Source organism: Aythya fuligula, chromosome Z (genome assembly GCF_009819795.1).
Source record: "Aythya fuligula isolate bAytFul2 chromosome Z, bAytFul2.pri, whole genome shotgun sequence".
In the NCBI taxonomy this organism is placed as follows: domain Eukaryota; kingdom Metazoa; phylum Chordata; class Aves; order Anseriformes; family Anatidae; genus Aythya; species Aythya fuligula.
Genome location: NC_045593.1, coordinates 65,544,238 through 65,688,416, shown reverse-complemented (window position 1 = coordinate 65,688,416; position 144,179 = coordinate 65,544,238). Strand labels below are relative to the sequence as shown.

At 39.9% G+C, this 144,179-nt stretch overlaps 2 protein-coding genes across 4 annotated transcripts in view; both read left to right on the top strand.

Moving 5' to 3' along the window:
- LOC116500962 (zinc finger protein 474-like) overlaps positions 1-11,151 on the top strand; it is a 12,866-nt gene extending 1,715 nt beyond the window's left edge. The window contains exons 2-3 of the mRNA XM_032206320.1: positions 7,341-7,514; positions 11,000-11,151. Of these exons, the coding sequence (XP_032062211.1) occupies positions 7,341-7,514; positions 11,000-11,151 (326 nt within the window). The remainder of the gene's footprint in view (positions 1-7,340; positions 7,515-10,999) is intronic.
- A 37,782-nt stretch (positions 11,152-48,933) lies between these two features.
- Positions 48,934-137,573, top strand: SNCAIP (synuclein alpha interacting protein). 3 transcript variants are annotated; one of them, XM_032206088.1, is made up of 12 exons: positions 48,934-48,971; positions 83,300-83,402; positions 90,856-90,928; positions 105,047-105,909; positions 107,647-107,826; positions 110,338-110,451; positions 114,842-114,967; positions 118,394-118,563; positions 126,231-126,323; positions 128,869-129,931; positions 131,659-131,729; positions 137,003-137,573. In XM_032206088.1, the coding sequence occupies exons 2-12, from the start codon at positions 83,346-83,348 to the stop codon at positions 137,085-137,087; spliced, it is 2,895 nt and encodes a 964-aa protein (XP_032061979.1). In that variant the 5' UTR covers positions 48,934-48,971; positions 83,300-83,345; the 3' UTR covers positions 137,088-137,573. The 3 variants fall into 3 exon arrangements, with proteins under 3 accessions (XP_032061979.1, XP_032061980.1, XP_032061981.1); XM_032206089.1 differs by lacking the exon at positions 131,659-131,729 and having other exon boundaries at positions 137,003-137,063; XM_032206090.1 differs by lacking the exons at positions 48,934-48,971; positions 83,300-83,402; positions 90,856-90,928; ... (1 more) ...; positions 107,647-107,826; positions 110,338-110,451 and adding an exon at positions 111,929-111,977.
- Positions 137,574-144,179: the final 6,606 nt, after the last annotated feature.

The following is a 144,179-nucleotide window of genomic DNA, read 5'->3' as shown; positions in this document are numbered from 1 at the left end:
AGTGCGAAGTGCTGCACAGGTACACCTACAGCTGTAGGAAAGGAGAAGCTCTCTTTGCCTTCCAATGCATTGTACTATTTACTGGAGAACCATTTACCAAATGCGTTGCTTTAAGGTGATTGTGCAATGAAAGGCGTGGGTGTGAGGCCAAGAGTTTGTCCACCGTGTGCAATTCTGTATGTTTAAAACAGGGGGAAGTGGTTGTATGAGGAAAAATGTCCATAGTTATAGTGACACACAAAAACAAGTTTAGCATGTGGTTTGGCATTGAGAGTGACTCTGTAAAAACGCTGCCCTCTTGCACAACGTCGGCTCCCTGTGTGGATTCTCTCACATCTGCTGACTTGTTGAACAACAACATTATTGCCGCTTTTTACTTCTGTGAGCTCTGCAGAGCCAGAATGAAATGTGTTCCAATCTGTTCTTCCCTGTGTGTGAACAGCAGTTTTCCTCATTTACTTCCAATCAGTAAGTTTTTCAGTTGCAGCCCTACTAATGAGGCCATACAGTTCGCGGTTTGTAATTGACTCTGAAGGACTTCACAGTTATTGATGACTTTCAAGAAGGCAAGATGTTTTTTCTCTCTTTGTACTCAATATAAATAATATTTTTCAAGCTGTCCGTCTGTACAGAGGTACACTTTCAAAGCAGAGAGGGGTATGGAAAGAGTGAAAGAAACATCCTGTGATTGCAATGGCTGTTCAGGATCAGAAGACTTCTTCTAAGAAGTAGCCAAAGAAAGCATCTCTTCCATTGATTTAAACTCTCTGTGTGAGGGTCTCCACCTCCAGTTCAAATTTTTGAAAAGCCCACACATCAAAGGATGTTGAGAAGCACTAATCTCATGGAGGGGCAGCTGATTCACTGTGAGCACAGACAAGGTCTGAGTCCTGTGTACAGTCTTCATCTTTTTCCAGCAAATGGTTTTAATTTGCTTGCTCTAACAGCTATTCAGCTGCTTATTAATTCTATTAAAATATACTGCTGGTGGAATGAAATGGCAGTTTGCTTTGGTTCTGGCAGGAATTACATCAGTTACCCCTGATTAATGAAGGGTTATAGTTAAAGCAGCTTCCAACCCTGTTTGCTGTAGGCTGATGTAAATTCACACAGTGCTTATGGTGGCTCATGAGGGAAGGAGTCACGGTGAGCTTATAGAGAGACTTTGCAAGCTTCTTGGAGGAGAAAAACATTTGGGGAGGTCCATGTTTCTCTTAACAGACCTAGCCAATGTGACAGTAAATTATTTACACACCTCTTTTAAAGTCCTAATTCAGCGAAACATCAGAGGGGAGGAATAACTGAAAACAAAGATGAACAAACAAAAACCAACTGAGTCTGTAATACTGTGAATGCAATCAAAGAATCAAAGAATGGTTTGGGTTGGAAGACCAGCCGGTTCCAACCCCCTTGCTGTGGGCAGGGACACCTTCAGGACCAGGTTGCCCAAAGCCCCATCCAGCCTGGCCTTGAAGACCTCCAGGGATGGGGCATCCACAGCTTCTCTGGGCAGCCTGTGCCAGGGCCTCACTGCCCTCATAGAAAGGAATTTCTTCCTCATGCCTAACCTAAATCTATGGTCTTTCAGTTTAAAGCCATTACTCTTTCTCCTATAACCGTACTCCCTAACAGAGTCCCTCCCCAGCTTTCCTGTGGGACCCCTTTATGTACTGGAAGGCCGCTGTAAGGTCTCCCCTTCATGAGGTTCACCCAGGCCCACCTCTCGGCCTGCCCAGGTCCCTCTGGCTGGCATCCCTTCCTGCCAGCACGTCAACCACAGCACACAGCTCGGTGGCATTGGCAAACCCGCACTGTCCATGTCACCAGCAAAGACATTGCACAGCACAGGTCCCAGTACTGACTGCTGGGGAACACCGCTCATCACTGACCTCCACCTGGACACGGAGCTGTTGACCACAATCCTTTGAGAGCAGCCATCCAGCCAAGTCCTTACCCACCAAGTGGCCCAACCATCACATCCATGTATCTCCAATTTAGAGACAAGGATATCATGGAGGACAGCGTCAAATGCTTTGCACAAGTCCAGAGAGACAATGTCAGTTGCTCTTCCCCTATCCATCAATGCTGTAACTCCACTGTAGAAGGCTTCCACATTTGTCAGGCACGATCTGCCCTTAGCAAAGACATGTTGGCTGTCACCAATCACCTCCTTATTTTCCATGTGCCTTAGCACAGTTTCCAGAAGGATCTGTTCCCTCATCTTGGCAGGCACAGAGGTGAGACTGACCAGCCTGTAGTTCCCTGTGTCTTTCTTTTTTCCCATTTGCCTCGTCAGCCACTCTTGCATGACCTGCATGCTCCTGGTGGGTCTCTGCACTCCCATGGGCCTCCCCTGGCCAGCTGCAGGTACTTTTGTCTGACTGAAATCTTTCCATTAGCAAGTGCAGGTTCAGCCAGACCAATACTTACCAACAAACTCTTGCTCAGTTTGGTGTTAAATGCCTTTAGTGCTGGACACTCAACAGCCTCCTTAAGACGTCTCCTCTATCCTTGCTCTGCGAATACATGAACACGTCTGAGTTAGTCAAGTCTGACTACATAAAACAAACAACAGCCTACGCTTCACAGAGTCTCAAACACCACGTCAGCTCAGAAATCCTATTTCTTGCATACCGCTGGGATTCTGCTCTGATACCTTAGGCAATGGAAGTGATGTCTGGAACCATTGAAACTCAGACTTGTGGTAGAGCAGAATGTGTTGGTTTTTTTTTATTCTTGCATAGACCAAAATGTGTGCTCCTGCCTCTGTAAGTGCGTATTAATGACTTCCTGTGGGTATATGTTTTACAGGTTTTTGGACAACACATGGTGATAACATTGAGCCTAAAATCCTATCAGATGTGTCACTAGTGTCTGGTGCTGCCATCTGCTGTTTTCTTCTTATCGTGTTTACCTAAAAATACAATTTTCGTGTTCTCCCGTTACTGTAATTCATTTTAATACAAGATAAGTCTTGCAAACTTGTTTAATAACAAAATGTTGATGTTGTATCTTCCTCTAACATAAAGTCATCTACTCACTTTGTACAATGAAAACACCTTCAGCAGCCCTGTAATTCAAAGGAGGGTGGGAAATGACAGACTTTGTCTCAATTGTGGCAGTTCTTGATATCTTCTTAGGTGAGTACCGGCGAATGTGCTGGCAAACACAGAAAGTAGGTGAGAATAGTCAGCGAAATAATTTTTTGAATTCAATTTAGTGCATATTGTCACTGCTAGTGATTGAAGTTCCTGCCTTTCTACTTTTACACAAGTGCTGTGTTCATTATACTGAGATATATATATATATATATATATATATATATATATTTATATATATATTTTTTTTCAAAGGTAGCACATCAGGATTAAAATGGGATATTCTGCTGATTCCAGTAGGGTAACATCTTTCATAACCTGCATCACCAGGCAGAATTACCTTGTTGTTCAAGGTCGTTTTATACCTTGGCACCCGAGCAGTCCTGACATCAGCCTGCTGTTGTGGTGGGGCAGAGGCTGTGAAATGCTCCTTTGGATGGTCTGGAGAGCTGCTCCACAGGTTGCCTCTGCCCCTGGTGCAAAATGCCTCTTGCTTTTCAGAGAGGAATGTCTGGAAAAGGCTGCTGCTTTCATACAGCCTGATGCCATTATGAAGTGCTTATGCCAATCTTTTTTCTGAACCTCTCTCTGTTCCTTGGGCAAGTCAAGCCTATGATGAGAGCTGTGGCCGAGAGCTGGAGGCCTCCCCTCCTCCCATTAAAATACATGGACAATTAAACAAATAACAAGTGGGAGGTGACTTTCTTTCCTGGATGACAAATATTTATGGAGGGGAGCTTGGGAGCCAGTCTTGTTGGATATGCTTAAGAAGAAATTAAAAGCTTTGTTCAGTATGGGAAGGTTTGACCTCATGTAACACCAGAACAGCAGCCTGGGGCTAACCTCAAGTAATGTCAGGTCTATTGAAAACACACCATTTTGTAGCACTCTGAGTAAAATGACTTCATTCATGGTAACACAGGCACACTTAGCAGTCATGGAGAAGAAAGAAAATACTGAGGCACCAAAGGAAAGCCTAACTGCACCATGAGGTATTTGTAGGTATTTTTATAAGAACACATGTCCTCAGGAACAGACCTTTCCTACCACCCTTTTCAAAAGTGAAAAACAAAGCAGGGAGCCGACAGCCCAGCCACTGGCCTGTGAGTAGTTTGGGTTGGAAAATTGTGGTGATTCCAAAAATAGTTTAGTTTCAAACTGCAGGCCTCCAGATGTGACATTTGGGGTAGGCATACTCTGAAGAGAAAAAGAAATGAAGGATAAATACGATCAGCTGTAGAAATTCCAAATAAAGCATATCATACCTAGGATTCCACAGTTAAGCAATGAATGAGCTATTACTACAACTGTCGTAATATTGTAGTATTCTTCTTCAGGTTTTTGGTGGGGTTCTCTTTTTTTTTTTTTGAGGGGGGAGGAGGGTATCATTGCCTTGTTTTGTTTTACTGTGTGTGTGTTTGCAGAGAAGGATTTGTGTATGTAATGTGTAGGTGATGGTTCAGACTCACTACATTTCTGGAAGAAGTCATTCCATCCTTACAGTGATCTGATTCCTTTGAATTAATTTTGGTTCATGCTATTGTTTCTGCAGTTTTTAATTGTGAAAGTTACAAAACAGATACATTCTGTTCTTCAGCAGATTTCTTAATCATTTTTCTCACCAAATAGGATTTAGCATTGAATCAGTCTCAACTGACAAGCTTGGAAAAGAGAATCCTCTATTTAGCTGCAGGCCTGATTTTGTTCACTGGCACCTTAAAACCCACCTATTAACTCTGTCAGGATCTGGAGGGATCACAGGATTGCTCATTCAGTCTTTCGGTTTTCAGGTGAGACTATCAGAAAGACCATCTTGGTGAGCTGTGGAAGTGTATCCAGGTTGCACTGGACTCAGTTTTGTCCTGTGGGTCTGTGGCAGCTGCTCAGCAGTGAGACATTGCAATCGCTTTAGTGCAAGAGTAACTGGTTTGAGTGAAGCAGTCAGAGATAATAGGCTATCCACAATCACTAGGGAAATATTTTTAATATAGAAAACACTTGATTTCAACGGTGATTTTCAATGTTTCTTTTAAATTTATTGTGAATATTTAAGTGCTTTTTCAGCTGGGTCATATCAGGACTTTAAGTCTTCTTGAAGCTACACATTTGTTTTTATTATAATACTCTATACAGTGGAAACGATTCCAACAGTGCAGGCCAGGCAAGCTTGATTTCCATTTTTGTTCTAGGATTGCTTTTTACCATCCTGGTACCATAAAAAGCATCCCTACGTAATGAATGTAAGTCAAATTGATCTGTCCCACTTTATATCCAGTAAATCAGCTGTTTTACTGAACAGCAGGAACATAGCTAATGGAAACTAGGCAAGAAAACATGCTCCTGGTGTTCTTACAATTAGCGGTCTTTTTTAGAAAACTGTTTCTAAAACACTGTAAACATGCATATAACAAACGTGCGCACTGCAATGAGTCCTCTAACCCCAACAGTTTGTGCTACAGTGTCCTCATGTACAGCTCTTCAGAGCCTGCAGAGAACCACTCACTGTCTCAGTCAGGACCCAGATTTGTATCTCCAAGTCAGACAAGAGCTAGGTGAAGAGCTGAAGTAAGGAGCTTGGTGAAAGCTGATAAAGAAAAGTTAAAGGGCACTCTTAAATCAGCAGTCGCTATATTCAGCTGTGAATAGAAAGAGACGCTTATGCATTCATATTTCAATTACCTTGTTACCAAAGATGACTAAGGAAATTGCATTTGAAAGTTAAGAAGATGAGAAAGTACTCAGATTGCCTGTCTTTGGGTAAGTTATATTTCATTTCTATGTGAGAATTTCCCAGACAAAGCCCAACTTTTCCCAGCAAAAATACGCTTTGTAGAGTAGTATTTCTTCATGTAATTGAGTTTACATGTGTGTTACAGGAAAGAAAGATGCAGATTATTCTCTAATGACATTTTCAGACTGTAGCATAAATGTGAGAAGAGCTGCCCAAACTTTCTTGAGTACACTGATGGGCTGAGAGAGGGAGTCATAAATACTGGAATTGGTTATGCTTTGTCTTACACGGAGGAAAAAACGAAATCCCCACCTCCCTTGTTTGAGTGAGAAAGGCCTCCCATGTTTGCTCTGGCACGCTCTCCCCCTACCTTTAAGAGGACAGGGAGTAGGTTGTCTCTTACTGGCATTTTGCAGGCAGGAGTGAAGGAAACAGTGAGAGCTGCAAGAACCCTCGCTGTGTCTCGAAGTCCTGTCTCTGCAGCACATTTCTCCTTCACACTACTCCTGAAGCAGGGCTGGTGCTGACACCACGCCTAGCACAGGACGTGCCTAAAGACACAGTCAAGTCCATAATCTGCAATACCACAGTAATTATATATTTTTCAAGCTTCGAACGTGTATTTGTGGGCCTTGGGTTTCAGGAATTTTTTTTTCTTTTTTTTTTCTTTTTGTTGAGATATTTTTTTTTTCCTGCAAACAAAAGCAGGTCTGCAGTGCAGAAACAATGACTTGCTTGGAGCCTAGCTCTGCCCTCTTTGAAATCACTGGCAAAATTCACACTGAGGTCTTTGGGATAAACAAGAAACAGTTCCTTTTTTCTCCCAATACTGAAATACCCTGGATCGGTTTTAATCCTTCAAAGCCAAAAATTCCACCGGCTAACTGATCTGTAATAGAAGTAACACAGTGTGAGGGACCAGAATCACAAGCCTGAGGCAGCTGCCTTCACTGTCCAGCTTAAAGGAGATGCTAAGGCCAGACACGATGCTTGAATGGGGGCTTTCTGCTACTGGATGCGCATCTCAGCAGTTCAGCTGAGGAAGCTTCTGTTGCTGCTGGCCATGCTACTTCTGTTTGATAGATTAAAAAAAAAAAAAAAAAGGCTTTGATGTTTAAAATGGTTACTGTGCTGCAGCAATCCGATCAAGCAGAAGGGTTGTTTCTGCAAGTGAAGAGTCAGCATTTCCATGAATGTGGCGTTGGGAAATAAAAGAGCTAAAATCTATGTAGCTAAGTATTAACCAGGTGACACACATGAATTTTCAGCCCAATATCTGCAGAAGGAGCCTACCTGTTCCAAATGGCCAGTTTATGAGGCAATGTCCCCCCTCCAAGCTCCAGGACTGAATCCAGAGGTAACAAAACTGACAGAAACATGCACACTGAGTTCACACGTATGAACCAGTTTCTTAACATACACGCTTGTTTTCATTCAAAGTTGTTCTGATTCAAAATTAGTGTTGAAAACACTGCTTATCCTTCTTTACTATTGCCATTTGCAGGCACGAGTGGTAAGACGGCCACCAACAGTGATTTGTTACATATGTGGCCGTGAGTACGGAACAACGTCCATCAGCATCCATGAGCCACAGTGCCTGAAGAAATGGCACCAAGAGAATGACATGCTACCCAAGCGCTTGAGGAGGCCAGAGCCCAAAAAGCCTGAAGTCAATCCCATACAAGGTAAGCTACAGACCAAGCAGGAAACAAGGGGAAGGAAGTGGGAAGAAAAAGAAAAAAAAAAATAAAAAAAAAAATTAAGCACTAGTTTAGCAGTTTGCAGCTACTTCTTTCCTCCAGTTAGTCTGAAGGGAAGGTAGTTATCACGGCTTGCTTTAAGCTTCCTGTTAATTATCCTGTTCTCTTTGTATGCTCCATCCAGGAGAAATAAAAGTAGTCATTGCTTTGTGGGACGTGCCTCTTGGGATGGTGCTCTTTTTGTGTCAGTATATTCTGAATCAAAACACAAAAATATTAGCAACCTGCTTCACCACTACATCATTACTTTTTGAGTTCTTTCAAAACTGCAGAAATGCATATTTCAAAATGAGCAGCAGGATCCAAGAATAATGTGCAGACTAGACGCATACAGTCGTTAAAATAAAATATCCCTCAGGCAGCATTGGGACTGGTAGTTCAACCAGGTTTTACACCTGTGCTGTTAGCTGTAAAAAAGGCACAGCACTAGCACTTACCCAAAGGTAAATAGTAGGTGACCTTGGAAATAGGAGTTGTGTGGTGAAATAAGAAATACAATTCAAATGGATGAGGAATGGTAGAAAAAAAAAGGTATTTTTAAACACTGCATAAATATATATACTGTAGTTTTATGTTTTTGTTAAAATACCTGTATTTTAAAAATGCAGTGTCTTCTGCAGTGAACATCCGGTGGATGTCATTGGTTCCTTTTTATTTACAAGCCTGAGAAGATTACTTTGTGATACAGTGTGATATAAACATACTGGGAAAAATACGTGTAGTATAAGAAGAGCATTCTCTTTCTGCTGAGTATGTGTATTTGTGCTTTGGGTTCTGTTTTGTAAGAGGCCTAGATCCCGCTTCTTCAAATCAGTGAAACAGCTGATCCCCAGGACCTCACAGAGCTGGGCTCCTCCGTGTATCCCAGAGGTGTGTGCTCATGGCAGGACCAAAATGAAATCTTATCTGTGCTTTGCCTGGAAGCTGCTCCCAAGACCTCTCCATTCCCACATAAAGTTATTTCAGTTCAGCTGGATGCTTTCCCTGGGCCTGCCAGCTGTTCTGAGATACTTTGTGCCAGGTTTGGACCACTTGCTCACAGGCAGTTAATTCACCCACTTTTTATTTTTACTCTCCATGATTTCCCACAGTTTCCTTTAATGTCTGGAAAAATAGATAACTTCTCCTCCAGTTCTCTGGGAAAGAGCCATACACTAGATCAGTTTACAGCAGTACAAAGAAATATGTCCCCAGAAGACACACACAGAAGAAAGCAGGACCGGTGAGAACACTCATCATCTGTACAAAACAGTTACAGCTCAAAGAGGATCAAATTGAGGCTTGGTTAACAGATGCCAAGCAGCAAAGTTGAATCTGCAGGAAAAGATAGGTTCAAAAGACATTTCAATTGTATTTGCTGTTTTTGTTGTTAGGCTTTTTTTAATTACACATGTTATGTGGTAAGAAAGATGGAGAAAATGAGAATTCCATCTGAAAGAGGAGGATGCAAAAGGACAATTCAGGTTATTTTGAAATATGCTATTCTTATTTTGAGGGAGTGGAAGCAGAAAGACAACTGTTCTTTGAGAGAACAATCCAGCATAAGGCTCCCAGATATGAATCAGAAAATTGTCTCATTTGTGCAATGAGTCATATCAGGCGCCACGCATCTCCTATGAGGTGCTGTGTGCCCACAGCTCCCCAGGGGGCACTGACCTGCTTCCAGCATCTGTCCCTAAATGCTTGCTGATGCAAGTCTGATCAGTTCTGTAGCTTGAGCTAAATCTGTTCCCCCTGCGGTTGCCTCATGCTCCTGGCCTCGAGAAAATAATCTGTGTTGTTCTTTTTCCATAAGACTTACTCTCGATCATCTGGTAAATGCTATAACTGACCTTCAGACCACATACACGTACTGCATGTCTCTCAGTTTCGCAGTTTAAGTAGGAGGAGTTACCCCTGTTGTTGAATGGAACTGTCAGTGTTCAAAAAAAGCTCAGAAATATTAACTGCTTACATAAAACTTTTTATAACTTACATAAATCTTTTTCTGAAAACTCAAGTGTCACGGGAAGACAACCGCTGCCCTGATTACACAGTGTTTTGTTTGTGGAATGCCTAACACATGCCTGCAAGGAGAAAGTCATCTTTCTTTCTTTCCTTCTTTCTTTCTTTCTCTCTCTCTTTCCCTCTCTCTCTCTCTCTCTTTTTTTTTTTAAAAATATTCAATAAACTTTCCGAAGTACAGAAAATACACATTCATTTCCTGCAAGCAAAAGGGGTATTTGTCTCAGCCAAGAAAAGAAACTTTACTTGGTTGCTCTTCTAACAAAAAGAACATTAGGAACAGGCATATTAAGAGATCTAAGGCTTATTGTGGTTATGTGAACCATTGGATATGAATCATATTAAAACTGTATGGGCCTTTAATGAAGAGCTCTATCATGTGCCAATGACACAAACCATGGAATATTTTTAAATGCACAAATCCTTTTCTTTTAAGATTGTGTGCTGCTAAGAGTTCAAAGACGAAAACTTTTTTTAGTCTTTTTCTGTATTGTCACACTTTTTGGAAAGGGTGAATCAAACATCTTCACATCAAACCATGCAGATCTTTTTCTTCATGAACTCCAAATGAAAACTCTAAGATCTAAGTTCAGGTACTAAGCAACCTACCTTTTGGAAATCCATTTGTAGCAACACTGTGCAAGGCCATTTCAAGATGGAAGTAAACAAGATTTTTTTTTATAATGAAATACAATCTTGAAAATACATCTGAGGTGGATGTTTAAAGAATGCTCCTGAGCTTTGAGCAGTCACTCTTCCTGCAAAGGAAAATAACTGAGGGTAAGTCTGGGTTAGTGTTTAGATGACAATAGGTACATCAGTGCAATGACCTCACTGGAAGTTGTGGCTATGGAGAGCTGTAGGTTTTGTCTGTAAGGTTACAGGCTTACCTAAGCTTTACTCCAGTTATTGGCAAAACCAGCACAGGCTTCAATGGAAGAAAATTGACCCCCCTGCCCACAGCAGTACAAGGAGCGTATTCTCAAGTACGATACACTCCCCCTCATTGCCATGGTCAGATAACACATGCTTATTAAACAGAATTTGAAGTAAAGCCAAAAAGTGAAACTTGCTGATAATAGTATGTATGCAAAGATGTTAATAATTAGTAGAGAATGCATATCATAACACACAGCGTGATGTTTTCTCTGTAGTCTCATACAATACAGAATGATTCAGTTTGAAGTTAATTTAATTCAACCCCTGGGACAAAAAGCAGAGTCTTTTTTTATATATCTTTTACTCTTTTACTTCTTTCTTTCCTTTCTTTTTCATTTGCAAAAGCAATATGGTTTGGTTAAACTGAAAGGCTCAGTCAACAGGTATTTCCTGAAAATATTTTCCATAAAGAGTTGAATGTGGGTCTCCAGAATGAAAACTGATACTTTCTTTTTTTAATTTTCCAGCCAAAGGTTTCTATGATCTTGATGCTTTAAATGAGGCTGCCTGGATCAGCGCCCAGAACCAGCTAGTTCCATGTGATATTTGTGGGCGTACTTTCCTTCCAGACAGACTGATTGTACACCAGAAGTCCTGTAAACCGAAACCTGCAACATGAAGTGGATGTGACACACATACATACATACGCATGCATGTACCCCCCCACCCCAATTGACCCCCTGTGTGTGTAGGCATGAAGGCGCACTCATGCGCCTGTACCTTTCAACCAAACTACAGGAGAAATAAAATCCAGCTGGAGAGCCATGGGCATAAAAACTGTGGTGCGCTGTTAAATCGCATGATCCAAAAGTTTCCAGAGTAAAACCAGCAGTTGCTACTGCAGGGTAATGTCAAATACAGTGATACTGAGCCCAACAGTAGCAAATATGCTTCCTCATTTCGGATTTTCAGGTAGCATCACCTTGAAAACACAGTTTGAGGGGGATGGCATAGAGAATGCTTGAAAGTAATTTTAAATACCACCTTCTCACTGTGCTTTCCTTCCTCTTCTGGAAGGATCCTCCCAGGTTGTTTTGTATTTGCTGTGCTGCCCTCATCACTTTTGATCAAATGCAACATGTACAGGGCAGGGCATCTGCCCTGCTCCTTTCACAGCCTTTTGGATTTAGCTAGCTGGGCCTTTGTAAGAACTTTTACCTTCTGCATGTGGTTCCTGACTCATATGCCGTGTTTTGGTATTCAGCAAAGGACAGAGAGAAATGAGCCATAGCTGCAGGAGGTTTCTCACTAAAGAGATTCCCAAGAGATTATCCTGCAGGGATCCATCTTCTGGTCTTGCTTTTCAGCAGATCTGCGAGACTGGGAGAGATGGCTTCCTGTCAGGAGCTTCCTTGTCAACAGGCACATTTGGCTACAAGCGCTGCTTTCAGTGAATGCACCTACTGCTTCAGAAACTGAAACTTCAGAAAACTTTTCGGAAATCTTTTATTTTTGATGAGGACTGAATTTTCAGTGGAAGCAAAACCAAGTGATGCTGGTCAGGAAAATTCTTTTTAAATAATCATCTCAATTTTTCTTCTCCTTCCATCAAAGACTTGTCTAGTCAGTGTAGGGACCTCCAGCTGAACTTGGCTAATCAAAGAACCCAAGTAGCTCCATTGTTGTTGGGCTTTGTCTGTTTTTTTCTTTTTTTCTTCCTTTTTTTTTTTTTTATTTTCTTTTTTTCCCCTGTCATCAGTCACAAGGCAGTTCACTGACTCCAAACAGAGCTTAAATCCATGCAGCACCCCAGCGCTCATACCCTTGTGGGGCAGTGCAGCTCCTGAAGCCTGTGACTGCTGCGGATGAAACATCCCCATACAAAGGGATCCATCTATGTGGCAGAAGCAGAGGCTGGCTCGTTTAGAAAGCACCCCAAAAGGGCACTCTTCTTGGATCACTTCTTGTTTAAGAATGATACCAACAGTGGGATTTGCCCTTAGCTAGATTAACCAATCATGCCAAAAGTCATATGTTCGAGGACCACATCTTTCTCATGAACCTGATAAAACATACTCTTATGTCAGTCCAAAAGAAGCGTGGTGTGTCTGGTGGATGGAATAAGATACCCCACTCTCTGTGCTCAATGTGACCATAACTGTGTCAGTATGGGCAAAAAGGTTTGAATGTGTTCCTTTGAGAAACACTGTTATGTTACATAGCAGAATCAGTGCCAAAACATGTCAGTGAATAGGTTAAACACGAAGGAAGTAATACTCACTTTAACAAGGTACAGCAGAGAGCACTTTTCATTGTTGCTTTAGTTTGAAGTTTTTTATTAAGTAGTCAGTGAGGTTATTCAAAAGGTATGACAAAATCCAGTACAAGTTGTTAACCACCAGTATGGGCTTCCTGATACCATGAAGTAAACTTTATCTTATGTCTGTTTTCACCTCCAGGCTTAAAGCCCTAGAGGTATCTCTTACGTACTGTGTGACCAGCAGGGCTTTTCCCCGTGTTCACACTGCACTTACACAAATCAGATTAAGTGTTAAATATCATGGACGTCCTCAAACACACTAAATGAAATATGGGTACCAGCTTTTTCTCTTCCAAGCCATCAAGCTGTGTGACTTGTGATGTAAGTGAAATGAGGAGTAATGTCATTATCCAGTTACCAAGAGGAACACTCTTGGCTCGAGCCCTGGAGGGCTGTTAATTCAGACTGGGAGAGATACCAGCATTCTTTGGTGAAAATAATTTCCAGGACAATCAATGGCACCTCAGCAGCCCTTTCATCTACAGGATGAAAACCGTATTGTTTGAAGATACTTGTCTTCAGAAGTCAAGGCTCAGTTTCTGCTCTGCAGCGCAAAACTGTGCAAACCCTGCAGATCCATCCTCGTTAGCATCTCCAGCGTGAGGAGAGCCACCAGTGGAGCTGGGCCGGGACCATCCCTGCGCCGTCTGCCTGGGAGAAGGCAAGTGACCTGAGGAGACTCAAGGAGACTCAAGGAGACTCAAGGAGAGGAGACTCGAGGAGAGGAGACTCGAGGAGAGGAGACTCGAGGAGAGGAGAGGAGACTCGAGGAGACTCGAGGAGAGGAGACTCGAGGAGAGGAGACTCGAGGAGAGGAGAGGAGACTCGAGGAGAGGAGAGGAGACTCGAGGAGAGGAGAGGAGACTCGAGGAGAGGAGAGGAGACTCGAGGAGACTCGAGGAGACTCGAGGAGACTCGAGGAGAGGAGAGGAGAGGAGAGGAGAGGAGAGGAGAGGAGAGGAGAGGAGAGGAGAGGAGAGGAGAGGAGAGGAGAGGAGAGGAGAGGAGAGGAGAGGAGAGGAGAGGAGAGGAGAGGAGAGGAGAGGAGAGGAGAGGAGAGGAGAGGAGAGGAGAGGAGAGGAGAGGAGAGGAGAGGAGACTCGAGGAGAGGAGACTCGAGGAGACTCGAGGAGACTCGAGGAGAGGAGACTCGAGGAGAGGAGACTCGAGGAGACTCGAGGAGAGGAGACTGGAGACTCGAGGAGAGGAGAGGAGAGGAGAGGAGAGGAGAGGAGAGGAGAGGAGAGGAGAGGAGAGGAGAGGAGAGGAGAGGAGAGGAGAGGAGAGGAGAGGAGAGGAGAGGAGAGGAGAGGAGAGGAGAGGAGAGGAGAGGAGAGGAGAGGAGAGGAGAGGAGAGGAGAGGAGAGGAGAGGAGAGGAGAGGAGAGGAGAGGAGAGGGGCAGGGGTTTGTGACTGCTGGACTAGCTCCCAGGAGCTGTTGGCAGCATACGCTGCAGGAACCTGGAGGCTGCTGTAATTCACATCAGGTGCTGGCCCACTGAAGAGTGGCTTGGTGACTGGAGGATTATGAATGTCATGCGTCCCCTCTTCCTCATCTCAGGCCCCTCTGCCTTTTTTCAGACATGGAAAGCGTTTCTTGACTGCATCTCCCTCACTGTGTCGTCAAGCTTCGTTACAGTCACTTCAAGAGCAAAAACAGTTTTAAAGGGAATAAACGCCCCCTGCACAGTCAGTGCAGTCTTTGGCATTAAACACTCAGCAGCTCAGCTTTCAGTGATATCCAGCTGCCAGAGTCCCTATGTTGTTCTGAAAGTTGGGCTCGGGGTGCCAGTGACTAGCTTTGTCAGAAATTTTACCAAGATGAGTTTTTCCATATTTCACTGTATATTCTCTTCCTGTCTACTTTTCTGGATTACAACCTCCAAAAGCAATAAAATCTGCTTCACAAGCTAAGAATGATTATAAACACTCACAGAAGTACTGATATTAACCATACTTTTACTGAAGTGGTGTATCTTGCCCAGAAATATGCCTGTACCTAGGGGCTTCTACCATAAGTCTCAAATAGTTTCCTTGTCAGTTTTCAAGGGAGAAAAATGATTTGGCAAAGTGAGGGCTGCCTCTGCCTATATGTTTTTGCAGCTGAGCCCTGAATTTAACATGGGATCTGTGAAACAGGAAGCCCTACCATGCTCAGAGGTGAGATAATATTGGGCTGTGAGGGCTGATGGTGAGACAAGAGCACGCAGGAGCTCAGCAGGAGGCAACAGACCTCAGAGAGAGCTTGGAAGATGTGACATCCCCTTCCCTCCGTAGCACTGTTGGTGCAACAATTTTCAAAACATATATATAGAGATAGAAAGCACTGACATGGGAGAGCAAGTCACCACATTGCAAACACCACCAAGGTGTCGCTGTCACTCTCATCTCCAAGTTTCTCTGCCATGAGATTTTCTGCTGAGTTCACTGATATTAATGTTAGTTTGGGCTGACAGTGGTGGTGGGTTCTGTGGCAAGGTTTGTTCAGTGGGAACAGCACTGATAGTGCTTTCATGGCTTGCTCTCAGTAGAGTTAAAATAAGATCTTACAAGCATTTTATGTTATTGCTTGGCATCATTCAGACTTTTTTTTTTTTCTTTTTTCTTTCAGAAGAGGAAAAGGAAATGAGAAATTGAGCTACTTTGCCTCCTTTGTTTCTGTACTTTGGTAATTTGTCACTTAACCTTATCTCATCCAGTTGGCTCTCACAGTGATTCCCAGCTCGATCCTGTTTCCTACTGGCACGTTACATTTAAAGAGCTGGAAAATGTTTTCCTGTACTTCAAAAACAACGATATTCCATTTAGCTTGCTACAAATGTGCTGATAGGAGCTAAAACTATTCTTGGGCAAAATGTACAGAAAGTCAGAATGTGAGTTGACAAGCAGAGTTCAATCACATTAAAAAAACAAGCAAACATCCACTAGTAGACTGCAAAAATTATCCCTGACTGATTTTATTCAGCCTGTTGAACCTACCATTCAAATTTTAGAAGCAGACGTTTTAGAAAAGCAGTCCTGAAGAACTTGGAAGCATAAATGAGTTTAGTTGCAGACCTTAAAAATTGGATATTAGTGAAACCAGTCCTAACTACAGGTAAGGTTTATATGTAAACTGGTGTAATTTAGCAAGTTGACAATGCTTCAGTCCTTTAGTTACTATACAAGCCTTAAAAGGTCCCACATATCCAAGGGCAGTATCAAAAACTGCCTAGCTGTTAATAAAAGGGCTTCACACACTCTTTTTCTTAAAGACCATCAGTACTTGGTAGCCTGGGGAACAAAAAAAAAATTGTAGATGCAAAGTCAGTTTCTGTTTGAAAGGTGGCAAGGAACCTACACAGACCTCTGGCTTCTACATGACAGAGACCTGGAAAAAATATGGGACTGTATAGTCATGGGACTATAAAATATGGGACTGTAAAGTCATGCTTTCAACATTACCTCCTGGCCACTGAAAATGCCTATGCTTAAGTTTTGGTTAAGTCTTCATGAACGGAAAATCTGATACTTCTCTCACCACTGAAGCAAAATCCCCCACTGGCACAGGGGTACAAGATGGACCCAGGAAAGCAAGTGGTTGATAAGGTATTGACATGTATGTGCCTTAATTAAATTACCTCTTGGAGGTTTTTAGGATGCTATGCAAACCTTCATGGCTTTTTTTTTTTTTTTTTTTTTTTTTTTCTTCCTTAACAATAGAATTCCATTACTGCAAACTAAGTTTGTTTTTATTACCCAAATCAGGTAGCTGATCATTACACAAGGAATTCAGGGAAGGTTCTCATCTGATTCAATGTTTCCTTCAGTGTCCCTGTCTGCCCAGGTGGTTAGTTTTGCTTCATCCTCAGAGGGATAGAGTTTCCTGAAGTCTGTATTTTTATATTACATCAAAGTGATCTCAAATAAGTTTTCTGTATCTGGAGAGATGCCACGCTCAACAAGACAGTAGGATCATACAACAGAAGCATCCAATTGGTGTATGAGTCCCACCAGGAAACAGAAATTATGAGCCTGGAAAACCCTCTCAAAAGTTGCCTGAGGACGTTCTGTAACCAAGAGTGACAGAAGGTGGGGACATTGTTTTTCATTCTGGATATTTCCTCATCAGTGAAAACTGTGCATTTTTTTTGCAGTCCCAACTGTCTCAGTCTCTGACCTTCACTCTATCCTCCCTGAAAACTTTCACATGCTTTTTCTGCTTGCTTTTGAGCTATTTCCCCTTTTTATTCACCTTTTTCTCTGAAGGCAAACTTACTTCTTGTCTTTAGCGACTTAGTTCTAAGGCAAATTAAGATTTTTTTTAAATTTTAACTATGGTAGTGGCATGACCTTTGGAGACAGCTAGTCCTCTGTCCTATCAGTTTGTTCCATCCTGCATTTATCTTGCTTGTTTAGGTTTTTAAATGTCTGCAGCAGGGACATTCTGTGGACAGAACATCTGTGTTCTCGCATGCTGTTCTTTGGCATCTTACCTGCTCCTCAGTCTGTCTCAGCTCCTGAGGTGTACAGAGCACTATTGACACTGGATTCCTAAATCTATTGTTCTTAGAAGAATAAAACTTCTGCCATCTACAGTTCAGGGAAAATTACTCTAGTCTTTATAGGACTGAGAAGAGAGCAGTGGCTATAGGGCTAGAACCTACCCGATAAGTCTTCAGGACAAGGAAAAAGATATTTGCAAAAGTCTGAGAAATATGTTATGAGTGACCAAAGGTATCTGAATTAGGTAGTTAAGACTACAAGGGTAGCAATAAAAAGTAGAAACTGAAACATGAGTACCTTTTAAAAGTCTTTCCATCTTTAGTAGCCTGGTATCTACAAGTGTGTTTTCACTAGTTACCAGACTCTTCACTGATGTGTCACTAAAGATACCAATAACATTTCCAGAGTATCTGGTATACACTTCAGAAAGACAAGTGAGGACACCGAGGCAAGCTGAACTCAGCTCTTCTGAAACAGTCAATGGAAAGTATCTGCGGGTCCTCTAGTGTTTGCCATGTGTTATGGTCTGTGAAGCTGAGCTGAATGCTGGAGAGATTAGCCTCAGAAAGTTAACACAAAAGTGGCTACGATATGAAGTGGCCTGGAGAGGCCTTTCTACTTCACCTGGGAGACTATGGCCAAAGGAGGGGTGCTTACATATCCCCAGAGATCCAGCTGTGCTCAAATCCGTAATTGTAAAGTTGTCTTGATAGAGTGAGCTGTTGCTCAAACTGAAGCACAAAACGATGGGCATAAGTTGAAACACAGAAGTTCCAGCTGAATATAGGGGGGCACTTCTGCACTGTGAGGGTGACAGAGCACTGGGACAGCTTGCCCAGAGAGGCTGTGGGGTCTCCTTCTCTGGAGACATTCAAAACCCACCTGGATGCCATCCTGCGCAGCGTGCTCTAGGTGATCCTGGTTGGCAGGGGGGTCAGATAAGATGATCTCCAGAGGTCCCTGACAACCTCACCATTCTGCAATTGGGTGATTCTCTGATCCCTAATAGTGAAGAATGAAGGGAGTTTCTATCCCATACAGTTCACAGTAGGGATATATATGTTACGGATGTCTTGACATTTCTTATTAGAAATAAGAAAACATGTCTGGAGTCCTCCCAGAGCTATAGTTTCATTTCTTCCTGAGTGTGACCCTCTCAAATGTTGGTAGACTCTACTATTCTAATGAAAAGCTGTATGTAGGGTGGTGGAGGTGGTAATGTATGCCCTGAGGTCCCTGGACAGTGACTCCAGGCCAGGACAACTGGTGCTAACTTGCAGGTCCAGGGTGCACAACAGACATCAGCACAATCCAGACAAGTCTGGGAGATTCTCAACATTTCCAAAAGCTCAAGAAGAGACTCTTGTCCTTCATAGCTGGTGCTTTATAACACAGTTCTAGCAATCCAGCCCCAGGTACAGGGAAAAATCAACTCATAGTTTTCTAAAGCCAAACTTTAACACAACACAGTCCTTATTCTGTTTCATTATTTTTTTCCTTCTTCTTGAGTTTCCTTAGTCCAGTTTATAGCCTCCATCTGTCTGTATCATCCACCATTTGAGTCCTGCAGTTGTATTCATGCCTGAAACCTGATTGCAACACTTCTCCCCGCAAATGGTTGTTTTGCTTGGTGAATTGGTTGGCTCAGTTGTGGTCTAGACTTGCATAGTTTCTTTTCAAATTTACTTTTTTAAAGTATTTTCAGTCTTTTAAAGAAAATTTCATAGAAAACTTTGGTCAGTATAATTGCACTGATGATATAGATTAAAACAACCTTAAGACATAGCTACTCTTTGGCATCTAAAAGATGCCATACCAGTCTGAGTCCCCAGTAAAATGGAACTGGCCCTTGCAGAGACATCTAGAGAAAAATGTTGTTGTCAAAATCTGAGTGAAAGGATGGTAAAACTTTACTCTCCTCACTGGTGAAAACAATTATGAAAAGCCAGCTGAGTCGACATAAGTAGTGGGGGTCTCCAATGCAAGCAAGGTGTTTGCCATGAGTAAAGAGCAGAGCAGCAAAAGGATGGCAGTTGTTGAGAGCACAGTTACAGGACATACCCTCTGCTTTTCTACGTGTGGTTATACAGATGTTTCTGATCAGTTCTGCTTCGGCCAGCCAGGAGATTTGCAGCTTTCTGAAAGGAAAGGCTGTAACTGAAGCTGACCAACAACAAGGTTATGCTACGGACTGTGGCATTACATTCAAATGTCCAACTAATTTCAACTTACCAAATCTGACATTGAAAGCAGTCTAAACATTGTAGTCCAAATAGGTTACTATACTCTGTTGGCAGACACACTTTGCAGTATGCATGATGTTTATTCTTAAGATCAGGTTCTAAACGCCTTAAAAATATACCTGCTATTCCCATTCATGTTGCGTTTCTCATGCATTACCATAAGTCTAGAATCAACAGGAAGCCAGAACCCTTTGAAGAATGCCAAACATATCTTATAAGTGAAACTTTTTTTTTTTTTTCTCTCAATTGCATGTTTTCCCAGAAAACTTTTGTAAATCCTTTCTTCTGAGGCTGGGAGAACCAAAACAATTACACAAATGAAAGCTGATAATTTTTAGTTTTGGATGTTTTACCAGTTTTAGTAAGTTGTTTGTTTGTTCCTATTCATTAGCATAATGGTGAAGGGAGCAAACACAGTAGAGGATAAAAAACAGAGGACTGAACTATTTCTACAATTATGTCCTTGTGTTTCAAAAGTAATATCTTCTGCCACTTTTTTTTTTCTTCCATCCAAAGAAATATCATATTCAAAAATTTCCCCAATATATTGTCTCCTTAGATTTAATTTCACTTGTTTCTTAAAAGCTATTTCAGTGGAAGAGCGAGTATTATTATTACAGCACATTTGATATTTTAATGGCAGAGCCCCATATGCAGCAGTTTTCTACTAGTCTCCCCTTTCATGAGTTTTCTAAATCTAAAGAGTTATGGAGTTTCATACACAGATCAGAGAAATGCATTTGTAAAACACTTCGTTTTGCTGCAAACTTTTAACTAATTTTGGCCATTGCTTATGTTATGCCAAGTACATTTTCTTGTAGATGTGCTACTTTGCATAAAATTGTACTAAATGATAAACTGCATTAAGACAGCTGATTACATTTTGAAAGTGGATTCATCTTACAGTAGCACAAAGAGCAGTCTGAAATATTTGTGTGACTACAGTAGTGACTAAAGTATTCAGAGAATCATAAAATCACAGAAAGGTTTGGGTTGAAAGGGACCTTAAAGACCATACAGTTTCAACCCCCTCCCATGGGCAAGGACACCTTCAACTAAACCAAGTTGCTCAAAGCTGCATCCAACCTGCGTATTTAGTATAGAGATGTCAATTATTCAAGAAAGAAAGAAAGAAAGAAACAAACAAAAACCAACACATTTATATAATTGCTGTTACCATATCTCTACAGTATTAGATACTGCAGTACAACAAGAACACCCCACTATTCAGCATGCCAAATATATTTTATACCCACTTTTAAACAGATATTTTCATGTGTGGTAAGACTTACCAAACATGGACCTTAAAATGGATTTACTTCCATTTTAACAAAAGACAATTGGCCTAAGTATGAATTCATGAGGAGTAGTCTGCTGGAGGCATTAATGCATGTGGTGGTTTTTTTTTTGTGTGTGTCACTGTCTGTTCATTCAACTTGAAATGATTGACCACTCTGTATCTGCAAGAGACATTTGAAAAACTGTTGTGCACATTTGGGAAAGAAATTGTCTGATCTGCTTTGTTTGCTCATGAATCAGTGAAGCCCAGCAGGTGGCAATATAAGCACTTCTCGTAATTTGAAATCATTAAACTCTTGTCATCCAATAGCATCATTATGATTTAGTCATTTATAGCTCTAGCTTGCATGGAAAATAAGCCTCAACACAGAAGGTGATTTTAGTCACTAAAATAATGCAAACTCCATGTGTGAGAGTCTGGCATTCTTTCCACCTCTGGATCTTTCTCGTGTCTTTGGGATTTACCAAGTACTATTACATTCATCTCGGGTTGAACAGGGTGTCTTGCAGCTGCTGGGAGCAGATTACGTCTAGAAACACACCTCAGATATACATATATATAATTTTTGAATGACTTTCTGAAAGTCGACAGAGTGAGCTCTGATCAGAGGGCTCTCCTGAAATGCTGGTCTAAGCATGTTTTACGTATGAGTCACATGAAGTAAATATTCTCATCTGGTTAAGGTTTCAGAACGTTTGCTCTATCTGCAATTAATCAGCCTCCTTCAAACACTCAGTATGACTTCAAGGTCAAGTCTCCTGATAGTTAACTGATTGCCAATTACTTTTGTACATGAACGTATACTGTTTAGAGACGAGTGAAAATACTTGAGATTGGAGCAGAATGGTTCACTCCTAAACCCACTCAAACAAAGAGCTCATGGAAAAAGAGCAAGTGTAGGTTACAAAGTATATATTTAAGGAAGGTGTTTCTAGCTATAAGCTACTTTTTTTTGAACTGACCTGAGTATCTGTATATGCTTGGAGAAATATATTGAGAAAGTAAGCCTAGAAGACATCAAGTTTTCTTCCGGGCTTCTGGGTACTGAGGTAACTGGAGATTCTCCCGGGGTGAAATTAAGAACTGGAAGTGCTGCAGAGCCGGTGGGAACTCTGCAAGCACCACTAAGAGATCTGACAGACTCTAATAACTGTAATGCTTTGCACTCCCATTGCACCTTCCATTCAGAGCTCTCCAAGTAGTTAAAACCCAGCTATTAGTTAAGGCTTACAGCCTCCGCCAGGCAAGTCTCATTAACACCATTTTAAAGCTGGGGAACTGATCACTGGAGCGCAGCATTGTCAGTCAGCCCTGGGTTCACTCACTCTGACCTCCAAGAAAGGCACACTAGCTACACCATTTGGTAGGAACTTGACATTTGCAAGAGACCTGATCTTCTGCACGATAGCAACCAATCTACAAATTAAAATTCATAATTAATATTGAAAAATCATATTCTGAAGGTGGTGAGACACTGGAACAGGTTGCCCAAAGAAGCTGTGGATGCCTCATCCCTGGAGGTGCTCAAGATGAGGTTGGATGAGGCCCTGAGCAACCTGATCTAGTGGGTTGCATCCCTGCCCTGTCTTTAAGGGCCTTTCCAACCCAAGCCATTTTGTGATTCTATGATCCCAGTAACACCTTTGATGTTTTCTCTAATGTTGCAGGTAAGTAGGTCTTTGCATATGAGGGTCTTGAACTGAGATTATGGAGACTAGAACTGGTTGGCTTCTGCTCACAGTGGTGCAGTTGCTTGAGAAGTGTGTTGGGGAGTGTGCTCAGCCACAGGACCCTTACTGCCCACTTGTACAGATATAATACCTGCTATTTATGTCATGCATCTGGAGCGAAAAGTGTCTTCTGCTGCAGACAAGCCACGTACAAATGAGAGACTAGTTTGCTCCAGGCATTAGTCCTGGCTACCAGGTGCCCTTACATCTCATGAAGAAATCCTCCAAAAATTTTCAAACCCACCATATGCCAGGGAAGACAGGAGATACCCTCATGTGATGGGAGAACCATTCAAAGGGTGCTATAAATACCCATATCTCACATGCTGCACAGCAATTTTCTCAGCATTTGGCCCTCAGCTGTCTGACACTTACCCTCTACTTGTAGAGCTGTTGGTGTGGGTTTGCTGGTTTGTTGTTTGTTTGCTTGCTTGTTTTTGGAAAAGAAAAAGAAAAGGGAGTGTCTCAGAGTCAGACAGAGGGTCCAGAAGAGGTAAGTGCCTGTCTGATGGCCAGGCTATGCCAGGAGAGGCCTCATGGCTTTAGGTTCAATGCGTCTCCTCAGGAGCAGCATCAGGCTGGCTATGACAACAGCAGAGGCCCTGTCAGTGAAAGAGAAGAGCATCTTTTTTTTTTTCTTTTTTTTTCTTTTTTCTGTTGTGCTGTCTGACAGCCAAGCACGGGGATAGACCACAGCCTGACAAGCCAAACCCTCCTGCTAGCACTGCGTCATGTCATGGTGTTACTCATGGTCGGTGACTCCCCGGCCTCAGGGCCTGGCCTTCAAACGCGGCCCCCACGTGGAAGAAAATCATCAGGACTCTGGCCCATCTGGGTTTGATGAAAACCACCCAGATTCGAGGCCACCCAGCCAGTGCAGGACACGGACACGTTCCTCAGCCCAGCTCTGCGGTGCCATGCGGGCCCGCAGCCCCCCGGAGCCCTGCTTGGGTGAGGGCGCAGCACCGCGAACACTTGTTCCAGCCCGGGTGAAGAGGAGGCGGGTGGCAAAACGAGCACGTTTGGGGGGCGCCGGGCGGGGTGTGGGAACTGTCAGCAGCTTCCAGCGCTTTCCCACATCACTCCTCCCTGCTGCGTACCACCCACAGGCTGCACGGAGGGGCTCGCTCTCCTCGCGGCAGCTTCCCATGCCCATTACGGCGAATGCTGCCCCGCAGCCAGGCTCCCCAAAGCCCAGGGCCATGCTCACAGCAGCAGCGATGGCTGCTGTTGTGCATGGAGCCCCACGGCAGCCCTCGGAGGCATCCGTCCCCTGCCACAGCCCTGGCGCCGTTCCCACACTTGGGGAACTGCGCAGCGAGCAGCCGTAAGGGACCAGATGCACGTCTCCGGGAGAGATTCGGCTTCCTGAGTTTTGAAAAGTATCGCAGAACCACAGAGCCCACCAGTTGCCCTTCCTGACAAGAGGAAATGCAAGTCACGCTCATCAGAGTACAGTCATAAGGCTGACATTTCTTGGTGCCCCACACAGCCACATCCGTGTGTTTTTTTGTTTTTTTTTTTTAAAGTTCTTTATAGGGAAAAAAAAATACTAGTAACACAGGCAAGGAGGTGAGCCTTTTGAATTCTAGCATGCACTGATTTTATCTCCTTTACATTCTTTGAGCTCCATCCACGTCTTTCCTCCCTGTCCTCCCTCCCTCCTATTTTCAGTTATTATCTATCTATCTGACCATGTCTCTGTTAGCTTGCTTTAAGTGTCAGCTGACACATTTTAAACGTTGCCAAATCTTGATGAGGAAAGTTTCTGTATAAGCATTGTATATGCTCTACCACAGACTTGGATTCTTTGAGGACCAGAAACTTGGTGGAATATCATATTTGTGGAAAGGAAAGGGAAGGGAAGGGAAGGGAAGGGAAGGGAAGGGAAGGGAAGGGAAGGGAAGGGAAGGGAAGGGAAGGGAAGGGAAGGGAAGGGAAGGGAAGGGAAGGGAAGGGAAGGGAAGGAAAGGGAAGGGAAGGGAAGGGAAGGGAAGGGAAGGGAAGGGAAGGGAAGGGAAGGGAAGGGAAGGGAAGGGAAGGGAAGGGAAGGGAAGGGAAGGGAAGGGAAGGGAAGGGAAGGGAAGGGAAGGGAAGGGAAGGGAAGGGAAGGGAAGGGAAGGGAAGGGAAGGGAAGGGAAGGGAAGGGAAGGGAAGGGAAGGGAAGGGAAGGGAAGGGAAAGAAAGGAAAGGAAAGGAAAGGAAAGGAAAGGAAAGGAAAGGAAAGGAAAGGAAAGGAAAGGAAAGGAAAGGAAAGGAAAGGAAAGGAAAGGAAAGGAAAGGAAAGGAAAGGAAAGGAAAGGAAAGGAAAGGAAAGGAAAGGAAAGGAAAGGAAATGCGAGGAGAGGAAAGAGGAAAGGAAAGGAAAGGAAAGGAAAGGAAAGGAAAGGAAAGGAAAGGAAAGGAAAGGAAAGGAAAGGAAAGGAAAGGAAAGGAAAGGAAAGGAAAGGAAAGGAAAGGAAAGGAAAGGAAAGGAAAGGAAAGGAAAGGAAAGGAAAGGAAAGGAAGGAAAGGAAAGGAAAGGAAAGGAAAGGAAAGGAAAGGAAAGGAAAGGAAAGGAAAGGAAAGGAAAGGAAAGGAAAGGAAAGGAAAGGAAAGGAAAGGAAAGGAAAGGAAAGGAAAGGAAAGGAAAGGAAAGGAAAGGAAAGGAAAGGAAAGGAAAGGAAAGGAAAGGAAAGGAAAGGAAAGGAAAGGAAAGAAAAGAAAAGAAAAGAAAAGAAAAGAAAAGAAAAGAAAAGAAAAGAAAAGAAAAGAAAAGAAAAGAAAAGAAAAGAAAAGAAAGAGAAAAGAAAGGAAAGAGAAAAGAAAGGAAAGGAAAGGAAAAGAGAAGAAAAGAGAAGAAAAGAGAAGAAAAGAAAAGAGAAGAAAAGAGAAGAAAAGAGAAGAAAAGAGAAGAAAAGAGAAGAAAAGAGAAGAAAAGAGAAGAAAAGAGAAGAAAAGAGAAGAAAAGAGAAGAAAAGAAAAGAAAAGAAAAGAAAAGAAAAGAAAAGAAAAGAAAAGAAAAGAAAAGAAAAGAAAAGAAAGGAAAAGAAAAGAAAAGAAAAGAAAAGAAAAGAAAAGAAAAGGAAAGAAAAGAAAAGAAAAGAAAAGAAAAGAAAAGAAAAGAAAAGAAAAGAAAAGAAAAGAAAAGAAAAGAAAAGACCAAAGCCTGAACCTTGGTCTCATTTACATTAGAGAACAGGCTGAAATTATTTTTTTATTTCAATTTGTGTAACTGAGAGCAGACTTTGGCTGTAGCCATGTGTTCTGTCAGAAGCAGAAGACCACAGCCACCTTCGGGATAATGGTCAATTAAATAACCATCAGTCTGCCTTTCCTGTGCAGGTGGTGCAATCTCATATCATGTGTTTATTCTCCCCAAACATCTGACTTAGTAGATCTGCAAATGTCCCAGACTCTATGAACTGTTCTGTAATGAGGAAGAAGCTAATGGCCAAAATCAGAGATGAGCCACAGACATGAGTTCAAGTCCAGACTGGATCGTTGCAAGATCTGGGGCTGAGAAGGAACGTTTGGTTCTAGGGTTTCAGCTCATCTAATTAATGTGGAGCAGAAACAGGCTGGGGGAAGCTGTTTGGCACCTGCAGATGTCTGCAGGTGCTCAGCACCGATTTAGATATGACCCAGTAACAGTATTCACAAGTGTAAAAAGAAATTGGACTATTCCCCACGCATGCATGTGGGATTAGGGAGAACAGCAGGAATAGCTTTTACAGTATCCTCCTGACCCTGAATTCACCTCATCCTTTTTCAGTACATAAACTACTGTAAATATCAGATGTGACATGCTGCAGTTTGATGTAAGCCAGTACAAAATCACACATGGTTCACTTAAAGAAATACCTCCCCCTTTAGCAACTGTACAGAATCAAAGACGACCGTATTTCCACTGTTTCCTGTGTGCACCTGATATTTGCTTCTTTGAGTTCCCAGTTACTCCTGGAAACACGGCACGTCCTGTGCAGTAATGCCAAAGAGAAGAAAATGTTTGCATTGTACTGAAGCTTAGTGATGGTTTGCTGTAATCCCAGCAACACAATTCACCTCAATGCCTGTAGTGAATCCTACAATTAGTGTTATTTTAAAGGGTGGCGAGAGATGCATTTAAAGAGGCGGTTTTCTCAGTCTCTGCCCTATCTCCTTACTGAGGACGTGGTTCCCATGATGTGCTAGAAGACAGGCAGGGCTAGTGCAGTGCCCCACAGGTGCTGCTTGCCAGAGTACAGGAGCAAATTTACACATAAGCTGAGCAGAACCTGAACCTGTCTTTGGAGAATAAAACCTCTAGGTACTGGATTACTGGCAATTATTTATTCCCCTCCTCTCCAGTGTCTGAGGGTGCCAGGAAGAGCAGCCACAGCTGTCGGAGGCAGGAGTGCATTAACCAGCTTGACTTCTGAAAGCAGTCACCAGTTTTAAGTGGGGCAATGGTTGGCCCCCGTCTCCAAGCCAGAACCCCCTCCAGGGGGATGACTTTTTTCTTACCCACCAGACATCCGTAGAAGTAATACCCACCTCGACTGGCTGTGACAGCTTTGCCCTGATGCTGAAGCCATGAAGTGTGTCAGCTTCAGTCAGGTTTTCTCTCACCACAAGCATCAGCTGGGCTCTGCCTCCAGCAGTGAGACTCTCTCCTTGTGCTCCTGTCATGACCCAGCTCTGGAACCGAGCCTTCAGGTCAAGTTTCTAACCTGAAGATGAAAGAGAGGGCTATAAAATTTGAAAGTGGTTCCAAAGGAGGATTAATGCACAGTTAAAAGTAAAATTCATCTTCTTCCACAAGAATGCTGTCTGTATGTGACCTAAGCACTGGAAAATTCCTTCTGTGAACAAATCCTGTCCTCTAATGTAGCGATGACAACTTCTGACTAACTCCCTTGTAAGAGGTCCTGAACAAAGAACATGTCCACAGACATAGTGGGCGGTGTTAAGGTCTTAGAGGTATTCACCAGTTAAACACTTTGCAAAGGATCAACTGGTAAGCAGACTAAAAATTAAGAATACTGAATTATCAATTAGATTTCAGCAAACACTTCCCTTCATCTTTGTCCATGCTACAAGATCTCCAGTCTATTTATCTGTGAAATGTTCTGGGAAAAATAGTAATTAACAAAGTGCAGGTACTATGCTGCACTAATCGATTTAAAATCTGAAGGATATACAGAAAAATCAGATGAAATGCTTACAATTACACAGAAATGTTATTTACTCTTGTCTCTCTCTTGTCAAACAAATATCTGTTCTTTACAATCGTAGATTTTTTCCATAAAATATGTACTTTCATTAATCATTTATTACTAAAAGTTAGTCAATATCACCCAGTTTGCAGACTTAACAGATACACCCCTGTAAGCAAGCTAAATCCACAACACTGCTTTGTATGTTTGCCTCTGTGTGCATGTTTAGATGTCTCTTTTAGGCAAAGAAGGGAAAGATTACCTTACAAAAGAACTAAGGAGGTGAAATACATGTGGCAGGCTTTTGTTTCAGCACCTCTAAGGTTGTTTATTATATACTAGATTTACTACCTCTTTGTGAAGCATGAAATGTGCTCACAATTATGGGTGCAACACAAATGTGTCATTCTTTAAAAGCTGATACATCATGGCAGGAAATACCACAAGAATGGATTTTATCAAAAACAAGGACTGGGTGAACCTGGCAAGCTGCAAGGTATCAGTAGCCAAAAGATTATCATTCCCTAGTGGATTACTTTTTACAATACAAGCTCCATTTTATGCTTGCTCTTGTTGAGCATTAAATACATGCTGTTGCTGGGGAGAGATCCTGTAGTTTGAAAACAAAGGTTGGTTTTTGCTAAGACTGTTTTGATTGTTTGGAGCACCCCTGGAGGGTCTGCTCTGCCACCAGCGTGCCCTGTAACATCACTGGAGCGTGGTCCTCCTGTTTCCAAGTGAGGTAGTGCTGCTTGGCCTGCCCAGCAATGTTACTTCACTGGCTCAGGCATGCGCGTTAATGAGGGGATTGCAGATGTTCAGTTTACAGTGCTGCTGTTGTTAGTCACAAAGCATAACAAAATGAAGCCCAGCCACTTTCTGGAGCCTTTGAAATGACCTTTTCCATTCTTTATGGCCTTGGGTTTTATCTTTGTATCTGTCGTGCCTTTGTGTAATGCAACTTTCGTAGGAAAAAGAAGAAAAAAAAAAGAAAAAAAAAAAAGGAAAGCTAAATTCCTGCCAATAAAGATATTCTGTATAAGCCAATAAAGATATTACCACTGTTGTTTTTGTTTTTACAGCAAAAAGCTACAGGGGCATTTACCTGGGGCATGGTTCTCTAGCTGAGTAGCTGAGTTGTTCTGTATTAGCTCATTATTCTGTGAGCATTAAAATAATATTCTGTGTTTCTTGCAGGGAAGTGGTAATTATTTTCTTCTGTGGCATGGAGTTGCAACACGATCTTGGCTCATCACAAAAAAGTTATGAAGTGCTAGCAATAAATGCTTAAGTGAAGCAACTCTTTAGATCTGCAAAACAACACTAAATCTGGGTATTTCTGAAGGCTCAAATTCTCCTATTTCCAGTGGGTCCATATTTTCTGCCATATAATTTCAACTAGTCTTTTAGATATTGCTGTAATTATCTTACCTCTAAAAGACAGTTTCATTTACTTTGAAGGATGGTTCGATGCAAAAGTTCTTGCCTTGGTGAGTACTTCATTCCTTTAAGCCATAAATCCAAGCCCTAATAACATCAGTTCACCTATTCTTTCCAAATCAAATCAGAATTTCATGCCCTTTTCTTTGTTAGAAGAATATGAGTTATCCTAATTATTCTCTGGCACTTTATGTAGGAGATTTTTCAGTACCTTTGATCAATCTTCCTTTCTTCTCTTTATTGCTTAACGTATTTCATGTGTCTTAGTTTTCTCTCCTTCATTGCAGAGGAATAAAGAAAACCTGGTGATGCTGCACAGCCGTAATCCGAATAGTTCTTTGTAATAAAACACAAACAGAAGAGTAAATGCTATGTGAAATAAAATGCTGGTCTCCTTTAAAACAGTTTTGTGGAACAATAAGAAGCTTCAAGAAGAACATTTGCAAAAAACAAAACAAGAAAAAGGTTGATAAAAGTTTACCTCAGAGTTCTTCCAAAATGCTGGTGCCCTGTGTGACTCATGCCAGCCTGTAAAATACAGTTCTGATTTCACAATTTATATTAGGCATTCTTGTTTTCCTAATTTACCAGCACATATAGAAACTTTGAAAACAATGAGACTTGTTTTCCTTCTATGCTCATGCAGTGTTTATGCTGCCTTAGAGTGTTTATCCAAAACGTACTTGTTTGCAAAGGATAATGGCACTGGTCCTCCTTTTCAGTGAAGTGGGCAAACCAAATATTGTTCAATTCAAAGAAGCAGCACCAAAAAAAAATAAAAATAAAAATAAAAATATTTTAAGGAAAGTGCCTGGTTTCACTGTTTAGGCATCCTGACTCTTTAACTATCCCTCTCTCCTGATTTGAATTTATGCCCATTTATGCCTCAGCTCTGCAGCTCACTCTGTGTCCACACACTAACCCAAACCCAAATGTTATCACAATATAAGTCATAGCATCCCTTTTCTCTTTATGTAGTATTGTGCACCCACAGTAGTCTGTCATATATGAAACTTTCTGCTTGTGGTGAAGGAATAAGAAGTTTTGTAACTGTGACTGATTTCTGCATTTTGCAAATTTTCAAAAGAATTTCACAAAAAGAAATGGGATTTTTTTTTTTTCTTTCTACATTTGGAAACCATTTCCAAGTTTGCTGTATGAGAATTTTATATTATGGCCATATGACTCTCACTTAATCTGCAAGATACATGCTCTTACCTTTACTCCAAGTAGTGTTTTCCCCTAGCATTACAATGGCATTTTTGTGTGAGCAGAATCAGACTTAGTGTATTAAACAATAAAATGGGACAGTAAGACCTGTTCTGCAGCTCCTTTGTGTCTGTGTCCTGGTACAGAACAGCTCTAAAGCTCCTGCAGCTTGCTGCAGCCTGGCCTCTTGTAGTTCAGAATGATCAGTCAAGACTTAATATTACCATGGCCTGGAGGGAAGTAAAATAGATGAACCAAAAAAGACAAATACATTTTGAGCTTTTCTGAAAAACAAAACAAAACAAAAACACCTCCTACACAATGCTTAGTATTTAAGGTCTGTTTTGTTTAAAAGGTCTGTCAAAAATATTTTGTTAAAGGCCTGTCTCTGTTTAAAAACAAAGAAACAGCAGCAACAACAAAGCCCTATAATTGTCAGAAACAATGAATTTCTGTTTCAGAGCACTTTCAAAAAAACAATAACAAAATAAGAAAAGAAATGGCAGATAAATTAATAGAATCTTTTTTGGATGACAACTCAGTTATCAGAAAATCCACCAAGATATGGCAGCTCCAGTCTCAGTCGCTTCCTTACAAGACTTCCAGCTGATACGAAGCACTGAAGAAGCTGATATGAAGCGCTGAAGAGCTGTTGGAAGACAAAGGTGCTTCCTCTCAAGAGACTGTCAAGGCACCCATCAATGCAAACAGCTTTTGCAACCTCCTTTGTGAAGGGAGCACTTTACACAATGTGAATCCTCTCTCTCAGTACCTCCTTGTCTGGCTAATTCCTTTCTGAGCTGGAAGGCCCAACTGCAAGTCCATTCCCCACCTCAGTAGTGTCAAGATGGACTTGTCAGTCATTTCAGAATGGCATCTCCTGTCTGAGGGACAAGGACATTACTATTCACCTTGGAAGTGCTACCCAGTTTAAAGGCACAGTGATCCTTGGAAAAGGGGAGAGAACAAGGATGGGGAAGTATTCTGGGTTTTATTGTTTCCTTTTGATTCTGCTTGACACCAAACATAGTAGAAAACCTATGATCTGCTCTTTTTATCAACACATTACCAAAGATGGAGCCGGAGAAGCCCAGGACAAGCTCTCTTTGTGGCCTCTCCTTTCTGGCTTCAGGGGCAGGAGAGCTCATGGTGAAGGACAGCCTCGGTGCATCTGCAGAAAGTCACTGCTGTTGCTGCGTGCTTCCCACCCCGTCCACCTCCTCTGCTGTCCCTCTCACCCTTCCTGCACTGACTCGTGTGGATCACTGTCCCTGTGGCAGCTGCGCAGAGGTGTTTCTGGTCTCTGCTGGCTTGGAGGCACTGCAACATGGCAAATAATAACAATACATGTATGATAATGCACTGACTACCATAGAAAGGAAGTAAATGCTGCTTTAAGGTATTCTGAAGTAATCAGGTGCTGTAGAAATCCTACTTGTGAGAACCATAATAACTGGTATTAAAGCTATCTCAGCTAGCGTGTAGTTTTATACAGCATGTATGCTCAAATACTTAGCTAGCCAGAGCTGGGAGAATTATGGATATTATTATTATTATTATTATTATTATTTTAGTTTTCCCTTTCTTTTGAATACGGTCTCTACAGTAAAACAAACAAAATGAATAAACCTTCCCCTCTCCCCCATATTGTAATTATGCCACTTCCAAAATCCAAGAGGATCAGTTATATGAAGCAAAACCCCTGCTGCTGACACTGTATCCTGCCTGCAGCCCTTTTGGATCTGTGGAGCCATTACAGTGAGTGCCTTTTATGAGACATTGCCTCTGATATTACTATCAGGCTCTCCAGACATGATACCACAAGAGAGCTGCCAGTGTGTTGCTGTTGCCTAGTGTGTCACTGAATTTTTCCATAGCATGGCTGAAACTGTCACAAGAAATAGCTTAGATTTGGGTGGTATGTGAGTGCACACAGCTTGTGTGCTGGGGGAGCTGCTTAAAGCAGGAAAAAGCACCGTTTCATAGTAAGAACTAAGGGACTTAGCCCATGTTTTTTTTTATTGTTGCCAATGACAGCTTCCCTTATCCAAAGAGAGTAAAATATGCTTTTAAGTGCTTGCAAAGCCCTGGAATGTGTGGTTTACAACAGTATTAAGAACTGACCTATAATTACAAATAGACGTGGCACTAGTAATTTATTTGGTAAGCTCCTGAAATGCTGACTATTTCATTCCTTCTTATAGATTGAATTTCGGTTGTACAAAACCAGGCAGAGCAGAGGGTCATGGTTTTCCCCTGCCTCCCCTTCTCTCAGGAATTCAACCAAACCATGTTTTCTTCTGGACATGGTCTGAATCTGAACATTTCCTTTACCTCAGAATCCATGGTACCGAAGCATCCTGGGCTCTGTCTGATCCAAGCTGATGCTTATGCTGGTCAGTTGTTCTTATATGGTATTTTTCCTGGCAGGGGTTATCCAGTTTGTAACAGTGGGTTCTGCAGATAAAGCAAGAGGTGAAGAAGGTGACCTTAAACAAGATCTGGAATAGCTTACAGGCACCATCTTGCTAGGTCAGTCTTGGTGGAAAACCCTACCATCTTTGCAAGGATAAGGAAAGTCCAGACAGTGATTGCTTTCTCCATGGCATGCCAAAAGACTTTGCCAGACTAGTCAGTGGAAAACAGAGGCCTTTGTCTTCACAGTCTGCTAGATGTACTTGCTTGAGTGAGTCTGAAATATAGCCATCACCTATGCCCAGAGTACTAGCTCTACAATGTTTACAGAGCAAAACCGGGATTTCTCTCTTCTATGAATAAATTAGTAAATGATTTTGTTGTTACTGATAAAAAATAGCAGATTTACAAGTCAGATCAATTTTTTTTTGTTTGTTTGTTTGTTTGTTTTCTTTTTGGCTCTTGTTGAGCTTTTCGTCCACCAGAACCCCCAAGTCTCTCTCTGCAGAGCTGCTCTCCCAAGTTCTTCTCCCAATACATGTATGTGCTTGTGTCTGGGATTACCCCAACCCAGGTACAGAACCTTGCACTTGGACTTGTTGAACCTCATTAGGTTCAACATGGGCCCAGTTGTCCAGCTTGTCCAGGTCTTTTGAATGGCATCCCTTCCTTCTGTTGTTTTGACTGCACCACTCAGCTTGGTGTCATCTGCAAACGTGCTGAGGGTGCACTTGTTCCCACTGTCTATGTCGCTGATATTTGTCTATGTCATTTACTTATTCCAGTTCCACACATTAAAAACAAACAAACAAACAAAACAAACAAACAAACAAACAAAAAACAGTGGGTGACAGAAATAGAAAATATAAGTACCTATTAAATTTCCATTCCTCCATCTAGACTTACATGCCAAAAGTAAGTGCACAGATAACAAAGTGGATATTTTTATTTGGTCTGAGTTTTTCTACAATACATTTCTTATTTGGTATCTTTTTCTTTATTTTATTTTCTGTTTTTCCTGTGTTCTGCTTATTTTGGCTGGTTATCCCTTTATTCTTCTGTACCATCTCGTGAATACAGAGCCCTTCTTCTTTAGTCTTTAATAACCTAGATGTGACTTCATACTTCATGAATCTTATTTTGAAACCAAGTTAATTGAGAATATAGCAAAAGATACAATAAGTAACTGTTTTTGTTTGTTTGTTTGTTTTTTGATAGTTTTACTGGATATTTTAAGTGTGTGATTTCCACCCTTACTTTCAGAAAAAGTAATCATGAAGGATAGGTGAACTTTCCATCATTGTGTTGTTGTTTTCCAAAGACACACCATTTTGTTGTGGTTGTTGCAGTGCCCCAAGGAGTATGTAAATACTGCTGTGCTTTCAGCACCTCAATACACTACAGACTATCAATGTTTCAGTAGGGGTACTGGTGGGAGGGAGTAGTTGTATTCCTTTTGCTTTGTCTCATTTCCCCCAGTAGCAATTTGTGCAATGCACACAACCAGCAGGGTCTTCAAATATTTCAGGTGACCAGACAGTACAAGCACTTGAATTTGATCTCCACATGTACATAATCTATTGAAGCAACATGGAATGTTTATGTGAAACTTTTCCTTTATTTACCACAAAATTTTATTTAAAGAAAAAAGATAAATGTACTTGCATGCTGAATCATGAGCTGACAAATCTAACTCCTGCCCTAGTTTTCAGACTGTGCTAGTCTCCTTAGTGAAAATCTCATATGATAAACTTTTCATGAATTAGACTTCCAGGATTATAGCTGACAAGAACACTACTTATAAAGGTGTTCTTTCATGCGTTAGGGGAAAGTTTTATCCAGCTTGATCCTATTAAAGACTCTGTTAGCACAGCTTATGCTATTACCATGGCAGTGCTCCCTAACACTTCTGTAGCTAAAAGTCTGTCATTATTTCTTCAAAAGGTAATCTCTCTGAACAACACCCACCTCTTCTTTTCTCTCCTAGACTTCATAAGTGTACATGCTTTAAAAAAATTGCTTTGGCTAAACAAGCAACAGAGATATCTATAATCTAGTTGCATGAGTTCTTAGGTTGCAATGTGTACATTGGAAACGGGCAATAACATCAAAAGTGTGTGAACAAAAACAATAGAGTGATGTTGGACTTACTGCTTGGAATTAAGAAAACAGTTTAATAAATGTCTATTTCCATCAAGTATCTGTATTTTTGTATAACCACATAACTTTCTATCTGAAGGTAAAAATATGAAATGAGAGCCTTGGCCTAAGTTCCACCGTAAAATTAAACACTAAGCCCTGTGTTTAAAGTGTTTTTGTTTGTTTGTTTGTTTTTTGTTTTGTTTGGTTTGGTTTGGTTGGTTGATTAGTTGGTTCTTTGTTTTAGTAGAATAGAGGAATTTGATACTTCAGGACTAATTTGCAACCCAACCCTGTCCCTACAAAGCTGTTTTTTTCTTCCTATTTTAAACAGTTTAATACAACAGTATAGAATTACATAAAATACAGTTTTCTTATATTAGCAGTTGTTACACTCTCTGAGTCTCTCAAAAAGATTTGAACTCTAAGAGTCTACCTCACTGGATATGCAGAAGGAAAATAGGTCAAGTAGCAAATCCATTGACTACTATGGGATGGAAGTGTGGCGTCTTTTAAGTAAAACCCTGACCCTAGTGAAGCCAGGGGAGGTTTTTCTTTTTTCTTTTTGGTAGAGATAAAAATACTCTCTACATGAGAGCTTGCAATACTTTTGCAACACACTTTGAACCCTGTACATTTTTTTTTTTTTTTCCAAAAAAGAGAGGCAGCACACTGAAAAAGATTTTTTCAACTTAGTTGGTCCACTTCTCTTTATCAGAATAAAAAGATGTATTGACAATACATAGTTTACTTCAAAGAGCTGTGCCAAAACAACAAGGCAAACAATTAACTCAAAATTAATGATAGGTTGTTCTTGAGAGGTTGAATTAATCCATACATTATTGAAAATGGAATTGCATTACTATGTGTTATTTGCAACAAATAGAAAAAAAAAAAACAACTAATCTTACTCTTTGCTGTCAAAGTCTTCCATCATCTTGAAGCCCCAAAATATTCAGAAACAGGGAAATGAAATCCATTGACTGCAGATGAAGAGAACTCAAATAAACATAATAATATCTTTAGCAAACTTACTCTTTCCTTGAAATCTTAAATATAGTAGGGTTTCTGTAGCCAACCATAACTGACCATAAATGCCCATCCACGGGATAGTTTTTCTCTGTATCCCGAAGTTTACTTTATGTACAATACTTTCAGTATTTATGACTGATTATTTTGGAAATTTAGTTTGTCTCTAACTCAGAGAGAAATGGTGGAAAAGGATAGTGCTCTCAAAAGGACATATATACTTAAAATGTGAGAAATTTATGTTATTTATTGCTGATGTAATAGCTGAAATAGCATGTCAGGAATTAAATTCATTGCACATCAGCTTGTTCACCAAATGTTCTGTGTATCCCTAGTACATTTAACTTGAAGCCACTCTGCAATCAGACTGAAATAAAGATTCTACTCTAAGTAGCAAAAACTTTGTCGTTATTTCTTATAGCATCATGACATCATTATGATGCCACTAGAGAAAATGCAGGACAGATCTAGATTGAAAGTATGGAAATGTAGGTCTCCACAACTGAGGTATGAAAATGCAAAGAGCTGAAGTAGTAGTAGGAGGAGAAAGGAGATGTGCAATGAATAGATCGTGGCCACCTAGGAGAAATTTTCAAGTAAATTTTTGTTTCCTTTGGGGAACAATTAACTATGTAGCCAGGATTTTAGTTCAGATGCAGTATTTTATTTTATTTTATTTTATTTTATTTTATTTTATTTTATTTTATTTTATTTTATTTTATTTTATTTTATTTTATTTTATTTTATTTTATTTTATTTTATTTTATTTTATTTTATTTTATTTTATTTATCTATTGATTTATTTATTTATTTTCCTGATAATATTTTTCCTGATAATATCTGGTTGAGGTTCTTTGCTTATTGTTTATCCCTGGTTACTGTTACATATGGAAGAATGACATGAACTGAAAAAAGAGGTAAACAGAGTAAATGAAAGGAATGGATGCATCAAGTCAATGATATTCAATCCAAAGTAGCAGCTGACTGAAAGAACACTTGTCAAGGCAAATAACCATGACAGAGATATGCATCTGGATGTTGTGTCAGAATTACTTCATATTCAACTGCATGAAATGTTTTACTATTTCCTTTAAGTCAATAAGGCTTTGAAAAGCCATCCCAGCAGTCCAGGGACGTATGCTATTTTTATGCAGTGTCAGAATAGATGGCTAACAATGAGCTGACCCTGGAAACAACACTGGACTTTCATATAAAAGACTAATGAAAATAATACATGGAAGAATTCCTTTACCTTATCAGTGTCACTTGGGTACTTGCTTGGGCACTACTCCCTGTTCTCACCAATTAAGGAACAATACGTTTTATACACGTGGACTGTAATTCCTTTAAGGTATTTATCATGCATTTAACACTGGTCTGACCCATTTTCTCTGGATCTGCTGGCAGTGTTCCCATTCTTCTCGCATCTCATAATCAAGTTCTCATATAGACACGTTAGACCCTGTATAAACCCTTTTCTGGATTCTTGTTACAATGCTTCCTATTTTTCTGTATTTACTGTGCCTTCCTTTTCTGTTTTCAGGTTTGTACCCACTTAACATGTTCCAAAATACGTCTGGAAAAATTTTGTGAAGTTGGGATGATTAATCTTGAGAGGTGCTGAGACTCCAAACTCCCCTGCCTTCCTTAACTTAGGTGGCTTCAAAGGGAGATGTAGGGTTCTGGTACCTGTCAATGTCAGATCACAATTACTCTTGCTTTGTCTAGGTTATCCTTAAAATTTATAAATCCGTTCCTAGCTGGTTAGTAATTACCTTCATGATCTCTCCAGTGTTGAACTATTGCTTATACTTGCTTTTGCTAACATCATTCTTAAACAAAATAAGTGACCTCAAACTCTTAGATTCACTTGTGAACTTGGCCTTTTCAAGCACCTGGAATCTACACGCCAGTCAGCCTCACCTCCATCCCTGGGAAGGTGATAGAACAGCTCGTCCTGGAGGTCATCTCCAAGCATATGGAGGATAAGATGATGGTCATGAATAGTCAGCATGGATTCACTAAGGGGAAATCGTTTAACCAGTCAGATACCTTTCTATGATGAGATGACCTGGTGGATGAGGGAAGAGTGGTGGATGCGGTCTACCTTGACTTCAGCAAGCCTTTTGAAGCTGTCTCCCATAACATACTCATAGACAAGCTCAGGAAGTGCAGCCTACATGACTGGCCAGTGAGGTGGGTTGTTAATTGGCTGGATGGCAGAGCTCAGAGGATTGTTGCTTAGTGGTGTGGAGTTCAGTTGGAGGCCTGTAGCTAGCGGTGTCTTCCAAGGGTCAGTACTGGGTCCAATGTTCAACTTATTCATCAATGACCTGAACGATGGAACAGAGTGCACCTTCAGCAAGTTTGATGAGGACACAAAGCTGGGAGGAATGGCTGATACCCCAGAGGGCTGTGCTGCCGTTCAAAGGGACTTTCACAGACTGGAGGGTTGGGCCAAGAGGAACATCATGAAGTTCAACAAGGGCAAGTGCGGAGTCCTGTACCCAGGGAGGGATAACCTCAAGCACCAGTACAGGCCGGGGACTGACCTGCTGGAAAGCAGCTCTGCAGAGAGAGACCTGGGAGTCCTGGTGGACAGCAGGCTGACCATGAGCCAGCAGTGTGCCCTTGTGGCCAAGAAGGCTGACGGGATCGTGGGCTGCACTGGGAGGAGTGTTGCCAGCAGGCCAAGGGAGATGGTCCTCCCCTTCTACTCAGCCCCGGTGAGGCCACACCTGGAGCACTGTGTCCAGTTCTGAGCTCCCCAGTACAATAGGGACATGGAGCTACTGGAGCGAGTTCAGAGGAGGACTGCTAAGATGATTAGAAGGCTGGAGCACCTGTCTGTCATATCAGGACAGGCTGAGAGAGCTGGGCCTGTTTAGCCTGGAAAAGAGAAGGCTGAGGGGTGACTTCATCAATGTGTGTAAATATTTGAGGGGAGGGTGTCAAAAGATGGAGCCGGTCTCTTTTCAGTTGTGCCCAGCAATAGTACAAGAGGCAATGGGCACAAACTGAAGCACAGGAGGTTCTGGCTCAATATGATGGGGTACTTCTTTACTGTGAGGGTGACAGAGCACCAGGACAGGTTGCCCAGGGAGGTTTTGGAGTCTCCTTCTCTGGAGATATTCAAAACCCACCTACATGCCATCCTGCACAACGTGCTCTAGGTGCTCTTGCTCAGCAGGGGAGTTGGACCAGGTGATCCGCAGAGGTCCCTTTCAACCTGCCCATTTTGTGATTCTGTGATTCATGCTTCACCATTATAAGATATCCAAATAGCAATAGCTGGCAGAAGTGCCTTGACTATTGTGACTGGACAGGAGACAGCCTGTTTTGGCAGATGGAGACTTGGCTATGATTACCAATGAGCTTGTGAGCCTTCAGGCTTCATTATTGCAATGTACCATATCTATCCCAGAATAATTTCCTACAGGGTGAAGGAGGTGACAGCCTATCTCTGTACAAATTCTGGAGTACAGATACAGCATCTGATCCAATAGGTTAAACTCCAAGTTCTTGATGTAGATTCTCTGAAGCATTCAATTTCAACTTGGCAATCACATAAAGGGGGGTGTGGGGAGGAGGGTGGAATAGCTTGATCCTCATGCTGGTCCACTGCCAGCTGCCAAACAGTTTAAAGCAACCAAAAGGCATTTCTAAACTACACCAGCTGCTAGCAGCTCCGGAGGAAGCATCTGCCAGTTTAGCACATCCCAGCACAGTCATGGCCTGATTATGCAGCTTCCAGTTCTTAGAAAGGGGTGATAAATTGCATGTAAGACACCAGCTAGATGTTAATGTAAGGATTCCTTGGAAATTAGGAAATTTTGTCCTGGCAGCTGACAAGTTTCAAGCCCCTTTATACTGTTCTAGTATGGCAAAGAGAGTGGAAGAAGAGAGAGAAGATACAATTCCACATCTTGCTTTTCCAAGCTCTCAATAGGCTAAGTATTCTGGAGTTGTCCTCATTACTCTAGCACACCACAATAACAACAAATATCCAGAACAATGGAGTTGTCACTAAGGCTGGTACTTCCATGGTGGCCCAAGGGCGTGCAACACGCTGCCAAGAAAGATTTAAATAAATCTGTTTTCTTCTGGAGAGAAATTAGGAACCAGTTTCTTTGCCAGTTTGAATAACAATAATAGCTCAAGGGGAAAGACACAAAAGAAAGAGGAGGAGAAAGGAAACTCTTCTAGAGAAGAAAGAAAAATAACGGTAACGTAGTACACAATACTAAAAAGACAAATACAAAGAAAATATGAACACTGTGTAAGCTAACGTGTTATCATTGGCTACTATTAAGATCCTTATTGACTTATTGGAAGGGAGAAAATGAAAGATCAGAGCTGGAATCTCCACGGGTGGAAATCAACATCATTCTTCCTTGACTGCAAAAAGCTAGGCCAATTTAGAACAGCTGTTATTTGGCTGGTATTTTTTTTACTTACTTTTATTTTTGTAAATCACAGTGATGATCATGGGACAGAAGATGGATTGACAATATGAGCTGTGAATCTCATGGGACATGTCTGCTGTTTCTAGTTTTTGTAGTCCTTTGAATGCCTAATGCAATGCTATTTGAATAACTAACAAGGTTTTCTTTGGCAGAAACCCTATTTGGTATCAGAAGAACTAAATGAGGACTTCAAATGATAATTAGCTAATTGTGTTATAGCTGGTTCATAATTACATGTTTGAGTGTTGTGAGAGAGAGAAATTAAATTCTGTATTATTGACCGTGTCAGGAGAATTGTTATTCTGAGTTCAGGGGGAGTTAGTTTAGACTTCAACTTCTGCTTTGAAAATATGTTGCTGGTTTTTTGTTTTGTTTTGTTTTGTTTTGTTTCTTTGTTTGCTTTCCTTAGAGAAAATAACGTGTTGTTTCTTAATTTCCTTTTGGTCTATTTTGCCCCCAGTCCTTATCTGATTGTCAAGGATCCATACAGAGTACCATCATCCAACACATATTTATAATTGTGATTCTTTTACAAATGAACTATTGCAAGCAAATAAGAGTTCATATTACTTAGTAACATTGGCAGAGTTGTAGAAAAAGAACACAAATAATTTCTTCTTTACTTCACAGTTCTTTAAATAGCTATATGCTAGACTTCATAGATGGCAAACAGATAAATAATTAGATTAGAGACAGAAAACAACAGTGAAATAAAACATACCATAGCCAAAAGAAAATGCTGTCTGAAACGACCTGTTTCTTATTCTCTGTGCAAGGGTAAGAAAGAGGGGCTTTCCCTACACAACTATCAGATACCCTATACAACCCTTAGTCACGTTAAGTCAGTGCTAAGAGTCACAAAATAATTCACTTTATCCACCAAAAAATTACAACATTGCTTAAAAATCTTTGATTTGAAGTGTTAATTATGGTATCGGCTGCACCGATGGGCTGAGGTCAACTGCATGAAGTTCAACAAGGCCAAGTGCCGGGTCCTGCACCTGGGGCGCAATAACCCCAAGCAGAGCTACAGGCTGGGAGATGAGTGGTTGGAGAGCTGCCAGGCAGAGAAGGACCTGGGAGTGATGGTGGATAGTTGGCTGAATATGAGCCAGCAGTGTGCTCAGGTGGCCAAGAAGGCCAACAGCATCCTGGCTTGCATAAGAAGCAGTGTGGCCAGCAGGGCTAGGGAGGTGATCGTCCCCCTGTACTCGGCTCTAGTGAGGCCGCACCTCGAGTACTGTGTTCAGTTTTGGGCGCCTCAGTACAAGAAGGACATTGAGGTGCTTGAGAGAGTCCAGAGAAGGGTGATGAAGCTGGTGAGGGGCCTGGAGAACAAGTCCTGTGAGGAGCGGCTGAGGGAGCTGGGCTTGTTCAGCCTGGAGAAGAGGAGGCTCAGGGGTGACCTTATCGCTCTCTATAGGTACCTCAAGGGAGGCTGTAGCGAGGTGGGGGTTGGCCTGTTCTCCCACGTGCCTGGTGACAGGACAAGGGGGAATGGGCTAAAGTTGCGCCAGGGGAGTTTTAGGTTGGATGTTAGGAAGAACTTCTTTACCGAAAGGGTTGTGAGGCATTGGAACAGGCTGCCCAGGGAAGTGGTGGAGTCACCATCCCTGGAGGTCTTTAAAAGACGTTTAGATGTAGAGCTTAGGGATATGGTTTAGTGGGGACTGTTAGCGTTAGGTCAGAGGTTGGACTCGATGATCTTGAGGTCTCTTCCAACCTAGAAATTCTGTGATTCTGTGATTCTGTAAATGAAAGTATCATCCTCATTCTCCTGTGCTCTTCCTTGTTCACATTACTGTTTCAAATCTTAGACCACATAGAAGAAAGGGAGTTGGTTTTAGCAAGTTCTGGTGAACAGAGATTTGCTAAATAAGTCGTTTGAATCAGAATTTCTGGGGCTTGATCAACCTGGAGAAGAGAAGACTCCGGGGAGACCTTATAGTGGCCTTCCAGTACCTAAAGGGGGCCTACAGGAAAGCTGGAGAGGGTCAGGAAATGTGGTGATAGGACAAAGGGGAATGGCTTTAAATTAAAAGAGGGGAGATTTAGAATAGATGTTTGGAAGAAATTATTTACTCTGAGGGTGGTCGGGCACTGGACCAAGTTGCCCAGATACATTCTGGATGCCCAGTCCCTGGAAGTGCTTAAGACCCACCACCTGTATTCTCCATGGAGTAGGTGGGGGCGGTGGTATCATTCCATGATTTCATGATTCTATTAATGCAGCTTTAATGTTCAGTAGTATCTTGGTTGTGTCAGCCACATAAAAGGAAAACCACAGCACCTGATTACAGAAATGAGACTGTTTTTTCTTTGACACTACAGGTGAAGTGGCTGCTTTCTAGGACAAAGTAGCACATTTAGTAAAAGTTTCCATAAAGTTCTGCCAACACTCATCCATGAAATGCCTGTACTCTACTTCAGTGCTATTGCCCTTGATATCATCCTTCTCAATATATTGAAACTCAGTTATTTTTACCCAAAGTAGCATCTTTGACCTTTATAGGAGTATTTTGAAACATTGTCTAAGAGATCATCACAACGTGTGATCTGTGAAGTGACTATTAGCATCCTTACTGTTATTAGAAGCAAAGCAGACCTCGAAAGATGAATCTTACTGCATCCTATGTGATACATGGAGAAGCAAGAGAGAGAGAAAGAACTGGTGTTCTCTTCCAGGAATCAATTTTCACAGCTAGTTTTAGATATCATCATGACAAATTCCTTTCATAAACAGATAGATAGGCAGATGTGTGTGTGTGTGTGTGTGTGTGTGTGTGTGTGTGTGTGTGTGTTGTCTGAGATCCAGCTGGACAAAGGAAAAGAAAACAGCCACCCCTCTGACTGTTTAGAAACTCCTTATGTTATCTCTGTGCCCCCCAAGTTGCTTCCACCCAGAACAATTGCAGAGTTCTTCATTTTAGCAGGGATATACCAAACTCCAATGCAGGCATTTGGTCGACTCCCAGAGCTGAAGATTTTCCACCCTTAGATTTTTATAAGAAATGCACCTTCTTTCTCATGTAGAGCATCATTGTGAATTAGTCTGGAGTCCTCCTTTTTTTCCTTTTGTGCCTTTTTTACACAGTCAGCTGATTTCCCAAGATTTCTCCAGAAATGTTTTTCATGTCATTACTTTTGCAGTTACTTAAAAGATTGTTTGAAATGTCTTACTTTGACCTAATCCAGGAGATGGGACCTTCTGCCAAGAGACTGACAGTAAGCATAGGTTTGAAATTTCTCAGAGTCATGTTATTAATGGGGGCGTCTTCAAAACAGCTTAATTAGTAGCAATGTATTGGTTATAGCTGTAAAAAAATCATTACTTTGTAGAATTGCTGTGATCAGAATTCACTTACAGCTCTTACAACAAGTTTATGTGAGTACTTGCTTAAGGCTCAAGTGAAACATAATATTTGGCCATAATCCAATTCACACTGTTGCACAGTCAGGATTTCCTCCAATGACTCATTCATACCCCTACTGAATTGAAAAGGATACATGTGTAAATCAACATTAAACTTAAACTCCAAGACTTTTGACTTTTTGTCTTATGTCTAAATTGGCAACACACAACATCTATCTTTATATTCTAATCACACAAAGAAATACCTCCTCCTTTTTATTTTCCTCTTTTTCTTTTTTTTTTCTTTTTTCTTTTTTCTTTCTTTCTTCTCCAGTGAGGTCACATTAAAGAATGCATATCTCACACACAAGAAGGGAGGAAAGCAGAATGTAACTCTGGACAGCCAGCTACATGTGTATTCCTCATATGATACAGTAGCCAAGCAATCCCACAAGCAAGCTCCGATTATTATCCAAGTCTCAGGAAATTCAAGTAAATACTTGAATATTTTGAAAGGGGGGTTAAAAAAGTACTGGAAATACATGGATGGTAAGAAAACCTGTGAGAGTGGAGAGCTCTTTTTTTTTTTTTTTTTTTTTTTTTTTTTTTTTTTTTTTTTACAGCTGGCAAAGGTAGAGCTAAAGACAGCACCAGAATTTGAACACACAAATAGACAAATGAGAAGCTGGACAAAGCACACAAAATTTAACAGTGAAACTAATTATCCATTAAAACAATGTTGCAAGGAGTGTGATGATGGGGATTAGATCACTTTCTGAAAAATATTCTCCAGCTCAACCAGGGATGATGGGCTTTTATGCCAGAAGCTAGAGTAGCTGATTATGGTAATTTTTTTTTCTGACCTTTTAATCTGAAATGCCATGTACTAGCTTTCCAACCATATGTGTTATATTGAATTATTCTGCACAGTTCTGCTGAATTTGTGAATTTAGGACCTTGGATGTCCCATTGTGAATAATCTGACTGATTCACCCAACAGAACAGACCAAATCAGTAAGCATTTAATAAAGCCCAGGCTTGAGACTTTTCTCCCCTCATGATAGCTGCCAAGTAAATGGCCTCTGGAGACTGCAGAAAATACCTGCATGCACAATCCCAGAAACAGAGCTGAAAATGCCTTCAAATTAATTATTCAAGTTTTCTTAATCTCTTCTTGTCTTATGGGTGAGGATCCCATCTGCTTTCTTTTCAAGGCAACATTTTGCTTTCTGAAATTCATTGACAGCAGAGTGATCCAATGTGGGCTAACAGATCAGGTTCAGACATCTGAATGCTAAGGAGAGGAGCAGAAAAAGGGGAAGGGAAAAAGGGAAAAAGGGAAAAAGGGAAAAAGGGGGAGGGGAGGGGAGGGGAGGGGAGGGGAGGGGAGGGGAGGGGAGGGGAGGGGAGGGGAAGGGAGGGGAGGGGAGGGGAGGGGAGGGGAGGGGAGGGGAGGGGAGGGGAGGGGAGGGGAGGGGAGGGGAGGGGAGGGAGGGGAGGGGAGGGGAGGGGAGGGGAGGGGAGGGGAGGGGAGGGGAGGGGAGGGGAGGGGAGGGGAGGGGAGGGGAGGGGAGGGGAGGGGAGGGGAGGGGAGGGGAGGGGAGGGGAGGGGAGGGGAGGGGAGGGGAGGGGAGGGGAGGGGAGGGGAGGGGAGGGGAGGGGAGGGAAGGGGAGGGGAGGGGAGGGGAGGGGAGGGGAGGGAAGGGAAGGGAAGGGAAGGGAAGGGAAGGGAAGGGAAGGGAAGGGAAGGGAAGGGAAGGGAAGGGAAGGGAAGGGAAGGGAAGGGAAGGGAAGGGAAGGGAAGGGAAGGGAAGGGAAGGGAAGGGAAGGAAGTTCCAGGTACAGAGTGTTATGATTTTTTCAGATGTAGCCATTTCATAAATCTAAGGTGGTATATCTGGTACTCTTTGTTGTAATCTAAGCTGAACAGTAACTCAGTACTTTGAACAGTTTATGAAACGTCATCATTCTCTCAAAGGGAATGCTTATATTTGCTACATGTTTGCATGGTTTTCAGAAGGAAAATGCTTTCACAATTTGAGTAAAATGTAAGATATTGTAGGGCAAACTGAAGATTGGAAACCTAAGAATGATTTTTGGAACGCTAGAAGCAAGGTAAACTTGTTTGGTGTCCCATTTATCTCCACTTGGTAGGAACAAAGGTAGGAACAAAGCACCTGGTTTGGGCTCACTCTTTTGAAACGAGTACATAAATTCTGTCAAGCTCTAAAAATTGTCATTACCCTTGCCCCTTGTATATATATACATATATATATATATATATTTATATATATATATTTTTTTAAGAGAACATTTAAGTGCCACAATGGCTGCTCTGAATGACTGTGATTCAACATGAGTCATCCTCTGACCAACCTAAAGCTTGTTCTTTGTTATTTCAGGAGATGCACTTTCTCTGTAATTGCTAGTTTTTCCTTAACATGATACCGTCTGCGATGTTCTGTGGTGGGGATATCACACGCCAGCAGTCCTAGGTCACCATCTGGGAGTCCACTGGCTGCTTTTACATATGAAGTACTTAAACCCTAGAGCTTCACCAACTGTTAAAACATTTTGTACAGCAGAACACTGCTTCCCAGCCTTGCTGCCCTGGAGAAAAACAGGGATGTGCTGCACCTTCCTGGGCCCATCTCTCCCAGGTTCCTGCTTTCTCCTTGCTGTTCCTGCCCACTCTTCCCACCTCAGGAGGGCTGCACATTTCCTGAACAAACACAGAGAGCTGGTCCTGCACAGGGCAACAAAAGCTTGTGCAGGACAAGTCTCTATGGGCTTCACGCCTTAACTGGAACACAGCCACATCTTTGTGAGCAGTCTTATCAAACAGCACGCTTCTAAACCTGGCTGGAGGTCACCTCTCATAGAAGTGTCAAAACTGATGGAGAGTTTTTCTCATATCATCACAGAAACATAGAGCCACAGAACGGCGTGGGCTGAGTTGGCCTGCAGGCCCCTTTAGACACTGGCAGGCCGCTATGAGGTCTCTGTGGAGCCTTCTCTTCTCCAGGCTGAACAACCCCAACTCCCTCAGCCTGTCTTCATAGGAGAGGTGCTCCAGCCCTCTGGTCATCTTCGTGGCCCTCCTCTGGACCCACTCCAACACGTCTATGTCCTTCTGGTACTGGGGGCCCCAGAGCTGAACGCAGGGCTCTAGCTGGGGCCTCACGAGAGCAGTCACCGACATCACTGGATGTGACCAGCAATGGATGCTGTCATCGTCACAGACTTCCACAGACCGGTGATAACGGGCACAGGCTTCAGCTTTTCAAGATGCTGCTGTCCCACGCAGATCCAGCCTCTCCTGCATGCACCCAGCCGATGCTGCACAGCTCTTACCCAAGCACCAGCCTCTGCCTCACCGCGCAGCGAACCGTGAAACGATCCTGCAGAAACATGCTAGAAAAAACAACATGCAACACATTTCCAGTCCATCTTACTCCTTTGGGAACAGAGTGACCAGTAAGGAGAAGTTTCTTTTTTTTTTTTCCGCAGGCCTTGTGTCTGCAGGCATTGAATGAGCAGCCCTGAGCATGCCCTTATGCCAAAACCGGTGATTTAAGGCCTTTTTTTCCTGACTTTTCACCCTTCCTGGACAGTTTTGGGGTGTTTTAGGGCTGATCTGCACTGTGCTGGTGGGATGTGGCCCCCCCAGGGTGGCGGTGGAGGTGGTACCAGTGGGGGGGCTCAGAGGAGACTGAAAAAGAAAAAAAAAAAAAAAAAAAAAAAAAGGTGGTGGGTGGAGGGAGGGGGATGAATTATCAAAAAAAAAAAAAGTTAAAGGAAAAAAAAAGTGAAAAGAAAAAAAGATAAAAAGAAAAAAGATAAAAAGAAAAAAAGATTTAAAAAGATAGAAAAAAAAAAAGATGAAAAGGAAAAAGCTAAAAAGAAAAAAATCTAAAAGGCTAAAAGGAAAAAGCTAAAAAAATGAAAAAAGCTACAAAAAAGGTAAAAGCTAAAAACGAAGCTAAAAAGCTGAATTGAAAGAAGCTAAAAAAGGTAAAGAAGCTGAAAATGTAAAAACCTAATAAAAAAGGTAAAAGAAGCAAAAGAAAACCTAAAGAAGCTAAAAATGCTACAAGAAGATTAAAAAAAAAAAGCTAAAAGAAACTTTTTTAAAAAATAAGAAAAAGCTAAGAGAAGTTTACAAGGCTAAAAGAAATAACCTAAAAAAAGAAAAAAAAAATAAAAACCTTACAAAACGTAAAGACACCTAAAAATGTGTTAGAAAAGGCCAATAATAATAATAATAATAAAAAAAAAAGCACAGAACAATTAAAAACGACTAATACATAAATAAAGCAAAGCCCCCCCAGTGCCCCCCGCCCCAGCCCCACCACCCCCCCCCCATTCCCGCAGCGCCCCCTCCTCTACGCCCCCCCCCTCCCCTCCCGCTCCCGCCGCCGGTCACGTGGCACCATCCCCGCGCCCCCTCCCCTCCCCTCCCCTCCCCTCCCGCTCCCGCTCCCGCATTGTGACGCAGCGGCCGCCGCCCCGGGAGCCGCGGGGAGGGGCGTGGCCACGGGCGAGGAGGCGGCCGGGGGGGCGTGGCCAGCCCCGGGAGGGGGGCGTGGCCGGGTCCCCCCGCGCGCCGTGCCGCGGAGGCGTCACCTGGGCCCGGCGCCGTCCCCATCACCCGGTGGCGGCCGTTGCGCGGCCGTTTAACGGCGCGGCGGGGGTGAGGTGAGGCGAGGCGGGGCCGGGGCCGGGGCCGGGGCCGGGGCCGGGGCCGGGGCCGCCCTGTGCGGGCAGCGGGGAGGGGACGGCGCTGGCCGGGGGGCTCGGATCGGCACCGGCACCGGGAGCGGCACCGGGAGCTGAAGCTGAAGCTGAAGCTGAAGGAGGCGGCGGCGGCCCCGCGTGGTTGTGGCGGGCGCTGCTGAGGGAGCTCCTCCCGCCGGGAGCCCTCAGCCGGGCACCGGGTCCGCAGGGACCCCGCGGTGGGTAGCGGGGGAAGGAGCGGGGCGGCTGATCCCGAGCAGCTGGGGTTTGACCCGCCCGCCTGTCAGCAAGAAACTTGGTCTCTCGCCGCTTGGTTCCAAACCAAATCGCGATTTTTTTATTTTTTTTTTTTTTGCCTTTACAGATTCCTCCCCCCCCCCCCCCCCCCCCCGGTTAACGCGCAGCATCCGTGCCGGGTGCGACAAGGAATGACTTTCAGCGCTCCTCGCAAGGCGTGGTATGTTTCTCCGTCTGCACATTCCCCGGTGTCAAAAAACTGGCTTACAGGCTGCTGCGTTTCACCCGGTCGCTGGTGATACCGTCAGCCAGCAGATCCGTGAGGGTGTTCGGGTCTTTGTGATTTCTGGTCTATGCCATTGGCTCAATGTGCAGCAAAAGGGGATGTGGCTTGCATCTGGCTGAGAGGGTGGGTAAAACAGGCATGTTTCAGGGGAACGGGCCAGTGAAGAGTTATCTCCCAATCTGGGAAGCCTCCAAGGGACTGGCCTGTCAGACAGCAGCTGGTTTCAGTGGGTAGCCCGGTGTGGGCTACTCAAAATATTGTAACTGGAATTTTGGCGTAAGGAGAAAGGTGGTCTTTCAGGTAAGGAGGTCATGTAGAAAGTGATAAACTAGGTAGGAATGGCTCCTGTCCTTAGCAGTGTTTTTTCCCTGAGGACACACAATGATGTGGTAAGTATGACTTGATTTCTCTGGGACACAATTCTGAGCCTACGAGCCACATGTGAAAGGTAGACCAGTTGGACGAGGTGATGAATGGTATCTTTGGAGATGCAGAACCTCCCCTGGGTACTGTGAAGAAGTGACGAGTAACTTCTCGTTTATTTTTTTTCATGATTGGGGAACAAGGATCTCAAATATCTACATTCTTTGTAATCATATTTGGCAAGGCATCAGCAGAACTTCAAGGAGGTGTGAAGTCTCTCCTACTTCCCCTCTGCTTCCCAGTTGTCCAGCCTTACTGGGAGCTGAAACCTGTCCCCACAAAAAACCCCGTAGTACAAGGTGGCCATGGTATTTTGGGATCACTTCTTCTTCCCAAGCAAACCTGATGTGGGATACTGCCCGCGGTGGTACCATTCACCATCTCACACAGGACATCCCTGTTCTGTCTGCGCTCACGGCAGCTTCATCCTGTGTGGACGTTTGCTTGATTAGAAGCAGGAAAGGGAAAGCGTGACAGCCTTGCTGCAGCTGCTTTAGTTTGTGTCCTCTGCAGCAGGGATGTTTGAGCAGCTCTGTCTGATGCTGTGGTGAGATGCCAGCAAGTTGCTGGAGTGCAGAGGCAGAAGCAGCCCTGCGTGGGACACACAACTGTGGTGGAGAACAGCACAGAAGATGTGTTGGGAATAGTGCGGGGGTGCTGGCACTTGTAGCAGTGGCATCATTTGGTGTCGCGTGTACTTGGAGTGGTGACACCAGTGTGGGCGTACTGCACTTCTCAGTGCACAAGCATAAAGACCAGTAGTTCCAGCAGTCCTTGGGGAATGCAGCGCGTTATCTCCCCTCACTCTGTTTTTGGGTGTTTCAGCTGACCAGAAGGAATGTGCAGCAGAGCTCTGTTCCCATGGTTGGCTGTCTCTGATTACCTGCCTGAAGCTCCAGAAGCCATCTGTGAATCACTAGCACGGTTACAGGAAGGAGGAGGGAAAGAGAGAGGAAAACCTACCATTTTGATTTCAGTTTTATTTACGGCTTGGTTTTTAAATCCAATTTAAATAAATAATTTTTGATTTATTTACCAAGAGAAAGTCTGTATCTTTTCTGGGTTACAGTTGAAACTGGCAGAACGGGAATCTTCTTCTCTTCCCTTATAAAGCCGTGTTAATTGCTGTTAAGTAAAAGAATACTTCTCTTTTTTTTTTTTTTGGGGGGGGAGGTTAGAGTTTTTTGTAAGAAGCCAGTTTGCCAATGTTTCACTGTGTTTTACCTAGAAAATAGAGGTTTTATACAGTCGGTGTATATTTTCACTGTCAAGATGAAAAATATGGTAAGAAAGCATTGGGAATTAATAGATTTTGGAAGGGTGTGTAGCCATTCTTTTCACTCATCAGTATAGGCTCATAGCTAAACCAAGGGAAATAATCCTGAGATAACTGGCAAGAGGACTTGTAAGAAGGTTGTGTCCAGGCTTGCTCTTTTTCTGGCAGATATATCTGCTTCTCAAAGGAGGCAGAGAAGATAGGCTTACATGGAGCAGGTGCATAGTAACACAAGGGAATATCTCTTTCAATGCAAATGTAGCTGTGCAATAGGTTTGTGTGCACAATGGAATGAACTGGGGAAGGATTTATCCATGAGGATAAACACATACATCACATACCTTGTTGATTTAAGGTCCCAGGAGAGTTTTTAACCAATGGGGGAAAAATAATTAATTAATTAATTGTTCCAGTAGAAATATCACCTGCTGCTTACCTGTCTGAGGCGGAACTGTAAGCTCATCTTCCAAAGTTATAAGTGATTCTGAGGTATGGAAATCTGTCAGTTATTAAAGAGAAGGAAAGTACAAATTAGGTGTCCTAGCTTGGCAGCTGTGACAGTCATTCATTAGGTATATTTTCTTGTATATTAAGGAGCATTTATGAAAGCTTATTTTGAATATGAACTTGGCCTATTTGCACTTCATATAGAATTATTGAGTAACGCTTGAAAATGTATTTTTCTGGTTAAAATGCTGCCTTATCTGTGTAAGGTTTGCCCCAAGCATTTCCTTTCCAGTTCCGTTTCCTCCCCAGCTCTTGATTGCAGTTGAAATGCTGGCATTATTTTTCTTTGTTTATACCGCAGAAAAAGGCATTGTCTCACTTATCTTTTAAACTCAATTCAATGTATTGCATGACCTCTCCTTGTGTATAAATCCCTCCCTCCCCATCTGTTCTATTGTTACTCTATCAGTTTGGAACTTGTCCTTTAAAATGAAATTATAGTCAGGAACTTAACACTTCCCTTCAACTCTACCATTTTAGCAATCTGTGTTTACATCTGTGCTGCATAGCTTTCTCGCATGTGCATGACAACACTATGCACATGATTATAATTTGGAGTTATACTGCCCTGCTGGTTATTCATCCATAAGGTCTTTTGTGGGATCTGGCTGTAATGGTGGGCATTTTTCTTAAAAATGGGAAAAACCTTTAACTATCCAGACTAACAACATAAAACTGCTGGCATGTTTCAATATGCATGTACATATCTCATGTTCTCTTTCGTAAAATACAAACGTAAATATTCTGCCTTTTGTATGCTACACTGTCAGTTCCAGTTGTAGTCACAGTAGTAAATTTATAAAAAGCCTAAGAATTACTTTTGATTTGGCCCAAGATTTTGAATATTAAAGCTGTCACCATGATGAGAGATTTATGTGAATGTTTGTAAGTACTGTGTCCAAGATTTAATTAAAAAAAAAAAAAAAAAAAAAAAAGAGAGAGAGGGAGAACAAAGCACAACTGGGAAATACAGTGCACTCAGAAGCAGAAGAGTACTACCAAGGTAAATAGGCTGCATGTCGTACTCTTTGACCCGCAATTCTGTTGTGCTTAGGCTAGACATTTAATTATTTTTTTCCCCCATTTGTGCATTCAGGTAGTCCTAAGATGTATGTACTAATTGCATTGAATATTAGGAGATTGTCATTCTAGTAACTCACATGTTGAGCGCTGGATAGAGCACAATATTTGCGCTTGTTGCTAGGACATGGGCATAAATTTACCTTTAATTACAGAATGGAATCACTACGAAATGGAGTTATGCTTAAAAAAAATAATTATTTGCTTTTGATTAACCTAAACCAGACTTTAAATTAGGGGTGAAGGATTTTTATGATGGATAAATACAAGCAAATGTGAATACATTCTGCAATCTTGAGCTCTGTCAACATTTTTTAGCTCTATATCTGTAGAACCCTGGACCCTCTGGCTACCATCACTGATGTCTAAATTAACGGGCAGTCTTCTGGCAGATGTGAACAAAGAGGAGCAATGTACCTAAGAAACAAGCAACAGGTTAGACAAAGGAGGATTCAGCTGTTCACTGCCCATTTGAATATGATACACTCTATAACATCTTGATGCAGTACTTCCTTACAGCAATTTGATAGCACAATTCTCAGAAGGCTGAGTTTGTTTTTATCACTCCATATACATGCTTCTATTAATTATTTGTGTATGGCATCTTAGGGCACCCTTAGGAAAGGGAGAACCACCTCTTAAAGTCTAATTATGATAACAGGAGTTTCTGTTTTGATTGAACAGGACAGATCTTGGAGAAAAAAAATGCTGGTACAGCAATTATTCACAAGGTAAAATAGAACCAAATTTGTGATGCTCTGTTAGCAAGCATGTGGTGCTGTTCCAAAAATTAAATGTTGAAATCTGTGCATGTAGTTCAATATGTTCCTGTTAATGTTCATTTGTGTTAGTGTATCATGTTGTATCTTTGGTGAACGGTAATGATGCTGCTTTTGGCATTAAATTCACTCTTTAGTTCTAGGTGCAGGAAGGCCTTGTTTACAAACAGCTCAATACAGCAGTTCTTCAGAAGAGTTTTGGGAGCACCATTATCTCAGAAATTAATATGAAATCATTACTTATTGTTCAGCATTTTGAATGTGCTGCAGGCATATGTGACACAAATTTAGCAGTTTGAAAAGCTTTAATAATGTGTTTCTGTTCATACCACATGTGCCAACTTAAGGTGTCATCTCCAAGACTGAGGAGAGATAGGAATTAAACCCTCATCCACTTCCTCACAGTTGTTCTTGAAGGTCACAGATGAAGCACATGAGCAAATAACGCAGTGGGACTGTATTTCTGCTCTTTACTGTGGTGTTCCTATTGCAGAGGAGTTAACTCACTGCCTCTCTGCACTTCTTATTAAAGTTACCTCACAGAACAATCCTTAGATGCAATGGCTTGAGCAGTGCTGCCCAAGCGTCTGGAGTTTTAGTTGTGACCGTATGCTGTGGTGCCTGGGTCTGAACAGCGAAGTGGAGCGTGGCCATGCGTGTGCTCAGGGCTTCTGCAGACAGACAGCAGCACTGGATTCTTATCCGTGTGCCCAAAACTTTCTGCTTTTCACTACCTCACTTCTTCCTGTGGTAAATTAGCCCTGATGTAATCCCTGCTGCTGTGAGTTGATTCCAACCAGAAGTGCTATTATCTGAGGCAACACTAGCTTGTTTGTCTTTGCGCTCCCCTCTTAAGGCAGCTAAGCATGCCTTAAGACTTAACACTTAAAAGTGTTCCTTCTTAACTCGTGTTCTGGCTGTGATTTAGCAAAATGGGCACAAAATCTCCCTGGAGTGTATCACTCAGTATACAGGTTATGAATGTGCATAAATCCTTCTGGTCACTTCTGGACAAACTGTCATGAGCAGTCCTTGAGTGGCCTCTGTCTCCTTAGTGTTTGCGGCTCCCCGTATGACAAACCACCATTTGAGGGGATAAGGTCCTGAACTTAAAGGACTTTATCAGCTGCTGGGTTCCTGCATTGCAGTAAGTTCTGCCTCTGTTAACAGCGGTTATGGTTGAAGGCGTTATTGATGTCTTGATATGCTTCTGAAATAACTGGCCTTGAAACAGCAGATAACGAAAGTGCCTCCCTAGATTAGGATTTAGGCATCTGGCATTAGTCCTTTATGAAGATGAGTGAGTGCGATTTACACGTAATACAGTTGCCTCCAGCTGCCTGGAGAGTATAATAGTATCTCTGCATTACACACTAAAACCGGCTGAGTCACTGTACCTGAACATTTGGATTAATCTGTCCTGACTCTGGCCAAGAAAGGCCAACCAGCAACTTCTCATGTCCTCCAGCAGTTCAAGGAAAGCAAGTCGTGTTAAGAGAGATCATGCCCTGCTGATACAATTTAGTAAAATGGACACTCTCTCAAGCATGTGTTCCTCATCAGGTCCCATATGCTTTACACTGTGTTCCCAGGCTTTTCTTTTTGCAAATGCAGTTTTTAGATGAATGTATCTACAGTAGCACATTTTCTGGATGTGTCTACGCTGCAAGTGAGTAGCGTGACTACAGCTTCATGTGGACAAATCTGTACTACTTAGGAGCAGATGATGACAAAGCTGACAGTGACTACAAGAGTTCTCAGAAAAGGAAAAAAGCAAAACAAGATGAAAAGGTCCAAGGTCCAAAAAAGGTCCTCCTCCACTGAAGAAGTTTAAATTGGACACTAAGAGGAATTTCTTCAAGAGGAGGGTTGTCAAGCATTGGAAGGTGCTGCCCGAGGGAGTGGTAGTGTCTCCATCCCTGGCAGTATTTGAGAGGCGTGTGGACAAGGCAGTAAGAGATATTGTTTAGTGGTGGGACTTGGTAGGTCATGCTGATGGTTGGACTTGATGATCTTTTCCAAACTAGATGATTTTGTAATTCTACCTTTAATATATAAATGGTTTGAAGACATGCCAGCCTAGACGTAAGAGCAGGCTGTCCAGCCCTTCCAGACAGATCATTAAGCCATGCTGATGGCCGCTTTCATCTGTCTTCACTGCTATTTTTAACTGTGCTGTCTAGATTAGCACTACCATGGATACTCCTACACATGTTGAAATCAATTCATGACTTCATGCCCACTACTTCTCTGCTATGTTGTCTGTGGATGCTCTGCATCTGCATGTGTGTCCCTTACTCTTTGCACGGATACTGTCTATTTTTCTTTTCCACTGATTTTAGTTGTTTGTTTTGGAATTCCTTTGCAGGGAATTATAGGGAGGGCACCAAAAGATAGGAGAGACTTCTGGCAATGTTCCACTACAAAATTCATGTTATAGTCCATTTTCCAAGTTAGATTATTTAGCTCAGCCTTAACCTCCAGTCCCAGGCCACAGGTTTTTCCAAGAGGTAAAATCAATACAAGAGACCGGATTGACAGAGCAATGTCAGAAAGGTATCATTGTATAATATTCTACATGAAAGCATTGAATTTAGAGCAGAGTTATATGAAAAAAAATGATAATTTTTGTGAAAAATATCAGTTACTACAGTAACGTGGCTACTTGTGAATCTACATAACACACATTTGTTACCATATATAAAACACTGTATGTCTTTTTTGAAAGGACTTACATATTCAACAGAAGGTGTTGTTGTGTAAGTATTTATTTTTTTTTTAATATATATTTCAAGGAAGAGCCCTGCCCTGCTGAGCTTTCCTTGGAAATTTTATTTTATTTTATTATTTCTTTACTTTGTCAGATTAATTATTAAGTTAATCCACAGCCTTCTCAATGAAATGTGCTTCCACTTAAGGTAGAGAGAGCAAAGTTTGGCAGCAGCAAGTGTACTTCCACATTAAATTCTAGTAATTTTTATTCGGAAATATACTTCCCTTCTGACTTAAAAGCAAACAAACAAACAAAAAGCAACAGAAAACAACAAAAATGATCTGTATCTAGGGATATAGTCTGAAAAGATCTGCTGACTGTGTCAGTTTCTTTTTACTGTGTAATTTCCGTATTATTTAACTAAGACCCTTAGAAAAGATGGCTTGAAAACTGAGGTTAGGACGTAAAAAGATGTTTTCATGCAAATTTTTTCATGCCATGAAAATATTTAACATTAAAGTGAGTATTGTCAGACAAAGAAGAGTACAAAATAGGCTCTAATAAGGCATATGTTTCTGTGACATGAGGCATGTTGTAGAAGAATAAGGTGAAGCTGAGCGTTTCAGCCTGGTGGAATGTTGCACTTACTTATCTGCCAAGAAAATATTTTGTCTCTGGATAAATGATTGTACTGAAATAAATACTCATCTTTCCTTAAGTGGACATACTTTCCTTAAGTATTTTCCTTAATACTTATCTTTTCCTTAAAATATAAAAAAAGTATTATGGTCATACTTGATGCCCTCAAGAGGAAAATGCTTTGGTAGATTGGATGGAGCACAAGACGTAAGCATATACCTGCTAAGTCTGACTGTAGCACCAGGGGAGCTTGAATGAGTTATATTAAGCTTTTCACTTATCCTTCTGTAAAATGAGGAGAAAATGTATTCGGGAACCGGGGTAATAGAATTGTTTATGGCAGTATCATTTTGTAATATGGAAATCTAACATTACCTATTATTTTGCATTACGAAAAAGATTTAGCCCTTTCCTGAACAGCACCAGCACCTTCACGGTTTGAAGGTGCTACAGTTTGAGTACATCACCAGTGGGGTGCTTTGTCTTCTTCATTCCCCTTACTCATCCTGCATAATGCTACAGGAGCCCTCCTGCAGGATGGTGCTCTACACACAAAGCTGGCTATGTGCTGGTAGAAAACTCAGTGTTTCATTGCAGGTGAAGCTCCTGAGGAAAAAACAGCCATCATTGGAAATCACATAAATAGGTAGAAGATGTTGTGATAGTTACAAAATCGGGTGCTCTCAAATTAAAAACAAAACAAAACATGAGAGAGAGGGTTTACTGTGCCAGTTTGTGCTGCCCTCACTCTCCCTCCTTTTGGCAGGTTGCGTAGTGGTCAGGGATGTTTAACAGGTATCTTGACTCATTTGACAGGGGAGCTGGCAAGTGCACAGATAATGGGCAAGGAAACACTGTGCAATAAAGAGATGTCATTGTAATTAATACAGACAAGGCAACATTGACCAGTCTGTGTCCCTGCCTCTGTGGTGGTGGTCTTGTATGATGCTAAGCAAGAAACCCAATTTATTATGTGGCAGATGGCCACAAAACCTGTAAGCTGTCACATTCAGGTTGCCTAAATTAAGTCTCTTGGGTGTTTGCTATGTAAAGGAAATGAACTGCAGTGAGAGCTGTCTCCCATTTCAGGCAGTGATCAACACGATCTGGAGATACAAACAGATACACAGGTAATGTTATATGCTGTTTCTGATCCTATCCCTTCTAGTGCATTATTCTGTGGCTTCGTATAAGTCCCTTTGTCTCTGTTTCTAGTTTCTAGATGGGGTCAATAATGCTTTATTGTCTTTTAATGGAGATTGTGCATGAATTAACAACTGCAGGTGAGATAATTGGACAATACTGATGTGCATCCTTTAAAATGCTGTGAAGATGTAAATGATCTTCCATTCAGTTTAGGTCTTAGACAAACTAAAATAAACAAGACTTGGCTAGGTGAATGCTGGAAGAGGGAAAGAAGAAATGAAAATAGCTTCCTGATTTTCCGAATAGCTTTGGTTGTGCCCTGTATGAGGCAGGTATCCCTTTGAAAAACACTAAAGTGTGATAATTCTGTTAGACTATATCAAAGTCAATATGAGTAAAGGATTGTCCCAAATGCACACATTATATAATATGGTAGGTTTGGATGTAGTGACATTAATTAAATTTCAGTTTTGAAACTATGTTAAATTTTTAGAGGATTTTAAGAATCCGTAAAAGAAGACACTACTAAAGTACAGCTTAAAATAATAGCGATACTTCTACAGTTAGAATTTATTTTTGATATAGTTCTAATGTCTGTACCTCTGAGTGTTAATATTATGTTGTACTTGCTGCCCATATGGTTTAAAACAAGTAGTATCCGTAGCAGTGTAGCAGTACTTTATCATAACACAGCACAGCATTGCAGAAGTGCAGTGGCAGTCTATTTCCAATTATTCTAATTAAAAAAGAGCCAGGACAGTTTAAGAAGACTACTTCCTGATCTCAGGGGCACACATATCTCTCAAGAATAATTTGGCTGTTCATTTCTGAATTTTCCAATTTCCATGAAACTACTGGTTTGACTTCTAATAATTTTAATCTGCAACATCATAGGCTCTGTTCAGGGAGTAGAATGTGAAAAAATGTTTACGTTTTTTGTCCTTTGTCCATTTTAATTTTATCAAAATGAAGACATTTGCATAGACGTTAATGGTCAAGTTCCAGGGTTAATTGTTGGAAATGAATGCCTTGATTTGTGGTAAAATTGTTAAACGGTTTTCAAAAGTACACGTTTATTTTAAAAGTATGTACCTGTAGTAATACATGCATACAACCAAATTTTTGTAATTCATTCTGTAGTCTCAAATGAAAGCGGGGTGGTCTAAGTAACAAGAAAAGTGAGTTTTTGTGGAAAAGCTTTCAACTTCAGGGTTTGGGTTGGTTTTCTGTTTGGTTTCTTTTTTTGTTTAGTTTAGTTTTGTTTTGGCTCTGGCCACAGTATACTTAGATACATGCTTTGCATAATGTGCTCTTCCTGAGGCTGACTCATTTACCAAATATAAGGGTATTGCTGGTTACTCACCAGTGCACCAGATCCCAGCTGAGAGCAAAGCCCACTTTACATCACCGGGACATTTCTCTTTGCATTTGGAGTACAGTCTGTATCTGCATGTACTCTTGGTTGGCAGAGTATAACTGTTGAACATCCAGGTGAATTTCAGCATGCAAGTGATGGGGCAGTAGACATGATTCTCCAAAGTTTGTTGGTTTTGTTTGCTTGTTTTGTTGATTTTTTGTTGTTTTGTTTTTAAAAGGTATGTGTGTGTGAAGAATTGGTAATAGAGTATAGAGAACAGAGTGGGAAAGTGGTTTGGCCTGGGCCAGGTAGCAGAGAAAGACTCCTTTTGCCTGTGAGCAGTGCAGTGCATGGGCTTTGTACAAACGGTGGATACACTCCACATACTGTGACCATTGAATGGGATGTTACTTACATAGAAGTTTTCCCTTGAATTTATAATTAAAGCTTATATGAAGCAAAAAAATTGTCATGGAACTAAATTCAGGATATATATATATTGGCAGGCAAATATAAATGAGGCAAGCTCTAAATTACTGATTTTTAATACAGCGTTTGAATGTTATAAACTTCAGAGAGTACCATTTGGCATTAGAACTTTCCCAAGATATTTCTAAAAGTAATTGAACAGACCACTATGGGACTACAGGGTGTTGAAATTCTAATGGATGATTATTGAATTGAGCTGAGGAATTTTAATGAGAAAATGAAAGATGTAGGAAAGTGTTCGGAAAAAAAAAAAAAAAAAAAAAAAAAAGCCTTTTTCTGATCTTAAAAATAATAATAATAGTAATGAAAAAAACATATCCTAAAGATGCTGTCAGCATTCAAAATATGTTGAGCAATGATATCTCACATTACTTGGTTTATTGAAACAACAGTTATAGATGAAATGTGTTCTTCAGTGAAAAAAGAAGCTTAGGAAGATTTATGGGGATAAAATTAGTTCCATATTTTTCTGTGATCAGGGTCACTGTGGAAGATAAGTTGAATAAGGGTGTTGCATGGCACTAAGGAGACAAACAAAAGTCAGGATGTGAATATCATGTCATGAAATGTCAGTGTCAGACACTATGACTTAGCTGAACTGATTTTACTGACTATAGAAATATCTTCTGTACAGTTGCTACTGCAGTGCTAGAGCCCCCAGTGCTTCTGCCATTGATTCAGTGGAGGAAGGAGAGACCTGAATTTCTGATTTTAAATGAGAGTGCAATGAGTCACATCTGCTCTATAAAGCCATTGACACAGAATTCCCCACCTTCCCCCAGACCAACACATGGTTTGGAAAGACTGAGTTCTGCAATGCTTGATTTCATCCTAACGTGAGCGCTGGAGCCTACTTTAGCCGTGGTACTTGAAATAAGCCCTTTGCTGCTCCATCTTATTTTGGGGCCAAGTGTCTGATTCCTGGTGGATGCCATTGCTAGGGTGTATTATTTTTGGATTTTTGCACAAGACCTGGGCTACCAAAAGAAGGCATTTTTTTATTTCTGTAGCTCATGAACTTGCAACAGCTCTACAGATGGTAGATATTCATTACCTTTGCCAAATACTTTAGAAGTTACGAACGTTTTTACAGCACAGTACTTTTCAAATTGTACCTGGAGTACTATTAGACTACTGTTAAAACAAAATGTCATGCATATTTCTATGTATCCCTTTCTTCTGGAGTTGATTGGGAATGATGTGTCACCATTAATTTTCTCAGTTTTACGTTCAATTTTCCTGAAAGTTCATGCTTCTGAAGTTTTGCTCAAGGAAATATCGCCATGCTCACACACGCTTTCTCATGTAGTATTTCTTTACTTTGGTAAAGTTTTATGTTGTTGTGGAATGGTGATACATGGGCTATGCACTTCTAGCAGCTGTTGAAGGTGTAGTGGTTGAATTTTCATTTTCCTGTGTTTTCCATACAAGGAAGTCACATTTGTTGTCTTGACTAAAGGTCTATGGTGCATTATGGGACTTGATGTGGAATATGTAAGAGGAGCAAAGCAAGACTGTGTTGGCATTCAGATAGTTAACTCCCTCTTATTTGACACTGTTACTAAATAGCTGCCCAAAGCTCTGCTGTTTCTTTGCTTGCATTGGGAGAGTACCCATGGCATCAAACAACTCAGGAGTTCTGTCAGCTGATATCCGAATTGCCATTTAGTAGTTTGCTTCCTGAATTAAGGAAAATAAATAAGCATTATCTTTAATGTGGAGTGTGCTGTATTTCAGTCACTAGTGTTTTTTGAAATAATGAAGTGAACTGCAAATAGTCTTGACCTGAAATAGAACAACATTTTATGCCTCTGTTCCAGTGTTCCAAGCAACCATGACTTGATTCATATAAGTCTTTGGTTCAGTCTCAAATCTAAGTTTAATGGAGGATTTACAGAAATGTTGAACAGCACTAGTACTTGTACATGATTGATGCAGTGTTCTATATATATTTTACTGTTCTGTATTGTAAATTATTTGGTGTTTTAGTATTAAAAACAGATGACAACCTATAGCTTTAGTACTATGTATGCATAGAAGATGGATAAATACCCATACATACTCTTTGTATTTGATTGTTGAACCCCTATACTATATTAAAATGTATTATTCATTTCTGCCAATAGCCATGAGTCAGTGGAAAATAATGAGTGCAATCATTTGAAAAATGCGCATTCACAATTTGCTTGTATTCATCTCAAAGCTCAGACTGCAGATGTGTAACTATTCATTTTACCGTTCTCAGTGATGCGTGTAAGCCTCTAGAGTATTCACATTTATGAACTTCCTGCATTGCCATTGGTATTTAAAGTAGAGCAGATAGGTAACATGAAATAAAATTTATTTGTGCCATACACAGAATTTACTGATATAAGAGGTTGTTAGTTCAGCAACTATATTTTCACTTGTAAAGTCATAAATTCAATTTTTAGTAGGCTTTTTCTAGTAATCGCAAATGTGTTGGCTTCTCCCCCTCCCCAGCCTTCCCCCCTCAAAGGAGTCACACTTTGGAGGAGAAAGTGTTTTTTTTTTGTTTTTTTTTTTTTTCCCTAAATTTGTGCAGCAATTGAAGAATAAAACAGATGGAATACCTTTTTTTTTTTCTTCTTCTTCAAATTTCACATTTCTAAAATGGAAGAATTGAATTGTTAATTCCTGATATTTCTGCTCAATCACAATTTTCCAGGGAAAGCTTTATTGTATGCAATCATCCAATCTGTATGCAAATATGTGATTTCAACCCGGATTTATTGTTAGTATTAAATTATGGATATTCGGAACAAACGTTTTTGAAGACTACTTTGGGTAGCTCTGCTTACAAAAATACTTCTAAAGCACAGAGGATATACAATGAACTAGTTACTAGTTGCCCAATTGAAATGTGAGATTTTTTATATTCAATGCTCCTAAATGTATCAGTGGCAGATTTCTCACCCTTATGCGTGTTCTGCTTTATTACTGATTGATCCAGATTTTGCTTCTGGTCTAAATTATTCATAGCTTGACGGGAAATGTACTTTTTTTCCTTCAGTTCAGTTGTTTTTGTTTAGTTTTGCTCCATTCATTGACCTTACTGTTTTTAGTCATCACTTCTGTAAGAAAAGAAAAAGCCATTCTATAGGCCTCCTTAACAGAACTGCTTTTTACATGTTATTGAAATCTTGCAATTTCAGAGGTTGTTTTGCTTGTAGGGATAGTGCAGTGTGATTAATCATAAATTTAATCTTATGAGAACCTGCAAAAGAAAATAGTGCAGTATCAACCGGTTGCTGTAATTTTGGCTCTTTAAGCAAGAGGTCGGGATCTAAGAAAAAAATAAATCCATCTTTTATAATTTTTGTAACATGTTGAGATTGATGGCTGTGATGAGGAAGAATGTGAAACAATGTTTTAACTACAGGTATCATGTAATACTATGTTCCCTAAGTGTATTTTAGATTTCCAACTGCAACATGAAAAATGCAAGTTTCGCTAGGACCAACAGACTCAAAAATTCTTTTGCCCTATATGGAGAGGTTTAAAACAAACAGTATGCTTGAAAAATTATAGCACTTGCAAAATCTTTTAAAAATATTTGCAGATCACAAATTTTCCAAGACATGAGCCTCCTGGATGGCAGCATAATAAATAATTGGCTTTGAGGGAAATTACTTCCATAAAATTAAGATAGTGAAAAACAAATTGCCAGTACTGTATTTACATCACTGTAATTCTGCAGAGAGAAGGAAGTTATTCTCTTTCTTGCTTTGAAGTCTAAATTTAGTTTATATTAAGAAAGCAATAGTTACCTTTTTTATTCCATACATCATTCTTGCCCTGTGGAATACTCTAAGGTGTCTTGTCCTGGCTGGGAGAGGTGGCGAAGCTGAACTGTCAGCCAATGCCAGAGCTGCTGTGTCCTTCACTGGTTGAAGCATGAGGATAATCAGAGGGAGCTTTTCAAAGTTCTGAACTGCAAAGCGGATGTATATCACCACATCTAGGGTCTCAGTTACCTTCCCCTGAGTTCAACTTTTGAGACTGGTTGATTTGGCATTTCTGTTTTGCAGGCTGGTAGGTGAATCTCGGTTATATTAGTGGCAAATCCTTACTGGTTGTTCAGTGTAAATCTGAATTCCAGGCTCTGTAGTACATTAGACATTGCATGATATTAAGTAAAATACTTGTCATGTGCACTCTTGGTTTCCATATATACACAAGTACACAACAGTGTGTTTTCTGTCCTAGTGGGCCTGCCAGCTGATTCTGAAAGAGCACATGGATCTTATTTAGATTCAGTTTCCACATCATGGAAATAACTGCTTAAAAGGTTCTGCTACATTTTTAGAGAATTTGTACAAGCTTTAACTAACTTGCAGGCAAATGGGACGTTCAGTCATCTTGCAGGAAAAAATGTGTTTTAGTAAGTGTTTTTGGTGATGGGCTCTGTCACCATTTGAATGGTAACAGGGGACATTACAATCTTTACAATCATTACAATCTTTACAATCTTTAGCAGTTACAGTTTTACAGAAGTGACCTTGTATTGAAACTGTCCCACAAGTCATAAGCTTAGTAATTTCTTTGTGTGAATCTCCAGCACACCCTATGGTTCTCAATGTGTGCAAAGCTCAGTTTCTCATCTGCATTTGCAAATGTGTTGGATCTTCAACTGTTTGAACAGCTGAAGAGGGTAAAATTCTTCATAAATGGTCAGAGCATTGAGAACTTGGCTGTTAGAGATGAACTCTATTTTGGGACCAGAATTTCTGTGGTGTGTGGAGGATGACTTCCTGACACAGGTGGTGATTGAGCCAACTAGGGAAATTTTCCCACCCGACCTATTATTGGCAATTAGTGAAGGACTTTTGGGTCTTGTGATGACTGGAGGTTGTCTTGGGCATGGCAATCCTGAAATGATAGTTTTCACTCTTTGGTGAAGCAAGGAAGGTGGTTAGCAGACTTTGGCCTATTTACAGACTTGGTTGACAGAGTCCCTTTGTGAGGTGGTTCAGGAAGGCCAGATCTTCTTCAAGAACAAAACCTTAATGGTAAAGGAGTAGGCTATCACAGTGCTCTGAAAGTCAAGCTGGCAGGGGAGAAGACCAGCCTGGATGAACAGAGAGCTTCCTCAGGAGCTCATGAAGAAAAAGAGTTTATGAATTGTAGAAAAAGGGGCAGGCAACTTAGGAGGACGATAGAGTTGTCATGAAGTTGTGTGGGGAGAAAACGAGAAGGGCCAAAGCCCACCTAGAACTCAGTTTAGCTAGTGCAATAAAAGACAACAAAAATGCATTTATAAATACATCAATAGCAAAGGAGAGATTAAGGTGAATGTCCATCCTTTATTGGATGTGAGGTGAAACAGTGATGGAGGCTGAGAAGGCTGAGGTCCTTAGTGCCTTTTTTGCCTCTACCCTTACTAGTAAGGCCAGTTGTTCTCAGGGGGAGAACTGTCTGGATAGCTGGACTCAGAGTGCTAGTGAAGGGAGTTCAATCCACTTGACAGCCGGTTACCAATGGCATCCCCTAGGGTTCAGTCTTGGGGCCAGCTTTGTTTAACATTTTAATCACAGTCTGGGTAAGGGCATCAAGGGTATTCTCAGTAACGTTGTGGATGATAAGAACTGCAGGAGTGTCAATTTGCTAGAACTTAGGAAAGTTCTGCAGAAGGAGCCGGCTAGGCTAGAGTCTAATCACATGGCATTCAACAAGGTTAAGTGTTGAGTCCTGCACTTGGTGTGTAACAACCCCATGCAGTGGTATAGGCTTGGGGAAGAGTGGTTGGAAAATTGCCCAGGAGAAAAGGACTTTGGAGTGCTGGTTGATGACAGACAGCTGAACATGAGCCAGCAGTGAGCCCAGGTGGCCACGGAGGCCAACGGCATCCTGTCCTGCATCAGAAATAGTGTGGTCAGCAGGAACAGGGAGGTGATTGTTGCTCTGTACTCGGCACTGGTGAGACTACACCTTGAATACTGTATTCGGTTTTGGGCCCCTCACTACAAGAAGGACGTTGAGTTGTTCAAGCATATATAGAGAAAGGCAATGAAGCCAGTGAAGGGACAAGACAGCAAGAGTTAAGAGGAGTGGCTGAGGGAACTGGGGTTGTTTAGTCTGGAGAAGAGGAGGCTGACGGGATACATCATCTACAACTACCTGAAAGGAGGCTGCAGCCAGGAGGCTTTTGGTTTCTTCTCTCAGGTCACAAGTGAAAGAAGATGAGGAAACAGCCTCAAGTTTTACCAGGGGAGCTTTAGGCTGAATATCATGAAGAACTTCTTCACAGAAAGAGTGGTTAGGCTTTGGAACACGCTGCCCAGGGAAGTGGAGTTGAGTGAAGTAGAGTTGTGGTCCCTGGAGGTATTTAAGAGACGTATGGACAGGGTGCTTAGCAACATGGTTTAGTGGTGGGTTGACAGTATTAGGTGGATGATCTTAAGGGTCTTTACCTACCTAAATTATTCTATGATTTAGGGTCCACTTGTTTCTGTTATTCCACCTATAAATTCAGTATCATTTTAAGGCGGTAAAGGTACAAAATGTATACATCTACATAACTGCCTACTCAGCCCAGAATCTGTACTGTAGTTCACATATAGTATTATAACATTGTGACTATTCACAAAAAAAAAAAAAAAGGTGGTGGTAATATAAAGGACTTTCATATTTTACATGAGTTTGAATCACTGACAAGAAGAGTCTGACAGCTGCAGGTAATGTCTTTTTTTTTTTTTTTTCCTTCTGCAATTTTAAAGACATCATCTTTCATCTCCTAAAAGCATTTGTAAGAGTTACAATTGACTTTTGAGTATCAAGAGTCCTTCTTGGAAGACAGATTTTTTTAGATAGCAAGCAACCTAAGATCATATTCATCATTGGCAGTTAAATGCTGAATTGACATTGCGATGCAGAGTTCTCTTTCAGACTATGCAGCTATGATAAAAAGCAATGAATCATCTGTGTAATTGAAACACCATATGAACATTCTAGCCACATAAGATTCCCAAAGTCTACAGTACTCCACAATGCAAATTATGGGATTGGCAACACTTCCATTTGTGTAGTAGGATGTATGAAACAGGAAATCCATGTTTCTCCCTGCTTTCCAGATATAATGGTAATATACCTTTACATTGTAACAAGTGAATGGAAGAAATTGGAGCTGGTGTAAAATGAATAATCTCTTAAAACAGTTGCAACTGGCACTGATTTGTTCTGAACGGTATTAAAGCTGTCTTTCCTGGAACTGGGACAGATCCTATCTGGAGTATTGTTGCTTGTTTCAGTGTATGTATATGTGGGAAAAAGATGTAGTAAAAGAAATTTTTCTTTTCTGGAAAACTGGAATAACTGTCTTACAACATTGCCTAGCCAACTGCATTTATTTCCAGTGAAGTGACTACACTTGCAGCTTGGTCACATGCCAAGGCTGATGATGTGCTTTATAGATGCAGAAAGTTATGTTAATAAAACTAGAAATTATAGTGCTACTACCCACACAAGCACAGACTTTCCTATGACAATATTGTTTACTTAAAAACTAAATATTATAACATTAGTGCTTTTTTTTTTTTTTTTTTTTTTTTTTTTTTTTTTTTTTTTCAAATCACTTGCCCAGATTTTTAACCAAATCTAACCAATCAGTGTTTCTGCTTACTTGTCAGTTGTGGATAACTGGATAACTAAATATTTGCTTATGAAGCTAAGCTGCTGTCTGCCAAACATTTTGAGTTAGTTTTTTTTTTTTTTTTTTTTTTTTTTCTTGTCTTATTCTTTTACACCCTCCTAGAACTAGAAGTAGAAATATTGCTTGTTCTAATTTTTGGTGAAAAAACAAATATTATGGTATTTGGTCATGCATAGAATCATAGGACCATTCAGGTTGGAAAAGCCCTCCAAGATCATCTGGCCTAACCACCCCCCTGCCACCAGTGTCACCCACTAAACCATGTCCCCAAGCACCACGCCCAACCTCTCCTTGAACACCCCCAGGGACGGTGACTCCACCACCTCCCTGGGCAGCCCGTCCCAGTGCCTGACTGCTCTTCCTGAGAGGAAACGTCTCCTCATTTCCAACCTGAACCTCCCCTGGCACAACTCGAGGCCATTCCCTCTAGTCCTATCACTGGTTACCTGTGAGAAGAGACCGACCACCAGCTCCCCACACCTTCCTTTCAGGCAGTTGCAGAGAGCAATAAGGTCTCCCCCGAGCTTTCTCTTCTCTGGACTAAACAGCCCCAGTTCCCTCAGCTGATCCTCACAGGACTCGTGCTCCAGGCCCTTCACCAACTCTGTAGCCTTTCTCTGGACATGCTTTCAACAATCACTGTTAACGTTTTATACTAAACATAATCGTTGTTTTGGTAGGCCCAATGGTCATTACCACAGATGAGTGCAAGAGTGCGGTACGGATTATCTCAGTGGAGGTGGAGATGTTGGGGGAACTGGAAATGGTAGTTCAATAGTGATAGCTCAATCCTACTCTTTATATGATAAACAACTCAGACACATAGTTCCTGTATCTTACAGTACAGCCTCTTTCAGAGGTTCTCCTAAATGATATGGTTGCATAATTTGACTTGTGAAGGCTGGTGGCTAGGAATCAGAATTGGAAATTAGTTAAGGGCGATGAGAGATTAGAGCTGTATTTTTATTTTCCTTTCTTTTTGCATTAAACAGAAATGTAGTTGGTATGGAGCAAAAGTGAAGCAACCAGTGAGTAAAAAACTTAGTTACAAATCAGTACAAATCAGATTTGTAACTGTATTACTGATTAGTACTGATAACAAATCAGTACTAATTTGTACCTATTCTGCTTTATCATTAAGCCATGTCTGCTCATTTTTATTAAACTGCCTAGTTCTCACTGTCTGTCTCACTACATAGTTTGATAGCTTTATGAATGATTTACACCTTGTTCAGTTTGAATAGACTATATAAATGGAAAGTAAAATATGTTTCAACAGTTTTGAAAGGATCGTCCTTTTTAATATTTTTAGTTTTTTTTTCTTCATTACCTTTGAAACTCTGACATCATGGCCCCAATTTTTGATCCATTTGAGGATGACTTTTTAGTCATTCAGCTTCTTCATATGCTTCAGTAAGAGTCACTTGACTGTTTTTCTCAGCTGCAAACATTGCCTTATCTAGCACCAGTTTTTCCTACTGTTGTCACCCCTATCCATGTATGCTGGTGATTTTTCCAGACAACAAGGCTGCTTTTTGGCTTCTTCATTTCCTTTCCATGTGTCCTTAATTAACAGTGACACCCACTGAAGTAGTTGGAGTCCTTTAGGCAGAGCAGTTAAAATCATGAGCTTTAAGAGTCACGTGTAATGGAGCAGGGGAGTCTGAATAGGAGTTTGGAGAGTAAAATCCTGTATGGAAAGTAACAAAAGTGCAAATGAAAAGTTTTTCTGTTTGTTTAAGTAATTTATAGTGTGGAGTCAAACCCAAGAGATAGATTTAAAATTTAGCAGTAGGACGTCTGTGGTCTAGTTTCCAACTCTAGTAGCAAGTCATTGTGGCCAACTGACATCCAAAAAGTTAAAAATACTGCTGCAATATCTTTGCCTGTGGTAAAGGAAAGCACAGTGGTTTAAAAACTAATCTTACCATCTGTGGTATTTCAACATGGAGGGCATAGGTTACAAATTTCTGTACATTCATTAAACGTTTTTTTTTTTTGTTGTTGTTGTTGGTTTTTTTTGTTGTTGTTGTTGTTGTTTTTTTGTTGTTGTTGTTTTGTTTTGTTTTTTTTTGTTTTGTTTTTTTCCCCCCTGCATTTACTGCAGCTATTTCCATCAACATAGAGTAAGTGCAAGTAACAGTAAAATACTGGTAGGTCAGAATGTAGAAGTCCTAAATCCATGTACAAATGTAGTAAGTTACTCAAGACAGAAGTGCTCTCCCTCTTCCCCCAGTTACCTGTATTATCTGTGTAGTCTTTCAAACACATGATTGAAACATGCACAAATTGTAATGTCAATGTTGCTCCAGTGAGTGGAAGACAATGAGGTATGCTTGTTTATCTCTCTGGTGAACAATTCTGAAAAAATATCAGTTGAGAAAGGATTTGATATATTCTTTCAGACAGAATATGCACAGTAGTCCTAGCAGAGTTCTGACTGATAGTGGTTTTAGTTTGGGGTAAAAATAGGTAATTACAGTAGATGATAGTGGATGCCAATGATGATAGTGACAGAGCTCTTCAGGAAGACTAATTGCTAGGTGTGTAATTTGAGATATGAAAGGAACACATTGAGAATAATTAAAAAAAATATATCAATATATTTTCTGTATATTAATTTTTCTCCAGTTGCATTTAGAATGTTTCCATGTCTTGTGTGATTCTTGTTTTCTTTCTTTAACTGAATTGTTTTGTTTGATGTGAAAGGATGAAAACTCAGAAAAGTAGCAAAGAGGAGAACAGCTGAGAGAATCATGCTGTCCATTTTAGATTATAAAGAGTGATCTGCATTGTTCAAAGGGTGACTTTTAAAAAAAATTTCATTGATGTTATCATTTCCCATCTAGAAATTTGTGAATTTTATATACCCCTAATGGCTTATAGATATTTATCTGAATGACAATTAGTAAGGGAACTGTTGATCTGTTTGTGTTCTTTTTGATGTATCAGTCAATAGTAATAAAAAAAAATAATAAAAAAAAAAAAGTACAGTCAATTTCAAAACCTCTTCCTTCCAACCACATAAAAAATAATGTCTATATTGATTTCTCTGATAATTGTCCTGGAAAAATGGTGGGAGTTTAATGATATGAATGTATTGAAATGCATTGAAATATGAAATCAATAGACTATGTATTGGATATACTGCATTAGAAATAGGAGGTCTGGATGTGAACATTAATGGCCTCTTTCAAGTCTTATAAAAGTGCAGAAATCATGTAAATAGGAAAAAAACAAACGACAACAACAAAAAAAAAAAACACAACCAAACAGAATACCTGTAGGAAAAGGCAGACATTTCAGAGGAAATGCAAGAGCAAGGTCCTCTGTATTAATCTAGCAAGTTCCTTAAAAGGACAGAAAACATAGTCTGTTGTACATATGTTCTAGATTTTATAGAAGAGACTTTGTGAGAAATATTTTCAGAGCCTGCTGGGATATAGTTGAGATTATGGCAATTTCTCATAAGAACATGTGTTTACCAGCTCCAGCTTCCTTTTGAAACACTATAAAGAATTGCTTTCATGACATTTTTATTTTTTTTTTGGGGGGGGGGGGAGAGGAGGGGTAAGGGGTAGGGTGGAGTGGTGGTGGTTTTGTTTCTTTTTGAACAGGCAGAACAAACAGGATATCTTGGTCATAATGAGCAGCATAATGCAATGATAAGTGCATCCTAATTGCAGCTTGTTTATATAATGATTATGCCCACAATTATTTCAATGGGTATTCCTGTTTCTACACAACCTAAGAAGTTTTTAAGCATTATCGTCTCTCTTTTGTTCTTTTTTTTTTTTTTTTTTTTTTTTTTTTTTTTTTCAGTTGTAGACTTCCATCTAGGAGAAGGACACTAAAATTAGAAGTACTGAAACCATGTCAATCTGTAAAAATGTATATGGAAAGAAAAGTTGGTGTTTATCTCTGCCTTGGTTTTAGTTGTCAATGTTGGATATCCTACATTACTAGCATTATGATATCCAGTAAGCATTTGAAATCATAGAATCATTCATATTGGAAAAGACCTCTAAGATCATTTAGTCCAACCATTAAACCAGGACTAAAGTCTACCACTAAACCATGCTACTAAGTTCTACATCTACATGTTCCTTGAAGACATCGAGGGTTGATGACTCAACCATTTCTCTGAGCAGCTTGTTCCAATGCCACAAAACTGTTTCAGTAAGGAAATTTCTCCTAATATCCAATCTAAACCTCCCCTGGCACAAATTGAAGTCATTTCCCTTCATCTTACCACTTGGTGCTTGGGAGAAGGGCCTGTACCTTACCCTGCTATAGCCTCCTTTGTGGTCATCGTAGAGCACAATGAGGTCTCCCCTGAGCGGCTAAACAACCCTAGTTCCCTCAGCCACTCCTCATTGGATTTGTTCTGTAGACCCTTCACCAGTTTTGTTGCTCATCTTCAGACATACTCTAGCACCTTGATATCCTTGTAGCCCAAAACTGAACACAGAGTTCAAGGTGCATCTGCACTAGAGCTGAGTATAGAGGGACAATCACTTCCTGAGTCCTGCTGGCCACACTATTCCTGGTACAAGCCAGGATGCTGTTGGCCTTCTAGCTACCTGAGCACACTGCTGGCTTATGTTCAGCTTGCTATTGACCAATACCCTCAGGTTCCTTTCCACCATGTCCATTTCCAGCTACTCTTTCCCCAGCCTGTAGCATTGCCAGGGGTTGTTGTGCCCCAGGTGCAGGACCTGGCACTTGGCCTTGTTGAACCTCAGTTGGCGTTAACCCATTGGTCAGCCTATCCAGGTCCCTTTGTAGAGTTTTTCTACCCTCAAGTAGATCAATGCTTGCTCCTAACTTAGTGCCATCTGCAAACTTACTGAGAGTGCACTTGATCCCCTCATCCAGATCATTGATGAAGATATTGAAGAGAACTGGCCCCAATACTGAGCTCCGGGAGACACCACTAGTGACTATGGTGAATGGATTTAAATCCATTCACCACAACTCTTTGGGCCTGACCATGCAACCAATTTTTAACCCAATGAAGCCTACATCAATCCAAGCCTCGAGCAGTCAGCTTTTTCAGGAGAATGCTGGGGGAAATGGTGTCAAAAGCCTTATTGAAGTCTAGGTAGACCACATCCACAGCCTTTCTCTCATCCACTAAGCACATCACCTTGTCATAGAAGGAGAGTAGGTTCATCTAGCAGGACCTGCCTTTGGTAAAACCATGCCGATTGGGCTTGATCACCTGGTTGTCCTGTAGGTGATGCGTGATGGTACTCAAGATAATCTGCTCTGTGAGCTTGCCCAGAACCAAAGTCAGACTGATAGGCTGGTAGTTTCCCAGACCCTCCTTCTGGCTCTTAATATAGATTGGCATCACCTTTGCTAGCTGCCAGTCAACTGGGACCTCCCCTCATAGGCAGGACTGCTGATAAATAATACTGCTTTTTATTTAATTTCACACAGATTTATATACCAGCAGAATAACGAAAAATAAATACTTGAAGAAGTAATTGTTAACAGAACAGCCTCCAATACTAATTTGTACACCTCTTCAGAGATCTGTTTGGAAGAATCCAGTGTTATGGCTCTGGAGAGGAGAGGGGTCCAAGAGTACTGGTCAGTACACAAGGATTACCTCCAAGCTCAAGTAATGAGCTCCCAACAATCAGGAGTTCAGGAAAAGGTGGCAGGAGGCCTACACAGTGCATAGATGAACCAGGAGCTCCTGAGTGAATTCTGACATGACAAACAAATGTAAAAGAGGTGGAAGCAGGGGCAAATAACCCAGGAGAAATGCTGAGCTGCTGTCTGAAATTGCAGAGGTAGGGCCAGGAAAGCCAAGTCTGACTTGGGGTTAATCTGACAAAGGATGTGAAAGGCAAGGAGAAAGGCTTCTGCAAATAAATAAGCAGCATAAGGAAGGATAGGGAAAATGTGAGGCCACTGCTGAATGAGATGGAGAACTGGTGACAAGTGACATGGACAATGCCAAGGTACTCAGTGCCTTCTTCATCTCAGTCTTCACCACCCTGGTTGGCTGCAGGAATCCCTGGCTACTGAGACCAGAGTGAAAGTCTGAAGCAAGGAAGACTTGGCCTTGGTGGAGCAGGACCAGGTTAGGGAGCACTTAAACTGGAAACACGTAAGCCTACAGAGTCTGATGGTTTGCACCAGGGAGTGCTGAGTGAACTGGTTGATCCCAGTGTGAGGCCACTCTCTATTATCTTTGAAAGGTTATGGCAGCTGAGAGAGGCTCCTGATGACTGGAAGAGAGCAAATGTCACTCTTGTCTCCAGGAATGGCAAGAAGGAAAATCTAGGAAACAGCACTGGTCAGCCTCACCTCAATGACTAGGAAGTCAATGGAGATAATCTTCCTGCAAAGCACTTCAAGAGAGATGAAGGCCAAGCAGGTGATCTACAGTAGTCAGCATGGATTTATGAAGGAGAAACCACGCTTAATCAACCTGATAGTGTCACCTACAGTGAGGTGACTGGCTTGTGGATGATGGGAGAGCAGTGCATGTTGTTTACTGAGACTTATTGACATTGTCTCCCATAACATCTGCACAGAAAAGCTTACAGAGGGTGTGTTAAATCAGTGGGCAGGCAAGTGGGTTCAAATCTGGCTCAATGGCGTGGTCCAGAGGGCTGTGATCAACTATGCATAGTCTAGTTGGAGGCAAGTGATTACTGGTGTGCTATCAGGGCTAGTACTTGTGCCAGTACTAAGTTTGCAGTTGATAGAAACTAGGAAGAGTGAGAGACACACTAGATGATTGTGATGCTGTTAAAATCGACTAAGGGACATGCGTATAGTTGAAGACAGGGCAGATAGGAATCTCCTGAAGTTCAGCGAACAGAAATGCAAAGTCCTATATCTAGGGAGGTATAACCCTACGCACCAATACACACTGGGAGCTGACCTGCAGGAAACACACTCTGCAGAGAAGGATCTTGTGGACACCAAGCTGGCCAAGAGCCAACAACATGCCCTTATGGGGGCAGAAGCCTTCTGAACTGCACTGGGACAAGTGCTACCAGTAAGTCAATAGAGGTGCTCCTTCCTCTTCGCTCAGCCCTGGCAAGGCCACACCTGGGGTACTGGGTCCAATTCTGGTCTCCCCAGTGCAAGAAGAACACAGACTTCCTTGAGCAAGTCCAGCACAGAGACAAAAAGACAGTTAAGGGACTGGAGCCTCTTTCATGTGAAGAGAGGCCGAGAGAGCTGGGACCATTCAGCCTGCAGAAAAGGAGGTTCAGGAGAATCTTACCCACAGGTAAAAGACCAACCAACAAACCAACCAAAAAAATCCAGAACAACACTGGAACATTTCATATGAGAAAATCAAGTATATATTACGGTGAAGTGGCTGATCTTCTGAGGAAAAAGTGACCCTTTCATACTTGAATGATAAGAACTTGATAGTTTGAGTAGAATAGCTTTTTTTTTTTTTTTAATATTATTATTTCTTGTGCCTCTACATGTCTGGATTTTAAATTTCCAAGTAGATCATTTTCAATTGATATCAGTATTTCACCTATAGCCTAGATTTGGTAACTAGTTCCCCGTTCATCTATCAGAAATGCTTCAGCATTTTAATGTCACACTGTCACAAAAAGTTTAGTGGGAAGACCCTAGAAAGAAGTTTTGAGAACGAATCATAACTGAGGACAACATGAGGTTAAATACATATTCGTAGAACAGTTTAAAGGAAGAAGCAGAAGCTCATTACCATTTAAAGACCCTTTCTAAACAAGTGAAGGGAACAGATGTTGTGCCCAAATAGGGTCAGTGGCTGGCAGGAAGTAGTTTTCTGTAGCTTAGGTGAATGGAATGAAAGCAGCACTGCAAATCAGCTAGGTAAAACTACAAGATGATTTCTACACTTGACTAGTTTAATACCCTTTGACAAAAAAATGACTGAGATGAATGAACAGTGCATTGTTTCGTTCTATCCCCCATTATAGGTAAAATCTCGTTCTTTCCCTCCCCTTTCCCCCCTTCTTAATATGGAAAATTACTAAGGAAGGAAGGAACATGATTATTAGTTATAATTACTTTGTGGTCCCTGTGTACAAAACATGTAACAATATCTAACAGGGGGAGAGGAAAAGTATGCTGCTGCAGCGTGCTCAGTAGAAATTACACCTCTGTGCTTGGCACATCAGTGAAAGCACTGCTTTTCTTACTAGCACAAGTTGTCAGGTGGATAAGTGGCTGAGCCAGGCCAAGGTCAATTTCTAGTGCAAAAGTTAAGATTGTTAGAAACTGAAGTAAATTACACCACCTGCATTTCCTGCAGTATGGCTTTGGACTGCATCAAGGACAGCAACTGTACATTTTAACCCAAATGCACTCTGAGTTCAGTATATGCATTGTCCTACTATGGCCTCTGTTTTTACTTGATCACTGCAAACAGTGGCATTATAGAAATAAGTTATAGTAAAGGCTGTGGAATAGTGTAGCATGTAATATTGCTGTGTACTCTAGAGAGGTTTCTGTCTGGTCGTTCCCTCCATTTATAGGTACATGTGCAGATGTCATATAAAGAGGTGGGTTGTTGGATCTAGTTTTGATCTGCATATCAGTGAATCTTAAAGACAATAGAGTTAGCTGGTGGGAAATATCTGAAGCAATTGCCATATGAGCTAGAGTACCATGGAGTAAACATTAATATTGAACAACAGCATGGTATTTCATATTACGAGTAAATAGGCTTGTAGTAGTTCAAAGGGGAAAAAAAAAACACAACAACAATCAAATACAACTAACCAAACATCTCTTTTTAATAAGATCAGTTGACCTCTTATTTATTTTGATCTTTCTGTTAAGATTAAGCAGACAGTGCATTAGCTTTTGTACAGTGCTTGAATCACGTATGCTGTTTCAGTTTTAAAATAACAAATATTAATTTCCAACTCCAAAGGTTTCTTCTTCAAGGATAATTGAAACAAACATACTTATTTTTCTAGGCCTCATTCCAGAAAACTCAAGTGCATGCATTCTTGCTTAATGCCTGCAGTCCATTTTTCTTTCTGCTTGAATCTTGAAGGAAATATAAAACTGTATGCTGGAAAGGATGGTTTTATTATGAGAAATCTGGAGTGTTTCTCAGTGAAGAGATGAGATGCCTTCCAAGTTTTTTTAGAATACAAACAACTATTCAGTAAGTCATGTTGCTCAGTAGCCTGAATATTGACCTCATATTTGTTAAATTGCTGTTTACTTTTTCGTCACGCTGCGGATCCTGATACGTATGTGCCTGGTACAGTGCCAGTCACTGTAACTGTTAAAAATACTTGATGTCAAAATACCTCAAGCTGTGAAGAATTTTCTGTTCAATTCATAATATGATAAAGCAAGTGAACCACACGCTATTACCTGTCTTCACATGACTTCTTTAAAATAGTTTCCTCTGAAACTCCATAAAATTGTTTTATATGCATTGTTGGATAAATTTCGAGATCTAGAAGTCTGGTTACATTTGACTAGAGAAAAATACATTTGTTCTCATCTAAAATCTGTGCTGAACATGCATTGACTGCATTAGGAACAGGACTGGGCTAAGTATCTGTGCCTCTTTAGGGTTGCGGGTGCATTGTTTCTGCATGTCTGGAATGCAGGGTTTTTCTGAAATTGTATTTTAAAAATAGCATCTTTTACTTGTTGGAAAATCATTGTACTTTGCTGCATTCCTTCCTCCTGTACTATCAGCATAGCTTTTGCAATAATGGTACTTGCATGCTGATTAAAAGCAGCGCTTTTACTTTGACTTGCTGTAGAAGTACCATACTGTTATAAATTGCTGCTATGAACTTTTAAACTCAGGAAAACTTCTGAATAAACGTGATAAGGGATAAGGTAATCCCAGTCTCAGAATTCATTCCTTCACTGAAATAAATCACATCATTTTCAGCCTCACTGTTAACTTCTCATTTTTCTTACAAGATGTTCTTTAAAATTCATCTTTATTTTTTAAAATCTCTTCCTGCTCCTATTAAGCTTTCCCCTCTATATATTTTTTTATATTTTAAAGTTGACTAGACATATAATTTCCTTTGCATGATATATTTTTCTTGGCTTACATAGAATGAAGAAAAGTAAATAAAACAAACTAGTACAAAAGAGGTGCTCAGTCAGAGAGCGACAGTCCAGACGCTGAGCAGAACAAGTAATAGAAAAAATGTTATTTAACATAATTAGAAAAAAAAAAAAAAAAAAAAAAAAAACACTTTGGGAGCCCTAGAAGGTAACAAAAAGTGGTTAACACTTCAGACTGCATTGTGGATCACAAATCTTTGAATGACTTAATAGTGTTAACACAGTCTAACCATGCCAGGTTGTCATTTTATTTCAATGCATGAACCTGAAGTGATACCTTTCAGAAACAAATAAATCTCTGTTTGTGCTACAGCGTTTCCCTTTACATTCTTAGGTCTGCTTGAATTTTTACTGATCATATTCAAGTAATTTCCCCCTTAGTGTTATTGAAGAGAATGTTAGTATGAATGAGGGGTTTTTCTAAAAGTGCATGTTTGTATACTATTTAAGGTTTTGCTCACACATATGACATAAAGATGAAGCTGCAAGCTTTTCATGTCTTTGATGCTTTCTTCTTATGTTCTGCATTTATTACCTGCAGAGGTGCCATCTGTATTTAGTGAATAAGGATTTTCAGTTGTTCTGGGGAGCTCCTACACAACTTCATATAGAACCTCCGCCAAAGTCCATTGCACTGTGTTTGCATCATGTTCATTAGCTAATTGAATTACTCTTGTACTGAGGGGCTCTGTTAATTGACAAGGACACAGACTATGCAAAAGGCCAGACAGACACAGAGAAATAGACCCAATACCTGTCCCAAAGAGTGTATAGTCTTTAACATAAGACAGCACGCAGCAGACAGCAGTAGCATAAAGCATTAAGACCGGTGTGATGGCTGGAGATGCAGTGGTCTCAGCCAAGACTAGCTGTGCTAGGACCCAGTGACCAAGCTTTTTTGCTTTCATTCAGTAGTGCAGTTCCCATGTTCCCTAATTATGGCAGTGTTATAGCGCTTTCCTTGTGCTTTATAGTAAAATAGCTAATACAAGGCCAAGTTCATCTGGCTTCACTCACTGTTAAAGTGGAATACAAAGGTGGAGGGACTGAATTCAACATTTTTGGTTTTTTCTCCTGCTGTAAGATGTTGTGCCTTCCTGAACTGTGGGCTTTAATTGGGTGCTAGGCTTTTCCCTGTCATTCAACATAATGCAAAATTACACTGTTCTACTTTTTTGATGGGGGAAAAAAAAAAGTTTTTTTTCTTTCTTTCTTTTTTTTTTTTTTTTTTTAAGTTCTTCTGACATTTCTTAATGCTAGAGAATAAAGTTCAGACAGTTGAACATATTTCAAGTGTTATTTGAAACATGTACATTATTTTAAATATGTAAAGCCTTCATTTTCCTACCCATGAATCTTGAGTTACTATAGCATCCGATGCATGTGAAAGGGCAACATGTTTATTTCTTTATCTCAAACATATAATTGTAAAATGTAACAGTATCCTCTAATTAAAAAGCAACCATCATGGCATTCTAGGATTTAAAGTTCTAAGTCTTTAATATTAACTGTGCTTAAGGAAACAGCCTTTTCCAACCACTATAGAAGTATTTACATCTGATTTACTTTACATTTGATTGAAAATTTAAGTAAATCCCCAAATATTTTGGTATAGTTGTTCTGAGATGTGGAAAATAAAATCCCAAGTGGCATTCAGCGGGATTTCTTAGTTACAGCTGAAGTAGACATTTAATCAACAGCAAATCTTTATTGTTATTTGTTCTTGCTATTTATATATCCATAAATAATTAAAATGATACATTCTCAATTACCAGTGATCAGTTGTTTTGTTTTGGTTCAATAAAGAACATTTCCCTTGTGCACCCTCTTGGATTTAGTCTTTCATGAGCAACGCTGAGACTGTTCTTGGCTGAGGTACTGGGTCAGATTCCTTTCCGAAGCTACTGAATTCACTACAACCTCGTTACTCCACAATTTCGCACTGAACAAACAGAAGAAGAAACTGAACCTGATGCTTATTTACTTTCTGCCTCCATACCCGTCTTTTCATTCACTCAGTTAATTGACAAACAGGCAAATGTTCATCTGTGTAGCCTTGTTCTTGCTTGATGTGTATCAGCATGGATAAGACAATGGCCATTGACTTTCCAGTGCAAAATCAGTGGCAGGACTGGCTTTTAAAGCATTCCCAGTGTTCCCACAGTGAGTCTTCTTCATCCTCATGTGGCAGTCCATACCAGTCCCTTGGGGCTGCTGTTGGTATGGCTGTTTTCTGAGTCTGTGAGCTGAGACAAATCCATGACTTGATCTGGGTTCAAGAAGAAGCACGAACAATGTAAATTTTCCACCTGTAGGCAATGCCTGCCATCAGCATAGGGTGGAGTTTTAGTGTTCGCAGAAATTATCAGATTTGTTTCCATTATCTATTACTTCATTGCTTTTTTGTTTTGTTTCATTTTTACTGTAAATTGCTTTCTTTGGTTTATTTATTTATTTTTATTTTCCTGATTCACCTAACGGTATTTAATGTTTGTAACAGGATTTGGGTTCAGACAAATAGTTTTAGCATAGAAGGACAACATCAGAGGAAATCTGTTTTGGAAAAACAGCTACAATTGTTGTTTGAAAAGGATAGTGGTTTTCCTATTTTGTTCTATTTTGCTACTTAATCACTGTTCAGTATCTGTTGCAATGCAACATATGCAAGATATTATTATGCCAATACAACTATTGCCACATTTCTGTGTGGTAATTTTTAGCTGTATGACTTCTCCTAATGGAAATGTCTCATGCAACAATAAAAAACACTTTTTCTTGAGTACTTTTAGATGATGTTTTATGCCGTTTTCTCCTATTTGCTTTGAATACTTTGGGCAGACAGGATTTCTTTTACTTGTATAAGTATGTATGTGTATGTCTCTCTCCTGCAAGCCAAATTATCAGAAAGGAAATACCTTTTGGGGGTTAAAATTTTATAAAATGTTTAATGTACAGCTTCCAAAATACAGTTAGGAAATTTATTTTGGGAATAAATTATTCATCTGTTATCATCCATTGTTGGCAGGTGCAACTTTGTAATTATTTTTACCTTTAATTTCACCAGTTTGCTTATTGTCTGCTTGTGAATGCTATTCAAATTGTGTATACCTCTGATGATATGCTGGATTCAGCCATTGCAAAGGTCTCAAAACAGTCACAACCCTGGGTACTGTCTTTACCATGTGTTTTGCATTATATATGGTGTAGTTCCACCCTGTGAACTTGTTTCAGAAAGTGCACCTCCTGAATAACACTCTAGGTACTGTCATGGAAAATCGTATTTAGTAATAGTATTTGTTCACCCAGTTGATGTCCAGTTTCACTGCATTGAGAAAAAACTGAAAGTCTGTAAGTATAGCAAGCGAAGCATGAGTTTTGTTCCCTGTCTTTACACATAACCAAGCACCATCTTCAGAAAGAGAATCTTTCCACAGAGAAAATCTGTTTGTTTTGGTTACTGACTTTCTCTTCAACCCTTCTGTGTCTCATAGTCTTTTTCTTTCAAGGAGACGGAAGACACTATTTGGGGGAAATAATGTTACAAGACTGTGGACAGACATGATGAGGTTTATACATCTCCAGCTGAAATGCAGCCTTTTCATCAGCACATATGGATGCAGTGTGGTTTTTGTTTTGTTTTGTTTTCCTCTATGGCTTCTTGTAATTTAGGATTTAAAAAATTTCAAAAGGAGGAGATCTTTACATTTGAGAATCTTGAGATATGTGGTAGCCAGGATTATAGTTATTTTATCAAAGTTATATCTTTTTCTTGTTTGGGCAGGTGTATTTTTCCAAAATAAATCAGTTTTAACAGTAAAAAATAATATAAAGAAAAAGAAAGAAAAACATAATGTTGAGATTACACATTAGGATGGTTTATTATGTGGCATGTTTAGAGTAGCTTTATTTACCTCTTCCATTAATTTTTAAACATACTGGGATTAATTTTTTTTTAATCCATTTAATATTCATGAAAACTTGTAACTTTGTTCTGTGCTCCATACCACTGAGCACGTCATTGTAGCCTTGTTCCATACCAATTGTTTTGCCTCATTTCTTTGTCTTGTTCTGCACTATTACATTATAAGGGAGATTCTAGTAGCTCTGCAGAAGCTATTTTGGCTCTTAAATTGCTCACTTTAAAATGGTTAACAGTGGAGATTTTGTGTCATTTGGCCGAATCTAAATTGTGCCTATGCAACAGTGATCACCAAGTGTCCACATATATATGTACATAAACAAACAGAAATTGTTTTTCTGGGGTCTTGTGCTTGTACAAGCAACTTAGTTGTTAGTGTCCTGATGGTATATGTGATATACAGCACTTTGCCACAAGTAAGCTGTAATGTTGCCCAAATACATGCTAAAGCACAAATCTTAAAAAAAAAAAAAAAAATTAAATTAAATTAAAAAGGAGAAGTATTCTGAAATTCTATGCTTCTTTTAAGGAAGCAAAATTGGCAATGATAAGAAGAATCTGTGTCACCGTTATTCACAGCTAGTTCCTTTCATTGCAAAGATGTTGTCTGATTTTAGTGATTCCCTCTAAGAATAAATTTAGCATTTCGGAAGTTTGAAAAATGAACACCTTCTGATTAGTTTTACGTTATAGCTCCATTTTCTCACATAAATTTGGAATGAGGGCTTTATACTGTGCTTACCTTTTGTAGCTATCTCATTTCCCTTGCTTCACTCAAGACTAACAGCCAGAGTAAGAGACAAAAATAGGTAGCTGAAGTTGTTCGTTCACAATTATAAAATTATACTGAATACTTTGCCTTCAGTAGTTCAGTGAAAAAATAAAAAAAAAAAATGTTTTCCAGCTCGTTCAGCTTAAAACTATAAATGTGCTTCTTGGTTCTTCTTTCAACAACTTTTCAACAACATCTGTCTTAGGATCAGCTTTGTGCTTGTCGGGGTTGTTATCAAGGAGAAGGAGACTCATGATTAAGATTTTGTCTGCCAGTAAGTTTAACACCTGCAGAAAAGTGGACAGTCTTACCCACATATAAGTGACTCATACAATGATTTTATTTAGACCTACACAGCTGACTTGTCAGTATTCATAAATGTATTTCTTGGCAATTGCCATATGGATAATCTGGGCTTGCATTTTTTTCTCTTCCTTCAGGCATTTCCTTTTGTTATGTACAAGTACTAACAGGATTAATTTCCTTCCATAATAATACTTAACACTTACGTAGTGTCTCACATCATGTAAAAAGATTATCACTTTTTTATCATCTTCTTCTAAAATAGCTTCCTCTTCCACTTTAACTTCTGCTTTTATACTTGTCTTTAGTGACAATGCAAGACTTCATTCTACTTGGGATTAAGAAAGTTATGAGTGTTTTATCTTTGATCTTCTGAATGCTTAAACTGCAATTTGTTCATAAATATGTATTGAATTTTCCGGCCAAATTTCTTGTTTTGGAAGAGAATTTTTTGCTTCCTTTTCCCCTTGCAGTGAGAAAAAGTTGAAGAGCCCTGAAAATCAGTGCACGTAGATATACTTCTGCTGTTGCCTTGGTTATTGTTCAGGAGGAAGTGAAGTTGCAGACTGAGGACAGATAAACCACCAGTCTATAAAGCACTGTCTGCATTTTGTGTCTGTATGGAGAAGTGGAGATAAGGTGTGATAGGACTGTGGTTTCTGTGCACAGCATGCTGCTCAGTTCTTTTCTGCCTTCTTGAGCAGAGGAAAATTGTAATAGCAGAAGTTGCTGTGTTCTGGCCAGTAAAGTAACAACATCCTTAAGAGAAGATAGGTCATTAATGTCTGTGGTTAAAGGGTGGTGAGTATGCTCAACAGCTTAGGTGTTTATGCTTATATTGAACTTCTAGAAAGACAGAGTGATGCTGGATAAAGTATTTATGACTTCCATTTCAAGTACCACTTAGCTATCTTTTCTAAAAAATCAAATGACTTCTACCTGATATGCAGATTAGAGTTGAAAAAATGTTTAGCTTTTAGTATTAATTTATGGAAGATGTGTCCATGCACTCTATATGTTTTCAACAGTCTAGTAACTATATTAAACTATTTATGTGAAGTTTTGACTATTTAGTAGACAATCCATTTTTCTTTTCTTAATCAGGTCTTTACTACTATGCTGAGGCACGCAAGATGTCCATAGAAGAATAATGGAAGCCCCTGAATACCTTGATTTGGATGAAATAGATTTTAGTGATGATATATCAGTAAGTACATGCATTTTTATTTATTTATATTTATAATTTAATACAAATTGAGGGATTTTTAGGTATCTCATTCTGGATAAAACAAACAGAACTATCGTTGCAAGTCACATTTCTTTATACTTCATACAAGGGGATGTTTAAACAGGTTGATTATTGAATAAAATAAGGTATTTTGTAAGGGAAACCTCTAATCAGCTTAAGGCCCTCTCCTTCAGGTGGTAAAAATGATTTGCAAGTCAAATTAATAAATGAGTTTTATTTCTGGATCGCTTATGTACTCTAATTGTCCTGAATGAATTACGCGCTAAGGCTAGCCATAGTCACTAAAATGATGTTTTACTTCTTTTTTTTCTTTTTTTTTTTTTAATCAAATACATTTCCATTAAAAAAAACAGCAAACAAACAAACAAACAAAAAACACCTCATACCTCTCATCTGTGAATTTCTCCTTCTTCACGTAAGTTGTTGTTTTGCCATTACTGACAGAAGCCAGCTCCAGTCCAGCAAGATTTTATCAGTAAGAGTCATACAGGTTCTTGTGACATGGGAGTGATGTCTGCAAGAAGCAGAAAGACTTCCATAGATTCAAAGTACTGATCTTTAATGTCACACCTAAAATAACTGCAACTGTAATTGCAAGCAAAAAGGCTGTTGTTCTAAATTATATTGTTAGTGGTTCTTAGAGAAAGCACTGATGTAGTGTATTCTGTTACTCATATAAATGTTGCTCCTGCCAATATTCCTGCTTTTTTGAGTTGCCAGTATGCTGAATGTCTGATAAACAAAGGACTTGAATACACAAATTAAATACACCGTAAGAAGAATTTATTAATTCAGTTTTCAGGTCAAAGAAAGTATGCTCCTGTCTCCTTCAACATTCTTCATAAACTTAGTTTGGGATAGTGTTGTAATGTTTTGTTTGACTTTTGTTGTTATTTTTTTTAAAAAACAAAACAATACGAAAGGCCTATTTTTTCCTTTAGTATTGGGGACTCTTGATTCATTTTAAAACATTCCAGATGCTTTATTCACAGACAGATTCCTTTTGGAGAGGATTTTACTTTTACCTATTGTAACATTGAAATTTATTAAAGAGGAATATGGCAAATGCCCAAAATATTACAAGACAATAAGCCAGTCTCGAAAGAATACCTTATTCAGGGCAACTTTCTTTTTATTACTGTTATATAGTAGATCATGTCCTGGTATCTGTTTCTATGCTCAGTTTTGCAGAACTGTAAAGCATAATAGATGTAACCTCTCCATGTCTCTCCCGTTGTGACTGTTGCTGCATACTGCTGGGTTAGGTTACTCACTTTTCCACTGAACAGCTCAGGCTGCCTGCTTTAATACGCTGTTCTGTCATTGGATGCTGAACAATGAATTAAAAAGCAGCACAAATTATAGAGGTAGTGGTTTTATTCCCACTTCAGCAGGTAAGGGAACAAAGGATTTGTTGCCAATAGCCAGATTAATAAGAGAATCTGGTTATTCTAGTACTCTACTCATCTGTTACTGTGTACAATTTAGAGATACCTGACCTTCACACTTTACCATTAGCCTGCCATGGAAAGAGCAGCTGCACAGTACTGGAGTTAGCAATTTAAATTGCTCCTTTTAGCCTCTGGTTTTAATCCAGAGCAGAAAAGTACTGGCTAAAAATAAGGGCAGCATGAAGGTTGTTAAATGATGCGCTCATAAAAGTACCTAAGTTAGAAAGCCACTGTGTTAGCAGAGGTCCTTGTAGACCATTTCAGCAAAAATGTAATAGGCATAGAAAATGGACTAGGATTTGTTTTAAAAGGCAAATGGACTTGTAAGTGTTCTTGCTTTGTTTTTTGATTAACATTGTAAGTAAGTAAATGAAACTACATTTCTCCAAAATAACATGTTTCTTTGGAAAACTAAGATGATAACATTTGCAGACACATCTGGTATAGTATATTTGAGTGTAATTTAGACAACAGAATAGATTTATGGGACTCTTGCTTACATTAAACAAAAATAATATTCTGTTCACAGTGACATTAAAAACCAATCTTACTATTTTCTTTTATTACTTCATGAATAACTATTCACAAAAAAGTAAAAAAAAAAAAAGCTAAGACCTTTGTTGCATTAAATGACAGTATGTTTTAAACTTTCCCTTTTCCCCTTTACTAGTCCTGATTTTCCCCATAAATTCATCCCTGCTTCTAGGTTGTATACCATTGTTATAGCTACGTGAAGTTTTCCTCATCCTTTAATTAAAATGCAGAATTTCTATTGCATTGGCAAATTAAGCAAATTGAAACTAGTATAATAATTTCTTGGTTTACAGAAATAATACCAAATGACTATTCATAATATATATAAACCAGAGTTCCTGGTGCTAGATATTTGTAAGCTACCTGAAACTGAGTTTGTAGATCATTCAAATAGCTTTGTAAGGAAAAAAGCCTTGCTCCGTGGAGCCAATGCAGGACTGGGTCTAAAGTCTGTGAAATGTGAAAGCAGCAAAAACAATGAATGACTTAAAACACAATGAAGAAGCTGCCTAGTTGCCAAATATTTCAAAATACTTTAAAAAACAACTCCACGTCCATCATCACTTGGCAGTGCATCAGTAAACTATAGTCAGGATTATGGCCTATCTCCTGACTCCCCACCTACCAGGTGCAGGACACCTCCTGAGCTTGCTGTAACCTCACCTTGGCTATGGTCAGAGTTGGTGCACCCCTCAGACTTCCACAAATGTGCAAGTGATGCACAGCCAGACTTCCTCTACCCAGCAATCAGGACTTCAGGGCTCAGCATGGAGAGTCCTACACAGCTGTGCAGAGACAGTCACTGACTGCAATGGCTTGATTTGTTTCCCACCCATGTGATTAACACCTACATAATTGTCTTTTTTCCACTCTCTTCCTTCTCAGAATTTAAAAAATGCAGATAGCAACTAAAATGTACTTAGAAGATATTAGATGCAGACAGACATTTTGTACCTTTAACAGAATTAGTGTCAATATAGGTATCCTTTGAAGTTAAAGCAAGAATAGCATTAAATGTGTATATAAAATTGTATTGCATAGCCCAAATAACTGAACTGGTATTCTGAGGATGCTGATTGCAGATATGAAGTAAGAAACTTTTTGAAGGGGGGAGATCAACTATTGTAGCCTTACTTTTTCTTGATGTAGCTAGCTGCTCCCAAATAAGCATCTAGGACAAAGGTTAGCGTTACAGAGTTATAAATGATTAAGCTAAAGTAATATAAAGATATTAACTTAAGGGGATTTGAATATTAATTATAGAATCAATTAGGTTGGAAAATACCTCTAGGATCATCTATTTCAACCATTGACCTAGCACTGCCAAGTCCACCGCTAGACCATGCTACTAAGCTCTTCATCTGCACGCTTCTTGAATACCTCCAGGGATAGTGACTCAACCACTTCCATGGGCAGCCTGTTCCAGTGCTGCAAAACACTTTCATTAAATACATTTCTCCTAATATCCAACCTAAACCTCCCCTGGTGCAACTTGAGGCCTTTTCCCTTCATCTTATCTCTTGGCGGTTGGGAGAAGAGCCCGATCCCCACCCCACTATAGCCTTCTTTAAGGTTGTTGTAGAGCCCAATAAGGTTTCCCCTGAGCTTCATTTTCTACATTCTAAACAACCCCCGTTCCCTCAGCCACTCCTCATTAGATTTGTTCTGTAGACCCTTCACTGGCTTTGTTTGCTCATCTTTGGACATATTCCAGCACCTCGATGTCCTTCTTGTAGTGAGTAGCCCCAGAATGAACACAGTGTTCAAGCTGCAGCCTCACCAGAGGTCAATCGTTTCCCTATTAATGAAGTGGATTCTTTTCCACTATAGTAAATAAACTGAAATGAGGCTATTGGATGGCATACAGTAGTAACAGCACCTAGGAATGTTATGAAGAAGGAGGGTGTCTGTTTTCTCTATCTCAGTAAAAACAAGGAGCTGTGAATTTCAGATCAGGACATAATCACAAGGGTCTTGATCCAGTGGAGGTAAATCAGATGAGCTTTGGTACTGACTCTAGCTGAACCAGGACATAGTGCGTAGTATTCTGGAGTTGTCATTGTTCTGATGACATGGTCTGAGGTTCGTGCTATCTGTCCAACTTTGCCATTTGACTCTGTTTCAGGAAATATTTAAGGCGTTCTCGACAATAGAAACTTAAAATGTCATTTTCACTTTTTTTTTTTTTTTTTTTTTAACTCTCATACCTGCATTTCTGTGCCACAATTCATGATCTGGTATTTCTTCTTTCTGCTACTTCACAGGTAAAAGTGAGTCTGCAAGTGGCAGACAAGTTGCACAGCCAGAACAGCCTTGCTAGAGATTGAAGTTTTCTTTCTCATATCTTGTTTTAAAATTCTTTGCATTAAAATTTGAGAACCAAGTGAAATGTAAAATGTTGACATTTTACATTCATTCAAATTCTGTAGCCCAGTTTTACATGACTTATAAATATTTGTATGACAAGGGAGGTTCTGTTTTCCCCTGAATTGGTAGTGTCTGTTGAAGAAAATTGGGAATATGGGAATATTTTACATTTACATGGAATAGTTGTTACTGCCTCTTGACTTTTATTTCCTGTTAATACTTTTCCTCCATCTTGCAAAGTTCTTAAGGGTTTTCTAAAATTAACTATGTCAGGTTGGCCATAGGAATGCCTTAAAAGCAGGGGAAAAACAAACAACCCTCACACAGCAGTCAAAAAGGCCATTACGTGCATTAACCTGGGAAGAAGCCTGTTACTGAGTTTCACTCTGAACCACAACACACTTTTATAAAATAGCAAAGAGCACGGATACGTTAACTGGCAAAGCAGCCTGATGTGCTTACCTCTCACACTGTCACCTACGCCTTTAGTCATGGTCCTCAGCTCTTGGTTGACTTGGTTACTTTAGTGGGGAACTGTGAGAAATTAGGTTTATTTTTGTATGTAGAACAATTTAAGATTATGGAACAAGTGGGAAATGATGAATATTAAAAGCCATTGAATAGGCAGTGAATCTCAGTGATGTTCTGGGGGAGAGCTGCAGTCTCAGCCTCTTTTTCTGTCACTCTGGTACCCGTAATAACCTTGAAATTCTGGTTGAAGAAAAGCTAATAGACATTACTGTTAGATCAGAGCTGGAACTAGAATATGTGAGAAAGTAGTTATAGAAGGAAGAACTGGCAATGTATTGCACTTATAGTTGGGAAAGATCCATTTTAAAGAGCAATTTTAGTTGCTTGCTAGACTGAAAGCCAGTTCTCCACAACTTGGCCACAAAATACAGATGGCAGAAATGTAAGTGTGCAAAGTCTTTGTGAGGACAGAGGTGAGTGGGAGGAAATCTGTTAATGAAATCAAACCAACATGATTAAAATGCATAATCAAATTTATAACATTAAATTTTGGTAGTGGGGAGGGTCAGACATAATTGAATACATTTTAGTGCAGTATTGAAGCAGAAAAAAAAATATTTTTCCAGGACAGAACGGGAAAAAAAGACAGAAAGAGAAGAGGCTTTCTTTTTTTTTTTTTTTTTTTTTTTTTTTTTGAGGGTGCCTGACACAACACATAGCAATGGAATACAAAAGGCCTCATTCTAATTGAATTACAAACTGTGTAATAGTTTAAACTGCACCAGCTGGTCTTATGAAGCTACCATATTCCTTGGAGACATGTTCCTTGGATTTTCTTAAGAATCTTACTAGACCAGTTCAACATTGCCTTCTGAATCTTTGTGCTGAAATAGCAAGATGTATAGCTTAACAGCTCAATCTTTATTAAACAATAACTACAGTGAAGCAAAGCACATGGTGTTTGTGAATGTGTGTGTTTAACTTGTATTAATTTGTATTTAGTAGCATCTTTCTCTGTCTCAGTTCTTCTGTTGTTTGTTGCTTTAAGTTGTCAGATCCTAGAGCAGTCACAGCCTTATAGTCAACCCCTTGTTTAATGGGGATTGGAGTCACTGAGTAGCTCTGCTACAAGTACTAATTAATAAGTTCAATGTTCATCCTGGGAATACTTATGAGAGATTCTTGTTGTAGCTGAAGTTTATCAATACATTTCTGAATCAGGCCAAAAAAGGAAAAAGTGAGGCATGGGAGGTTTTTGAGGCTTAATAAAGTATCTACAATCAAGTGAACAACAGCCTTACTTAAACTTGCACCAGAAAAGTAAATAACTTCTGCAATTGATAATGAAGTTAGCTTTAGATTATTTTGAAGTAGGGTGCCAGCTGTGCATTAGAAACAAATCAAAGTCTGAATGACAAACTGTCAGCAAAAACTAGGACAATGTATGACCATTTATGTTTTGTGCAAAAAGCTGATGGGGTTGTGCTTGTATAAGTAGTTGTTTTGCTTCATTGGTCAATCACATACCAGCAAAAAATATGTTTCCTCGAAAACATATGGTGTTTATGTATTCTTTAAATTTTTTCAGTTGTGCTTATCCTACGTGCTTTTTATGTCTTAGTTTCCAAAATACTGTTTTAATAGTTTTTTTTAATGGGCAAAGCCATTGATCTTTCACAGGCATAATGATTTCATTTGCTTAAGTGAAGATTCCCGTAACATTTAAGTATTAGGTTAAAGAAGGCAAAGAAGGCCTCATATTAAGTAACTTAATTTTTGTTTGTTTGTTTGTTTGTTTTTGTTTTGTTTTGTTTTTCCCAGAGTTTATAGTTTTATAACTCTGGATCGTATGTATTACTGAGTAATGATCGTATGTGTTCCACAAGTTTATTAAAAAAATAAAAAATAAAAAATTCTGTTTTGTAAAATACCCTTTTAATGCTAAATTCAGAGACAAACATACTGATCATTATCAGTCATATACTGTCACATCACAGTAACAATGTAAGATTATTTCAGTAAAGCCTGAATGACATAAATTAGTTTGTTGTCTGATAATATGCATGTATATGTATCCATCTCTGAAAACAGATGTCTTAGCTGTAAATATTCTTCATTAATTTTATATATTTCTTTGTGAAAACTTGAATTCTAGTTTTTAATTATGAAGAATCTTGCAGTATAAATTCCATAATACATACCAAGATGGGCAAAGTCAGACCCTACATCTTTACTGTGAAGTCTAAATTTATTCTTACATTTGATATATCTGTGCATTCCATGGAAAGAATATGTAAAGTACATTTGTGACTTGAATAATGGTGATGTACAGGAAGGAGAACTCTCAGGTGGGTAGATGCTTTGCTGTGGTTTTGAAAGTCTCTTAGATCTCTTGAGGTGGGACACAGAAGCAAACGTCATCTGCTTTTTTCCAGCAAAGATGAGAAACCATCAGGCCACCCAAAGTACTCTCAGCTTGGTAGATATAGACAATGCCAATGGTATCAGGACCTCTTGGAAAGTCTTACTTTTTATCTTTTTAAAGAAATTACTTCTTATATTTTTTTTCTTTTTTTTTTTTTTTACAGTATTCTATAACTTCTCTCAAGACCATCCCAGAATTATGTAGAAGGTGTGATTCACAAAATGAAGACAGATCAGGTATGATTCCTACTTCTGTCCACCCATCAGTTTCTAGGCTGCTTTTTATCATGTACAACTTGGCAACAATTGCTTCTTGGCAGTGTTCTGTTTTGTTTTCTCTCATTTTTGTACAGCTTTCTGGAAACATGACTTTTCTTTTTTTTTTTTTTTTTTTTTTTTTTTCAACAGATGTTAGTTCATTAGAAGGAGAAAAAAAAAAAAAAGTTCCAAAAAAGGATTTGGCTGTATACTGATAAATGTAGGGCTTCATCTCAGCAGCTCCAAACCACAGTATATGCAACAATTTACTTGAAAACCCGAGAAACCATTGGTGACAAGACGTAATAATGTAGGCGCCAATGAAAAAATGTTGGATACATTTACTACCCATATGGCCACGACCAGTTTGAGGGATGATGTTTTGCCAGAGTCTGAAACTGTATCAAGGATGCTACATGATAGAATCCACTCTAAGGCATACTGTACTAGTTAAGATTAAAGCAGAGTTTTTGAGTTTAATAGTGTAAACTAAATGAAGAATCATGGCATATAGATGAGAACCAGCTGGGGACCTTCCCCCTTCTTTCCCTCCTCCCCAACAAAAAGTGCATTCAGTGTTGTTTTTCACTCTGTAAATCAGATTAATCCCTTTTTGTTTTTCTCTTCCTGATGGAGGATAAATGAATTGGTGAGAGGAGCATTTTTGTTGAGCTATGAAAAAGTTTATTGTGCTTTCATCTGGTGCTTTAATTGAATTTTCATTAATGTTGTTGAATCAAAGTCTTTTTATAACAGAAACGGCAGACCTGGAATTTGTGGGATGATAGAAGGCTTTAGGAACTGTGCTATGCTTTGGCAACTTTCATTTCTATATTTCCTTTCAGAGAATTGTAAATTTTCAAGGTGCGTAACTAAGTTGAAACTTTATATGAGCTAGTTTTTCTGCCAGAGTCATTAAAGACCAGGTCACCATAGCCCTGTGCCACTGCCCTTGACCAAAAGGGAAGTGAAGCTTTCCTTACCATATGTTCTTGCGGTGCTTTTGCCCACACAAGGCTCAGTGGTTATTGTGCAACCAGCATTACCTGCTGCAAGCAGAAAAGCAGGGAATAAGAGGAAAGGGAGAGGGTCCCCAGTCTCCCCACCACATCAGTTTTCTCTGTCCCATCCTCTCCCTGTCCTCTCTCATTCTCTGCCTTTACACCCTCCATCTTTGCAACCCCTTGCATGTGTCCTTGGCCCCTGTCCTCCCTCCTGTCCTCACTCCCAATCCATCCTCTACCCCATGCCTTTCTCACCTTGTCTTGTCTCTGCTGTTGCCTCCTCCCTGTTCTCCTCCAATTTCTCCCCCACATTCTCCCTCATATTCTTGCCCCTATACTCCCGTCTCTTTCCTCCCCTTTTCTCCTTCTTTCCCGACTTCTTTCCCAAATATTTTCCTTTCTAACACACATTTCCTCCCCAATATTTTGCCCTCCCAGTCCTTCCCCTGTCATCCCTGCCATCATCCCACCAAGTCTTTCCTAATATTCTTTCCATTGTACTTCTAGACCATTCTTTTTCCCGTTCTTCTCCCCACTATTCACCACTCTCATTCTTGCTCCCTTAATTCCATCCTCAATGCACTTTCTCCTTTCCCACCCCTCATTTCCCCCCTTCATTTTCTCTCACAGCGCTATTTTCCTCCCTCTCTTTGCCTATCAGTATTAAGAGGTGATCATGTGGCAGCAGGACATTGCCTCATCTTTTCACAAAAATAGACAGTTGTTTATTTATTTTGTTGCTCCAAGAGTAAGAAAGATAGAGAAAGAAAGCAAGAATATCACGTAAGACATATTGTACTCCTAGGTCTATTCATGAGTACTGCTTAGCCAGAGTGACAGAATCAATGTCTGCTCTCAGGAAGGAAAGAGTATTCTTTTAAAAATACAGATAGTAGTCTTAAAGGAAAATGCCCACAAATGGCAAGGATGGGGCGTTGGTCATGAGTTCTTCTTTAAGGCCCTAGGATATTGACAGCTTATTGTGTAGTCATGTTTCATGATCGCCTCTGCAATCAGCCATTTTTCAGTGATGACTTCAATTACATCTCCACTCATCCATTGGCTTGAAAAGGAGTTGACAGAAGTAAATACAGGCATTGCTGGAAGACAGTAGCAGCACTGGGGAGTCTGCCAGTGGAAGTTAATTCAGAGCTTTGTTTAAAATTCTTGAGTCAAAAAATAGGTCTTTAGTACTGATAATAATATCAGCAAGCTGGAAACAGTACTAAAATCTATTTTTTCACTCTATTTATCACTTAAGAGTTTTGGTGAATTGAAAATAGTACTAAAATCTATTTTTCTTTTTTTTTTTTCTTTATTTTCTTTTTACTCAGTCAATAAGTACACATACATAGTGTTCTACAGGAAAGTATCACTTTACATCCCTGCACAGACTTCGCTGAAATATCAATGAAACTGCAGCAGTCAATGCTGTTTAAGGCCCAATCTGCTAATTGATCATTGTTACTTCTGCTGCAGTCTTCTGCCTTCCTCATATCATAGAACATTAAAAATAGTTGCCCAAATTACTGTTGTTGTGTGCTATTTCTGATGAAGATATATTATATCCTGCACTGAAAGATATGTAAACATATATATATATATATGTGTGTGTATGTGTCTGCACCAATATATATATATTTTGAGACCCCACCTGGAGCTCTGTGTTCATCTCTGGGGTCCCCAAAACAAAAGGGACATGGGCCTATTAGGATGAGTCCAGCGGAGGGCCACAAGGATGGTCAAGGGGCTGGATCACCTCTCCACTGAAGACAGGCTGAAGGAATTAGGGTTGTTCAGCCTGGAGAAGAGAAGGCTCCGCGGAGACTTTGTAGGGATGGGCCTTCCAGTACCTAAAGGGGGCCTGCAGGAAAGCTGGGGACGGACTCTGTCAGGTCGTGTAGTAATAGGACAAGGAGTAAAGGCTTTAAACTAAAAGAGGGTGGGTTTAGGTTAGACACTAGGAGGAAATTCTTCACTGAAGGTGGTGGCACAGGCTGCCCAGAGAAGCTGTGGATGCCCCATCCCTGGAGGTGTTCAAGGCCAGGTGGGATGGGGCTTTGGGCAACCTGGTCTGGTGGGAGGTGTCACTGCACACGGCAGGGGGTTGGAACTGGATGGCCCTTAGGGTCCCGTCCAACTTAAACCATTATCTGATTTTATGATATCATAAGTTATTAGTGTGCATGATGTTCCTCCTATGTTGTATCTGTAGTCCAGTAGCAATTTAAGTAATTGGGCATAGAAAAATTCAGAAGTCTTTCAAAGAGCTGGTATAGCTTTTTGCCTCATACTGACTCCTGTTTAGCTGAAGTAACATTTTTTCTCTAAAACAAAGAACGTGGAATTAGAACCATAGAAGAATTAAAACAAAACGAACAAACAAACAAACAAAAGTTAAGAGTAAGTTAGCTGTCAGACTAGACATGTCAGTACCCTAATAATCTATAAAACAATTGTCTCTTTCAGCCTTGTCTCAGAAAAAATATTTAGTTCACTAAGACAATTAAGACTGAGGTATAGAGAAAATAAGTTTCAACTTTAATATATATGTAAATATGCTGGCAAACATTTTCACCATGAGATTGTTAGAACAGATTTAAACCACAGTTCCTCTTTCTGGAATTACATTTTTTAATTACATGGCTGGTCTTACTGTTCATTGTTCACAGGTAAGTTTAGTAAATAGCCTTGTAAGTCCCATTTTCTTTCCACATTTCATCTAAATGTTGAATAATATGTTAGTAATGTATGAAATTGTTTGGTTACATTGTTTCAAATTGCTCTAAACACTTTTAACCCTAGGCAAACATACCAGTGTTTACCAGTCAGCACACTTTCTCACGCATTTCTCATAAACCTTTCACAAGATTTATTTTTTTAACTATTTCTTTCTGCCTATAACTTTTGCTCAAATTGTTCTTTTCCATGAGGAGAAATTAGAAAGTCTGAGAAAATGAACTGCTTATAGTTCTTCCTCCCCGAATTGATCAACTCCACACTGCCTGCTCCCTTCCTTAAACTGCAGTGGCCATGATCTGTCACTACGGGAAGGTGTTGTTTTTTTCCCTCAGTATCTTGAAAGATGTGTCTGAAAGTCATGCAGTTAATAGTCTCACTGCGACTCCTCCATGTTCGTCCTCAGATTGAGGGAATTCTGACTGGGGAAAATTCCAGGGGATTCCTGGAACCAAAGTATATCTGCCAGCAACCATGGGCTACAAGGTAAAATATTTACAGGACTGGAGAGAAGGTGTAGGCCAAATCCTGTTTTACCCACAATAATGTGAGAATAAGGATAATCATTTTTTCATCCATCATCCTTCAAGAGAACAATCTTTTTAGTTAGCATAATAACCACTAAGAAGTGCATTGTTCTTCTTCAGGGACCGAGAATTAAAAAACATATTTTAAATAGGGATCTAGCAAACTAATTTTTCAGGAAAGAAGTGTTAGCCAGCCTGCCCACTGAATTCTGGCATCAGAAATCAGTCCTTTATGTTTTTGTTATTAAGCATGAAATTAGTTACTTTCTTTCTGGGCAGGTTTTCTAAGGCCACTTGAGTAAATGGTTCAAGGGACCTCATAGGGTCATGGAATATCCTGAGTTGGAAGGGACCTTCAAAGGTCATCGAGTACCACATCTGTGTTCAACAGGCTTCTCTAAACCATATCATTGTGCTGAAGTATATCTGCCAGCTACAATGACTTTTGGTTGTCCTTAAATATTAGTCTCAAATAAGAAAAATATTCTGCTTTAGATCTTTATTTACATGTTGATAAAAGCAGGTTTATTTTTAGCATCCTTATGCAGTACTTTATTAATTCCCCACAGAACCGTTACTCATGAAAGAATTCAGAAGATCAATTTTCTATTTGAGAAAACTAAATTAGTGACTGTAAAATGTCAGGAAATATAAAATTGCAGACAATTTTTATCTCAAGCTCTTTGTAATTTTTTTAGCTATAACTGAAATTAAAATTTGATTTGGAGGCAGTGTCATATGGCATTTATTTCTAAGTGCCCACAGAGTTCCAGATACCTCCCAGGTAAATATGTCTGAAATAGTACCAAATTGATTGGGTAATCCTTGGTAGAATAGTGAAGAATTATCTCTAAATAAATAAATAAATGAATAAAGGAAAACAAAATTAGAATGATGACTATGCACTGACGCTGGTGATAGCTATTCAATTTCTTCTCCTACCTCATTTTCACATCCTTCCTCTTCCTGTTTTACATATTTGTGCCAGGAAAAGCTCTTCTGATTTTTCAGTAGAACTTGACTTGCTACCTCCCTTTTACATCCTTAGATCTGTCTGGACAAGGGTAAACCCAATTTGTTCATTTTGAAAATTTCCTTGCCTCTTCTATATTATTTACTGTAAAAATGACAGCTTTTATAGTGTTTTTCCTCAAGACAAGATATGAAAAATTATTCATTTACTGATGCTCATATTAAGGTTTGGATTACCTGGAAGTAACGTATCATTATTTAAAAGGATGAATTATTACTTTTCCTTCTTTCTATCATTTCCAGACCCTTTCTTTCTTCTTTACAATAGCTTCAAATTCCACTTCAGTGGGAACAAACCCACTCTGTTTGTGCCTGTGCAGGGTTGTTCTTTGATTCAGACTGTCATACATAGCACTCACATAAGAACCGTAAAATGTACTCTTGGAAGTTATTAATATATTAAAACTGTAAAACAGTGCCACCTTCAGTTACAATTGTTAAATATTATTTCAGTTATATTAATGAATCAATAAATAGCAAGTTACTCATAATTGCTTTTTATTATCCATTGGTATGTAAGGGACATCCCTTCCTCCCTTCTTTGGAGCTTCAGTATTGCTGCCTGTTTTGTAGACAAATCAGTGTTAAAAAGTGTGAGAAATTTTCTAAAAATTTCCCTAGTGTTGACAGCACCTTGTTGCTTGTATACAAAGTCAGAATTACAGTTCTCTAAATGGATCTGCAATGAGTCTTTACTGATTTAAGACTATTTACTGAAGTTCTATCACAAAGATGATCAGGTGTTTATTTCAGAGGTTAAAGACAGTAAAACTCCAGATGTGAAACTTTATACATACTTAGTGATCCCAAATAATTACATAGTTCTTGAACAATATGGTGAAATACTGCATTTTAAAAAATATATGTATGGGCATTTGTAAATTGCCAGACTTCCTTAATGACAATGGTGGAAAGTAAACTGCATAGTCACAGAGTTTGTAAAACATGGAGGAACTGTTTTGGATAAGACATTAGAATGCATTCATCCTTTGGTGGCAATAGAGCCAACTTAACAGAGTTTGTTCTCATAGAGTCTACATGGTAAAGAAGCTTGCTGTTATGTTCTCAGCAAGGGCGGAGAGTACCTTCCTGTATTTCGTACTGGAAGACTTCCAAATATGTAGTGACAAGTTGTTGAGGCGAAAGCCCACAAACCATCTCCACTCTTGTCTCTTTGACACTTTTTCACATTAATTCCAGTCTTGCTGCTATGTGCAAACAGATTGTGTTCTTTCAAGGTGGTTACATCTTCATCATGGGATAACTGAAGTCAGAAGGCACATATGAATCTGAACCGTCCAACTCCCTGCTCAGAGCAGGTCTAGTTGCACAAGATTGCTCGAGGATCTTTTCTCTAAATGACTGATTCATAGACCTTTAGGAAATCTACTAGGCATGATAAAATTAGCAGATAAACCTGCCATACTGTAGGACTATCAGCTTCATTGCTCAAGCAGAATATTGTTCTTCATTACTCATAGTTTTTCTGTGTTTTGTGACTGTGCAGGTATAGATTTTATAGAAAACAAAGGTTGAAATACAGTGAATTTAGAGTTAGCACAGTCTGGATCAGGTCATTGGACAGAAGTAGCATTAATAGCATTTATGACTGATAGCTATTTGCATAAACGGATGTCAGGCAGTTTTTCTCCTGGACAATGGTTCAACACAGTTGACCATTAAGGTGTTGCTGTCTATCCAGAGAAAGAACAGGAACAGCAGGCTAAAAATGCTACGTAGTGATATAACAATGATGAGGGTCACCACTTTCCACCCACAGAAAGGGAATGAACTAATACTCTTTTTCAGTCGTGTTAAACAGAGGTCTATCAGGTGATCTGCTAGAACAACATGGATTCAATGCCAGCTGATCTGCAACTGACTCATATCTTTTCAGCCATTTCCTGCTTGCCTATACCACTGCCTGTTGTATGTCCCAGCTGTTCAAGAGCAGCAGTCATGGCTACAGAAATCAGTCAAAGTATAAACTAAATGAGGCTGTGGTGATGGTGACAGAAACACACTTTTAGAAGTTTGGCCATTCCACCAGATCCTCAGCCAGTCAGTGCTCTGAAAATGTGAGTTTTTCTGGGATCTTTGTTAGGTGGATCCATGAAGATCTTGCATGGCAGCATCTACAAATTACACTCTGCAGTATGTTCAGTTCATTTTGTCATGGTTCTGATGCTTGATATATAGCTCTTTGCCACCTCTTCCTTGTGTTGCAAGTGCTGTAAACTTCATGAAGCTATCAGCAGTTACAGAATGTAGTTGTACCCTTGTACTAGGGAGACGAACTCTTGCATGAACATCAGAAATGAATTTCAGCAGTAGTTTCCCTGAAATAAAAGCTGAGCTCTTTATTTTCATTATAGTCAGGACAATTTAAACATAGTCTAATATCTGACATTGGGTTGCAAGAATCATGGAAAATGCCTGTCAGAATTCATCTGTTCATAGGGTAGTCTCAATGGCTGGACAAAACTCATATAATTACTATGTGTTTCCATAGATGCTCATATACTAGATAAGATTCTTTCACACATCTCTCCCTGCCCTAGATACTTAGGTAACATTGAAAAAATGTCAGCAGATCCTGCAAATTGGAAACATGTTTTAAGGATCTCTCTCCCTCTCTCTCTCTCTCTCAAAGTTCAAGGTAAATTTTGATTCTTAAAATCAAATATGACAAAGTGATTGAATTGACCTATAAATTAATAAAACTGCAAATATGCCCACAGGCCTCTTTAATCAAGTTTTCTGCTTCTTCCTCACAAAGGTCACAGAGCATAATATATGGTAAAGAACTACTTTTTGCAAATTTGACTTTTGCAGATTTTCTTCAGATAATATTTTCTGCCAAGGAAATGCTTTGCTACTTCAGACGTGTCAGACCTACACATCTTAACTGATGGCAATGAAAAGCTTTCCCAGTTTTTTTTGTTATTCTTTCTTAGTACTGAAGCATCACAATAGTGAGGTTGCCCAAGCCTCTCATATTTGTGATTAAAAGTTAAAGAAAGAATTTTGACTACACTGTTAAAAAAAAAAAAAAAAAAAAAAAAGGTCTGGGAGAATGAAGAAACACCCACTGTACATGTAGGAGAAGGTCAGCTAAGGAACCTGAAGGTGAAAAAGTTCATGGGACCTGGTCAGATTCATTCATGGATCCTGAGAAAACTGGCAGATGTAGTTCTTAAGTCACTGTTCACCATAGGTGAGAAGTTGTGGCAGTCTGGCAAAGTACACAATGACCGATGGAGGAGAAACATAACCCCCATTTTTAGAAAGGGAAAAAAGGAAGACCCAGAGAACTACAGGCCAGTCAGTCTCACCTCTGTGCCTGGCAAGATCATGGAGCAGATCCTCCTGGAAACTGTGCATGGAAACAGGCACATGGAAAATAAGGAGGTGATTGGTGACAGCCAACATGGCTTTGCTAAGGGCAGATCGTGCCTGACAAATGTGGAAGCCTTCTACAGTGGAGTTACAGCATTGATGGATAGGGGAAGAGCAACTGACATTGTCTCTCTGGACTTGTGCAAAGCATTTGACGCTGTCCTCCATGATATCCTTGTCTCTAAATTGGAGATACATGGATGTGATGGTTGGGCCACTTGGTGGGTAAGGACTTGGCTGGATGGCTGCTCTCAAAGGATTGTGGTCAACAGCTCCGTGTCCAGGTGGAGGTCAGTGATGAGCGGTGTTCCCCAGCAGTCAGTACTGGGACCTGTGCTGTGCAATGTCTTTGCTGGTGACATGGACAGTGCGGGTTTGCCAATGCCACCAAGCTGTGTGCTGTGGTTGATGTGCTAGAGGGATGGGATAGCATCCAGAGAGACCTGGATAGGCTTGAGAGGTGGGCCTGTGAGAACCTCATGAAGTTCAACAAAGCCAAATGAAAGATGCTGCACCTTGGTCGGAGCAATCCCCAGCACAAATACAGGCTGGGTGGAGGATGGAAGGAGAGCAGCCCTAAGGAGAAGGACCTGGGAGTGCTGGTTGATGAGAAGCTCAACATGAGCTAGCAATGTGTTCCTGCAACCCAGAAAGCCAACTGTGTCCTCGGCTGCATCAAAAGAGATGTAGCCAGCAGGGTGAGGGAGGGGATTCTCTCCCTCTTGTGAGACCTTACCTGGAGCACTGCATTCAGCTGCGGGGCCCCCAGAACAAGAAGGATGTGGACCTATTAGAATGAGTCTAGAGGAGAGCCATGAAGATAACCAGAGGGCTGGAGCACCTCTCCTATGAAGACAGGCTGAGGGAGTTGGGGTTGTTCAGCCTGGAGGAGAGAAGACTCTGGGGAGACCTTATAGCGGCCTTCCAATATAAAAGGGGCCTACAGGAAAGCTGGGTAGTGAGTCTTTATCAGGTAATGTAGTGATAGGACAAGGAGTAATGGCTTTAAACTAAAAGAGGGGAGACTTAGATTAGGCATTAGGAAGAAATTCTTCCCTCAGAGGGTGGTAAGGCCTTGGCACAGGTTGCCCAGAGAAGCTGTGGCTGCCCCATCCCTGGAGGTGCTCAAGGCCAGGCTGGATGGGGCTTTGAGCAACCTGGTCTGGTGGGAGGTGTCCCTGCACATGGCAGTGAGGTTGGAATCAGATGGTCTTTAGGGTCCGTTCCAACACAAACCACTCTATGATTTTGTAAATACTGGTGCATGGAAGAGATCTGTTTTATCCAAGATTGCACCAGACTTATTTTTCAGATTTGGGAATCATTTTAGCTGTTCCACATTCTAGTCCACTGCCTTAAGCTTAAACCATCCTTTATTGTTGTTTATAAGAGAATAAAGCAGTATTTATTTGACCCAGACTTTTAATGGCCCCTGCCTGCGTTCATAAGTATGGAGAAATGAGCAAGGCACTTATCCCCTGGAGCAGCTGTTGAAGACTACTTGCATAACTCCTGCTGTGCTGGTGTTTTGGAGGACATAGGCATTGCTTGCCTTTGCTTCTTCAGAGAACAAACATCTGAAAACAGAAGAGAGGAGATTCAAGCAATGCCCTGGACTATTCTGGCCAATGTTCTCGGTGTTTTGTAGGAGGAAACCATGCTGTAACTGCCTAAGCAGTAATGCAGCCTATACAGCATCCAAGTGAATAATTGCACCAAGGATTGCATCTACCAATTTGATTAGCTTTCCTTCCTAGTGCTTCTGTGGTTAAATGCCATGTTCTAGTCCTTTATTAAATGCAGTGTGAATTCATCATCCCAATTAAGTAAAGAATATGTTCATAAGTCAGTAAAAATATTGCTAATTGTTCTTAGTGTCCCAGTTTGTTTTTCTGGAGCTAGTATTTGTAAAGAGATGCTCCACCAATATGTTGGGAAGGAAAACAATGAAGAATGCGATTGCCTTACGCCACTCTAGATGTAATGAAAGAGAAATATATGACTGTGCAATGATCCAAGACAGATTTGTAACAAAGGTCATTGCTTCTTTGCGGTGTCCGATTTTACAGTTTTACCATCAGTGGTTTCTGTAAATACTTGTTGTTAAGGTTAGAAAGTAGAAAAAGCAAAGCAACAAAATAAATGAAAGCTTAAAGAAAGTGACGACAAACAAAATGTTGATGCCTTTTCCTCTGTCTAGACCCCTGTGTTGAAAGCAGTGTTTTCATAAAACGCAGACAGAATTCATTTCCATACTGAGTGCTTAATAGTTCCTGTCAGAACAAAACAGCTGGGAAACATATGGTATCCATTTCCCTGTATCACTTGGAAAAAATTTCACATGTAAATAAAACCAACATAAAAGTGTAGGCCTTTGAACCTAGAATCTTATACAACACATAAATAAGTCAGTACAGTGCGTTCTTTGTATTGGCCCACTAAGTTACATGCCTTCTGATTATTATTATTTTTATTTATTTTTCGGAAATGTATTCTTAAGCATTTCCAAAAGTATTAAGGTAATTTTCAGACATCCGTAACTACTAAGCTATACTAATCTTTCACTTCAAACACTAATGTTGCACTGAAAGTGTATATATCTGTTTCCTTAGGAAGGTGTTCATGGCAAATTGTGTGTTTTGACCACGAATTAGATCCCCCTGATATGCAGTTAGCATGTGTAATAAATCTGCTATGTTTAAACTGCATTCTTGAGTTTGAGAATGTATTAACTCTTAATGTACAGTAAGAGGAACATTGAAGGAGAAACTGCCTAAAGGCTTTAGTGTTTTTAGCACTGTGTCTCTAATGAAAATAAATAAATAAATAAAATTATTTACCAGAGTTCACTGATTAATGAGAACATAAATATCACCAACTGGGACTGTAGGAAAGAATGCAGATCCAATAGGACTAAGAGCTCAGGTGTCTTAAGCTCCTTTTCTTCTCTGTAAGTCAGACTCACTGGTCAAGCTCCAATGTGCTGAAATAATTTTCTGGAAGTTCCAGAGCTATAGGTATGTGTGTGTGTGTGTATAAATGTATGCACATTAACAGATGGAAAGTTGGACCGAGAAGCCCAGCATACAGAGGAGAAATGGAAAAAGAAACATTGCAGCTGAATAAGTAGGCTTAATTTTCAGATCAGAGAATAGTTTAGGTTGGCAGGGACCTCTTGAAATCTGGCCCAACCTCTCTGCTCATGCGGGGTCAGTTAGAGCAGGTTACTCAGGACCATGTCCAGCTGAGTTTTGAGTATCTTCACAGACACAGAATTTACAGAGTCATATAATGTTTTGAGTTAGAAAGGACCTTAAAGACCATCTAATCCCAACCCCCTGCCACGGGCAGGGACACCTCCCACCAGACCAGGTTACCCAAAGCCCCATCCAGCCTGGCCTTGAGCACCTCCAGGGATGGGACATCCACAGCTTCTATGGGCAACCTGGTCTAGCTCTTCCAGCCCAGGACCACTCCTGCCCAGCTGCTGGGGCCCAGCCTGGTGCCTAGGGACCCAGGGTTTCTGCCCAGGCTGGGGGATATAGCTGCGGCTTTCCCTTTTGCAGGTTCAAAGAGTACCAAAGCTGAGCACATGTCCAAAACACACAGACGCATTTGTATCTCCTGGTTGTAGAGGAGATACAGGTTCACTGGTACAGGACTGCACACAGCACTCTGCAGCTTCACAACACGCACATTTGTGCAGCACACACACATTTGTGGATCCTTCAAACCCCTGGCACAGCCCCTTTGTCCACCCAGCACCCTGCCCCCTAGGCCTGCTACCTCCTTCATGGGTCACCTACTTGCTATCTGGTCCAGCTTGAGGCTCGCTGCAGACAGGCAGCACTCACACACTTGCCATCATGCACACAACGCTCTCCACAGGCACACAGGCAGAGACCCCCGCCATGCCTGATACCCTAGCAAGGACCCAAGGGCCCCACTACTTGTCAGCAAGTCCAGCTGAAAGCTTGCAGGTGAATGCACATGCACACCCCAGGCACACCAGGTGATCAGGTGCACGGCCCAGCTAGAAAAGCACACCTTCTTAATTTATACTGCACTCTTTTATACCCTTTTCTTCTTACTCTCTTTGTTCCTCTTGCTCCCCTTTCCTCTTACATATCCCCATGGATTTGCAGAGGTCTGAAGTTTCTGCAGCCTCCCAGTCGAGGCTCCCCTCACCCTCCGGTTCACAGTATTATCCTCTGCAAAATCCAGGTTGATCTTCCTGGAAGCTGCACCTGTATTTAGATAGTCCATCCACTAGTGTGACTAGGAGGTTTATTTCTTGCCATTGTCCCAATTTTTGTTTGTCAGGTCTGTGTCTCAGCATTTTGCTCATGGTACTTTACTTCTTATCAACTCAGTCAACCTTGCTTAAATAACATTCCCACATTCCATCTTTCTTTGTTAAAACTGACCAAGTTTTGGTTCCCACCACCTCCTCCCTTATCCCTTGTTGCATTGGAAAAGGTTCTTCACCAAATGCCCTTAAAGTAGCAGACACTCTACTTCTATACAACCTTACACTTCCCTTCAGCTGGAATTTCGTGTGTTTCAGTTTGTGCCCATTGCCTCTTATCTGGTCAGTGGGTACCACTGAGAAGAGCCCAGCTCCCTCTTCTTCCTTACCTCCCAACATGCCTTCATACCTGTGGGTAAGATTCTCCTGACCCTTCTTTTCTGCAGGCTGAATGGTCCCAGCTCTCTCAGCCTCTCTTCGTATGAAAGAAGCTCCAGTCCTGTTGTGTCTTTGTGTCTCTGTGCTGGACTTGCTCTAGGAAGTCTGTGTTCTTCTTGCACCGGGGAGCCAGAACTGGATGCAGGACCGTAGGTGTGGCCTTGCTAGGGCTGAGCAGAGAGGAAGGGTCACCTCTATTGACTTGCTGTTTTAATGAAAACATGATTTCCACTTCCTGTGTCAAAAATACATCTTCCAGAGATAACATGCCTTAAAAGAATAAATTGTTGCTGTTACTAAAACAAACTCACTTAAAACAGTTTTAACCAGGGAGGTTGCCCTTCTCTTCTTATGTATCTCTGTTCAACTAGAAATGTGCAAAAAGTAGAGTTCCAACCAGCATAGCTGGGTAAGGCCACTGTGAATGCTACTGGACTCTTACAGGTTCCTATTACTTGATTAAAACTACTTTATTTGTAAATGATTTTAATGTATGTCCTGTTTGAAGATTTCTGTTCTAGAATGTGAAATTCTTCAGCTGTTTTCTTAGAGTTGCAGTTAAATCTGTTTAGATATGAATCTGGCAAGGTGTCATGTAATTCTGGCTACCAGTGCTTATCCAGGTATATCTTTGAAGCATGCTATATATATCATGTCACACATCTGGCAGTAATCAGCAGTTCTAAATCATATTCCTCTATTTCTTCAGTTTCCAGCAGCAGCTGGAACTGTGGAGTCTCAACTCTTATCGGAAATGCACAGAAACCAACAGGCATTGCAGATGTGTGCAATAAATTCAGACCAGTGAAGAGGGTTTCCCCACTAAAGCACCAGCCAGAGAGCTCTGAGAACAATGAAAGTGATGACCAAAAGAACCAGAAGGGAGAATACCAGAAGGGCAGCGAATCACAACCTGCACCTCCGAATGATGACCAGAGCCCAGGAGAAGGAGAGAACCTTAAAAGTAAAAACATTGAGCCTACTGTTCTGCTCGGGGAGCTGGAGCACTATGACCTGGATATGGATGAAATTTTGGATGTGCCTTATATTAAATCAAGCCAGCAACTCATTCCCTTCACAAAGGTAGCTCCTGAGAAAAAAAATTTGGGTGTATGTTCAACAGTCAATGGTGTTAGTGGCAAGACGTGCCCTACAGGGAGCACAGAGAACTCGCCTTCTGGGGTGACACAGTTCTGTGTTCTCTCTCCTGTGAAAGGCTCTCAGCTGAGAAAAACGCAGCCCATTGTCCTTGATCAGCACAAGCATATAACAGAAGAATTAGAGCTTTCCCAGCCTTTAGTTAAGTGTAGCTCAGTCCATGAATCTGAAGCCCAGGGCAAGGGTTTCCTCTGTAGGACATTTGTTGATCCTCAGGCTCACAAAACTGAGAAGACTATGCCTAACTGCCACCTGAGGACTTTTCACCTGCAGACAGCAGTGGCAGAAAACAAGCAGCTTGAGGAACTGAATATGAACTGGAGCAGTGCAGGGGGCCCAGAAGAGAGGAGTGAAGAGGTGAAAAAATTTAAGAGCATCTTAAACATTGTAAAGGAAGGCCAAATATCATTACTGGTAAGTATCATTTTTTTCATAAACTGTGTAGAATAAGAGGGTTCTGTGGTGTGGTTCATTACGTCAGCAAAATTTATGAAGTGTGTATTTTGCATCACCACCCTTTGTATCTTGTATGCTCCTTATAAATTGGGTAAATTATCTTCCAGGTAGAAAGTTTTCATCTTTAAAACAAGTAAGTAACAAAAACAGGATACTAGTTTTATGTGAGCATAGGCAAGATTGCTAGTTTATGCAGTAAACTGAAATAATATAGAAGGTAGGCATTTTAACTCTTGAAATCATTTGAATATCATATTTAAATCTTAAATGGGCTTTGCCTTTCACAACATTTGTGGGTTGTTTTGTTCAGTTATTAATGGTTTACCTCAGTTGTTATTTAGAAGCTGACAGTGGGAACAGAGGGGCTTCTGTTGTATTCTGATTATTATTCAGGAGTGTTTATGCTGGCTTGTTGCAGCAGCATTCTCAGGCAGGGGCTTTCTCTAAAGCCTCAATGGCCTCTGACCCATATGAAGTTTTCAGTAAATTCTAGCACAGTGATCAGACACTATCAATGATGTTTTCCAAAGTAACTAGATGCAAGTGAACACAATGATGCAGAGCATGTGATCTGCAGTCAGAATGGCTGGTGGAGGCCCTGTGTATGTATAAGAACTGTTTTTGTTAGATTTTTGTTTAGCTTCTCTGTTTACCAGTCTAGCTCAAGCACAAAGGCATGCTATTAACATAGCAGTAAAAACAAAGACAGACATTCAAAGACTAGACAGAGGCAGAAGAGTATATTAGAATGCTCAGTAAGAAATAAAAGTAGATGGAATTCACCCAAAATAGGAATTGGTAAAAATAATACAAACAAACAAACAAAAAAAGGTCATAATAGGTAGGCGGGTAGGCAGAAAATATGTATTTATTTTCCAAACAGATCGAAATCTGTAAGTAAAGTATATTCATCAAACAGTACTCTGACAAGCCTGCACTACACGAGAAACTTGTCGTTGTTACTGCTTAACTCTGTGTTTCTTCTTCCATTTTCCTTCTGGGGTTTATCAGTCTAATTGTTGTGTCTGAAAATTAGACTTGGGCAGGAATAATGTATTAAGTCATTGTTATGAATTACTTTGTGTAAATATTCCAACAAATTATTTTTTTAACAGAAACAAGCTACTAAATAAGAGTCTTCTGCCTCATGTTTTAAGTACAATTTAGATTGTGCTGAACAATACAAGCTACCACTTTGTGATGAGCAAAATTAAACAGGAAGATTTTTAAGAGTTGTGGATGATTTCTCTTGAATTACACATTATTATAATGCCTTCTGTCCCTCCTCCCCTCCCTCTCCTCACCCCCATCCCTTCCAAAAAAAAAAAAAGAGAAAAGAAACCAATCACAAAATTGACAGAAATTATGAAAATGTATTTTCTTACATTGCACATTTGTTATTGTAGAACAAACTAGTACAAAGACTTAAAGCTATTCAAGAACCTTGCACTTCTTTATGGCATTTAGCCTAGATGGAGAGAAATTAAGCAGAGAATGAAGCCAATGAGCATACTGCCTCTATCCTTTCACTAATGGTAGCCAATTGCTGTACCAGGAAATTAAAAGCTGCTGGTTATGAGTTGTAAAAGAATGTGACTATGGGAAAATGTCTTTTGTCTTGTATCTTGGGTTCCGAGGCTTAGAGTTCTGTGTTCTTATCCCTAGTTGTAACTAACATAACGCCTTCTTTATCAGCCACATTTAGCAGCAGATAATCTGGATAAGATTCATGATGAATGTGACAACAATCTGTTGCATGTAGCAGCATCAAAGGGACATGCAGAATGCCTGCAGCATCTCACTTCTTTGATGGGCGAAGACTGTTTGAATGAAAGAAACATTGAGCAGCTAACTCCAGCTGGATTAGCAATAAAGGTAATTTAGTCTCTGTCTCTACTGTAATGTGGCATAAAGGTGATTTAGTTTCTTTCTGTGACAGCAGTAGGTATTACATCCATCAGGAAGTCATTTTCAAGCCTTTTGTTAAATGACATTTTTATCCATTGTTGTCAATGAATATATGTTCATTTTTAAATCTGTTAACTGTCTAAAAAATTGCTGTATTCTGAGGAACATTCATCAATCAGGCTCAGTTGTGTCTTCAGAAAAGTGTAAGAGAGTTAGAAAAAAAAGGTGTGAGACCATGTTTACAAAGCATGAAATAAATCTGATCCGCATCTGGAGATGAAACGTCTCGGTTGTCTACAACAATTGCATTGAAGTTAAAATGTACATATTGCAGAGCAACCAGTCAGAAAATGTGATAATTACTGTCAAAACTTACAGAAACAACTATTATGTAGGGAAATGTGAGGATAATTGGTGTTGCTGCCCTAAAGTAAAACCTAGAGGTGTATAGGAAGGCTGATAATTTTGACAAACTGATTCTGGGTCTTCAATAAGATTGGATGGTTGAATGCCATTCATCTTAGTCATGGAGTACCTTAAGACAAAACAATGACAAGGGTTTCTGATTTTTCAGATATATTTTTATTCAATTGCTATTTACTTCTTGGGAAAACTTTAGAAACTGGCAGAGAACTGGTGGACTCCAACCTGCAGGTTTGCATTCTTCTCTTTGTGTAAAAACAAATCTGAAACTTGAAATTGATATTTATTTCCTTTCCAAAATAGCTTTTTCCTTTCTATGAATGCAGAGAGTATTTTATGTTTTCTCTTTTGTCCTGTATGAGGTTTTGACTGAGGGCTTGAAATGATTCTTTTAGCTATAAAGACTATAATAACGTTTATGAAAAAGACAGTTGAATAGTGAAATAGGAGCAGGTCATGCCTGCATGTAGTGAGGTATGATTTTTGAAAGAGAAGACACTGCAGCAAGAGAAGCTGCTAAAAGCTGTTGCTTTTAAACTGGGTCACAAACATGCTCTGAAGAAGATGTTCATCTGTCTTTCATAGAATCATGGAACAGTTTGGGTTGGATGGGACCTTAAAGACCATCTGGTTCCAACCCCCTGCCATGGGCAGGGACACCTCCCACCAGACCAGGCTGCCCAAAGCCCCATCCAGCCTGGCCTTGAGCATCTCCAGGGATGGGGCATCCACAGCTTCTCTGGACAGCCTGTGCCAGGGCCTTACCACGCTCTGAGGGAAGACTTTCTTCCTAGTGTCTAATCTAAACCCACCCTCTTTTAGTTTAAAACCATTACTCCTTGTCCTATCACTACATTACCTGACAGAGTCCCTCTCTTGCTCTCCTGTAGACCTCCTTTAGGTACTGGAAGGCCCGCTCCTACAAGGTCTCCCCAGGTCCTTTTCTCCAGGCTGAACAACCCCATCTCCTTCAGTCTGTGTTCACAGGAGAGGTGCTCGAGCCCTCTGATCATCTTCATGGCCCTCCTCTGGACCCATTCTAATAGGTCCACATCTTTCTTGTTCTGGGGGCCCTGCAGCTGAATGCAGTGCTCCAGGTGGGGTCTCACAGGGGCAGTGTAGAGGGGGAGAATCCCCTCCCTCCCCCTGCTGGCCACACTTCTTTTGATGCAGCTCAGGATACAGTTGGCTTTCTGGGCTGCAAGCACACATTGCCAGCTCACGTTGAGCTTCTCATCAACCAACACCTCCAGGTCCTTCTCAGGGCTGCTCTCAATCCATTCTCTGTCCAGCCTGTATTTGTAATTGGGATTGTCCCAGACTAGATGCAAGACTTTGCACTTGGATCAAGGTCTTTGCAGCATCTACATCCCACTTCATAGAAACTTGTAAACCTCCCTGAGTATGCATAGTAATTTGGAACACTTGAGAATGGGCTGTAAAAGGAGTTCAGGGCAAGAACCTCTCCTCGTTTGTGTTTGTACAATATTTATCACACGTCCTAATCTAAGAGGTTTAGGTGTTCAGATACTACATACTTAATAATAACTTAGGAAATATACACTTAATTATTGAGTTTGTAGGGAGAGTGATTGTTCACTCTGCTCCAGTAAATGATCTTATTAATTTTAAATATGGAGCCTTGCTGTAAGCGTGATAAAAGCAGAGCTATGGTTTTGGTCTAAACAATTGAACAATAGGGATCAGACTGTGTATGTAGTACTCTTTCACTGCCTCTTGAGCTGGTGTCTGCTGTGACGCCATTCAGCAAACATTCTGTGCCAACACATTTGCTCAGCTGTAGTTTTAGGAGGGAAAAGATGGAAATTACAAGGTAAGCTTGAGGCGACTATAAGTTATAAGTAGCCAAATTATATTTGATACAGGACAGCAAGATAAACAAGTGCAATACGTGAGGACAGATTAAAGAAAAACTTCAAAAAAAAAGTGGAATTTTGTGACATACTGCATTTCTGATACACTTTTCCCTGTTTATTAGATGTGTTTGGAATGAAACAGCTGGAATTTAAATAATTTTTTTTGTTATTTGTTTAGAATGGTCAGCTGGAATGTGTTCGGTGGATGGTGAGCGAAACAGAAGCTATTGCAGAATTAAGTTGCTCCAAAGATCATCCGAGCCTTATTCATTATGCAGGTTGCTATGGTCAGGTATGGTTTTCATTTACTTTTCAAAGAGATTATTGTGATGCTTATACAGGAATTTTAATTTAAAGCATCTTTATTATTTTATGGCTTTTAAACACAGGGGTTCATAAACAGTTTAAATATTGAAAGATCTTTTTCCCATTTAATCCGTGTATTTTTTCAGTATTCTCCCTCTTAAGTCCTTTTTTTTAAGCTTTAAATAATGCCTCAGAGAAGATTAGATGCCATATTATGCCAGCCTTATAATTCCCAAGAGCATCTTCTAAATTTAGCCTTTATGATCCCTTATGGGTCCCCTTGGATATTAGAAAATCATCAAACATTTTGAATAGCTCACATTCGTTTTCCAGGAGAGACTAATCTCAAAAAAATGGCAAACTGTGGCAATTTATTAATTCAGTATATTGGCAGTAAAATGAAGTGTGACAGAACTTAATCATCTGCCTAACTCTAGCCAGTCCTATTAAGAATTACATATAAAATATGTTGTAAACCAATCCTGTTCCACACCTAACTTATCTATAAATCTAATCTTGGGAAACCACAGAAGTACAGCATTTTGGTGTTTTGCTACTGTCTGGGGAAACATATACCGCTTGATTAGACCAGATTCTCCTCCCACAGTCTATTTTTCCTAAATAGACCTTGCAATAACCCCTCTTCAAAGGACCTTCTCCAGGATTTACTATACAAGTAACAGTGATTGGTTATTCTTCTCTAATGCCTTTGGCAGATGGACTAGTTGTATCATCCAGTTTCTTCAACAAACATTAAGGATAAATGCAGAAAAAATACTATTTTTGTGCTAATGCTGTTTTCTCTCTTCCTTGGTAAAAGAGAGGACAAGCAAAATGTATTCCCTAAGAAAATTTGCCTTTTCTTTCCTGTACAAACATGGTTATCTTATTCAATGCTTTACAAATATTGTGGCATGTTTTGGCTGTTAGTTGATTCTTTGCAAGGGTGGATTTGCTGTAGGGGGATGGAAGGAGAGGAGCAGATCTGGAAAGCTATGGAGCTGGAAGTCTACCCTTTCTCCTACTGTTTCCTAAGGCAACACAGACACCTTTGTTCTTGGCTGTACAAACACCTCCATTACTCTTCAGTCACCTGCTATGCAGATGTTACTGGTGCAAGTTAGGAACCTGCTGGATATACTGATTGATTTTATTCTGCTTTCTATAACTATAAAGGCTTGTAAAGTTACAACTGATACAAGGAAGCTGGGAGCCCAATCAGTACTGGATTTGAGAAAGAAATGTTTACTACTGAGAAGAAACTTTGGAAGAGAAAGCTTCATATGAACTTATGTTAATGTCTTCTTTTCATTAGCCTAATTTTGTCCTCATCTCTAAAGATGTTTATACAAACTAAATCCAGTCAAGATTTATTTTTTTTTTCAAGCTCTACTGTCTACTGCCAGGAGCAGATCTGGCACAGTTTATCTAGATATTATTTTCAGAGCAGGACGGAAGCTCCACCAGTTAAGAAACACCAGCTACAGTCAACCATGCATGAAATTTACAAAGGTGATATAAAAATTACTGCCAAATTTTCTTAGTTAGATGAATGCCAAAGAAAGTTCATATGTAATGTCAACTATCTTTTTTTTTTTATAATCTATAAATGTCTTACAAACACGAAGGAATGTTGAGGCTGAAGGGAAGCCAGACTATCTTGCCCAACTGTGTTAGGAAGAAAAAAGAGTTGAGATATTCCAAAGCGTAATTGGCACTATCCTCAAAGTTTTAATTTATTTTACCATTACTTACATGAGAGATAATCCATGTAAACACTGGTCTTGGCAGAATTACAAGAGTAATATTTTTACAAGGAAGACCTGTTATTGAATCATTTTCTATCAGAGTCAGCCCATCCATTGTTTCCCCAGGCATTAGGCATGCATACCATATTTGTCTTCAATAAATATCATTTAGAATGGGCAACAAAAGTGATTTCATAGCAAAGCTCCTAAGTTAAAGGTCATCAAACCACAGTCATGACCAGACTTCAAAAACATCTCAACAATACTGTATTTTGTCAAATGAGAGAGGAACCACATAAATTCATCTGATGAAAGAGAAGAAGAGCTTAAAGTCAACCAGTAGCCTGGTCTGCATACCTCCTACCTAGGGCTTCTTTAACCATGAGCTTTTGCAAGAAGCAACCGTGGTGGGCAGGTCTCTTCACACCACGTTGTTGGTGCATGGTAGATCATATACCAGCTGCTCCTGAACAACAGGAAGGAGTGATGGTGCAATCCCAGATGTACATAATAGGTCCTGACTAAAAGCTTCAAAGGGCTATAGCTTCTTTCCAACATGGATACTATCATAGCATGGGCCACACTGGTAACAGACAGAGGGTGAGGAATGCCAAGTGTTTGTTCCCTGCAGGCTCAAGAGAGTCAAGAGGGACTTTGGGGAACCAGAGCTACAGCATTACTGAGAGCCTCGGGGGGTTTCTGTGTGCCTCTCAGCAGTGGTGTAGTGCAAGAGACCACAATGTGGGCACAGTATGTGGCATTCAGATATGTAAATGCACATTTATGCACCTCAAGATGATTGTTTTTTTCGTTTGTAATGTCATTTTTGTGTTCCTTTCACACACCTTAGTCTTTTATTCAAAAAAACTGGTATCTATTTAATCAATTTCAAGTAATGGGGCAAAGATTGACTGTCGAGTCTGTACTCTTCACCATGCTAATCCTTCCATTTGTAGTATATTTAATCATTTAAATGGTCTTTGCTAACTGCTCTTTCTGTTTCAAAAGCTGATGGAGCCAGTCCCAAAATAGAAATTATGTATTGTGACATTTTCCCAGAATCTTTTTTTTAGAGAGGTTTGCATAGTTGTAGGTGTGGAATATGCCAGAGGGACAATAACCACTGCTACAACGTAAGTCCATTGAAGGTCTTAAAATTATCAGCTGTACTGAGTAATTTGTCAGTGTATATCAGGTCCTGTTACATAACAAGTATGTGACTATTTTCCATTATCTTAACCTTCTAAATAAATTTTATTATTCTTCATTTTGTCTGAGTAAATAGATGATTATAAACCTTTTCCTAGGAAGAATTTTCTTCCAGGTATATCATATGAGTGTTACAAAAGGGTTGTATAGTATATTTTGATAAACGATTTTTCATTTTTCCGTATGAAAGTGAAGAAAACTGAAGTTATTTTACCTGTGTTTGTCATGTCAAGGATACATCTGTTAAAAAACATAGTCATCTGAGAGAAACACAAACTGTTTCAGTAGGTTTCTAATGTTGTGCCTGTGATGAGTTAATACACAGACACTTCTAAGTAGAGATGATGGCATTTAGTCGTACAGGTGCTTGATTTCTATGTTGATAACATAAATGACTGGAAAGCCTAATTTTCTCCGTGCTGATTGTGATCATAAAGTTATAGGCCATGCTCAGCGTTTCGGTCACTTTTACATTTTGAAGATATATATAATTTCACAGCTATAACTGTATTCCAGTTCTTCAGAGGAATGTCTCTAAAATATTTTTCTTGTTATTATTAAAACATAAGGGAAATTTACAGGAGTAGTACAATCCTTCTCCACTGCTTGCCAACACCACAGGCATTTCCAGAAATTGCTCGAAAGCATTTTAAGAGTGATATGTGATCTTAAGTCATTCCTCCATGCTGGCTGTCATCTATATTTGGCATTCAGCCAAGTATAAATACCTATTCCTTCGCCCTGTAACAAAAAACAAAATTGCTGTTAAAATGGAAATGCAAAGAAGATAAGTTCCAGACAATTTGTCCCTATGAAGTAGACAGCAGAGATCCTGAATGGATGGAATATTCTGGAGGAGACCTAAAGAATTTGAGGTTCCATCTCATTTTCCTTGAAAAATCGGCGCACTGAGAGCTCAGGATGGACAGATTTCCTGAGTTTAGTTGCCTTGCTTCTCTTCTTGCACATCATGGAGCATGATGATAGATTTGAAGAATCTAACTGCTCATCTCTGTGATCTGTACATATTCCTGTTGTAATTTTCCAAAGAAGCTTGTGAAGCTTTCAGAAAAAGATTTTCAGGCTGACACACAAGCTGTTGTACTTCAGGAGTCCTCTGCAAGATATAGGCATGCATGTTTTCCAGTGAACAATTTGTCAGAATGTGTTACAGTGATGTAACGTCTTTTTATAAGGCAGATTAAAATACTTTGGTATATTTCCTTAAAAAAAAAAAAAAAAACCAGAGACAAACTCCTGACATACTATGTCCTACAAAGTTAAGAGAGGCTGAAAGCAAGGTCTTATGAAAGGAATTATTGATCATTATTGATGCCAGATGACAGTACCAGTATTCCTCCTGTACCTGTAGCTTTTCGTCATTTATCTTTTGTGGCATCTGTTTCCCCCTTCTCTTAGGAGAAAATACTTCTGTGGCTTCTTCAGTTTATGCAAGAACAAGGGATTTCACTGGATGAAGTTGACCAGGATGGAAATACTGCTGTTCATATAGCTGCTCAACATGGCTATCTAGGATGCATACAGGTAGAGTAATAGCTACATCAGAAACCTAATTTAAATCAAATTTGAATAACAACAACTATTAAAACATTTACAGGAGGTCTTACAAGTAGGAATAATTATTGATACCCTAAAATATACTGCAAGAAAGAACTTTTAAACAAGTAGGACTCAGACTAAAATACCAGAAAGTTCTACTTTCTCGATTCTATTCTGTTGGATGCTATTGTATTGGTGCTATTATAAATCTAAAGTAATCATACTGCAAGAAGAAAGCATGATTATATAGTACATAGTATATACACAAAAATACCTAATATATTTTTTTATGTTAAAAAAGAACATCCGGTGTAGATAAGCCTGCTCTTCTTACTGTTATGATATTTTCTTTCTGTTTCTTTTTCTGTTTAGCTGTAGCTCTTCATCTTTTCCGTATGAAAGTCTAACAGTTGCAGTTTGTTTTGCTTTGAAGGACTTACACTTTTAGCAAATCATCCCTTCCAGACTTCTAATCTTTAAACCTATCTATGCTAAACAAAACAGTGTGATGGTGATTTCTTAACCAGCTCTCAGTGAATCAGGTTGGCCACTGAGTGGCCAACATACAGTTCTGCTGTACAGAGCTGCTGTAAAGGATAGTTTGGCTTGCTGAAAAGGTTTACACAGCTATAGTGCTTTTGAGAGTCAGATCTAAATAAACCAGTTTAGATACCTTTGTACAGTACCAGTGTTCAGTGTAGACATAACAAAAAAGCTCTATGGTTGAACTTGATGGCAACTCAAGTATCTTGACTTGAGTTGAAGAACACGGATGTACCCTTTGTCCATCAGAGTCACTAGGACCATTAGTCATGGGAGTACATTCTAGTATTTGGGGTTTGTGATAACTTCGAGTGAAAGCTGTTTGAAGAAGAAATAATGGTAAAATTATTTCAGATGATTGCAGAAAGGTGTTTCATGAACAAATTAGGCATTGGGAAAGAACAGCTAAAAGAGTAGATGAAGCCAAGAAATAGAAATCAATAGAAATAGAAGTCAAGGTGATCAAGTCAACATGGGGAAGAAAATATGTCAAAGGAGGAGGAGTATTTCTCAGAGTCTAAGCACTCAGCTTATATCAATCAACATGTTAGTCCTGTTACCACAGGTGAACTGACCCACAGCACCTCTTAGACCACTGCAAACACAGAAGATTTGTAATAGTTCAACCCTAAAAGAAATACACCTAGTTAATTCTTGTTAGCTAACCTCTCAGGGAGCTAAAAATATTTATGTACACTGTAACATTGAAGCTACAGATGCATAGCTTCTTATTATTACTATAACAGTTTATTTATATGTCTGGGCTCAGAGAAGACCTAACTACGTACAAGCCAGTTTAAGAATCTGACACAATTAAGAAAAAAAAAAAAAGAGAGAGAGAAAAAGAACAAGGTAGCAATTGAGCTGAATGAATAGACTTGGGGAAAAAGAAAAAACAGTCAAGTAAATTTAGAGGACATGACCACCTCTGCATTTTCTTATTGATGGAACATGTTTTTTTCTTTTAAAGTTGTCAGGAATGGACTCTATACAGACTCTTATAAGAATCTAATAAATACGTCATAACACCTGTGCAAAATTTAGTGTTTCTGTTATTGTGTTCCAGACAATTGCTATGATCAGCTGGAAAAAAAGTTGATAGAATAGATGTTTGTGATTCACTAATAGAAGCTGTTGTTGTAGATCTAGGCTTACTGTTGTTAACCTCAACAAGTCCTCATCAACATATACAATGTACTTAGGGGAGAAATGGAAGTAAGTTATTTTGAACAGAGTGGTGACATCTGCAGGCTGTTTTCATGGATGAAGCTGAACAAGAAAGAGAATTGCCTTGCTTCCTCTATGAAAAATGAACCTTAATAAATGGCTTAGAATTTCTAAAACTATTTTATTGTAGATAAATATGAAAATCAAATAGTGATTTCTGTTGATGTCAAGCCACAAGGAATAAATCATGAAAATATCTAATGACAACAAAAATAAACAATTTTAGTATATGTCACTTCATTAACACCTCACAGTGCTAAATGCAGTTCATGTTTTGCTGTGCTGTGAAACCAAATAAGGCCCCTGCCCAGTGAGATAACAGTTTAGTTTTAAACAGCATGCAGTGTATGATTTGGTAAAAAGAAAGAAGCAATAAAGAAAGCAGAGGGAGAATGAGTACTAGTATAGAAAATTGACTGTAATAGAGAGTCAGTGATTCCCTTTCTCTCTCATTCAAAGTTGTTATGAACAGGCAACATGCCTATCATTTTCCAGACTATATGATTGCTTTTTGCAGGTTCGTACCTCCTTATTATTGGTAAGTTAACCCCAAATTTTTGACATAAGATGCAGTGCAAGACTGTTCATAAGTTTCTTTCATTTATAGAGCTAGCAAATAAGATAGCCTACCATTCCTCTTTTCTGTCTGCAGATGTAAATGTCTCTGTGCCTGTGATTCTGCATCAACAAGGCCGTTCTAAACCCTGGTTGGCTTACCAGCTCTGCCTGAATAAATCAGCCAAGAGCTTAGCCACCCACTTCCTCTGATGATGCTCTAGTTTTTGGACACTTTATGGTTTTGTTCAGCACTTTTTTCAGACTGCTGTATGCAGTGTGTATCTGAACACTGCTGCAGGCACTTAAGTCTTACTGTAGGCATGAATAGTGTGTAACACTGATTATCACAAACAAACGACAAAGAGTGAAGGTTGGGTTTCAGTTCTTGCTTCAGTTATTGGATGTCTTGAAGTCAGCCTGACATAACTTCCTTTGTCTTTACAATGCTCTGGATTCAAGTTCCAGGGGTAACTGAGAGACCATACTCACAGCCTGGACAGTTCTCCAGCAACAAGCTAAGGTTCCGGGCTATTATAGTGAGTAGCACATCAGTATCCACAGAACAAGAGGCATTGTTTTTCCTAAAGACTAGGATCTGACAACTATTTCAGTATCTTAAAAAGGTAATAGGGGGTAACCAAGCAACTATAAAACGAGACTTTTTTCTGCATTTAAAAAAAAAAAAAAAAAAAAAAAGATTGAAATTATCATCAAACAGGTTTCTTTCTGCAAAAAGAAATTTGTGCCTGCTCGACCTGAAGGATTTTTTGGAAAGTATCTACCGTAGTTTTCAGATACACGTATTACATGTCTAAAGGCCATTGAAACTGCAGCAATGGGTGTAGTATAATTCTTCTGCACCACAGAATACTGTTCTGTTACCCTTGCCCCTGAATAATAGATTTTAGTAGTATGTATTTTGAATTCCAAGTGCATGCAAACTTGTCAAAGTGATTGGTTTTTCAAATTTTTCAAGCATTTTATTCAGGAGTGGTTTGCACCCAGAAGTTTCTCGTGTTGATGAGAATTCACAGCAGAGATTTATGTTTACAAATGTCAATGTTTTCTTTTGTGTTTTTACAGACATTGGTTGAATATGGAGCAAATGTCACCATGCAAAACCATGTAGGAGAGAAACCTTCACAAAGTGCTGAGCGACACGGGCACACCATGTGTTCCCGCTACTTAGTGGTTGTGGAGACATGTATGTCATTGGCCTCTCAGGTTGTGAAGCTAACTAAACAACTAAAGGAGTAAGTGTTTAATTCTTAACAGAGGGTTCATTCTTAAAACAATATTGTTGTCTTCAGTTTAAGTGTCCATTTTATGCTTCTCATATGTGGTCTTTTCAAATCATGTTTCTCCCTTATGTCAACACACTTTCTTGCCCCTTCACCTTTAGCAGCTAGTTTTTCAGGCAGTTTGCTGTGAACACAGATGAAGGGAGTGGGAGTGAAAAAAGGCATGCATGAGATACATACATGTATATAAGCAGTACTGTCCCTTTTCCCTTGAGTTAACATCTTTGCTGATCATAATTTCATTTCACACAGCATTGTTTTCTATATAGCGGGAGTCTCTTCACAGTTACAGTATTGTTTTCTGATGTTGTGAGGAAAAACAAAAATAGTAGTTTCAGGGTGTTTTTTCAACTCAGAAGACAACTAAGCCTACAGCGACCACGCAGGATATATTCTGTGCTCTGCTTTTTCTTCACAGAAACTGGCATGAATATTTTAGTGTGTTTTTTTACAAGTGCTCTGTAAAGAACCTATTATATTGAAACATTAATTTAGGCAATTGCTTGCTTTTATTATAGGTGCAGTAACTGTGATTTAGCATCTAAATAGTCTTGAGACTTTTAGAAAACACCAGCACTGATCTAGCTTAGTTCCAACTTAGATACATGACCAAGAGCTTCTCACTTAAAACAAGCCATGAAAATGCTGGTTGAAAATAACATGTTTAATGGGACTGTATCATATTATGCAAACAGCATGTGGACAATAGTACTAGCTGTAATCTACAAGGTTTTATTAGCATGTGATCTGCAGAGGTGGCCTCTGCGAGAAGAGGCTAGGGGCTGCTTGGCAGCAGACACAGATAGTTTCAGACAGCGCCACAGCAAACCAACTAGAGGACATGGCTGAGTCTATCAGCCAAGCTGAGGGTGCTTCAGTGGAAACATTTTAATAAGGGCAGAAGATGACAGAGAGAGAGGAGGAGAGTACAAAAGAGGGACAAAAAGAGGGAACAGCAAGGTCAGAGGAGAGCAGGTGCTCCCCAGTGGAGCAGGCACACCCCCAAAGGGACTGTGACCCATGGAGCACTCCTGCTGGAGCAGGTACACTCCTGAAGGGACTGGAGCCCATACATAAGCCTATGCCATATCAGTTACAGAATCACAGAATCATCTAAGTTGGAAGAGACCTCCAAGATCACCTAGTTCAGCTTCTAACCAAACTCTACCAAGTCCTCCACTAAACCATATCCCTAAGCTCTACATCTAAACATCTTTTAAAGACCTCCAGGGATGGTGACTCCACCACTTCCCTGGGCAGCCCATTCCAATGCCTAACAACCCTTTCGGTAAAGTTCTTCCTAATGTCCAACCTAAACCTCCCCTAGTGCAACTTTAGCTCATGTAGAGGACCCACACCAGAGCACAGGAAAGAGTGAGAAGGAAGAAGCAGCAGAAAGAAACTGCTACTCACTGACCCTGACCTGTGTCAGTCATTACATCACTGAAGGGGCCTGTATAACCTGCAACAATAACAAGGGGATAGGAGACCTGCCTGGAGGGAAGCCTGGCAATGAGGCAGGAGAGGGGCTTGGAGTGTAGATGAACCTGGGAGTGAAGCTGAACCTGGAATGGCGGAGGATAGGAGTTTTATATGTTTGTCTTTTTTGTTTGTTTGTTTATTTGTTTCCCAATACCTGAATCAATAATTAAAAATACATGTTGATTGGCAATAAATTTCCCAAGTCCAGTCTGTTTTATCTGTGATGATAACAGGTAAGTGATCTCCCTGGGTTTCTCTCAACCCAAGAACCTTTTCACTTTTGTTCTTCCTATTTTCTACCCTTGTCCTACTGAGGGGGTGAGGGGGAAGGGAATAAGGAACTGGATATGTGGGTGCTTAGTTGCCAGCCAGAGCCAACATGCCACAGTGATACAGTTTTTATTAGAATAATAAAATATAAAATAAACTAGATAAAACTATTTTATTATAATCAACTCTCTGTTTTATCCTGTTTTTAGAGAGAGTGTGTAGTAGTAGTCCTTTGTCTTTGCAGAATAACTTACTGCACTTAAAGTATGCTTTTTATGTTTACGCCTCAAAGCTTTTATGCTATAAAGGCATTTTCTCTTCAATAAATCATCAGCCTTGTTTTACATTTATACTCTTGTAAACACAAACAGTGAATTCAGGAGTATCATAATTTTCATAATTTTACTTTCTGGCACTGTGTTCACTAGGCTTTTTGAAATAACAGGTGTTTTGTTGTTTGTTCATTTGCTAAGGAACACTAAAATATACAGATCAACTGATATAAAGAAGAAGAAAAAAATGTATTTCCCGAATAGCCTGCATTAACGCCTGAGTCATCTCAATATCTAATGATTTGTTTTCCCCATAACTCAGTAGGAAAACAAACAACAAGCACAGGAAGTAGCAATGGCAACCATGGATTCTCCATGTTACAATCTCTTCAGTGCTCACTCAGTACGTGATACGTGTTACCTCTCATATGGAAAATAAACCTCTTATGTCAGATAGCAGGCTATTTACCCCCATAGACACAGTGTGGTTCTGACTTTCCTGACAAAAGCATTATCATTTTTCCAAGCATCCCCTCTGTCCTCCCACAGTCTACATGCACAGGAAGTCATTTAAATGATTCTTATCTGACTCCTGATGTGTTCCTTTGCTTGTCTCAGCTGGAGTTAAATCTGCTTCCCTTCAGCAGCCTATTTTTTCAGGCTTCTTATTTACATCCAGTAAGTGCCACAGCAGCTTTTTCTTCCTCTTCTACAAACACAAAGAGACGTGAATCTGCTGTGCTACCCTGCTACAGTTTACTGAGTCAGTGAAACACTCTATTTTCTGCTTGAAAGCAGAGGTACTGCATGGCTGTTTGGGCTGCATTCTTCAAGCTGTGAGTAGGCTCCTAAAGAAGCACTGCACCATGTTTAGAGGCCTGTTCTCAGGAGTCAGGGGAGATGATGGAAGAAGACTTTTACCATCGGTAGAGGATGTTTAAAAATCCAAGTACAGCATGAAGCATGTGGCTGGGGCAGTTTCTTCACCTTCTCAAGGAACCTTACCTGTAACATAGCAAAGGAATTCATTGGTTGCAACAGCTCTGGAGAAACCAAAAGCATCAGATTAAAGTCCAGTTTACAGTCCAAGTCACTTTAAACTTCTTTTATGTGGGAAGGGTTCCCACAGCTGTGCTGGCTTTGCTATATTTTCTCCACCTACTTCTGCTGGTGTTAATTGTTTTAGATACAGCTGGATCATGATGAATCACTTGAACGGAAGGGTAGTAGTATCAACACACCAAGTGCTTATCTGCTGCTTTGCAACTTTCTCTCAGCTGCTGTAAACATGAGCTGATCATGAAAGCTGCTTTTATTCTGGGCTTCTTATCAACCAGAGCCTCTCTCTGCTATGTGCTCAACCACAGGAAGACTGGAATGGTTGACATTGTGCAAGAACAGCAGCACAGAAACTGTCTCAGACTGACACCTAGCAAGACCTATCTTCAAAAGTCTGAATCCAAAGAACAAACCTTCTTTTATTCTCTTCTGAGCTGTTCCAGTCAAGACCACACAGAGTAGTTCTAGACAGAAATTATCCCAATCCTTCACAAGCTTTGGAGCCATTCCTGAAAAGAAGGCAGAAAACAATAACATCACAGTCTGCCAGAGTTTTCACATCTTGCAGCTCTTCGATCCAAAGCAGTTCAGATTAAAGATACAAACATGAGAAGATAACAAAACCATCTAAGTTGGATCGAAGTCTTCATTCAGAAGGAAAAGCCTTGATATTTGAAAGAAGGAAATAAGTTTTAACTAGAAATTGTCCATCAAATCATTAGAAGGGGATTAACTGAGATTGCCCCCAAAGAGCAAAGGAACCAAAAAGTCCTTTCCATAGCTAAAACAGGAAAGCAGACCACAAAAAAATAATAATAACAATAGTAAATAACGATAATAAATCAATGAATAAATAAATGAAATGCCATTACTAGCTTGAAAATAAAATCTTTTATTTGCATCTTTTGTTAACTGTAGAGGTTTGGTCAAACCAGTAAGATTTTCTGAAGGAGAATACCCAATGTTGTCACAAGTTTTTCACAAATCCTATCAAAATACTGGTTTTCATTTTGCTTTCCAACATCTCTGCAGGCCTTACAATCTTACTTATTCTCTCACTGATTTCATGAGTCTATAAAAATGCCGGCTGCTAAAGTAGAAAATTTCTGCCTGCACAAGTGTATGGTTTCTATCACTGATGACTATAGCCGTAATGACTTGTATTGTTTGGGCTTTCCTGGCCTGAAGAGACCAGGTCAGAACCAATGACATAAAATTAATGCTTGCCTAGGCTTCTTTTACAATGCTGTTTGATGACAGACCTGGATTCCTGAAGGGTCTATGAAAGGGTCTTCCTGTGTTTATGGACCTGGATTTACAAATCAAATAATGAATCAGACACTTACTAATAACTTACTGATACACTATCAAGCCAAAATCTCTGACAAGGCAAAGGTCAAAGCACACCGTGAGACAAAAGAAGGTGAGAAAACGTCGAATGCTCTCTGTTGACAACACTTTTCTGTGTTCTGTAGACAAAAGCCATACTTTTCCTGAAACTTCATAGGAATAGTTATAAAAATGATTGACAAAAAAATATTTTAGTGGTGGTAAAGTAAGGTGTGTACAAGTTGACAGGAGATTTTTGTGTGGTAATTCATGTTGTATAGAAGTATAATAACAGACAATATAAACTTTATAATGGTTGTCTGGTTTTGTTTGTTTGTTTTCTTTGGTTGTTTTTTTTGTTTGTTTTAACTTAGTTAAGATGTTTTGGTTTTGCTATATAGGGTAGTCCTTGTTTGTTTTATTTGAAACAACGGAGTAAAGCAACAAACCATGGAACCTTCATTAGAGCCTAATTCCTTAGCTGTTCCCTGTTCAGTTACTGAATAGCCTTGATTTCATTTGGAGGTAGATGTGGTCCACAGTTATTTAGGTATCCTAAAGTAAATAGAGCCTCTTACTGGGAGAAACTAAGTTTTGTTTTTGCAGTGGAAAACTGATTTTCAGTATTCCAAGGTAGTTGTGTAGTAATAATAAGGAGAAATGCTAAGCAAATAAGTGGACAGTAGAAGGCCTCACTGTTCCAAAATAAGGTGGAAGCTTGAGAAAAACAGGATGAGCAATGTGAGATCAGTAAAACAAAGATCCCATCTTCTCAAAACATAAGAAAGGAGAAATTAAATGGTTGGAAAAAAAGAAAAATTGTACATATATGGTATAGAGGAGAGTGGAGTAGCTTGTGAACCTGTAGTACTCAGCCAAAGAAGAAACAGGGGAGGTGATCAGGCGTTGGGTAATAGGGAATAAAAGGTTATGATTTGTTTACTAAAATGTGCTCCTGATTGACAGGACACCTGCCATTGCAATCGCAAAACATCTTCACAGAAAATCCTGTCTGAAGAAAATTATTTGAGATTTTTCTCACTTTACCTATAATGTTACAGTGGTCTTGTCTCCTGAATCAGCCCATTTTTAATACTTAGCAATATTGCTGTTCCAAGGAGCTGAGATCCCTTATTTTCAATGTTATCATAGATACATGTGTATGTTATACATCCTTAGGGATCCTACTGGCAAGATGTGTAGGTTTCCCTACTGTGAGGTATTTATTAACTAGCTGAACTGTGAAAATGGAGGAAACTTTAATTCTTTTAGCACAATCAAATTTTTAAATGCAATGAGGATGTTAAATCTGCAGAAGAGCTGTCAGACATTTCCATTAAAGCTAAAGGTTTAAGACATTAATTACATTATTTAGATATTCAGAAAATAGAAGTTGAAAAAATATAAAGGACAAGTAATCAGATAAACTGCATCACAATCAAATCTCAAATCAAAATTTCCCTATCTGTCAAAAGAGAGTGTCTCTGCAAAGAGTTGCAAGATAAGCCAGTGTTGACAGATGGTAGGAGTGATTTTAAAATAGTGTAAGGAAGTATGTAGGCAAGAGTAAGGAAGATGAAAAATTAAAGGAAGCCAAGATCTACCTAAAGCATGATTGTGCTTTAAAACGTAATGGCAAGGCAGTATGTCAAGATCACTCTTTATTTCTCTAGTACTTTTAAGATTCATGTTGATATAAGTAAAACATTTAATTTTGTTAGCCCTGCAAGTACAAGCCCATAGTCTGAAAGTCATCTGGATTCTTTCTGGCTTTGACATTGCCAGTTATAAAGACTGCGTTTGGAACATAGTTAGATCTTCTGCTGTTGGTATGTGAGCTAGGAAAGAATCCAGCTCAGTGCTGGAGAACTGTGTTAGTTCTGCAGGTCTAATAAGAACAGAAGTACTGAAAACATATTACTTCTCCAGCAAGAGAAGTAGGGCTTGGAAGAAAAAGATGAGAAGTCACTTTCATATGTTCATTTTTTCTGATCAGGACCAGGGAATAAAAACAAATGTGCTGATTATATTCCAGGTGAAAGACAGTGTATATACGCTAATGAAAAGCTGGAAGTCTCTTCTTTTCCAGTAGTTTCCCAATAATTCTGTTTGTGCAGTGTTTAGAGGCACTGATTCCTACATATGTCACTAAACAAGATTGAATGTTATCTGTTTTGATAACAAGCTAAAATATATTTTGATTTTAGAATAGAGGGTCAAAATTAGACAGGGGCAGGGACAGGGATAAGAACTTTTGTAACAAATTCATTTTGGTTGAACTTCTTGAAGATTTACAGTTTACTTATTAAACTAAATCCTATGGAAATAACCACGTTAGCAAGACAATAGAGAATGTTCTTACAGTTCTGTGGTAAATGGAGTTTCCAGTATGGATGTCACTTTCGTACCGCTGGTAATTTGTATCTACTACTCTAATTTTTTTTAACATTGGATTCTAAAATTATTTACAGAGTAATGTAGATCACAACACCACACTGAAAGTAATAGACTGCAGGATGTACAGCAGTACTGAATATAATGTGGGTGCAGAGCACAGGTAGGACTTTCAGGAAGGTTGGGCAGTAAGTAGATATGTTTTTATTGTACTCCCTTGGAATACGTAGCTCCATCCTGCAGCTGAGTAAACTTGGACTTGCCCTTCCCAGTAGTCAAAGACTCCTCCCTGAGTCCATTTGCAGGGAGAAAAGGAGATAGCAGTTGTCTGAGCCATTGTCTGCTCAGCAAAGGCCATCCACCAAACATGGCAAGTGACTTCTTACTCTGTCCTTTTCCTTTCCACAAACAAACAAGAACCAAGTGGCCCTATTTTTGCTCTGACGGATCTTTGTTTCTGGAATATTACTTTCTGTGAGTGACTCAAATCCAGTGAACTGCTGCTTATGATCCCACTTTTGTCCTTATATGAAGTAAAATAAATAATCTTTCATAAAGGAACATCTTTATGTTGTACCTTTATATTGTACAGTGATCACAAAATGCCCTCAGGATTTCAGAGACAGCTTATAAAAGTACGGACTCTGCATATGTCATTATTTAAAATCTCCATCTTTATTTACTTTCTAAATTATAAGTTAACAAGGTTTCTCTGTGGAATGCACAGTTGAACAAATAGTATCATTTATCCTGTAGCTTACTAATGCTGACAGCTCTGAAATTCAAGGTAAACAGTCTTACATTTTCTTGCAGGCAGACAGTAGAACGCGTGACATTACAGAACCAGCTCCAGCAGCTTTTAGAAGCCCAGCGGTCAGAGGGCAAGTCACTGCCCATGTCCTCAAGGTAATGTGACTGGAATTCTACTGTAGCATGGATTTACAGTTCGATGGTGTAACGCTTATCAGGAAAAGCTGTGACCTGTCAAATAGTAGATGTGTTCTGTCAAAGCAAATGTGTTTCTTTTACCTTGTGGGCTTGAAGCTGAGCTTTTAGAACTTGACAGTGTATAATACTGTATAAATATTGGACATTTTGAGTATGGTATTAATAGTCCCAGTTTCCCACCAGAGTAAAAATCAGGTTTATAGTGGAATAGAATATATTTTGTATTAGATGAATTGCAGAGAATCCCAGAACCCCCTAGGAAAGTTGTAAAGTTTGACCTTATGGTGGTCCACCATACATTACTGCCAGCTGTGATTCATAAAGCCAGTTACCAGCAAAACCTGCTTTCAGATTAATAAGACTCCTTACACTTATTAAATCTTTTGCCTGCAGTAGCTTGTATAAAAAGTCAAAACTCCAGAAATTTTATATATTGTTTATACTCTGTCAGTGCAAGTCCTGGAAATAGATACAAAATGAGCAGCCTTAAAGAAGAGGAAAGAGGTCCTTCCAGTAGAGGCCCATGTCTGGAGCCTATAGTCTCCTGACATTTCTTTCTGACTTTTGCCATAGATTTCCAATATGGTGCATGGTAATCAGGTAAGCACACAACTTCCCTCCAATAGCAATCTCAAGATGACATTGAAATAAATTAAGTAACTCATGTACAAATACAGCATGGTGTATCATGACCTTCTAATTCAGTTTCCTCTCTGGAAGATACATGCAGTGTTTCACAACATTTTTAGGGAATTAAATATATATTAAAACAGAAAGCCAGCACAAAACCTTCTTCCACTGGCATTGGTGGCCTGAACTTTGAGACATCATGTGTAGGAGCAGTGACTGCTTTCTGTTCTGTTTTTACAGAATCTCATGCACTGAGTAAGTACACCATGTCCGTGAAGTTCATGTCAGTGTTTCAGACAAGTTCAAACAGTTACAGCAGTAGATAAAGACACTGGGATTGGTGATGCATTTCTTTGAAAGAATTTTGGCTAGGAAAGGGCTGAAAAATCTGAACTCCTTCTGAAGTAGAAAACCACACTGGAAAGAGTTGTTCTGTTCTTTTTTTTTTTAATAGACTCATGGTCTTTGTATTCCATGTCTGCCAGCTCAGCGGGGGCAATGGGACCAAACGCTGTCTTCCAGCTCATTTGGTTTCTGTGATTTTTGCTGACTGGACTTTCCAAGTGGTATTTCATCTGTGTGCTTGTGAGCACCAGGACTGTTTCACTTTCAGTATCAGATAAGATCAGATGAGAGCAGACCTCTCATCATTCATTATTTCTGTAAAAGAGTAGGTTTCAACATCATTTTAGTTAAATGAGCAAGCCTGAAAATTATAAACTATTATTTTAAATTTGATTTCATAGTTGGCTACTACTTTTTCTTCCAGCTATAAATCCCTTATGGATTTTATCATCTTCCAAGCAGCCAGAAGCTGATCTAAGAGAATGTAACCATCTTGATAGGATTATCTATTTTAGACATATGCATATTCTTCAGTGACTGTTTTGGTTTGCCTGTCTTCTGGCAGGGAGGAGAACTCAAAATGGATTGAAGATGAAATGGATAGTATATACACGTGAATTTTTTACACTGCTTATGGACTCAGCAGGGTAGAAGTTGCCTGCAAAAAAAAGAAACAAGATTTATAGAGTCACTGCCTTACACCAACCTTAATTTTGTCACTTTACCATTGCTTAGAGAAAAAGTTGCTTAAAATAAGAACTTGGATTATCAAGAGCTCTGACATATGTCATGGGGAAAGAAATAGCCTGTGTAATTTATGTTCTTTGCAAATGAGACTTAAGATAACTGCTTCATCACTATATAACATTTGGAGTTTTAAATTTAATTCGTCAATCTAATTGTTCTGAAATGAATCAATGTCACTGTTCACATGCTTTTCAGTATTTCATATCTGAGAAGGTTTTGAGTGTGAATGGATCTGATTTTTTATGAGGTCTTACATGGCTGTTACTAGTACCAGATGAAGTTTAGATTTATGAAATCATTGCTATCCAGAGAGATGATACCTTGTCCGTATTTAGAATAACCTACTTTTGTATTATGTTACGACTTCCAAGTAGGCATTTGTCCTTGTGGCTTTTTTTCACTTTCTAGACCATGTCAACTCCCACAAAGAGGAGACAGTAGTTTCTCAAAGGTTTTCCTGAGAAACTCATCTTTGGCATTGAAATAATGATCCTAAGTTTTTGTTTTAAGGAGTTTTCTTTGTAAAAGAAAAAGAAAAAAAAAGAAAAAAAAAAAAGCCTCTGTAAAGAGGCTCAAATCCTCATTAGGAATGGAAGCAGGGTTGCATCCTTCTCTTTGTGTTCTTCACTGTAGCATCATAGTAATGAATTCCACGTGAGTAGCAAAAAAGAGGATAAGTAACAATAAGCTGAGACAGACTTGTAAACTGGAAATGGCAGTTTTGCATTTTATATGTGCATTAATTTGGCTGTGGTATTTCCTCCTCTTTTTTTTTTTTAAGCTCGCCATCATCCCCTGCCTCTGGCAAACCCCAGTGGAAACCATCTGAAGCAGATGAATTGTCTCCACCAAAAAGTAAATTGAACACCCAAGATGGGATTCAGATTCTTGGCAGCTTGGGAACTTCTAGTCGCACTCGAGCCAAGATAAAAGATGAGGACTCAGATAAAATCTTGCGCCAGTTGTTGGGAAAGGAAATCTCTGAAAATGTCTGTACGCAGGAAAAGCTGACTTTGGAATTTCAGGATGCTCATGCATCCTCCAAGAACGTGAAGAAGATTTTGCCAGAGAAAAGGGAGCTGAAGTTAGCCAGACTGAGGCAGCTTATGCAGAGGTCTCTCAGTGAGTCTGACACAGACTCAGCTATTTCTGAGGACCATAAGAACACCCCTGTGAAAAGAACTGACAAGCCAAGGCCTCAGCCCATAGTGGAAAGTGTTGAGAGCACAGAGAGTTTGCACCTGATGATTAAGAAACACACTTCAGCAGCAGGACGCCGCTTTCCTTTTGGTACCAGAGCTTCTAAGTCAGTGGATGGCCACAGTCCTTCCCCTACTTCAGAGAGCAGTGATCCAGATAATGAAGCCCAGTATCAGTCTGGTACTGTACCTCAGAGCCAGTTTTGTGGAGACAGCTCTCCGTCCAGCACAGACAGTGCCACTGCTCAAAAGGTTGCCACAAGCCCTAAGAGTGCTCTCAAGTCTCCATCTTCAAAGCGCAGAACCTCCCAAAATTTGAAACTCAGAGTAACTTTTGAGGAGCCAGTGGTGCAGGTGGAGCTAGCAGAGTCAGAACTAAATGAGGAAAAGGACAAAGATCGGGGCAAAGCACTCTTGCGGGCTCCACCCAGCACTGGGGAACCAGCAGGAGACCAGCTAAAAAGGCCTTTTGGAACCTTTAGATCCATAATGGAGACGCTGAGTGGTAACCAAAATAACAACAACAACTGCCAAACAGCAAACCTGATCAAAACCTCATCGACGCTGCCTTTTACGTCATTAGGAAGGAAGACAGCAGACAGCAAGGGAAATCCAGCAGCTTTCACAAAAGGAAGAAACAAGCCAGTGAGTGCACTGAAAGGAGGAAGGGCCCTTTTTTCTTTTATTTTTTTCTCTTTTCTTTTAAAGTAATGAATGTTTGACATCTTCTTCTTCCTATCTTTCTATAGCAAAAGGATATACACATGTAATTTATTTGAGCAATAGAAAGCCAGTCCACTGTTTTAATCTTTGAAGGCTTTCTCGGGGAATGGTAGACATTGCTAGTCCATCCTTTTAGTGCATGCATTCTGTGTTGAAAGCTCTCTACAGAGACATGATTCATCTGGAAATGATGTTTAATGTTGCTCTGAGTGACAAGTCATAAAAAGAGAATTCCATACTTGAATCCGTGGTATTTTCTGAGGAGTAAATTCCTGAAGGACTCGTCCGTTTTTGTCCTGTAGGCATGACTGACAAGGCCGACAGGATAAAAGTAAGTGTCAAAATATAAAGAGTAAAAATAGCAGAAGGGGTTCTCCCTGCTTCTGTTGCATCTACTGCCATCCTCTAAGTATCTAAGTTGCCAGTACCCACCCTCTCCTCAGAGCACACGGTCTTCTCTTTGCAGGGTGTATGTTTGGTCTGTAGCAAAACGTACTGGGTCCAGATCATCCCCTCTCTGTGAAGAACAGAATTCCCTTTTGTGGATCACAGCAGAAAAAGGAACATGTCCATCTAGTAGGCTGGCTCTCTTGCTCAAAAGAAGGGAGAAATATACTTTGAACTAATGTGTCTTCCAAGAGAAGGAAAGAGGTATTGAATGAGAGAGACAGGTAGAAAATAGTGTGAGCATAGTGTGTGTGTGGAACAGAAAGAAGTTTGGATATCTGGAGATATAATAAAGGGTTGAGTGAAAGAGAACAGTAGATCATTTAATCTTCTGTGAAAGACAGGGTGAAAGGGGAGGAGTGGATGGAAAGACATTAGGCAAAAGGATAATTTCAAGATAAAAAAAGAGAAAGAACATAAAACAGACTGTGTAGGAGGAGGAATAGTGAATTATATACTGCAAAAAGTATGACGAGGTAATGGAAGAAAAACACAGGAAAATCTTAAGCACAGAGCAGGCAAAATGAGTATGGAAAAATCAGAAAGAGAGAACTGGGAAATAGTAAGCAGTCCGTATTAATGGGTACTGCTAAAACACTGTGATATTAGAACATGAAATGAAATTAAGAAGATCTAATGGGCCAAATTAAAGTGGAAGTTGATTTATTAAAGTTTAGTCAGAATCACAGTATGGACTGCTGATTTCAGCCTTTAAAGACACACTGTCTAATCAAAGTGCTGATTTACCATGGAAACATTTTCATAACCCAATGGCACTTTATTTTTTTTTTTAAAGGGTGGTTCAGATTTTTTAGTGATAGAGGAAAAGACAATATTTCTTCAAAGATGTTCTGATAGATTGCAAGCTTATGAGTTTTTTTTATAGTTCCAGAACAAGTTTAAGGATTTAGATGAGGTAATTCTAACAGTATTGTTGCTTGCACTGTAACATGCATGTTATCTGTGAAAAGGTCATGTCTGCATGTCATTGTTATGAACATCAGAACACGGAAGGTATGCATTTTGGTATCAGCCCAAAGAGCCACAGCTTGTATCTTGAAGAGGTAATAGATTCAGACCTTTTACTAACTTAAAAAGAAATCTGTTAAAATGTTACCATGGCTATTTTGATAGTGTTCCATGTTATGCATGTGATAAGCTCAGTGCATGTTTCTAACTGATTTGATGTTGTACTTCCTTAGGGGCCTTACTGCAGCCACACCAGTTTTTCCTCTAGCACATTGAATGAAGAACATCTGTGTAACTATGCTTGGTATGTGCATGGTGATATTTAGCATCTCTGTCGCTTTGTCTTCTCAAATTGCATGTATTTGCTAACATTATTCATAACTGAAATAGTAGAATTGATTGATGTAGAAGCAGGGAAATACATGAGTAGATGAACATCTTGATTCCTAGAAAAGCAGAAATTTATGATGGATTTTTGCTGATGTCACCATTGAACTGGCTACAAGATTTCAATTCCAAGTGAGTATAAAAAGTAGTCATAAATCCACCAGGGAGTATAGTTCACTTTGGCTGAGTATTCAGCCTCTGTTGAATGGAAGTGAAGTACCAGATGAGAATGGAAATTAAATTTCCTCTCACGAGGAGACCAGAAATGCCACAGTTCATCTCTAAATGGAGAGTACAGAGAACATGAGGCTTAATACTGCACTTTAAGTCTAGTGCTCTCCCGTTTTTACAGATTTTTCTTACTGTCCTTCAAACTTTGACATTAAGTCTGTTTTTAAAAGATAACTTTGACTCATTTGAACTGCTTAATGACGATGTATTCCAGGAAGACTAAAAAGGCAGATAGAGACAAGTTCCTCAAGGTCTGTAAAAGCAATGTGGAAAAAAACATTTGATAAAATGTATGTTCATTGTAAAAGCAAATGCTTTGTAAAGTTTACCTGTCATTGCTTTTCAACTGGTAAGTTCGAAATGTGATGATATGGGTTTTTTTGGTTAGTTGGTTGATTTTTTGTTTGTTTGTTTGTTTTGTTTTTATTAAACTGAGATGTAAATCCTAGAATCATTAAGGTTGGAAAAAACCTCCAAGATCATCTGGTCCAACCACCCCCCTACCACCAATGTCACCCACTAAATCACATCCCTAAGCACCATGTCCAACCTTTCCTTGAACACTCACAGAGACAGTGACTCCACCATCTCCCTGGACAACCCGTTCCAATGCCTGACTGCTCTTTCTGAGCAGAAATGTCTCCTTATTTCCAACCTGAACCTCCCCTGGTGCAACTTGAGGTCATTCCCTCTGGTCCTATCATTGGTTATCTATGAGAAGAGGCCGACCCCCAGCTCCCCACACCTTTCAGGCAGTTGCAGAGAGCAATGAGGTCTCCCCTGAACCTCCTCTTCTCCAGACTAAACAGCCCCAGTTCCCTCAGCTGATCCTCACAGAACTTGTGCTCCAGGCCCTTCACCAGCCTTGTAGCCCTGCTCTGGACTTGCTCCAGGCATGTCCAGAGAAGGCATGTCCATGTAGTGAGGGGCCCAAAACTGAGCAGAGCAGTCCAGGTGCAGCCTCACCAGAGCAGAGTACAGGGGGACAATCACCTCTCTGCTTCTGTTGGCTACAGCATTCCTGATACAAATCCTTTCATTGGGCCTGGAACTGTTTGTTATTCACACCAAAGTTACACATTTCAAGATCCTTCTGGGAAAACTATATATTAGTCATCCTGCAGTTCAGGAGCCTAAATTTCTTTCAAATTACTTTTTTCTAAATGTTTAATATTTTTTTTTTCACTTGTTTTCTAATGCCAGGATCTTCCCATATTTAAAATGTCAATTCCAGTAACGCAAAGGAAAGTCTTCTTTTTTCTGAAATCATTGGCAAAGTGTATGTGAAACAAAGAACTGTAAAGTTTCCAAGAAGTTTCATTCTGTCTTGGAAACAGGGAAATTCCAGTGTAGAAAGCTGCCTGTACAGCAGCAGTTTGAGGTAACATCAGCGGGCAGTCTCCGGTCAAAATGCCCAGCTGTGTGTCCAGTCCTGGAGTAATGAAACAGCCATTAATCGCACACTTATGTTAGAGCCATCTCATGGATTTAGCTAGTTGCTGTAATTTGCTGTTGCCTTGTGTAAACGCTCTTGTGTGAGAAGTCCCTGGCAGGGTGGCATTTCCCCTGAGGCAGTAAAAGATGGTGCAGGTCTGGCTGCAGCTACTAGAGTCTCATGAGGACTGAGCTCCCACATCTCACCATCCACATGGGCACTGCTGATCCATGCACAATGTCCTGAAGCTGCTGTCCTTTTTCATGCTCTCATGGCAGTGGAGCATGTGAAAAATCAGAGCAGGAAACAAGGAGCAGAATGCACTTGGAGCAGAGCTTGAACGGGCTGTTACTGTACAGAGTAGGACAGAAGTGGGCAAATTGTGTGCCAGATTAAGTGGCATGAGATTTACAAATTTCATGCAATATATTGTGCTTTTCACAAACCAGAACACAGGTATCTGGTCTCTCAAGAATTTCTGAGCCAACCCTTGATGTACATTTCAGCATGTGTTGTGATTTTTGAAAGGGCACAATGTGTGCCTGTCATTAGTCCACTGCATGCTGCTGTCTAGCCTGTGAAACTTAATTAATGGAAAATCATCACCATCAGGTGTGCTGTGTGTCTCTGTACATAGTCTGAACTCTTCCCTGGGTGTTCTGGGGAGGCTGTGTGATTACTGTTTCAGAGCAGTTTTGGAAAAATAACCTTTCTGGAAAACAATGCAGTCTTTGGTGTTTTAAACCTGTGTAGATAGTTTTATTCAGGGGTGCAGTCCTAAACCCATTTTAACTCTAGACCTTTATATAAGGGATAGTATTAGAATCTTCTCAAATCTGAAATCATTATACAAAATTTACCTGGAGTCAAATGACATTCTTTTCCACCCATTTCCTGTGATTTTTCTTCAGCTTCTATTGCATTTTTTTATTGTTTCATTAAAATACCCAGGTACATCCGGGCTGTGTAGTTTATATTTTCATATTGGTTACAACTTAATCATAGAGAACTTTATTAAATTTCCTAGGGTCCTTATAAAATTTCAGACACATTATTTTTCTTAAAGTTCTAGCATAAATTTCAGATGTGTGGGATATCTTGGGATATTTTTTCCCCTGTTGGAAGGATCAGCTAGTTTCTTGTGTATTACAATTCCAAGCAAATGCTTGTAGTTTTATCTGTCTTTCATGTAGGCCAATGAACTGTTCTTCCCCACACTTTAACTCATCTGAGATCTGCAGAACATTAAAGTAAGCACTAACTCACCGTATCAATACAAAGCCCTGTATTAGCTGCAGCTATCAACAGCTAAAATTGCTTCATACATCAGGGGCAATCAGCAGAATCTACCATCAGGTTTCTGTCAGATGGTAAACTGGGCATGCCTCTAACATAGTAAGTGCCTCTAACCTAACAGATTTCCCACTGCCAGATACAGTGTGGGATAAATTGCAGCTTCATCCCAAATATGTGCTCTAGAAAAAGGATGTTTATCTGTATGTCTAATAAAACAGTTTTGAGTCGAACTAATACAATATAAAATCAATATAGAAATAATTTAGGTCTTGTTCCACAGAATTTATTGTTGTTCTCTTGTGAACTGTTATGATTATATATTGGTGCCTGTTGCATGAAGGGATGTTGGATAGTTCTGGGGATATTTCTGTTCCTACAGGCTCCAGAAGATACCAGAAATTTGGTTACTAGTTAGTAATATTACTAGTTAGTGATATAGTAATATTAGTAATATTACTAATAGCAATATGCATAATATTAGTAATATTGGTAATAGTAATATTAATAATATTAGTAATATTACTAATAGCAATATGCATAATATTAGTAATATTGGTAATAGTAATATTAATAATATTAGTAATATTACTAGTTAGTAATATAAACGTGACCCTCTTTAAGATCACAGTGCAACCGTAGAATGGCAGAGTGAGGTCTTGAAATGCCTGGCTGCCTCTAAATGTGGGGACACAGTGTCTGTCACCACTGCAAACCCAAGCTGATTCAGTAGTTAATTGATCCAAATTATCTTAGCCTTAGAAAGCATCACTTCATAAAACTCCATATTTAACACTAAACATATTTCTGACAAGTGTAACACATGCTAAGTGCCAAGACTTTATGGCAAAGAGTTAAGTGCTCCTCCTCCTCTCAGTCCTGCAAATTCTGCCTCCCCTAATTCGGTTCTAAGTCTTTTGCTCTTATGTTGGGTATGTAAGCCACAATATGTGTGATGAATGCAGGGGACTCAAAATAAAATGCTCCCTTCTACCCTCTTACCAGCATCTGCAAGGGTAGTCCCTCAGAAGGTCAGCCACTGCTGAATCCTGAAGTAACCAGAAGGATACCTAAGCATACTAAGAATCAGCCTTTTGGGGATGTTTGGTTCTTTGTAGTGATAGTAGACTGGAATAAATGAGAGTGAAATTCTGGTTTGCAAGAATCAGACTCACAGATCTGTAAGCCTAAAACAAAAATTTTATACACACTCTTGCTGTTTGCTGTGGATTTTTAACCATCAGGATCTGTTCTTTGCAGCTACCAACCAGCTAGTCGTGATTATTGTAGGAGTTTCACCATTCAGCAGTAGTAACTAAAAATGAAAGCTTTCTGTGAAAGTTGCTGTGGGCTGGATGCTTAATCCAAAATTCTTCATCTTAAAGGTTAATTGACAGGAAGGGGAACCATCTGGGGATTCAGAATAAAGGCATATGAAAGGAACTGAAGAAACTTAACATTGCAAATGTTTAATGTTTAGTTTTTCTACCTTCAATTGGAAAGTAACATTTGGGTCAAACATAGACAAGTTTCTTTAATTAAATTTTACATAATGTGGAAAAGAAGACATATTATAGAGAAACAATCCTTATCTATGCATTTGGTAAAAGTCTTAACCCTTACGATTAAGATATTACCTAATGACAATGTCCAATAAGGTATGGTGCCTGTCTTAGAAAGAAGCATAGTCCTTATCATTTTTCCTATTGCATGTGCCACCATCTTCTCCTGAAGTAGACACATAAAGTAAGTCCAGTGAACTACCTTGTGAAAATGCTTATTTCTCTCTGATGATTTTCGATGGAATCTAAAAGATTCCCTTTCAGGTAGAGTCAGGAACAAGCAGGATAAGTGTGATGGTTGTGGTAGTTGATCTTTTTATCACTGCAGTACTGTATTCTAAAGGATTTAGGGCATTTGGGACATTCTATCCATTATTACCAAAAATTTTTGACACTTTATTAATTATTGCTGTGTTTTTAAAAAAAAAATCTAATCTTTTTATTGCTTTCCAGTTTTGATTGCAGAATAGGAACTATGGGAAAGTCAGTAGCAATCTACAGTATTAAGAAGTAATGTATGTAGTATCTGTGTAGAGAAATAAGTCCAAAGAAAAAGAGTAATTCAGACTTCAAAACTTGCAAATCAGATAAAACAGGGTAAATAAACACAAGACAAATCCCTTTAGTTGTCAGTGTTACCAGGAGTAATTTTCTTCTTTTTCTCTCCAGGCATGATGACATCAGTAAGAAAAGCCAGAAATCCTACAGTCAAAAGAGTTCTGAAGAGCCAGAGCTGCAGGAATTTTTCCTCTAAACCACATCTCACGATGTCTCACTTTGTTTGAAATGCCTGAAATAAATCCTTTTGAAACACTAATACGAGACATATCCCTCACCAGCAAAACAGCAGCTGTTAGGATGCCTTAATTCGTAGCAGTTAGACCATATACAAGACTTTTTTTTATGATATGTGTGTATATGTAACTTGTTTGTAAGCTGTACTGTGTAAAGGCATGGGTGAGCAAAAGTAACAATTTGAAAATTGTTATGACACAGGCAACCTCCAAATGTTTGTTGGGCCACAGAGCACGTTTTGTACTTTGTCTTTTGCATGGATATATTGTCATATATCTTTAGTTCCCTTTGTCAATGAAATATACTATCAAAGTTTCATCCAGGACTCTGCCTGCTCAGCTTTTCAATGAGACTGAGGCAAAAGCATTGATTTTTTTCAAGTAAGTTTTGTCTGTTGTTATTTCTACTTTTGTAAAAAGGAAATAAAACAATGTTAATAGGACACACTGAGTGCAAATACTTCTCATATTTAACTCTTCTAAGCTTCAAGTGTTTTGTTTCTCTTTTCCATGTTCATTTGATAAGAAGGCAATGTCTAATATCAGAATTTCGGTACAGTCAGTTGAGTCAAGAATTGCTTGAATGTTCAATGGTTCTTTTCAATTTTAAAACACATAGATTATTTTTTTAATGCAATTTTAAATTACAGTTTACTGTTAACAAGCCAAACACTGGCAATTTGCTCAGGTCTGTTCAAATCACCAGGTGATCTGCTAAGACTCTGACCATACTTTTTCAAAGTTGTTATGATCCTTGTACTAAATGCACTTGGAACCTTTGAGAGAAAGTGAATCTTCAGTGGCTTACTGAATTCATTTTGTTTCTCGTAAACTACAGTACTTTCTATAGATGTGTCACATACAGCATGGCATCCAAAAGCAGACTAGGAGGCAATCTTCACTTGAAGCATTTATTTATACCAAACAATTAGGTATGTATTTGTTTTATTTATATTGAGCCATTTCCATTTTGAAGACTGCTATGGCTTGATGAGAAAGATCCAGATACATGAGGATTTCTTTTAATGATTGTTGTAATAAAACATGGAAGACAGAGAAAGCTTGCCAAAGACATTTTTTCAAAAATGTTCCACAGAAGATGTACCACAATGCTGAAATTATGCAAATTAATTTCCTACAATTTCATAACTTGTCAGGGAATAATGTGGGCACCCAATAGGATTTTGATGATGGGAGTTACTTGTTTTTTTTTTTTTTTCAGTTTTTCTAGCCTGTTTTTTGCTGTGTACACCTTAACCTTCCATTCCATGAAAATAGTTAAGAGGCATCCTGAATATGATTCATGTGAGCTTTTTTAGATGCCAGCACCTTCCTACTTACTGCAGGGGAAGAGGAGGTAGTAGAGCTGTTGGAAGAGTTACTTAGTAGTTGGATACCTATAATTCAGTGATATGAATGTACTTACTTGGTTCACTCTTCGGAGTGATGTCATGTTTGGCCATACAGCTGCCGTACACCAAGATGAACGAATGCCCCAGACACCCTACTTAGGGGCTTTGGATAAGCACAGAATACTACTGGATAAAATGGAGCCAATTTAGAGATCAAAAAAAACTACAACTTGAAATAAGAAAAGCATCCACTTACAGAAATGAAATTCTGAGTTTCTTTCCACAGTTCTTATCTGTCACTTGGCAACACTCTGGTTTTTGAGCTAAAGTAATAAACTTAGCACTGTAGCTGACCTGAGCTGTGTTGTTTAAAGAAACAACCAAACCTCCAAAAATATCTGTCAGCCAGGAACAGCAGTACCTCTAACTGGGCCTCCCATCGTCTGTGTGTGCATGAAAAATCTAAATGCGAAGTGAGAAGAGACACATGTGCTGCAATTGCCTGTGCGCTGAAATAGAGCATAAGAAAGAGAAATCTGGTGTCAGTGGATGGGCTCAGGACGAATTTGTAATCTGCCATTTTGAGAACATGAAGATCATTGACTGTGGTCATGGCAGAAGCATGAGTTAAATAAAGATTTGTGAAGGACAAATATTCAATTCGAAAAAGCAAATATACAATGTGCTTGAAAGGTCTCAACCCTCACAAATCACCATTAAAATGACTCACCTATTTTTTTTTATTTTTTTTTTTAATTTTGTGTGTGAGAGCAGTGAACAAAGGCTTGAAGGACAGTTTCAGTCTTAAGGGACACTGTGCAGGAAAAAAGATAAAAGCATGCCTGGTGATCTTGAGTTACTGGAGATTTGTGAAGTCCACCATAGCTATCTAATATCTAGGTGCAGCAGGGGATAAATCTGAACAACTGTGAAACGATCCGAAACAGGTTAAGGTGTAAATATTGTCAAATCCTGGAATAAATAAATTACCAGATGTGGAGAATGAGGATCTAAAAGCCACCTGCTTTCTGCTGGGTTTCAGTTTCTGTAGAGTGTATTCTTACACAGCACACATTAAAACAAATTACACAAGAAATTGTAGGGCAATAAGAGATTACTACATGAGATAGGATTGGGATGCCAGAAGACACTCAGGGTTTGTGGTTAAAGATATCTGCTAGGTAATCAATGTTGTGTCCCGGATAATTGGATAATTGCATACAGCTGGAAAGCCTGGGTGTTTTTGGTGAGAGCTGCACATGCTGCTTCTATGACTCCCCACTGTTCTGAGCACGCTGGGGCAGAAAGCAGTCGCCAACTTGATGCAAGCATGAAAAGTAGTGTCTGGAGGGTTTTATCCCTGGAGAAGGTGAACTCATGTATAAACTGCTGGTTTTATTGTTCCTAATTTGTAGTTTGTTTCCTACCTAGGGCCCCAAAGCCTACACGTGGTACACTCTGATGTCATTCCTATTAGAGAAATGCTGATTCTGTGATCTTCGGCTGGCTGAAGCGTGTGCTCTGTATATTTGTATCTTTAGTAGCTATAGAATCCAGGTGCCATAACTCCTTCTGTTTGGTTTATAATCCTCCAGGCAGATCCCCTTGGCATGGGTCTAAGTCAGGCTTCTGTCAATGAAGTATAAGCATTTCCCAGAAGAGCTGATCAGGGATTTTCCAACATCTTCAGAAAATATCAGTTGACCACAGCTTTCAACAGCAGCACAAAAGCTTTTAAATTACAGCCCTTGCCAGAAAAGGTCTTTGACTGCCCACTGGGAAATTTCTGGTCAAAAGGAGGCAGTGGAGTCATTTGCTAGTGAACCTCTCTGTGTCCTAGTAATGCTCTTATCTGTGAGCACCGTGGACGTAAAGAACAGCTTTTCATGTTCACTGTCTCCCAGAGATTGCAGAATAAGACCTCTCTCTGTATGTCCTGCAGATCTGTATCAAAGCCAGTTGATAGGGCATTTGAGAGCCCTGAATTTACAGTTTCATATTGCATGGCTCTCCTAATTTTTGAAGAATGATACCATTCTTCAAAATGAGTGAAAGACAAAACAAAGCTGGGAGCTTTGTTTTTTGTGCTTGTCTGATTGTTTTGTTTGTTGCGGGTATTTGGGATGGACAACACCCAGATATGTGCAGTGTTAGGATGTGACTCTTTCTGTCATCAGTAGGATGGTGGGCTATGCTTTGTCCTGTATTAATAAAGAAGCATTTTAGTAATATTTTATTTATTTCCCTTTCAGTCTCCAGGCTAGTTGGCACATACATTGGTGTACTAGGTTACAAATGAAGAAAATAACTATATTCGGTAAAGTTGGTGTATGAAGGAGATGGAGACAAGTTAAGGAAACAGTTTAGATCTAATGTTCACTTCACTGAGACTGTCATTCAGAAACCTTCTTGTAGCATCAAGCTGGCATAAGATCAATAACATGACAAAATATGATTGACAGCATAGCCGTAAAAAAAAAAAAAAATCCACTTATTTATAATAAAATGGCAACTGTCTCAAAATGTGTTGTCTGAGAGGCAATCCATTGCATGTTTTATCACCTACCATTACAACAATGTCAGAATACGGCCGTGCAACACAGTTGAAAGTAAAAATGTCAGCACGTCATCTGCTCAGTATGAATTAATGTATTAGTGAATGGATCTCATGGCGCAATAACTTTTGTCTGCTTGTGGAATGAGATTCAGCTCCCTTGTACCACAGAAATATTCTTTTGCCTTTTAAAAACCTACTTGATGAAAATCTGACAGAATGGACTGTGAAAAAATATGGTCTCTGCATTCATAGTATCAAACTACTAGACTTAATTTTGTGCCATGAAGTAGTTTCTTAATGACATAGTGGGAATAATTTCTCAAATTATTGTGCATTTCCTATTGTAACATCAAAAATGTCTGACTGTACATCAGCTGTGACCAGGTGCAGCTTGTTACCTAACTGGATTTTGTGCAATCTTGTTTCATTGTTATAAATGAATTTTGAGGTACAAATACTAAGTTGCAAGTAAGTAGGTAATTGTGCATGAGGACCAAGTAATGTAGGTGAGCACTGGCTAACCTGCAGTTGTCATCCCCTGCTTCTGCACAGTATCACAGTTAAATCACCTCCTTGCATACACCAGACATTACCACTGTCTTTACTCATCTTTTCTTCATTATATTGACCAGTGAATGCATAACTTCGACCCAAGTATCAGAGACTGCAGCCAGGAGAAACAAGGTAGATCCTTAATATGCCACATAACCTCTTCAAAATAAAGAAGGGGTAGTACATAAACAGCATCCACCATCCAGCCCCCTAGTACACATTTATAAATGCCTTGCCAGCTTTCCAGATACTTCAGCTTTTGTACCATGGTCTGTTTTTGTCTAACATATATGGAGTGCTATAAATACCAGCTCAAGCCATCTGTTTCCTGAAGAGAACATTACTCTTTGTCTTTGACATCTGCACAGCCACTTCCTTTCCCACTCTAACTGCTAGGTGTTTTGGTATTGTGCTTACCAGCAAGCAGTGTAAGCAGGAAGGAAAGGATTTATTCTGGGTATATTTGGGAAACTGATAAGAAATCCAGAGGCTGTTAGAACACAGAGCTAGCTTTTATGTATCTCTTTTGTCAGAGTCAGTAGTACTGCTCCAAGAAAAGATGAAATAAAATCATCTGGGTCTGCAAGGGAAGCAAAGAGGCCTGGAATGAATTTATCCTGCTTCAAGTATAGATGTGAACGTAAATGTTGATGGTGTAGAGATTTCTGTTGTATCTCAAAAAACTGCAGTGTAGAGATCAAGTCACAGGTTTGGCAGTGACTATGGCCCTGCCGTGCTTATGTGTGTCTGTGCATGCATGCAGATAGATTAGATATCTATATGGAAGTGCTGTTAGTAGAATAAGACAATCTTTGCACTTTTTGTCACAGCTGTGGATATGGACAGCAAACTTTAAGAAATATATTTAATAAAGAAGCACATGTGAAACCCTAAGGAAGCAATGAAAACAGGTAATTTACTGGGGAAAATAAATACATAAATAAATTAATAATAAAAAGAGTGACGAAGGCAAAACAACTGTCTTCCAGGACATAACTAAAAGAGAGGTTGGGAATAAATTACCCCTCTTTGTTGCCCTACACATTGCCTGATATGTGTAGACCAAGCAGCAGTGAATATAGAAGTGTAATAAAGGGGAGAGAGGTCGTGTGTTAGTAAAACTTTCCACAAGTAATAATAGCACCATAATCAATAGTCTGGGGGAAGATGTGGGAGAGTCATAATTGGACGATTTTAAGAACAGGTGGGAGAAAAAACTGTCAGAAATGTGATGGGGCAGGCAGCCGAATTTCAATGACCTCCTGAGATCCCTTTCAAGCTGCTCTCTTTTAATGGGTCTGTGATTCATCTGTGGCAGAATCAGCCTAAGAGAGGAGAAAACTGTTGTGGTCGTTACAACTCGTGTCTTTTATAGCACTGTCAAGACAACCAGCAACTCTGCCAGAGGTCTGTGATATGGCATTTATTATCTGAGAGCATTGATCAAATAATATCCACATATGGGTTTGCTAAAGAATCTAATAGGTGGCATACATTTAGACTTCCTTGAAAATGTCTGTCTGAATTCTGGCAGCTTCTAAAATGTGTTTCTGGTCCATTAACAGATTGGATAAATTCCGTCTCTTCAGTGCAAGGTTGAACATTCGCTGGGTACCAGGTTTCTGAGCCATAAGAAAAGATTGTTTTCCAGCATCCTCAGGTTTTGCTGTACACACAGTAGTGGTGCAGGAGAAAAGAGGAGAGAGATCGCTCACTGAGAGTGGTTCATGTTTAGTGAAAGAGCCTCCAGCAGCAGCTAAAGTTGGCCCAGTTTTCTGCCATTGCCATAAATGCAAGTGTGGGATTGGAAAGTGGCAGAGCTGAGAGTGATCCTGGCCCTGTATGGTGCCCACTTCCTTTAGCTCCCGCCCCTGTTGCTGAAATGTGTATGCTGTCTCTCCCTTGCTATATGTACCTATCAAAAGCCAAGCCAGAGATATCAAGAAGATAAATGTGGCTTCTACCAGCAGCAAAGGAAAAAGTTGCTTTTGCCATTCCGGTGAGAAAGGGTTGGGCTCTTGGCATGGAAAGGCCGCAGTGGCAAAGGGCCCTTGAAAAGCAGACTTGCTGCTGCTGCTGCCATGTTCTGGGTGGAAAAGAGGAGAGGTGAGCTGCTTCCTCAGCCACAGCTGCTGCCCTGAGCACTCCTGTCTCACCGCTAGCAATAGCCACTATCACTTCTGCTGTCCAGACACCTGCAATGGGAGCGAGGCCTGTGCAGAGGATGAGAGCTGCACTGACAGAGAAAGTGTATGCAAAACAGGCTGGTGGTGAGCCTCTCCCTCTGCTTCAGAGGAAAATGCCTGTGGGATGCTGTTGGGTAAGTCTGTTACAGGTACTGCCAGCTCCCTTGGGACCTTGTTTCGTGGTACATACTGTACCTCTCACTACCTGCTGCCGGAGTCGGGGCTGACTCGCTGGCATTGCTCAAGGACCCACTTGGCATTACACACGAGATTGCTGGCTGCACCTCTATCACTCCAGGCCCTTTATGTACCTGAACAAACCAGCCAAGTTCTTTTGTTTTCTGAAGCAGGATGCCTGGCAGTTCCCCTAGGAGAGATGATAAGCTTCACCTTGGGATGAAGATC

Coding starts and splice junctions, on each gene's coding strand:
- SNCAIP (XM_032206088.1), top strand. CDS start 83,346: ATGGAAGCCCCTGAATACCTTGATTTGGATGAAATAGATTTTAGTGAT. Junction 105,910..107,646: donor AAGGCCAAATATCATTACTG/GTAAGTATCATT, acceptor CTTCTTTATCAG/CCACATTTAGCAGCAGATAA. Junction 126,324..128,868: donor TCACTGCCCATGTCCTCAAG/GTAATGTGACTG, acceptor TTTTTTTTTAAG/CTCGCCATCATCCCCTGCCT.